At 37.3% G+C, this 118,326-nt stretch overlaps 5 protein-coding genes across 8 annotated transcripts; 1 reads left to right on the top strand and 4 right to left on the bottom strand.

Annotated features, from left to right (window-relative positions):
* The first annotated feature begins 20,633 nt into the window (after nucleotides 1-20,633).
* Nucleotides 20,634-30,992, top strand: fbxw12 (F-box and WD repeat domain containing 12). Its single transcript, XM_073822628.1, has 10 exons — nucleotides 20,634-20,974; nucleotides 22,836-22,873; nucleotides 23,191-23,364; nucleotides 25,034-25,151; nucleotides 26,573-26,779; nucleotides 27,360-27,524; nucleotides 30,048-30,258; nucleotides 30,376-30,554; nucleotides 30,638-30,768; nucleotides 30,856-30,992. The coding sequence occupies exons 1-10, from the start codon at nucleotides 20,879-20,881 to the stop codon at nucleotides 30,953-30,955; spliced, it is 1,419 nt and encodes a 472-aa protein (XP_073678729.1). The 5' UTR covers nucleotides 20,634-20,878; the 3' UTR covers nucleotides 30,956-30,992.
* Nucleotides 30,993-32,142: 1,150 nt separating this feature from the next.
* ptpdc1b (protein tyrosine phosphatase domain containing 1b) lies at nucleotides 32,143-42,049 on the bottom strand. Of its 2 annotated transcripts, XM_073822626.1 has the most exons (10): nucleotides 41,028-42,044; nucleotides 39,492-39,526; nucleotides 38,998-39,172; nucleotides 38,650-38,730; nucleotides 38,446-38,564; nucleotides 38,144-38,281; nucleotides 34,999-36,062; nucleotides 32,567-32,749; nucleotides 32,349-32,459; nucleotides 32,143-32,279 (listed from the first exon to the last, which is right to left on the bottom strand). In XM_073822626.1, the coding sequence occupies exons 2-10, from the start codon at nucleotides 39,499-39,501 to the stop codon at nucleotides 32,172-32,174; spliced, it is 1,989 nt and encodes a 662-aa protein (XP_073678727.1). In that variant the 5' UTR covers nucleotides 39,502-39,526; nucleotides 41,028-42,044; the 3' UTR covers nucleotides 32,143-32,171. The 2 variants fall into 2 exon arrangements, with proteins under 2 accessions (XP_073678727.1, XP_073678728.1); XM_073822627.1 differs by lacking the exon at nucleotides 32,143-32,279 and having other exon boundaries at nucleotides 32,567-32,745; nucleotides 41,028-42,049.
* A 391-nt stretch (nucleotides 42,050-42,440) lies between these two features.
* Nucleotides 42,441-52,860, bottom strand: adtrp1 (androgen dependent TFPI regulating protein 1). The gene is made up of 6 exons (XM_073823356.1): nucleotides 52,681-52,860; nucleotides 52,445-52,594; nucleotides 49,527-49,628; nucleotides 49,301-49,416; nucleotides 49,046-49,206; nucleotides 42,441-44,107 (listed from the first exon to the last, which is right to left on the bottom strand). The coding sequence occupies exons 1-6, from the start codon at nucleotides 52,849-52,851 to the stop codon at nucleotides 44,082-44,084; spliced, it is 726 nt and encodes a 241-aa protein (XP_073679457.1). The 5' UTR covers nucleotides 52,852-52,860; the 3' UTR covers nucleotides 42,441-44,081.
* A 12,604-nt stretch (nucleotides 52,861-65,464) lies between these two features.
* mybl2a (v-myb avian myeloblastosis viral oncogene homolog-like 2a) lies at nucleotides 65,465-84,697 on the bottom strand. Its single transcript, XM_073823479.1, has 8 exons — nucleotides 84,545-84,697; nucleotides 79,180-79,246; nucleotides 78,802-78,907; nucleotides 77,898-77,969; nucleotides 77,713-77,805; nucleotides 77,242-77,462; nucleotides 76,944-77,091; nucleotides 65,465-68,747 (listed from the first exon to the last, which is right to left on the bottom strand). Exons 3-8 carry the CDS (start codon nucleotides 78,892-78,894, stop codon nucleotides 66,966-66,968), a joined length of 2,409 nt encoding a protein of 802 aa, XP_073679580.1. The 5' UTR covers nucleotides 78,895-78,907; nucleotides 79,180-79,246; nucleotides 84,545-84,697; the 3' UTR covers nucleotides 65,465-66,965.
* Nucleotides 84,698-90,316: 5,619 nt separating this feature from the next.
* On the bottom strand, nucleotides 90,317-116,311 carry sgk2a (serum/glucocorticoid regulated kinase 2a). Of its 3 annotated transcripts, none has more exons than XM_073823411.1 (13): nucleotides 116,165-116,311; nucleotides 113,198-113,331; nucleotides 113,050-113,102; nucleotides 112,831-112,888; nucleotides 111,828-111,911; nucleotides 111,273-111,404; nucleotides 109,156-109,268; nucleotides 107,304-107,340; nucleotides 107,129-107,215; nucleotides 104,580-104,675; nucleotides 96,071-96,226; nucleotides 95,893-95,982; nucleotides 90,317-91,155 (listed from the first exon to the last, which is right to left on the bottom strand). In XM_073823411.1, the coding sequence occupies exons 2-13, from the start codon at nucleotides 113,213-113,215 to the stop codon at nucleotides 90,994-90,996; spliced, it is 1,086 nt and encodes a 361-aa protein (XP_073679512.1). In that variant the 5' UTR covers nucleotides 113,216-113,331; nucleotides 116,165-116,311; the 3' UTR covers nucleotides 90,317-90,993. The 3 variants fall into 3 exon arrangements, with proteins under 3 accessions (XP_073679512.1, XP_073679513.1, XP_073679511.1); XM_073823412.1 differs by having other exon boundaries at nucleotides 113,198-113,328; nucleotides 116,165-116,303; XM_073823410.1 differs by lacking the exons at nucleotides 113,198-113,331; nucleotides 116,165-116,311 and having other exon boundaries at nucleotides 113,050-113,123.
* Between the last annotated feature and the right edge of the window lie 2,015 nt (nucleotides 116,312-118,326).

The following is a 118,326-nucleotide window of genomic DNA, read 5'->3' as shown; positions in this document are numbered from 1 at the left end:
TTTACATAAAAAATAAGTGCAATGTACTTATTGGGTTTATATTGTGTTGCAAAACAATTCTGCTGCTATTAAGGAGAGATACTACAGGCAAAAATGCTGTTTTTTCATGCACCTGTCAAGTTTGAGTTTTTGGGCTTTTTGGGATTTTTTTTTATAAAGTGTTTTTTTCAGACTAGTGGAAAGAAAACCCCCAGAAGACACTGTTAAGTGTTTCTTTTATAGCACTTTATCTACTTGTGTCAATAGATTTCAATTACAATGCATATTTTTAAAGGCCGTTTTCTCAAAATGAGTTAAATCTCCACTTCAGTAGCACTTACACACACCAAACTTTACATTTTTATCCCTGTCTATATCCTGTAGGGTTTTACAGAGGGATTTGTTTATATATAATTTGCTTGATTTTATACAACATTTTATTTCCCCCAAAAATGGTAAAAAAAAAAAAATATATATATAGTGTTTCCTGTCTGTTCCAATATTTTTCTGAATTATGGAGTAACAAAATGACCCAAAATCCCATCTGTAAAAACATCTGACTCTAATATGTCAAAAAATTAAACAAAATTTTTAAACTGACTTCATCCAGTGTTTAGATTTTTGTACTAGAAATGTATGCAAATTAGCGCATATTTTATTAAATGGTGGCTCATTTGCATATTTAAACCAAACATTTTAGAAAACTTGTAATATAATTTTTTTTTTACAATTATCAATGTAATCAGTCAACTGAGTAAGTAGGGTGATAACTATTAGATATTTTTTTTACCCTATTCACCTGCAGTGTCTCCCCTTAAGGTGGAATATGGGTAAGGTTAAGGACAGGTTTGTTGGGTTATGGGTAGGTTTAAGGGTGGGTTTAGGTGTAAGGGATGGGTCAACAGTGTAATTATAGATGTAATTACAGAAATGAATTACACAATAAGTGCATATCAAATGACTGTAATGATTGCATACATGTAAGTACATAGTAGTTGAGGCCATAAAGTGGGACCAATACTGTTAAGTGTCCAGATAGATGTGGCATTCTTTGTGGCATGGCCATACTGATGATAAACCTAAACCCTAAACATAAATAAGCAGCTGTCAGACGTATTTTGATGTGGTTGAGGAGTGTTAGAAGTCAGACTGGAGGATATATACTGCAGGCGCTTCAGTAATGGCTGCAGATTTTAGAAAAGACACAAGCGTCAGATGTCTGTCTGTTTATTATCTATACTTTTAAGAAAGGCACATAATCCCAATTTTAAAACTCTTACTTAAATCTATAGTAGTTTACTTATCAGAATTGTTTATAAGTTTTAGAAAACCTGTTGCAATCACTCCCTCTACTGGCGCAATCAGAGAATGGAAGGCAGTATCTCAAGTTCCTGAAGATTTGTGAAAACACAAATTGTCTGTATGTTTTAAAAAGGTTTGCTGTCTTAAACAGAAATTGTAAGATGTTACTTTAGTTCTAGAATAAATGTGAACATGCATTAATTCATCTCACTCACTAAAAAAACAGATAAACTATTCCTCAAAATGAATAAAAACTGTGAAATTCAACACAAACCTGCAATAATTAAATGTTAAATCATACAAATATCCTTTATGTATTTAATCCCATTTTATTAACCGATGTCTTTGCTGCCGACCTTCGATGATCCAATTCATCCATACTAATAAGCAAAAATTACTCAAGATAAGCCTGAGGCTTTTGGTGTGAAAAAATAGAGGTTTTTATATTAAAAACAAACAAGCAAGCCCTGCCCAGATTTAAAAAGTAAAGCAAAAGTAACGTAATGCATTACTTTTCATAAAAAGTAACTAAGAAACGTAATTAGTTACTTTTTTAGGGAGTAACTCAATATTGTAACGCATTACTTTTAAAAGTAACTTTCCCCAACACTAGTCTTAAATATGATAAAGTCTATCCGTTTTTGTCCAGAGACCCATTACTATCACAGTGGCATTTTACCATAACAATCAAGCTATACTTTCATACACTGTGGCTAAATATGAGATCATGAAGTTTTATAATCTTTTGTAGCTTAGAGAAATAGTAATGAAAATTATTATGTAAAATGTTATAATAAGCTTTTTATCAAACTTTGCAAAAAGACAGCCTAAAAAATGATAAATATCAGACAATATTGACAATAACAGAGCACATATTGTCACCTACAGTATAATGGTAGTTCAGTTGAGTGTCTTTCCTGTTGGGCACCGTTTCAAGACAGGATGCCTTTTCATTCCTGTACTCTGAACTCCATTCAACCGCACCACTAACTTGAAGGTCATTGCAGTAATGTCTGCCTGGAATGGAAAGCTGCATGGCTGACGATTTCTATGATTCTGACACTCTTTTGTGAAATGTTATATTTTATATAAAGTTATCACTGACAAAATAAGGATATGCACTGTTCTTTCAAAAAGTACTCAGATCCCTTTATTCAGGTTTTCTTTACATAAATAAATTAGCAAAGTTATCACACATCTGTTTTTGAATGAGGGTTTTGGTAATTAAAACTAAAAGCATAAAACATTACTTGACCTGAAATAAAATAATAAAAAGCTTAAACATTTTTTGTTTCAGCTAGTTGCCAGAGCAACATTTTTGTTCAGTTTATGTTGAAGCACTAAAATAAGTAAAATAAAGGTGCTTCATGATGCCATTGAACAACCTGTTCCTGGAGATCTACCTTCCTGCAGAGTTCAGCTCCAACCCTGATCAAACACAACTGAACCAGCTAATCAGGATCACTTGATAATTACAGACAGGTGTGTTTGATCAGGGTTGAAACTGAACCTGCAGGAAGGTAGATCTCCAGGAACAGGGTTGTTTAAATGGTTCCATAAAGAATCTTTAACATCTGAAGAACCTTTCTGTTTCACTAAAGCTTCTTTGTGTGAAAGAAGGTTCTTCAGATTATAAAAGGTAAGAGATGTTTTTTTAAAGAACCTTTGACTGAATAGTTCTTCATGGAACCAAAAATGATCCTTCTGTGGCAATCGCTCTGAAGAACCCTTTAAAGCACCTTTATTTTTGTGTTATTTGAGTGTAAATCACATTTATAAACTTAAACTTGATTAAAAAAACTATATAGGCCTATAACTACTTAAAATTATAACAGGAAATATAAAATGAAAATCTAATTAAAAATATTAACAGAAACTATAATATGTGACCCTGGACCACAAAATCAGTCTTAAGTAGCACAGGTATACTTGTAGCAATAGCCAAAAATACTTTGTATTGTTCAAAATGATCAATTTTTCTTTTATACCAAAAATCATTAGGATATTAATTAAACATCATGTTCTGTGAAGATATTTTGTAAATTTCCTACTGTAAATATATAAAAAAAATAATTCTTGATTAATAATATGCATTGCTAAGAACTTCATTTGGACAGCTTTAAAGGCGAAATATTGTCCAATCCTAACAAACTATACATCAGTGGAAAGCTTATTTATTCAGATTTCACATGATGTATAAATCTCAATTTCAAAAAATTGACCCTTATGACTGGTTTTGTGGTCCAGGGTCAAATATATCAATATGATACTAAAACAGCACTGATTTGAATACTTTCTCAAGGCACTGTATTCACCAACACACTAATATGGTATTAGCTGTTTGCATTACGTGCCAAATATATGTTGAGATCACTGATCTATATAATGACTGGATTGCTCATTGCGTTCTAAAATGCCGTTAGGCAGTGAAGCCACCGGAAGTGTTCGATCCGCCATCTTACTATTCCCTACCGGCAGAGTGCGCCATTGAATTCGCATGTAAACCACTGACCTAAAATCACCCGATTTGAAGCGTTTCATTCACACATAATTAGTTTTGAGGATATGTGTATGTAAATAAATTATACTTAAGATGTTATCTGGAATGTTTATGGTCTTTTCGGGCTGGATAAGCGATATATATTGAAATCGTTTAGGTGGGTGTGTCAGCCGCGCACTTGCAGACACAGGTGAGTTAACTGAACCAAAACGAAAATATATTTATGTACCCAATTATGCAGGAAATTATAAACAAAACCGTGTATATGGTATTAGTAGCCTACCTGAAATTGTTTCGATTGTACAATATTGCTCTTGTACTATAAATTAAAATCTTTGAAATAAAGCTTAATGTCTTTAAGTAGTCAGCGCGGTATGGTGCGTTTTTTTTTAATGAGCAGCATCTATTTCAGTCTCTTCAAATCACCAAATTCTGTAATGATTTACTAACATTACTGTTTCCATGTGAGTAAAATGCTGCGTATATATGTTGAATTAATTATTAATTTAACGAACAAATCATTACCTGCTTCAAAATTAATAATGTTATTAATGAATATATAATAATATAACATACAATAAACGAATTAATAACAAAAGTATTGTTGAAACATGCAGTTAGCCTACTGTACGAATAAATTCAACAAAATGACATAAACAGTGATTATTCAGATTTATGAGCACATTTTCTTTTGTAAACATATGTTGAACGCCCGATGTTTATGCTTATCTGATGTACATGACTGTAATGTAGGCTTTATGAACGTACATTTTTATTAAGCAGAGGGAATTCCCGACAATAAACAAATAACCGTTTACATGCTTAGGACGTTTGCGTTGTAAAAATGCACAGTGAGACTTCAGATATAAAAACGCTGACTTGTTATGTGATGTTTTCTCAATGAAATCGTATGATCTCCTATTCATTCAATGGAATGTATGCGAATAGTAGGGAATACTAATATGGCGGCGCGGTGGCTTCACTTTTATGACGTCATGAGCAATCCAGTTCTCTATTATAGATCAGTGGTTGAGATACATTTCATGCTGTTATAGTGTCCATACTTTCCATAGTGTCTGATTTTCTTCTGATAAAGGTAATTTGCAGACAATTTAACTGAAGAAATGCATTAAGCATTATAATGCTTCAATCTTTTGTAGTATCAACTCAGCAGCTGAATTACTAGTCCAATACTTGGCACTGTATGTTTCATGCGCTTTGAGCAAACACTGACAGCTGTTCACATAGAAAAATTTCTAGCAGAGGATGGTTTCGATCCATCGACCTCTGGGTTATGGGCCCAGCACGCTTCCGCTGCGCCACTCTGCTGACGCGTTACAGAGCGCTTTCCTCGCATGTCCTACTCTTTAATAGCTACTGTATTCATATATCTTGCTCGTCCATTTTATTTCCTTGAGTGTGGTGTATATTAGTGGCGTTTCACCTTACAAATAAAATAGGCTGCTAGGCTTCATGTGGTCAGCTGTTGAACAAGTTATTTGTCAGTCGGCAGGATTTGTCGACTGTATACAAACTACATTGGTTTATGCATTTGTTTATTCTTTAAATTAGCTTAATTTACAGAGTTATTTGATGTTATGATATTCGCTCTTTGAGAGACTTCGCGATGCAACCGTCAGGACCACGAGATTGTCATATTTTAACTTCGAGACGTGTGTTCTTTACTATATGTCATATAGTAAAGAACACACGTCTCGAAGGTTAAAAATAGCACTTAGCAGAGGATGGTTTCGATCCATCGACCTCTGGGTTATGGGCCCAGCACGCTTCCGCTGCGCCACTCTGCTGATGACGTATGAATGAGTGGAACTCGACCTATTACTCCTGCTATATCCCGCTATTTCTGCATTACAGTAATGAACTGTTACATAAAAGTTATTTTAAAGTATAGTTCTTTAATTACAGCACTGTACACAGTGCTTTACTTTAAACACATCGTTTAATCATTTTAAAGCTGATAAAACAATAACAATAATATGATAAATGTTCAACGCCGATACTGTTCACATCCAGTAAACTGGGTATACTTTAAAATATAAATATTTTTTCGTTCTTGATTAATTTTAGAGACTTTAATGACAACATTTCAGTAGGTGGAACATTTTGAGAGTTTGCAAAATAAAATTAATTTCGTAATTAGTATGTTTATGTTGTACATGCTCTCAATAATATCTACGTCAACGTAATGTGTTTTTTTTATTATGCAGTAAACAACAATTACTTACAACTACAAAAACAAAATAATAACAAAAAGACAATGAGGGCCACATACATAAATTCAAAGCATAATATATTAGCTTATAGGATTTACACCATGAAAGAGTCATGCAATAGAATTATTAGAGTTTCTTAAAGAGGTCACATATATATCAAAATCTTTCCTGAAAATAAAAAAAATAAGTTGTTTTGTTTGAAAATTTATATTTATGAATGTAAAATTTAGCAAGGAATAACAATAAATTTACAGTAAGATTAGTCGAAATTCAAAGAGAAACCCAAAAATACATTTTTGGGGTTATACAGAAGTATTTTTGTAAAAAAAATTAGAAACACTTTACAGTATGCACAATCCCAAAATAAATGATTGATTGTTTCTTCAGAGCAATTGGAGGAAATACTATTATTAAATTTAGCAAATTTGTAATTTAACGGATAGCAATTATGGATAATTTTAACTTTTTTAGATAAAAAATATTTTTTGTCGAAGAAGCCAAAACTCTTCCCATTCTATATCACCAAAAATGTTATTCCAAAAACTCACACAAGCAGGTAAAGAAATCTGAGATCTATTAATAAATAAACGAATGTCTTTGACATTGTATTGAAAAGTCTTTGATCAACAAATAAGTTAGTGTTGTCAAAAATTGGAGAGGCTAAGGAACCTTTAGGGCCAGACTTGATTAAGGAATAAAACAATCAGGAATTGCACCAAAAACAATGACATATTTTCCTGGGGGGACTGGAAAAGAGAATTCTTGCATGAATTGTTCATAAGAAAAGGACAACACGATCATCTGAAAGTATATTTTTATCAAACCAATTATGAAAAAAAGATATGATTTGATATCTAATATTTTTATTGTTTCAAATAAAATAATTATGAGGAGAAAAAATATAATTATATATAAGCAACCTATTTTTTTACAATGCCACAAGAGCAAGATGTATTACATATTCATATCAAATTAACATTAGCTGCCAAAGAAAAAGAAGAAACAAAATAGAAAAAATAATTTAAATTACATAAATTTCAATGTTTTTAGAGCATTACAAGTTTTCAGTGCTTTTTTGTTTTTTTGTTTGTTCCAAGAGATTTACATACAATTTAAAGTTGTTAATAAAATGAGAAAAATTTGGTTTACACTGAGCCCACTTTTTCTTATGTATATGGAATTTGCCTAATAAAATAAACAAATGTATAATATGTTGTTCTTCACAATTCAATCTTTCATTTTCTGTATAAAAAAGCACATCAAATATATACATTTCTATCGTACATTCCATTTTTCTGTTAATATAGAATTCCATATCTTTCCAAAATAAGCTTGAGTAAATACAATGAAAAAAAAGATGCAAAATGGTTTCTTTTTCTTGACCACAAAATTCACAGGTATATGAAATATTAAGCTTAAATCTTTCCAAAACATGCTTGGCAGGATAAATTCTATGAAGTATTTTATAAGACACTTCCTTAACTTTGTTATTGATACAAAACTTATTTGACAGATTCCATGCTTTAACCCAAGAGACATTACCAAATAAAGAAGACCAGAAAAATCTTGCTGCAGGTAAAGACACAGAACCAAGAGCATTCCTTATAATCTTATTGCTACACTGTTGTTTTAACACATCAACATTTCCAATGAAAATGTTTCCACAAGGATTAACCATGCTGATTCCTTCTGAAATATATATATTTTTAAAGTGCTGTCACACTCTTTGGAATTGCGTCAATAACAATAGCAAATTCTCTTGGTTTAATTGGTAATTGAAATTTTTGAAGAAATTCAGTATATGACAACAAGTATCCATGAGAATTAAATAACTGTCTTACTAGAAGAATACCTTCATTGAACCAAGTATGATAGAATAAAGATTTGTTTTTAAATAATATATCTTTGTTATTCCATATGAAATAGTTGTGGGGTGAAAAATTGTGCTTTACAACAATTTCTGTCTGTGAAAACCAGCCAATTTAACAGGAATTTTGTCAACAGAAAAATGACATTTTAACAAAAAATCTATGCCTCCCAGAGTGTTAAAAATATAATTAGGAAATACATTCCAAGGACTTTCTCTATTCTTCATGTGGTGTTGTTGAACTCAATAATCATCAGACTTTGATCAGGCTCTAACTAGTGTATTAACAACTCTCAACAACCTTCTTCCATGTTCGCTCTCTCACTCTGATTCCCCTAATCTCGTGCTGCCTCGCGATATCACTACACTACATCCCTCCCATCATTAGTATTAAAGAACTTTAAATGCCACCAAATACCAAATTATCTTCAAACTTAAACATCTTTGTTACTGTTACTCAACCTCTTTTAAGGCTAAACTGAGTAAATAATCAGAAAACTGCAAATATACTTAAACATCTACATAGTCATGTCCTTGAAACGAGCAGGTTTCTTAACCACTCTACCACTACGAGTAGTCACAGGCTTGTTTATTGTCTCTGGTACTGTAACTGATGAACTTTGGGGCTCCTCCGAAACATCTGACTTCAACAGTGTCTCTTGAGCACCTTCATTATTCCATTTCTCTGTAGAATCTGGCATGCTGATCTCCAATGGAATAGGTACATGGCGCATGTGCTTCACATTTCTCACAATCCTGGAGCCATCTTCTACATTGACAATTTCAAATGAACTGTCTGACGTATGCTTCAGCAATACATAGCGAGTATCTCTATACTTAGAGTCTAGCTTACCATCTTCCATACTCGCCACATATACTATGTCTCCCAACTTAAAGTTGTGTTCTTTAGCTCGATTTGTCATGTCTGCATACAGTTTAATTTTTTCTTTGTAGATTTTATGATGACTTTCAATGTCTTTTGTATCTCTTTTGTCAGTGATGATGCTAGGTAACTTTGTGCGAACATCTCGTCCGAACATCAGATTGGCTGGTGTTTCACCTGATGCTCTGTGTGGTGTTGATCGATAAGCCAGAAGAATCTTTGACAGTTACTCTTTCCATTTCTTTATTTCACTTTTAGCTGCTTTGAAGGCTTTCTTCAGATAGCGATGAAATCTTTCGATTTTACCGTTACTTTTTGGATAGTACGGTGAAGCTTTGATGTGCTTAACTCCACTAGTTTTCAGGAATGCTTCAAAGACTTTTCCTACAAATTGCTTGCCGTTATCCGTCACAACCTCCAAGGGACACCCAAATCGAGCAAAGATTTTCATCATTTCCTTGATAACAGTCTCCGAAGTTCTGTCATGTATGACTACTGCTTCAGGATATGATGTGTAGTAGTCTATAACAGTGAGTAAATAAACATTCTCGATAGGACCCACCAAATCAACACCTGGTTTTGTCCAGGGCCTAGGTGGAAGTTCTAATGGATGCAGTGGTTTGGATGCACATCCATGTCCATGTTAGGCCAATAGAATTTGCTTCTCAAAAATTGCTTTGTGCGAACGACACCCTGATGTGTCTCGTGTACTATTTTCAAAGCTTGTTGAATCTGTGCAGAGGGCAGGACTATCCTATTTCCCCTCAGCAAAAGACCATCATAGGTTGATAATTTTATCTGCGCATCGTTTGTATGGCTGTAAGGTTTCAGGTAGTCTAGCAGGCCACTGTCCTGTCTCCACTATGGAAAGCAGTTGTGTCAACGTAGTATCTGTCACTGTAGCACTTTTGAGTTCTTCCAGAGTCAAGGCTTGAACATCCATCATATTTACAGCAAGCACTCTGTCCATATACACGTCCACATAACTGTTGTCTTCTGTCTCTGGTAACGGAAGTCTGGAAAGTGAGTCTGCAACATTGGCTTTACCTGCAATGTGTTCAATCTTGTAGTCGTATGGACACAGTCTCAGTCCGAGTCTTTGTATTCGTGGAGGCAAAAGCTTTGACTTTTCTGGATTAAGCATATAAATGAGAGGTCTGTGATCTGTCTGAAGAGTAAATCTGCCTCCCCACAAATATGCTCTGAAGTGTTCTACTGCCCATACACATCCTAGGGCTTCGCGTTCTATTTGAGAGTAACGCCGTTCTGTGGGTGTCAGAGAGCGGCTTGCATATGCCACAGGTTTCTTAGCTCCATCTTCTTGGGTCTGAAGCAAAACTGCTCCAAGTCCATCTGGACTTGCATCACTTATCACAAATGTTTGTGCATTTATGTTGAAGTATGCTAGGCATGGCTCACTAACCAATTCCTTTTTCAGGCTTTTAAATGCATGTTCTCTTTCAGATGACCATTGCCACTCTTGTCCTTGTCTGTTGAGTTTTCTGAGCGGCTCAGACAAGGGTTTGTCTTTACGGTCCAACTTGTCTTTGGCCCTATATTTGTAACTTTTTCTAAGGTGAAGACACGTTCGAGCTGCACTCGGTGCAGGTCGAGCTGGAGGCCGTGGAGAAGCAGATCCAGGGGTTGTTGACACGGCAGATCGAGTTGCAGGAGAGGAAGGCTGCACTCGAATCTGCCCGGGTAAGTATACAGCGCAATACTAACACTCTCATCACCTCTACTCCGTGTGATTCTCTGCACAGGTCCGGCGCACCCAGGACGCGATCCTCCCAGATGTCGTTCACTCCGGCGACGGGACTCCACACACCCTGGGTGCAGCAGCAGCGGAAGACGCGAGCCAGGCCCCGGGCGAGGACCTCTCCCCCTTCGCCGCCTCCGGTCTTTGAGATCTCCACCCGAAACCGCTTCGCACCCCTCCGCGAGACGGAGCACGACGCTGTGATCGTCGGAGACTCCATCGTCCGCTACGTTCGTGCTAACTTAGCTAACGGTAAAGTGCCCACTCGCTGTTTTCCTGGTGCTCGTGTTCTCGATGTTTCTTCACAGATACCTCCCATCCTGAAGGGCGATGTGAGCGTTGGCGCGATCGTCCTGCACGCGGGGGTGAACGATGTCAGGCTATGGCAGATGGAGGTCTTGAAGAGGGATTTCGGGAGCCTGATCGAGACGGTACGCAGCACATCGCCCGCGACGAAGATCATCGTGTCAGGACCGCTTCCCATGTATCGACGTGGACACGAAAGGTTCAGTAGACTTTTTGCTCTAAATGAATGGTTGTTGTCATGGTGTAAAGAACAGAAACTGCTCTTTGTTAATAATTGGAATCTTTTCTGGGAGCGCCCTAGGCTTTTCCGCGCTGATGGCCTGCACCCCAGCAGAATCGGAGCAGAACTCCTGCGCTCCATTTGACTAGTAAGCAATTCTTCATTGCTGCACATTTAAACAATAGTACTGGTGCTGTCCAATCTATAAAGACTGTGTCTGTTCCTCGAATAGTGAGGTCAAAGCAAAAATTAATGCAGGATCTAGAAAAAATCTAATCGTGATTAAACCAGAAAAATGCACAATAAATGAACAAAAACAATTTTTAAAGCTTGGGCTCCTAAACATTAGATCACTCGCACCCAAAGCACTTATTGTAAATGAAATGATCACAGATAATAGCTTTGATGTACTCTGCTTGACTGAAACTTGGCTAAAACCAAACGACTATATTGGTCTGAATGAGTCTACTCCACCAAACTACTGTTATAAGCATGAACCCCGTCAGATTGACCGTGGCGGTGGTGTTGCAACAATATATAGTGATATTTTCAATGTTACCTCAGAAAACAGGGTACAGGTTTAATTCATTTAAAGTACTTCTACTTAATGTTACTTTGTCAGATATGCAAAAGAAATCTCTCCTATCTCTTGCTCTGGCTACTGTGTATAGACCTCCAGGGCCATATACAGATTTCCTAAAAGAATTTGCAGATTTCCTCTCAGACCTATTGGTTAATTTTGATAAAGCGTTAATTGCTGGGGATTTTAACATTCATGTTGATAATACAAATGATGCGTTAGGACTTGCATTTACTGACCTAATAAACTCCTTTGGAGTCAAGCAAAACGTCACCGGACCCACTCATCATTTTAATCATACACTAGATCTAATTATATCGCACGGACTTGATCTTACTGATATAGATATCGTACCTCAAAGCGATGATGTTACCGATCATTTCCTTGTATCGTGCATGCGGCGTATTACTGATATTAACTATATAGCTCCGCGCTATCATCTGGGCAGAACTATTGTTCCTGCTACCAAAGATAGATTCACAAATAACCTGCCTGACTTATCTCAGCTGCTCTGTGTACCCATAAATACAAATGAACTAGACAAAATGACTAGTAACATGGGCACTATCTTCTCTAATACACTAGAAGCTGTTGCCCCCATCAAGCTAAGAAAGGTTAGAGAAAAACGTACTGTGCCATGGTACAACAGTAATACCCGTTCTCAAAAAAAAAAAGAAACTCATAATCATGAGCGTAAATGGAGAAAAACTAACTTAGAAGTTTTTAGAATTGCATGGAAAAACAGTATGTCCAGCTATAGACAGGCTTTAAAAGCTGCTAGAGCCGAGTACATCCACCAACTCATAGAAAAAAACCAAAACAATCCAAGGTTTTTATTTAGCACAGTGGCTAGATTAACAAATAACCAAACGCCACCCGACCTAAATATTCCCGCACAGTTTAATAGTAAGGACTTTATGAATTTCTTTACTGATAAAATAGACAACATCAGAAATACAATAACAAATATAGATAATACAGCAACTGATACTTCAGCAGTGCTTTACAACTATAGAACAGGAAGAATTAAATAAACTTATCACCACATCTAAACCAACAACATGCCTATTAGATCCTGTACCCACTAAATTACTAAAAGAGTTGTTACCTGTAGCAGAAGTACCGCTTCTTAATATTGTTAACTCATCGCTATCTTTAGGTCATGTCCCAAAACCATTCAAACTAGCGGTTATTAAGCCTCTTATTAAGAAACCACAGCTAGACCCTAGTGAATTGGCAAATTACAGACCCATTTCTAATCTTCCATTTATGTATAAAATTTTGAAAAAAGTTGTGTCTGCTCAATTGTGCTCCTTCTTGCAAAATAATAATCTCTTTGAAGAATTTCAGTCTGGTTTCAGGCCCCATCATAGCACAGAAACTGCACTTAAAAATCACAAATGACTTGCTACTTGCGTCAGATCAAGGCTGCGTCTCATTGCTAGTTTTACTTGATCTTAGTGTTCGACACTATAGATCATGACATACTCATAGATCGATTACAAAGCTATACAGGTATTCAAGGGCAGGCTTTAAGATGGTTCAGATCATACCTGTCCGATCGCTACCACTTTGTTTATTTAAATGGGGAGTCATCGCAGCTATCACCAGTAAAGTATGGAGTGCCACAAGGATCTGTCCTAGGTCCACTACTATTTTCAATTTACATGTTACCCCTTGGTAATATTATTAGGAAATATGGGATTAGTTTCCATTGTTATGCTGATGATACTCAACTATATATTTCAACAAGACCAGATGAAACTTCTAACTTAGCAAAGTTAACAGAGCGTGTTAAAAATGTGAAAGATTGGATGACCAATAATTTTCTACTATTAAATTCAGATAAGACCGAGATATTACTTATTGGACCAAAAAACAGTACACAGAATCTCTTAAACTGCAATTTGCAACTAGACGGATGTACTGTTATTTCCTCTACAGTCAAAAATCTGGGTGTTATATTAGACAGCAACCTGTCTTTTGAAAATCATATTTCTCATGTTACAAAAACAGCATTCTTCCATCTTAGAAACATTGCTAAGCTACGGAACATGTTACCTGTCTCTGATGCAGAAAAGTTAGTTCATGCATTCATGACGTCTAGACTGGACTATTGTAATGCACTACTAGGTGGTTGTCCTGCTTCTTCAATAAATGAGCTACAGGCTGTCCAAAATGCAGCTGCTAGAGTCCTTACCAGATCAAGAAAATATGACCATATTACCCCAATTTTACGGTCTCTACACTGGATACCTATTAGGTTCCGTATCACTTACAAAATATTACTTCTTACCTATAAGGACCTTAATGGTTTAGCTCCTGCATACATAAATAGTCTGCTACCACGGTACAATCCCACACGCTCCCTAAGGTCGCAAAACTCTCAACTTTTAGTAGTAACTAGGATAGCAAAGTCCACTAAAGGAGGGAGAGCCTTCTCACATTTGGCTCCCAAACTCTGGAATAGCCTTCCTGATAACGTTCGGGGTTCAGACACACTCTGTATGTTTAAATCTAGATTAAAGACTCATCTCTTTAGCCAAGCATTCACATAATTTATCTCATAACGTTGTACTTCAGTTACATCTGATCAAATGCACATCAACATTCTTCAGCTTGGGCAAAACACATAATTTTTGCTTGGTTGGAACAGCAGCTACGCAAATTATTTCTCTATTCGTTTCTCTGTTTCTGCCACGGGATTTCCATCCCGTGGTAACTAAGAATTACACAAGATTAAGCCTGAATTCAGAAGAAGAGATGATGCCAACCCCTCAGAGGACCGCCGATGATGCCAGCCTTGAAACAACATACAGCACTACACCATTTTTCTACAAGTTTGATTACAGCACATAATCATTACTATTAGTGTTCATCATCTGTTTTTGATTACACCATTACTGTTTTTAATATTTATACCATATGTACATCGACTTAACATACAGTAGTCACCACTAATAAGATACTAAATATATTGCAGTAGCCTACATTTTTTTTGTACAGCTGCTTTGCAACGATTTGTATTGTGAAAAGCGCCATACAAATAAACTTGAATTGAATTGAACTGAATGTAAGCCCTTCTTCTTGCAACAGCTTATCTCTCAATCGTCTGAGCGAACATTTCTCTACGAGTTGGTTTCGTATCATGTCACTTTCTAAAGCGCCGAACTCGCATGATTTTGCTAGTTCCCTTAACGCATTCACAAATGGGTCAATCATTTCATCATGTTGTTGAGATCTTTGTCTCAATTTGTGTCTTTAAGGCACCACATTTTTTCGTGGAGTAAAGTAAGCATCGAGGGCAGCTACAGTCTCCGTAAATGACTCTTTAGGTACCGCATTAGCAGCGTTGATAGTTCCGCTGGCCAACTCAAAAAAGCTATAAGAGTCTTTCCATGTTTTGTATTCTGCATACAAATCCGAAGCTCCGAGGTTCAGTGGAATAGGCGGCGATAGCTGTGCCTGAGCGACATGTCTTAGCGGTGTTTGAATTACCTGGGTGGTGTACTAATTCTCGCGAGATTAAGACATGTGACTACTTAAAGTGCGTCCGAATGTGCCTACTTACCTACTATAAAGTAAGAGGAAAGCAGTAGGCGAGTGAATAAGTATGTCCGAAACCTAAGTATTCATAAAAGAGTAGTCGAGAAGTTCCCGGATGGCCTACTGCGTCTGCCCAGATTCTTGAGTTCTCATCCGATGGATACTTTTCTATCCCAGGAGGCCACGCGCGAGCAAACATCATAAAAATGTAGAAGAAGAGGAGCATACGTCATAATCGAACATGGCGGCAAATTTGGATGAGGGTGATTTCAAATGTGAGTATTACAAACCAAAACATGCTTCCTTATTTTAAATTTGCATTTGTAGAACTACTGTATAGCAAATTGTTGAAAGTTTAAAGACGCTAAATGGTGTAGTATAGTTGTGATTTTGCTGTAAAATTGCGTTTTAATATGAAAGGTTATAGCTAATAGTAAAGTTCCAGGAATCACACGTACGTCTCCAAAGTGGATTTACATACATATTAAACCATATACGTCTTAAATATGATTACTAAATGTCTATTTAATATCCGGTAATATAATCTTCTATATGAATTTCATACGAGTATGTCTAATAGGTCCTAACGTTAGATGTGAAGTATAGACATCTGAGTGATGTAACGTTATATGTGTGCTATTGTGTAGTACAATTCACTGTTGTCAGCATTATGTGCAAAAGATGAATGTAAGTAATGTAAATACATTTCCATAAAGTAATTAAATGTAAGTAATCTATTTTATTTGTTTATTAGTACTGTTAAACAATTGAGGAATATTTGTGTTGGATAAGAAGCTACTTAACATATCATCAACCACCTCAACATGTAAATGTAGGGTTGAGCACAAGTCTCAGAGGTAACTTGAATCTTGTCAAACAAAAATATAAAGTAAGATAATTTTGTTAATTCTAATACAGAAATCAAATTACATTGTGCTATTAAAATGATTGCTTTTGTATTATGTTTATGCATTTTTGTAGGAACTGAAATGTCCACAGACCGGTGTTGGCACTGAGGATGGAGAGAACACAGCAGCAACCTGGAAATGGTATAGTGCCATGGATGAGGCAATTGGGGGCAGACCCTCCATCACTCCACCTGCCCTTATTGCCTCATCTAGCCCTGATGTTGCTGTGTGTTCTTCATCCTCAGCGAGCCTAGAGCCAGCGAGGGCCACACGAAAAAGGCCAAAACAACTGGAGGATGTAATAAAAGAGATTGAGGAGAGGGAATCGGAGCGAGAGCGGGAAGCTGCGGAGAGAGATGAGAGAAGATGGAGAGAAATGGAGGAGAAGGAGGACAGAAGAGAACGAGACAGACAAGTGAGAAAGGAAATACAACACCAAGAAGCAAGAGAACGAGAAGAGAGATGGCAACGAGAAGTAAGGGAGAGAGAGGAAAGGAGAGACAGGGACAAAAAAGAAAGGGATGAAAGATTCCTTTCCCTCCTCGAAATTCTTTCAAAAAAATAAATATAAAAAAGACAAAAGCATCTTCTGATCATTTACACATTTATGTTCGTGTAATAAGAACAAACATATTTTCAAATATTTAATTAAATTGAATATAATCTCAATACTCAACATTTAAAGTGGACCAAAACCTTTATCAAAGCTGTCCTAAAACCAAAACAATACCTGTTCTTGTCTTATACTTTGAACTTTTCTGATCCACATTAAATGTTCACTTGTGTGTGTGTGTATATATCGTGACCTCCTTTACACTTGAGCAGCCGAAGCAACCTGGCTTTTTAAAAATGAAATTAAGAATATATATATATATTGTTTTGCGGTGCTCAATTTCCTACACCTTCTACCTTATTTTGTTTATTCTCAGGTTAGGTCTCAGGTAAGATAGTCAAATCTGCCCTATCATATAAGTAATTTTCATACTCACTCCATAGGCTTCAGAAGACTTCTCCGTGGTCTGTTCAGTTCAAGTCTATCAATCAGAGTCTTTTGGCAGGCAGGCTTCTTGGTTTTAATAAAGTATAGTTTTATTGTCTATAGGTTAATTTTTTTACATATAAATACTAATATATAAAAAGAAAGAAATACAAAACAAATAAATTGCTATCTTAGTCGTTCGGCAGCTTCAAAGGCAGCTCGTCTGGCACCGGAGAAGCTGTTGTAGAACCAGCATCTGATGTCCTCTTCGCACTTCAGTCTTTCATACACAGCAGGTGCATTCCAATGTCCTGAGATACCATGAGTTTTGGAAATCCCCTAAGAAGGTGCCTATATAACCTCTGCATCTTCGCATTCTTTCTTCTCTGGATTCTTCTCCTCTGCTTCACTCTACGCCTTGTCTACTACAGAACACTCGACGGTAACATTTGAATTCCTCTTGGTCATTCCTTTAGCAAAGCTCTTTCTAATAAATGTTTGTTCTCTAGCTATGCTCTTGCTAATACATGTTATAAACATTTTCTTAATAAATGCTTTAAAACAACAAGTGTGGTGTTTTACTTAATAAACTACTTTCAATAAATGTATACAATACAAACGTGTGGTGTCTTTCTTAATAAACCACTCTCAATAAAATGTATACAATACAAGTGTGTGGTGTCTTTCTTAATAAAGCTAACACAATACAAGTGTTATATAGAAGAAAAGGATATACTTGCAACAAGAAGATTGCATATTTCATTAACAATATATATATATATATATATATATATATATATATATATATATTATTATTATTTTTTTTTTTTTAATGGCTTCTTTAGGCAACATCAGTAAGAAAATGTAAAACAAGAAACTGTAAAGCTTATTACATTAATTCTAATCAGAAGCTTTCTTGGCCTTCCAGTCCTTTTCCATTTCATTTTAAGAAAGCCAGGTTCCTACGGTTGCTCAAGTGTAAAGGAGGTCACACTAAATTATTGCCACATATGGTCATTATACCATTGCTACAACAATATCAAATCATGGACTAAGACTTCTGCACAATACTATGTTTATAAAACAACCGCTAGACATTTACAGAATATAATAGACTTCTAGATAATTAGTTGTAACTTTGAGATAGTAATATTCATAAATTAAATATTTATGAAGTGACCAATATTTTGTGAATGTGTTATGTTGTAATGTACAAAACATGTTCAAACAATAGTTTTATTGTTGTGTATTATGTGACTTACAGAGCACACAAGGATATTCAAGGCAGGTCAGGGAAGGCTACTGCCCTGAAGGGTTCAATTCCAACACACCTGTCAGTATTTTTTAATTAGTTATTAATTGGTTTAAATAGATTGTTCAGGTGTGTATAATTAGGGTACAAAAAGCTCTGTGGGACAATGACCGAAGTTGAACTTTACACAAACTACCTTAAGTTTTGCATTACCACACACAGTAAAATAGCAACTGAAGGGTTAGTGCATCCACACATATAAATTCAGTCAGTATTTACTTGCCTTCATGTTGTTGGACCCCTCTGTTTTTCAAGCCTTTAACCCACCAAATAAAAATGTGTAAATGTATGCATTTTGTATTATAGTAGTACCTTGAAGAAATAAACTAAGAAAGAAGCAGCTTTAAACATTTATACCAGAGAAAATTAAAAAAGCTTTACAAAAATAAATTACATTTATTTACATTTATGCATTTGGCAGATGCTTTGATCCAAAATGATTTACAATGCATTTATTACAGGGACAATGACCCAGAAGCAACCTGGAGTAAAGTGGCTTGCATAAAGACACTGGTGGTGATGGCTGCAGAGATCGCATGTAACTGATCGCAATAAACATGTAACTGTAAACATAAAATGCTGACATGTTTTGTAATTCATGTTTAATCCTTTTAAATGTTTTACAGATAATCATGCTCATGGAGAGCAGGCACACAGATGTTTGGAGCAGACACCGCAGCAGCCAGGTTGTTCTGCACATCTTCTCCCACTCTTGCCTGAGGGTTGTGGGGTTCAGGGGGGCCGTCGTCATGGTCTTCCTCATCCTCTGCCTCAATGATGTCACCATTGAGAAGAGCGAGATTATGAAGCACAGCACAGCACGCGACCACTTCAGGCACGAAGGCAGGGCTCACCTCTAAGGCCTTGAAGAAAATCGAGTGCCAGCGTGTCTTCATCATCCCGAAAGCCCTCTCAACGATGTTACGGGCACGGGAGTGCTTGTTGTTGAAACAAGCCTGCACAGGGTTCTGTACAGGCTCTCCGTAAGGGGTGATGAGGCAGATCGGTGCCCTCAGACAAGGATAGCCACCATCCCCAAGGATGCACTTGCCTGGTGGTGGGTACAGGCTGCCCGAGTACACAGGGCTGTTCCTCAGCACCCTGGCATCATGCACAGACCCAGGATATCCCACAAAGACATCAAGGAATTTACCACGGTGATCAGTGATGGCCTGGAGTTGGATCGAATGAAACAGCTTCCTGTTGTAATTACAGTGGGAGTTATTAGCTGGAGGTTTTATCCGGATTTGACAGCCGTCTATTGCACCAACTGCCCTGCTGAATGCTGGTGACCCAGCCAGCTGTGCAAATCCTACTCCCACTGCCTCCAGGTCATCACCGGTTGGAAAGCAAATCACCCTCCTTAAAATTCCCATGATTGCCTGACAGGACTTACGGATATCGAAGGTCTGTGCTACCATCCTGTAGGATGCAGCATGGGCCAACCAATAGAGGAAGACAAGCACCTCGATGTCTGTCTCCCATCCATGGCCAGATTCCAGTCTGAGTGCACCAATGAGGGACATGATGGACGGCAAAGATAGGCGAAGATGGACACGGTGGTCAGCTGCTTCATCAAAAAACAGCTGCAGAATTGGCACAGCTCTGTTCAGATGGCAGTAAGACGTGGGGTTGACCACCTGTAAATATGTTAAAATTTGTTAGAATGATACATTTGAATAAAGATTTGTTTCATGTGTTTTTCACTTATTATTCGTAACGTTTATTCCTTTTAATTCATCCTATCATTGCCAATTAAATATAAATTATTTTATTCATGCATTAATTGATTGCTTGATTAAAAATTGATGTATTCAGACTGGCTGCATTTGTCTACCATTCATGCATAAAATGTCATGACAATACAATTAAAAACTACATTTTGCTTATTTTAAACAATTTTCAGTAAGAAAATGTAATAAAATTATTAATATTATAGTGCAATCAATATTATATTATAGTGGTAAATGTTAATTTTTAAGAATTTGTACTTACACTTAGAATATAAAACCAGTCTTCTCCAAAGACGAGATCTTCTAGTGGCTGCCTGACGTCTCCTTTGTGCAGACTGTTGTGCAGATATTGCAAACATTTTTGTTGAAGTTGCAGATACCAAACAAGTCGCAATGCAAGCTGCTGATGGAATCAGGTGTTAGGGCACCTGTCGGTCATATCTTTTAAATTGTTGCGCTTGTGATAACGTCGTAGGTCACATGATAACGTCAACATGGCGGATGAGATCCGGATCGCATTCATACTTAAGGAGATCTGGCTGTATAGTACCTACTCTTTTAGTGCTCGTTAAGTAGGTACTTATTGAAATTAAGTACCTACTCATTGAGTAGGCGATTTCGGACGCAGCCAGCCTGTTTATGAAAACTCCGTAAAGTTTGTCCCTGAGGCTGTTCCGTAGGCTGTCCGCGTCATCATTCATGACGTCACCACGAAACTGAAAGGACAGATAGGCGACAGCGCAGCGGCTCTTACTGTGATAACGCTAGAAATGGAGATGTGCCAAAGTTTACCTCTGGACTGTCTGATCAGCGTTTTCTCACTTCTTCAGGATGAAGATTTAATCAGAGCATCCACAGTTTGTAAGGTAAGCGACGCAGATAACGACAGTGAATGAGGATTCATATATCAGTGGGCGTCGGCTCCATTTATAAACCTGCCGCTTCTTGTTTACTAATAATCTAGTAAAAGTATAATAATACATCACTATAATTGTTCCGTCTTTTGACACCTCTCTCTCTCTCTCTCTCTCTCTCTCTCTCTCTCTCTCTCTCTCTCTCTCTCTCTCTCTCTCTGAAATAAAAAAATAAAAACCTGAGTTGTGATTGAAACCTATTAGTGATGCAAAGGTTCCCTTAGCAAAAAGAATAACAGTAGTAAACTTTAAATAAACTAGTTTACATCTACACTGCAAAAAATGCATTTCTTACTTGAATTTTTTGTCTGGTTTCCAGCCAAAGATCAGAAAATTCTTAAATCAAGACAGATTTTCTAGACAAGTAAAAATTTTCTTGTTTTCTGAAAAAAACAAGCCAAAATTAAGTGATTTTTTTTGGTTAGAACAAGCTAAATAATCTGCCAGTGGGGTAAGAAAAAATTTTTTTATTTCAAACAGAAAACAAGATTATTTTTCTTACCCCGTTGGCAGATTATTTTACTTGTTTCAAGCAAAAACACTTAATTTTGGCTTGTTTTTTCTGAAAACCAGACAATATTTTTTACACGTCTAGAAAATGCTTCTTGATTTAAGAATGTTTAGATATTTTGGCTGAAAACAAGACAAAAAAATCTAAGTAAGAAAAGCATTTTTTGCAGTGTATGTTTTCAGTTTGTACTGCAAGTATACTAAAAGTGAATTTAGAGGTATACTGATAGTTTATTAAATACTTTTTATTCATTTTTAGTACACTTTGAAGTATAGTCTCAGTAAACTACTTGTTTAGTAGTTTTATACTACAAGTACTCGTAAGTTTTCTTTAAGTGAACTTTACATCATACTATAAGTATACTACTATATCTCTTTTTAGGTATTAATTTGTATATATTTTGGTATATTAATATCAAAAGAAAGAAAAGGGACAGAGTATCTGCTTGTAAACAAAAACATTTTTTTTCTAGCTTCATGCATTGTTTGTTTATAAACACTTGAATGTGGGTAAGTTTCATAAACAAATAATAAATAAATAACTTTTTGAACAAAAAGCTAAAAAAGACTATGATAATCCAAACGTAGATGGAGTTGATCAACACCCCAAAGCTTGACAGTGATTATTTCCTCTTCATGGGTCGACATTTTATTTCATAACATTACACAGTTGTCCATATCTATGGTTTTGATGCTGTGTTATGTCTGATCATTGTGTTAGATTACATGTGGAAGCATCTGTTGTTTCGATTTCTACTTCACTTGTGTTTTAGAAATTCTGTACAGAAGATGTGTAATAGCGCCCCTAGCGTATAACAATGAAAACACGGATTCGAAGTATAGCTCAAGTATACTTAGACTTTTTATATAAGCCAAGTATTCTTAAATGTCATTTTAAGTATATTTCTGAGAAGTATATAAAGCACATTTCTGACAAGTACATAAAAAGTAGACTGAAAGTATAGTTTCCTATTTTTAGTTTTAAAAAAAGTACACTAATAGCACACTTGAATAAACTTCTTTTTCGTAAGGTTGTCAAATAGTCCTTTATTCTGCTAGATTAACATAAAATAATGCCTGAATATTGACACTGACAAACTTGGACAAACAAAATGGACATTGAATTGAAAACACACAATTAAATGTTAGAATAAAATGTTAAAATGTTAAATATATAAAATATTACAATATGAAAATAAATTTGAAGTTTGTTTTGTTTTTAAGAAAAATATAAGCATTTTTTACTAGTGGTCAGACATTAGGACCTTGTTATAAAGTGCATGAAAATACACTTTTTGTTTAGGAATGGTATCATGCTGCAGAAACACCATGGTTGTGGAGGTAAGTCATTAAACAGTAAAATTACATTTAAATCTATACAGGCGAAATGCATTTATCTTATGATGTTGAAGATGAACTGCCTTTAACTGAAAATTGATTGTTTACAATACTGCATTATTGACACACTATTGTCCTGTTTAATACTGTGAAGTTGCTTTGACACAACCTGTATTGTTAAAAGCGCTGTATAAATAAAGGTCACTTGACTTAACTTGACTCAAAGAGCTGATTATTACTTTTTATCTTGTGCTTTACACCACGATCTAATGATTTCCCTGATTTTCTGATGAGATACTCAAGAACAAATCCTTGTGTAGGAGAATGTGTCTGCAGAGATGGAGTTTCTGCAATGTTTCCCAGCTTCTCTCGAACACGGGATCACACTCTTGGAAGACTTATTACCTGCGCCGTTCTCACTTAGAGATAAAGATGAAAACAGGCAGGTCTTCTGCAGACTACACCTGCAAAAGCCTAAGAGGCCATAAAGGCAAGTGATCTCATCCCAATCCTCAAGAGCTCAGCAAACATACAGGTGCTGGTCACAAAATTAGAATATCTTGTGAAACTTGTATAGTGTATACATTCATTCCACACAGACTGCTATATTTCAAGTGTTTATTTCTTTTTTAATTTTGATGATTATAACTGACAACTAATGAAAACCCCAATTCAGTATCTCAGAAAATTAGAATATTGTGAAAAGGTTCAGTGTTGAAGACACCTGGTGCCACACTCTAATCAGCTAATTAACTCAAAACACCTGCAAAGGCCTTTAAGGGTCTCTCGGTCTAGTTCTGTAGGCTACACAATCATGGGGAAGACTGCTGATTTGACAGTTGTCCAAAAGACGACCATTGACACCTTGCACAAGGAGGGCAAGACACAAAAGGTCATTGCAAAAGAGGCTGGCTGTTCACAGAGCTCTGTGTCCAAGCACATTAATAGAGATGTGGTAGTGTACAAGCAATAGGGATATCCGCACCCTGGAGAGAATTGTGAAACAAAACCCATTCAAAAATGTGGGGGAGTCAGTGCTTCAAGAACCACTACACACAGACGTATGCAAGACATGGGTTTCAGCTGTCGCATTCCTTGTGTCAAGCCACTCTTGAACAACAGACAGCGTCAGATGACAAAAAGGACTGGACTGCTGCTGAGTGGTCCAAAGTTATGTTCTCTGATGAAAGTAAATTTTGCATTTCCTTTGGAAATCAGGGTCCCAGAGTCTGGAGGAAGAGAGGAGAGGCACAGAATCCACGTTGCTTGAGGTCCAGTGTAAAGTGTCCACAGTCAGTGATGGTTTGGGGTGCCATGTCATCTGCTGGTGTTGGTCCACTGTGTTTTCTGAGGTCCATGGTCAACACAGCTGTATAAGAAATGGTGTTTTTTGAGGAAAGCATTTTCAGGATTTCTCTCCATATAGTGGACTTCTATGGTGCCCCTGAGTTTGAAATTCCAAAAATGCAGTTTAAATGTAGGTTCGAAGGGCTCTAAACGATCCCAGCCAAGGAAAAAAAGGTCTTATCTAGCAACACGCTGGGTTATTTTCTAAAAACATTTACAACTTATATACTTTTTAATCTTTAATTTTAAGAAAATCTATGGGGTATTGTGAAGAGGAAGATGCGATATGCCAGACCCAATAATTCAGAAGAGCTGAAGGCCACTATCAGAGCAACCTGGGCTCTCATAACACCTGAGCAGTGCCACAGACTGATCGACTCCATGCCACGCCGCATTGCTGCAGTAATTCAGGCAAAAGGAGCCCCAACTAAGTATTGAGTGCTGTACATGCTCATACTTTTTGTTCATACTTTTCAGTTGGCCAAGATTTCTAAAAATCCTTTCTTTGTGTTGGTCTTAAGTAATATTCTAATTTTCTGAGATACTGAATTGGGGTTTTCCTTAATTATCAGTAATAATCATCAAAGTTAAAAGAAATAAACACTTGAAATATATCAGTCTGTGTGGAATGAATGTATACATTATACAAGTTTCACTTCTTGAATGGAATTAGTGAAATCAACTTTTTGAAGATATTCTAATTATATGACCAGCACCTGTATAGCTAAAATGCTGATAGAAATAATATCAGGAGCTGTTTTAAATTCTGCTCAGTTAATTTTGTCTTGATTAATTTTTCTTTGATTCCATAGGCAGGGTTGTTGGTTTGGCATATCTGGTTGGAAATGACAGCTGCTCAGATGTTTGGAAGCAGACACCAGTTGTCTGCAGTGCGTCTACAGACGGCACAGTTAAAGCATGGGACATTCACAAGGTATCATTAGCAGAGTTGTGGACTCGAGTCCCAAATTTGATGACTTGTGACTTGACATAATCAAAGAAGACTTGCAACTGGACTTAGACTTTGATGGCAATGACTCGATACTTGACTTTGACTTGAACCCTGTGACTCGGCAAGTCTTTAAGGCCTACCTTCTAAAAAAAAAAACTGAGTTCTGATCAATATAGCCTGGTTACTAAAGCATATGATCACACTGGTATGATTAGCTAAGTGAGTGCTTGTATTGTTTTTATCCACATAATGTTTAGGTTATTTAATGTTTTAGACATTTAAATTACACATAATCGCTATAAACCACTTATAATAATAATAAGAAGAAGAAACACTAGTGTATATTAAAACAGCAGTAGCCTAATAATTGGCTAAACCTTTCAAACATAATTAGATTTTTTTCACATCAAACACGTGAAATATGTAGCCTGCATATAAAGTTCACTCTGTTCTTCTTGTTTACCAGCCCTCACTTTTATGTCTTTCAGAAAACGGATGAATTCACAATAAATGAATGTCTGTATTACGTATTTGCAAGTTATTAAATGTGACCCTGGACAACAAAACCAGTCATAAGTGTAAATTTGTCGAAATTGAGATTCTTGCGTCATCTGAAAGCTGAGTAAATAGGACAATGTTTGTCTGAGATACAACTATTTGAAAACCTGGAATCTGAGGGTGCAAAAAAATCTAAATATTAAGAAAATCGCCTTTAAAAGTTGTCCAAATGAAGTTTTTAGCAATGCATATTACTAATCAAAAATCAAGTTTTTATATATTTATGGTAGAACATTTACAAAATATCTTCATGGAACATGATCTTTACTTAATATCCTAATGATTTTTGGCATAAAAGAAATAATAATTTTGACCCATACAATGTATTTTTGGCTATTGCTACAAATAGACCCCTGCTACTTAAGACTGGTTTTGTGGTCCAGGGTCACAAATATTTGTCTCAACTGATTCATTAAAATCACTGAATTGTTAACAAATGAAACGGTGGACTTAAAATTAATTATTCGTTCAATTAGTCCTATATTTGTTCACAAACAATGATTAATTCCTCAATGAAACACCGCTAATTACTATAACCTATCTTTTATAATTATAGCTATAGCTACTATAGATTATTGTTGACTTTAAATGTACTGTATTAATTAATACAGTACATTTACACTAATTTGGGCAAACAGCACTAGTGACTTGTTTAGGATTTAAAGCTTAAAGTTGAGGACTTGGTCTTCCCCGTCTTGACTTGGGACTTGAATGCAAAGACTCGAGACTTACTTCTGACTTGATCCCACCCCTGATCATTCGATTTCTTCTTCATGTGTGCCAGGGACATATTTCACCGCAAAATCAGACAGAATCATCCAATGTCATTTTAATTTTTCATGCAGGGCGTTAATTTATGGTCAAGTCCTGCTCAGAGCCCCATGCAGGACATCATAGTTGATCCACTGCAGTCCGTTGTTGTCACTTCTGACAGCACAGGAACAATCAAAACCTGGAAGGGTGCGACTGGAGAGGAGTTGGCCTGCTTTAATTCTGGATTCTCTAAGACCACACTATTGTCATTCAGCAACAAAGACAGCTCTTTTCTCATGGTAGGCTATAATGTATAAACAGACTTCTTTCTTAAAGGAGTAGTTCACTTTTAGAACAAGAATGTGCAGATAATGTACTCACCCCCTTGTCATCCAAGATGTTCATGTCTTTCTTTCTTCAGTCGTAAAGAAATGGTGTTTTTTGAGGAAAACATTTCAGGATTTCTCTCCATATAGTGGACTTCTATGGTGCCCCTGAGTTTGAACTTGAGCATTTGAGGTTAAAAAGTATATAAATTGAATTAAAAAAAAAAACAACAACATTGTTTTGCTAGATAAGACTCTTTTTTTTCCTCGGCTGTGATTGTTTAGAGCCCTTTGAAGCTGCATTTTGGAAGTTCAAACTCAGGGGCACCATAGAAGTCCATTATATGGAGAGAAATCCTGAAATGTTTTACTCAAAAAACATAATTTCCTGACGACTGAAGAAAGAAAGACATGAACATCTTGGATGACAAGGGGGTGAGTACATTATCTGTAAATTCTTGTTCTGAAAGTGAACTACTCCTTTAAATGTGTATTTACACAGTGAATGTGTAATATGTTCTGCCGGCTTAATTGAAAATCTTTTATTTTTTAGGTGGGAACTGTTCTAGGGTCTCTGGTTGTCTTGACTTGCCCTGAGCTGTCTGAAGTCTCGAGACACATGGTGTGCGACTCCTTCAGTTTAAACCTCCTCCGCTCATCACCGGATAAAAAATGGATACTCGCTGCCTCCAAAGAAAAGTTTGACTTGAGCCCAAAGGTAAGCCAAACGGCCCCAAAACTGATTTTAGTCCACAGCAGTAGGCCGTTCCAGAAATAAAACAATATAAACCTTTCAAGATAAAACTATCATGTGATTTATGGGTCAGTGACAAAAAGGGGTTGGCAAGATGAGAAATTAAAAACACTTGTTTTAAAAGCATGCATCAGGTATTTTAAAATGTACACTGCATGTTTATCTTGATTTTATGAAATTAAAAATGACATATGCACCATTTTTTACAAAAAGACTGTATATACATGAAAACGTCCAATGGTGTAACCACCAAAGAATGAGAAAATATAAATATTTTATCCTCCTAGATGGCATGTAACCCTTATTAACCCTTATGCGGTCCTCGGTGGATTTCTGGACACCGAATGACGTTTGCTTAAATGAAAAAGAAAATGTTCCCTTTGTCCAAATGGTATGAGACTTTGTACATCAGTCAACACTATCTTTATCTACAAATAAAAAATTAAATTGGAATGATAGCATGATTTTATGTTAGTGTGAAAAAAAAAATACTCGCGTTCATTCGTGCAATTTTGTAATAAAATAATAGGGAAAAAATAAATGTTATTTTCCTGTTTAATAATGTTTTACTCCTCATGTGTGCAGTTTTTGGAGGATTTAGGATATATATATATATATATATATATATATATATATATATATATATATATAATATATATAAATAAATTTAATAAATAATATTTCTTATAGGTTTGTATACAAAAACTGACTTTTTTTGTCAAATTCACTTTAAAAAAAACCCACATGTCTAACTTTCATTCATGGGGATAAAATGGATAATTTCACATGGTTTAGTGTGAGATTTTTGCCCATCTTTTGGAAAATCCAGTTTTAAACGTAAAAAAAAAAAAATACTTTTACCAGTAGGTGGCTGCAGAGCTCCACTATATGCTTTTTGTCATTTGACCACCTGAAAGATATCTTTTCTCCATTTTTTTTTTTTCAGTTGAGTTCATATCTATATATTTTTAAATACACAGGACTACATTTGGAGACCATAAAAACTGCTCTCTTATAATTTGTCAAATTAAAAAAAAAAAAAAAAACAGATGTTGTTGCATTCTTATGTTCATTTTGTGTACTGCTACTCAATATGCAATAGAACTTTTTGTTTCTTTTGTTTCAGTACAAAAAATGCTAAACTTTGACAAAAAGTATTTTTTATTGTTATAATTGTGATTTCATAATATGTAGACATGAACTCAACTGAAAAAAACTTGTGAAAAGATATCTTATTGTTGGTCAAATAGCGATTAGTAAATGGTAGTGCTCTGCAGCCATCTAGTTTTTACTTTTAAAACAGCATTTTCCAAAAAATGTGGGTATTTTATAAAGTGAATTTTACATAAAAAGCTGTTTTTGCATATAAACCTATTAAAAATATTTATTTAAATTTATTTAATAATTTATATATATATATATATATATATTTAAAAAATAGCGTAAATCCTACGAAAACTGCACAAATATGGAGTAAACATTAATAAACAGGATTTTTTTTTTTTACTATTATTTTGTTACAAAATTTAAGTTTTGTTAAATTTTTTAAAACATCACATCACATTTTATGCCACGTTAATTTTCCTGTATATAATTATATTTCTTATGATAAATACTGACCATGTTGCTTCTACAGCCAAAGGCCATTTATTGCACATTTATTTTGAAAATGCATCCCTTTTATATTTAATTAAACCATATGGACACAAAAAATAAAAAATAAAACACATCCATATGGTCCAAATGTGCAATAAATGGCCTTTGGCAGTATTTTTCATAAAAATATAATTACATAAAGGAAAAGTAATGTGGAATAAAATGTAATCATCTAGTTTAGTATAATAAAATGGTTTAAAAATTTTTTTTTTACCTAATTTGTCAAAGATTATTTAGAAAACAGGTGTCTTCAGCATATGTTCTGACGAATATTGCAGAAACAAATACAATTTTACATTGAGATAACTCTAATATAACCTATTATGGGGCAGCCGTGGCCTAATGGTTAGAGAGTCGGACTTGTAACCCAAAGGTTGCGGGTTCGAGTCTCAGGTCCGGCAGGGATTGTCGGCGGGGAAGGTGAATAAACAGCACTCTCTTCATCCTCAATACCACGACTGAGGTGAGTCCCTTGAGCAAGGCACTGTACTCCCAACCAGCAATGGCTGCGCACTGCTCCGGGTGTGTGTTCACTACTGTGTGTGTGCACTTGGATGGTTAAATGCAGAGCACAAATTCCTAGTATGGGTCACCATACTTGGCCTCACTTTTCCTCCTTTCCTTCCTTTTTTCATGTGATATTTTAAAATTTATTTTAATAAGTAAGCTAACATGCCATAGGTTACACCTTTTTACATTTTCATATACATTCAGTCTCAAATTTTGTAAAACATAATGGTGCATATGTAATTTTTAATTATATAAAATCAACACAAGGTCTTAGTTTTATGTTATTTTAACATGAATGACATCTGGTGTGTGTTTGGGGAGGTTTTCTACAGTGAGAGTGTTTGTTTTCCTGCTGAAGATGAGGACAGTCTGTGTCATAGTCTTCCAGTCACGGGCTGTTGTGCCGCTGTGTTTCTCCCGTCTCAACCTTCACGGCTCGCAGTCATCCATTCTGACGGCCTCTTCAGCAACAAAACAATCTCAGTCTTTGACCTGACCATGAAAGAATCCAAATACAAAAAGGAAACACAAGGTTGGCCCTAAAAATCTATTGCTTTCTTATTTCTTCGTTCACACCTACAAATACATGATAGTATTTTACGATACAGTAATATTTACTGATTGAGAATGCCATGCTTTTCCTTTTTAGCTCAGCAAGTAGCCTCTTTTCAGGTGGCGCTTAGCCATCGTTCAGACTCCATTCTTGAGGCGAGAGGCAGCAGCACTCTTCTAGTTACAGATGGAAACCATCTAAAGGTCTACACATTTAAAGGAGAACTTGTCGCTAGTTTTGAAGACCATTTACAGCCAATCACTGCTCTTTGTGTGGTAAGCTGTTGGACCGTTCAATATCAAAAGTCTGCCTGCGAATGGTTCCACTCATAAAAATTAATTGTGCTATAATCTTGCAGGACAGTTTTCGGGTGGTGACAGCATCTCGTGACCTGTCTCTCAGGATACTCACCTGGAGAAATGATCCAGAACATGGGCTCACACTTGAGAGCCAGTTTCATTTGCTCGGAGGCTCCCACACAAGATCCAGGTACAGCATTAGCGCCTAAAATGTCGGTTGATTTTTACATGCAACATGTTTTAACAGATAAACTGACCTTTTTATATGTATTTCCAGAGCATTCACCAACGTTGCCTGTGATTACTCGAGTATTGTGGGCTCTGTGGAGTCAGTGGATGGGAACGATGTTCTGAAGGCTTACACCTTTGATTTCTGACCTCAAAACCAACAAATGTGTTGAGAAACTCACTGACCAGGTCCATGTATACTCTTAAAAATAAAGGTGCTTTAAAGGGTTATTCACAGCAATGCCATAGAAGAACCATTTTTGGTTCCACAATGAACCATTCAGTCAAAGGATCTTTATAGAACCATCTCTTTCTTACCTTTTTAAAATCTAAAGAACCTTTTTGTTCCACAAAGAACCTTTTGTGAAACATAAAGGTTGTTCAGATGTTAAAGGTTCTTTATGGAACAAAAAAGGTTCTTCTATGGCATCGTGAAGCACCTTTATTTTTAAGAGTGTATGGCATGGTACACTGTAAAAAGTTTTCACCAGTTTCAACTTAAATACTTAAGTTGATTTAACTTAAAAATTTAAGGCAGCTGCAGAACTTAGGTTTTTAAATCAGGCAGTGGAATCTGGTAAAAGCTTTTTACAGTGTAGTGCCAAAGATGCTCTTACATTGATGTAACAATGAAAACAAAAAAAATGATATTTTTTAAAATAGATGTTGAAACTGTAAGGAATTGTAGGGCTGTTTACATAAAATATAACTAACGTATAATGTTTGCAATAAAGCTAATCTCAGTTAGCCTTCGCACCTTTATGCTGATACAATGAAGGTGAAGTTTTCATTTCTAGTTGTGTGCAATCTAATTATTTTATTACAAACAACTGTACAAACATGGTACAAAAATCAGAGGTTTCAGTTGCAATGTTTTTCAAGTATTAGCACTATGGCACATAATGTACACTGTATGGTATTTCTTTTACATCAAACAATTTACCATGTAAAACAGGTTTTTTAACTTCTACAAATGGAAAAAATCTGTGGGCTAGATTATATGCTGGATTCTTCATCCGAACCTAGACCAAAGAAACTGCAGCAGCAGATGTGTAGAGCTTGTCTTTGGTGAACAAAGAAGTAAATAAACAAATTCTCTTTGTAGTTATGGTGTTCAGTTATTGTTACCATGTCAGAATTACTGGAATCACAAGATTCCAAAGTGTTCACGTTCTTGTAGACCTCGTAATTACAGCTTGTAGGCTTCTGTGACCGCAGTACCATCTGACCTCAGCAGATTCAAACGCTATGTTTAGCGTGAGTTGATAGTTTTGCCATAGAGATGCACAAATCCTCATTTTGAGTACAACGTCACGTGTTGTCATCTCAAGCCTACGGTAATTTCATCAGGGCATGAATGCAGCTTTAGACCTCAAGCTCATTCAAAGCAGTTGACCTCAAGTCATGCAGAACAAGCCTCAAGACTCTGTTCATGATTTCATGGATACTCTTCCCACCATCTGTGTTTTTCATCTAAAGAGAGCAGCAAAGTAAATAAAAGTAGTCGTGTAATCATTTCAGAACATCTTATAATGACAGTACCTTTGTGAAAGCGTTTGTCGCTTGCTCCAGAAAAGCGTTCTCGATTTCCTCAGGTGTTGTTAATAAATGAGCGAAGCAGTCCAGAATGCACATCACTGTTTCTCTTGAAGCCTGAAAATAAGAATTGATTCACATCATGGAGCAAAATTAAAATTTACGCATGGAAAGTCTCTTTTTAGTAATATTGAACCATACAGATCTGATATTTGAAGTCTTACCCTCTCTAGGCAATTGAGGACAGTTTGGGGGTCCTGTTGAGTCTCTTTTAGTGTGCGAACATCATGAGCTGAGATGATTGGCTCTTTGAGCTGCTCCAGCCAGGACCACATGATTCCTGACAGTATAAATGGGTCTTTTTCCAAACACAGTCGCTCCCATGCACCTTGACGATTAAGATCTGCCTGCAGAGAAGATTAAACAAATGTACTAATCTTACGTTAGGAAGGCTTAGGTAATTTTTTATGTGATGAGATTGTTCCCTAGCCAAACCAAACAACAATTTCCATCATGCAGAGCAGCCTGTCTTCAGTAGGCTGACTACATGCTAAAGTCATTGAAAAGACTAGGGTGCAGAGTTGTCAACAGAAGACCACAAAAACCCCTGACCTGATGGTTTAACAACTAAAATAGGCATTATAATGAAACAAAGAAAATGCTGAATTTCACGTCCTTGTCATGGAGAGCAGGTTTGGCTTGTTGTCGGACTCGACCCGAGCATGAAGTAACCCCCTCTTTGGCTTACTGGACTGGTTTTAATGGTGATTAGAGGAGGAGGTGAAAGGACAGAGATGAGGTGCTGATTGGTCAGATGAAATAAACATGTTGCTCCCAAACTTGCACCCTTAGGTTTGAACCTAACTAAGACCTAAGAAGCCTTTCAGCCTCTATAAAATGGAAAAGGAAAGGATGTGATGTTTGGTCAAGTATGGTAACCCATACTTAGAATTTGTGCTCTGCATTTCACCCTTCCAAGTGCGCACACACCCGGAGAACTGGACGGCCATTTTTTTGCTGCTGTGCATGGGGAGCAGTTAGGGGTTCGGTACCTTGCTCAGGGGTCTCACCTCAGTCTTGGTATTTAAGTTGGAAAAAGAGCGCTGGTCATTCAATCTCTACCAAGACTCAAACCCACGTCCTTTGTGTTACAAATCCAACTCTCTAACCAAATATTGGGACTCCCGGAGCGCTATATGTGCTATATGCTGACGTCTACAAGGCTATCAACACTGACAATAAGGACACCCTAAACCAGAAATGGGCAACTTTTGGGCTGAAAATGGGAATGTCCTGAAGGACAACTGTCTTGCAGTGTTTAGTTCTGTCCCTAAACACATCTGCCTGTTATATTCAAGCACTCCATAGCTGCCTGGTTGGATTTTTTGGGTGTGTTTGATTAGGGGCAGTTGTGGACTAATTGTTAGAGAGTTGGACTTGTAACCAAAAGGTTGCAGGTTCAAGTCTCAGTACTGACAGAAGTTGTAGGTGGGAGGAGTGAATGATCAGTGCCTACCCTAAATACCCATGACTTAGGCCAGGAATGGTGAACTTTGGTCCTGGAGAGTCACAGCCCTGCACAGTTCAGCTCCAACCCTAATAAAAACTCACCTGCCTGTAGCTTTCTAGTAACCTTTCAGACCTTGATTCGCTTGTGTTTGATTAGGGTTGAAGCAAAACTCTGCAGGGCCGAAGCTCTCCAGGATCGACGTTCGCCACCCCTGACTTAGGCTGATAATACATGGGGCAACTTTTTGAGCAATGTTGCCATCAACGGGGCAACCAGATGAGAGACAGGGCCCATGACTGATCTAAGGTATTCAGATTGTATCATCAGCCTAAGGTACCCTTGGTTCCCTTATTAATCCCCAAGGCTGCCCACTGCTCCAGGTGTGTATGCACTTGGATGGATGAAATGCAAAGCACAAATTCAGAGTATGGTGGCCACCTTTCCTTCCTTACCTAAAATAGACTGCAGTCTTATTTGAGATTGTGCACCAAAACCTAGATTCAGGTCACAAAGACCACAAAAAGACAACTGTCCTGCATTGTTTAGTTATATCTCAAATCAAACACACCTGCCTGTCTGGGTGGATTTTTCGCAGTGTGTTTGATTAGGGGCAGTTGTGGCCTAATAGTTGGAGAGTTGGTCTTGTAACCCAAACGTTGCAGGTTTGAGTCTCAGTACTGGCAGGAGTTGTTGGTGGGAAGGGTGAATGAACAGTGCTTTCCCTCAATACCCATGACTTAGGCTGATGATACAAGGGGCAACTTTTTGAGCAATGTGCCGTCAACAGGGCTACCAGATGAGACAGAAGGCCCACAACCGATCTAGTATCGCGATTACTTGTCAATGGGAAGTGTGTCCAAGCAACACTGCACAAAAAGTCGCCCTGTGTATCATCAGCCTTAGGTTCCCCCTGGTGCACTTAACCCCCAATTGCTCTCCATGGCTGTCCACTGCTCCAGGTGTTCAGAAGTTATTCTGGATGTGATAAATGCAGAGCACAAATTCCAAGTATGGGTTACCATACTTGACTCCATGTCCTGTCACTCTTCAGGACTAAAGTAATCCCTGCAGGACTGCGGCCCTCTATGACATGAGTTGCTAATCCCTGCCTTTAATGCTTCTTAGTAAATCAGTATGTGCATCTACCTGCCAAGAAGACACCTTCTGAATTTGCTCCTTCTCTCCATCCTTCTTGAGGTCTACTGCAAGGGACTGAGCCACCAGGAGGTGACGCGACTCTAGAGACAACTCGGACTGGACAGTGATGAAGGGCACCTCTGAATGCTCTTTTTCATCATGTTGAGTCTCGTCAGGCTTAGAACTTTGCTTGCAGTCATTCCTCCAGTAGGACAGTATTTTGGCGATGCTTGTGGTGTTTTTCTCATCTGAAACGACTAGAGATTGGCTTCGCTGCAGGAAAGACTGCCTCCTGCTTTTGAGCAGTGGAGATCCTTCAGTCTGGTCCATAAGTGTTTTCAGCTCCCATATATTACTGGTTGAGCTGTAGATGGGACTGCCCTTACAAGCCCCCAGAGAAGGAGTGACATGGTTCTGGGAAACACAGCGGGAAACACAGTTGAAAGCTCCCAGCTGATTGTCGATGGTAGCTGAGTGGATGCTCGCTAATACGCCGAGAGGGTTATCCGCAAGGTTTAAAGATGCTGCTAACCTTTGGAGGTCAGATTCGCTGTAGCTAAGGCTCTTACGGACATAGTAAAGAGGTTGTGTGTTGTCCCTATTGGCTCTGGGTAGACCTGGAAGACGCGGCCTGATCATAGTCATTCCATTTGCCATAATCTCTCTGTTTAACTGAAATATAGAACTTTCATGAAAAGATTTCTCTGATACAGGTGGGGCGTCAGGAACATCGACAATGTCCTCCTCGATAACCTGTCGGTTCTCTGCGATGTCCAGTAGGAGTCTGCAGATGATAGGGACAAGTTTTGGCACGTATCTGAGCTTCCGAGCCTCGTATCCGTGCAGTATATTTTTTTGGCGGATCAAATATTGTGAAAGAGTAACAGACGGCATTCTAGGCTCAGCGTTAGAAAACACGTTCCTTAGCGGAACCAAGAACTGTGCAAATTGCCTGACGCACTGGAGCTGTCCTCTTGTCTGGATAGAGTTTGGTCTTTTGCTTCGAACTAACAGGATTGCTTGATCTGCTGTCATTTGTGTGGTGAATAATAAGAAACAGGCCAGCAATACACCTATGACAACAACACACAGAAAGAGTTAGTATGCAGTTAACATACATTTATGTACCAATATTTAAGTGTAGGTTACTACAGAATTGAGTCAGGGAGAGACAGGCATCAGGAAAGTTTTCCTGTAACTTGAACAGTAGAGTATGTGTTTGTTGTTTGATTCCCACAGAATGTATAAATTGTTCAAATGCACAGTGTTTTAATGCAATAAAAGCATCTGCTAAATTCATACAGTATGTCACAAAAGTGAGTACTCCCCTCACATTACAGCAACCATTTTAGTATATCTTATCAAGGAAAGATACCATAGAAATTAAACTTGGATATATTTTAGAATAGTCAATGTGCAGCTTGTATAGCAGTAGAGATTTTTGTCCCCTGAAAATGATTCAACATACACTGACAACAAAAGTGTGTACACCCTAAATTAACTTGTAAATATATTGTGTTAGTACCATTGTTATCTGGCACTGTCTAAGGGTGTTTTCACACCTGCCTCATTTAGTTTGGTTGAATCGTACAGTGTGTTGAATCGCTTCTCCACCTTATGCTTGAGGATGCCCCACCAGTGCTTAATAGGGTTCAGGTCTGGAGACATACTTGGCCACCACATCATTTTCAGCTTTCTCAGCAAAGCAGATGTCATCTTGGTGGTGTGTTTGGGGTCGTTATCATGTTGGAAAACTGCCGTTCAGCCTAGTTTCTGGAGGGAAGGCATCATGTTCTGCTTCAGAATGTACAGTACATAATGGAATCCATGCTTCCTTCAATAAATTACAGTTCCCCATTACCAGAAGCACTCATGCAGCCCCAGACCATGATGCTACCACCAGCATGCTGGACTGTGGGCAAGACACAATTTTCTTGGTACTCCTCACCAGGGCATCGCCACACATGCTGGACACCATCTGAGCCAAACAAGTGTATCTTATAGTCTCATCAGACCACAGGACATGGTTCCAGTAATTCATGCTCTTGGTTGTCTTCAGCAAACTGTTTTCAGGCTTTCTTGTGAACCAGCTTCAGAAGAGGCTTCCTTCTGGGACAATGCCTTTGCAAACCAACTTGTTGCAGTGTGCACCGTATGGTCTGAGCACTGACAAGCTGACCTTCTACTTCTGCAACATATAAAGCAATGCTGGCAGCACTCATGCATCTGTTTTTTGAAGCCAGGTTCTGCACCTGATGCACAGAACGAGTGCTCAACTTACGAATGGAACCCATCTTGGAAAATCTCTGTATGACTCTGACCACTGTAGTGTAACTCTGACCACTGTAGTGTAACTCGGTTTCAGGGTGTTACTGAACCTCTAATAGTCTTGGCCATCTTTGTGGAGAGCAACAATACTAATTCTCAAATCCTCAGAGAGTTGTTTGCCATGAGATGCCATGTTGAACATCCAGTGGTCAGTATGAGAGAATTGTACTTAAAGCACCTAATTTTAACTGCTCTAATACAAGATACACAAGTTTGTATGGTCCTGTCAAGCAGACAAAAACATAAACATGATGAATAGGACATGTGGCTTTGCATGGTTAAGCAACATACTGCTGCTATCACTTAGGGTGTACTCACTTTTGTTGCCGGCTATTTTGACAATAATGGCTGTATGTTGAGTTATTTTCAGAGGACAGTAAATCTATACTGCTATACAAGCTGCACATTGACTACTCTAAAATATATGCAAGTTTCATTTCTATAGCATTGCCCCTTGAGAATATATACTCGAATGGTTGCTGAAATGTGAGGGGTGTACTCACTTCGGTGAGATACTGTATATAAAGGAAAGGACTTGATGCTGGGACTTGAACTTAATTCACCTGGAGTGCTGTCCATAAGGCTACGGCTTCAGGGCTTAAACACTGGCATCTAGTTTTTAGAAGTTCACTGCATGATACTGCTTATGCAGACACTTTTATCTATAGCTACTTAGGGCAGCATTATTACCCAGACAATCCGTCTAGAGTAACATGAGGTTAAGTGTCTTGCTCGAGGCCACAATAATAGCTTATGGCTGCAACCTATCAATCAGGGATGTTTATTAAATGCTATACACATTGTAACATATAAAACAGATCTGTACCTGTTCTGCCGAGTCCCGCATGACAGTGAACAGCCATCTTGCCTTCTTGGATGGCAAAAGACATGACTTTCACCATATCCAAAATGGATGTGAGAGAAGCCACACCATAGTCATTCCATCTAAAGTTGTAGAAATATACTAAAATAGAGCAACAAGAGTACCTTTACAACCTGAAAACATAAGAACAACCACAGCTACTGTTTTTACATAATGTGTCAAGAAGATTCTTTACAATTTAAACCTCTTTATGTCACTTAACACAAGAAAAACATTGAACGTTTGGCAAGACAAGTGTCACTCACTGCCAGCCTCCATGAATGTCTCCGGTCGGTAAGTAAAGCCACTCTCGGGATCCAGCGGGTTTCCACAGCTGGCATGTTCACCAGGGCATTGGAGGTTAATAACTGTCTTCAAACTACATCTTAACACGATGAAACATCAAATTATAAGAGTGTACCAAACGCATACTCCAGAACCAGTTTTCTCTTTACAATTATCAGTTTTACCTCAAAAACTGGTCTATTACGTCAAATTTGTCAATGATTTCGGTGGAAGGGCGGGCCATGGCCAGCAGATTGTCAGTGATCCTAAAAAGAAAGAGAAGATAAATAAGCCATTCATACATGCGGTTAATGCATACAATCTTAAAGATGACATTTTAAGGATGTAAAATCTAATTAAAGCATGCCTTTGATGACTTTCTGAAGAGAAAATGCACAAACATGATATTTTGATGTACTGGGAGAACACAACGTACAAAGAAGCTCTGGTTCACAAGACTGCCAAAGGCTTAACCTTAATTGGTAAAGGCCATGTTTAAATAAACAAAACAGGTGTAAGGTCACACAGTGTACCAAGATGAGTAGATTCCTCTGATGGCCTGATCGTCCTCACTCCAGTGTGAAGGATCCTCATATTTGCAGGCCTGCCCACCACATCCCATGGAGCACTGCATGTGCTCGGGGATCATATAACACAGCACCTCTCGAACCATTGTGTATTTCGGTCTGGGAACCCTGGAACCCGTCACTTTGAAAATCAAACAGACATGATCTATTTAGAAACCCGGGAGAGTCAGATCAGTTTCAAACTCGTGTTTAAAACAGTCTGAAATGATTTCCTTTAAAAATCTTCTCAAGTGAGCAAAAACTTAAGTTGTGCAATATAGATGTCATGTAGACAGGAAATCCTTCTTGCTCTTAATTATGTTAGGAACTCAAAATGTCTTTAAAATGTAAAAGGCAAGAGGATAAAGTCAAACATAGGGTAACCTCGTTCTGATGATTATTACTTGACTATGTACAACAATATTTTCACTAGGTGACTGTAATTTGTTGCCATTCCTTACCAAAGTCCATGATACTCCTTCCTCCATGGCAATACCTGTTTGGGCACAGGATGAATGAAGTTCAACCTACAGATAAGATTCACTTGTCGCTTATGTTCACCAATTAGAACTGCATTTATTTGATAAGGAATACAGTAAAAACTAGGCTGAATCACACAATGCTTCAAAAATCATAATTTGCTGATTTAATTTCTTCTTATCCATGTTTTCAAAAACAGTGTGCTGCTTAATTTCTTTGAGCACAAGTTTACTTTCTCTGCCGTTCTCATTAATGTAAAAACAATACAGTCAAAAGTTTTTGGACAGTATGATTTTAAATGTTTTTTTAAGAAGTCTCTTCTGCTCACCAAGCCTGCATTTGTTTGATTTGAAGTACAGCAAAAGCAATAAAAATCTGATATATATTTACTATTTAAAATAACTGTTTTCTATTTGAATATATTTTAATATGTAATTTATTCCTGACTTCAAAGCTGAATTTTTAGCAGAATTACTCCAGTCACATGATCCTTCAGAAATCATTATAATATTCCGATTTGCTGCTCAGAAAACATTTATTATTATTAAGTTGAAAACAGCAGAGTAGAATTTTTCCAGGTTTCTTTGATTGAAGCATTCATCTAAAATAGAAATCTTTTATAACATTATAAATGTCTCTGTCATCACTTTTGTTCAATTTAAAGCATCTTTGCCAAATAAAAGTATCAAGTTAAGTTATTAAGCGTGTAAATGGTATAGTGTATAATGTTACAAAAGCGTTTTATTTCAGATAAATACTGATCATTGGATCTTTCTATTCATCAAAGAATCCTGAAATAAATGTACTCAACCTTTTTAAATATTGATAATAATTAGAAATGTTTTTTGAAGAGCAAATCAGCATGTTATAATGATTTCTGGGGGATCATGTGACACTAAAGACTGGAGTAATGATGCTGAAAAATGTAGCTTTGATCACAGGAATAAATTACATTTTAAAATATTTTCAAATAAAAAGCAGTTATTTAAAATAGTACAAATATTTCACAAAATTACAGCTTTTGATGTAATTTGGATCAAATAAATGCAGGCCTGGTGAGTACAAGAGATTAAAAAACATTAAACATCTTAACGTCCAAAAACCTTTGACTGTTAGTGTATATAAATTGTTAATTAATATAAATATTACCCTTAATTTGTCTTAAATTTTAATTGATTTTAAGAAACATACAATCATTTTTGCTATTAAAAATAACCCCTCAAAAGTTAAACATCTGGATGCAATACAGTAACTACAGTATTGGATAGTAATGTGCTTAACTGTCACAAATCAGGATTCATTCTAAATGCAAAATATGGAGTTTGGTTTTGTTTTTGGTGTGAAATGTGACTCCCATGGAGTTCTAGCAATCCAAAGCTTTTCAAATCAAGGACATAACTTGTCTTTACACAAAATATATTTACATTTGTAATAAATTCACACATTGAATGTACTGACACCCATTAAATAAAGACATCCTCTCTGATTCAGAAGAACGAGTTGTGATTATTACTCACCCAAACCCAGCTAGAGAAAATCAACTTTCCCTTCGATCCATTGAATCCACAGCCGATTTGATAACTTGTCCCTCAACCATACTCTCTTGCTGTAAGAATCAAAAGAAAATGTGACTATATCATTTATTTAGTCTTCCTTTATAAGATGCACAATCTTCTTCAGTGTGCAAAGCTTATGGATCCACCCAGATTGGCTGTACATCCTGCTCATTTTCACACAGCAAGCGTCTGAGTGAAGTGAAGCTAGAGCTAATACTGCTGTTCGGTGCTCACATCAAGCCAAAGAGTGAATAAAGCAGCTATTTCAGACTCCAAAGATTTACCAACTAATCCACTTACTCCTGAAATAGACCACTTCCCTGACCACTGACCTCAAGAGATACACAGCATTATCGTTTCTAGCTGCGTTCTAGTTGTTTGAGAAATTCTTATTGTATTATTATTTCCCCAGTTTATTCCAGAAACCAAAACCGGTTCGTTTTTTAATTTTCTTTAAATTTCGATTGACTTTCAGCCAAAGCATAACAGAAATGTTCCCATTCACAAAATTGGACTACATATGCAGCAATCCCAACAAATTGTAACTTTTTTTTTGTTATGGCTTTTAGTTCAACCCATCAAAAAGGACATCTTCAGCTCGTTCTGAAGCCAGTAACTGAAAATGACAATGAGGTGAGGTTCTCGAAGCTTTGCAAACTGATGGACTTACAGCAAATCTGATTAAAGGAGAGTCTCCTAAGTAGGAAGTTAACAGCTGACGCACTGCTCCTCCTTTACTCCATCAGCATCAGATGCATCGAGTCAATCTGATGCTCATTTAGATGATAGCATGCTTTAAAAATAAAGGTGCTTTAAAAGGTTTTTCACAGCGATGCCATAGAAGAACCATTTTTGGTTCCACAAAGAGCTCTTTCTTACCTTTTTTATAATCTAAAGAACCTTCTTTCACCACAAAACAAAGGTTCTTCAGATGTTAAAGATTCTTTATGGAACCATTTAGACTAGGGATGCACCGATACCAATCGGTCGATAAAGCTTGCGCGTTTTGTCAGTAAAGCCGGTTCTGTGATCAGCGGTAAATGCCATCAGGTGCGTGATTTCACGTTGAGCCGTATATACTACACACAGCCGTTGTTTACCGACGAGCTGCGCATAGCAATGTTCATTATCAGTGTGAATGTGCGCAGCTCGTCTGTAAACAACGGCTGTGTGTAGTATATACGGCTCAACGTGAAATCACGCACCTGATGGCATTTACCGCTGATTACAGAACCGGCTTTACTGACAAAACGCGCAAGTTATCGACCGATACATATCGTGCATCCCTAATTTAGACACAAAAAGTTCTTCTATGGCATCGTGAAGCACCTTTGTTTTTAAAAGTGCATCCAAAGACAAAAGACAACAAGCCACTTTAAATGACTAAAAGAACATCTGAGGTTTTATTGACATTAATAATCATTACATTGTGCAAACCAATAACGGTAACGCTCATTGGCCCTCTTATTAAGTGTCACTGATGACATTTTAAGTGCATCACATAATTTCCACAAGTGCTATAATGTAACATATCAGTGCATGAATCACATTGGACTCATAGCAAACGGATTTGTCCACCTAAACAGCTGTCTGTTTTACACACATTAACATAAAGAGGAAACACACCATTATGTCAAAGTAGTTGTTGACAATATAATTAGTAAACATTTCAGTTTTGATGAAATAAAAATGATGCAATTGAAAAAACGAATACAGAGCCTGTTCTCTGGATGTGAATTATATGTGTTACAGTGAGGTCGCAGATTACTAGGGTTTACTTGTTACCAATAAAGTCCATCATGAAACTCTCGGCAAAGCCGGAGAATCACATTAAGGGCTTCACTGGTGAGATTACCTGAGTTCACACAGGTTGAAGTGTGTCATTGAGAAAGCCCTCAACACCGTCGTGTGACACATTTACACAGACTGACACTAACCTTCATAAACTACATAGGAATTCTCTTATTTATATACATACACTGTAAAAAGTTTTCACCCGTTTCAACTTAAAAACTTAAGTTTAGCAGCTGCCTTAAAAAGTTAAGTTAAATCAACAAGTCATTTAAACTCACAAGTTAAATCAACTCATTTTTATTGTAGTAACTTACAAACTTAAGGCAGCTGCTGAGCTTAGGTTTTTAAGTTAAATCTAGTGAAAACGTTTTACAGTGTATATATATCTTAAGGGAAGACACTGCAGGCAAAAACAGTTTGTTCATGCACCTGTCAAGTTTGAGATTTTGAGCTTTTGGGTTTTTTCATAAAGTGTTTTTTTCAGACTAGTGGAAAGAAAACAAAAAACACTGTTTCTCTTGTATAGCACTTTATCTATTTGTATCAATAGATTTCAATTTCAATGCTTATCTTTAAAGGACATTTTCTCAAAATTAGCTTTTTCTTTCTACATCTCCACTTCAGTAGCACTTACACTACACTTTACATTTTTATATTTCTGTCTATATTCTGAAGGTTTTTACAGAGGGATTTTTTTATATGTATAATTTGCTTGATTTGATACATTTTATTGCCCAATATTTTTTTTACCCTGTTCACCTGCAGTGTCTTGCCTTAACAGGAAATTGGTCACCAGCTCAGACTTGTAAAGTTTTAAAATAATGATTATGAATCTGAGAAGGGGAAAGTGCTCCGTACTAATTGTCCCTTAATCAATAAACAGCATTCTGGGATATTAGAGTATATGTCTGTAATTTCACAATTAAAAAAATACAGCATTTTACTCTGTAGGTGCAAATGATTTTCATTAGCAACAAAATTAGGTCAAAAGAACAAAAACAAAAAACAAAAACAGAATAAAATATCAGCATGATCAGTGTGTACACATACCGTGTGTACAGTATTAATGCTAGTTTCTTTTTGTAAATATGGCAGGGCGAGTTAAGCCCCTCTTGTATAAAATACAAGCACTGCTACTAAAGCTGTTGCTTTGTGCGCTGTAAAAACTTGTTATTTGGCTGTTTTGAGCTCCACACGGTTAATGTGGATTCCAGTAGACGTCTACTTCTTTTTCTTCTTCTGATTCCCTTAAAAAGAAAAATCATAGTCAGTATGGATCATAATAAGAGATTGTGATTCAAATCTGTGGTTCTGATTTTTTATATTAAGTTATTAAGTTGATAATGGGGCAGCTGTGGCCTAATGGTGTGAGAGTTGGGCTTGTAACCCAAAGGTTGCTGGTTCGATTCCCACACCGGCAGGAATTGAAGGTGGGAATTGTGAATGAACAGCGCTCTTTCCACCTTCAATACCATAACTGAAGTGCCCTTGAGCAAGGCACTGAACCCCCAGTTGCTCCCCGGGCGCTGGAGCAATGGCTGCCCACTGCTCTGGTGTGTGTTCACAGTGTGTGTGTTTGGTCACTCCTGCATTTAACCCATCCTCTCTGCTGTGTGTCTGCACTTGGATGGGTTAAATGCAGAGGGCCAATTTCGAGTATGGGTCACCATACTTGACAATACGTCACTTTCACTAAGTTAGGATATTAAGGATATTAAGTTAATTGAACATTTAGACAAAATATGAAAGGATTTTTTCTCGTCAAGAAAACCTTTTTGATTTAAACATTTTTAAATATTTTGGATGGAAACAAGACAAAAAAAATCTAGGTAAGAATTTTTTTTTTTTTTTGCAGTGTGATTCCATAATTTTTGCCAGGGGTTGTATTTGCTCATATAGTATGATCCAGGTGAATATGAAGCTCATACTCGAGGATTATGGTTAACATCGCAAAATTATTCAATTTGCTGCAGATGCTGGTATTTATTATGGCCAAAAGATCTAAGACGAAATTCTTCAGTCCAGTAAGTGTTTATCTTGAAGTACTTACAATATGTGACCATGGAGCACAAAATCAGTCTTAAGTAGCACTGGTATATTTGTAGCAATAGTTAAAAATACATTTTATGGGGCAAAATAATTTTTCTTTTATGCCAAACATCATTAGGATATTAAATCAAGATAATTTTCGATTCAGATATTTTGTAAATTTCCTACCGCAAATACTTCAAAACGTAATTTCTAATTAGTAATATTATTGCTAAGAACTTCATGAGGACAACTTTAAAGGCAATTTTCTCAATATTTGCACCCTCAGATTGCAGATTTTCAAATAGGTGCTTCTCAGCCAAATATTGTCCCATCCTAACAAACCATACATCAGTGGAAAGCTTTATATGATGTATTTATTTATACATCAGCTTTCAGATGTTTAAATCTCAATTTCAAAATGTACCCTTATGAATGGTTTTGTGGTCCAGGGTTGCATAAAATAAGTTATACTTGTTCTTACTTTATAAAAATCGAGGCCCGTATTCACAAAACATCTTAAGGCTTAAAGTAGCTCATAACTTGCCGATTTAAGAGGAAATCTTGAAAATAATGGGCGTCAGTCTTAAATTTAGGACTCCTAAAATTTTGCTCTAGGAGTATTTCATAAAGAGTTTTAGCACTAAAACTAGCTCCTAAATCTGTGAAACATTCATTTATTTGCAAACATATGTTTTCCCACACAACTTTTTGTGTTTCGGAGGTTATCCCAAGTCCAAATTTTCCTTTGATTATATCCTTGTTTTCATTAACAAGTTGGGCAAGAAGTAACAGCTGTTCTTGCGTCCAGTTTGGTTTTCTTTTACATTTGCATATCTTACTATGAGACATGATTTTCATGAGCCATGGATAAGTGATTTTCAGTCCTCTGGCGCAGACAGGATGACAGCGCGTAAGTGACTACTTAAATTCTGTATTTTAAATAGGCGGTTGTTTTGTTGCTGCTAGATAAACACGTCCTTGTTTTCTATTTATTGGCTTATTCGTTTCTATTTGCATTTTGTTGCTGCTAGAGAGTATTTGTTCGTTTCTGTTTATTTGTTTTCCTGGTGATTTCGTTCTAAATTGTAGTTTTGATTGCACTTTTTCAAATTGAAATACTGAGCCGACGGCATTAGCGGAAGCGTTCAGTTTCCTCGCATGAAGACCAATGAGAGTAAAGACCTGCGACTTTTCCTGCGCGACTTTAACCGAGCAACGAAACCGGCAACGCACTTAACTACTCCTTTCCTTTATTTCACTCTTCTTTCTGTCCTCCTCTATCATGTGTTTCCAATTCATTCCGGTGCTCTCTACACACCGCACTAAAATCACACGCACACGTCAACGCAATATTTCTAACCTGCGTCCTATAGACACCTCTTCCACTGAACCTTTCTCTTTCACGGTTGGACTCTGGAACTGTCAGTCAGCTGTCAACAAAGCTGACTTCATTTCGGCATTTTCTTTGCAATCTGGCCTGAGCATCCTAGGTTTGACTGAGACCTGGATACGTCCAGAAGACTCTGCAACCCCAGCCGCTCTATCTAATAAATTCTCCTTCTCTCACACCCCTCGTCAGACTGGAAGGGGTGGGAGTATGGGACTTAATTCACTGCTTTGTCCCCCTCCACCACCTCCCACCACTTCTATAACAGCTGATGATTTCGCCACTTTCTTTACAGACAAAACTACATCTATCAGTAATAACTTCTCAGCTCCACACATACAAGAACTAAAATTGACCACACTCATGGCTGGAACTCCCCTCTTCTCCTTCTGTCCTTACTCTGAGGCGGAAGTAACCAAACTTCTCCTCTCCAGCCATCCAACGACATGCCCTTTAGATCCTATCCCCTCACACCTTCTCCAAGCAATTTCTCCAACAATTCTACCAGCGATCACACACACATCATCAACACCTCTCTTCTCACAGGCACTTTCCCCAGTACATTTAAGCAGGCCCGGGTAACCCCACTGCTCAAAAAACCTACACTGAACACTTCACTCATTGACAACTACAGACCTCTCTCTCTCCTTCCATTCATAGCAAAAACACTGGAACGAGCTGTTTTTAACCAGCTATCTTTATTTCTCACTCAGAACAATCTACTGGATTCTAACCAGTCAGGGTTCAGGAGTGGCCATTCAACTGAGACTGCGCTACCGTCTGTCACTGAAGCATTGCGGACTGCTAAAGCTGATTCCAAATCATCAGTACTAATTTTGCTAGACCTATCTGCAGCCTTTGACACGGTGAATCACCAGATCCTCCTGTCCACCCTCTCAACGCTGGGCATCACAGGGACTTCACTTCGCTGGTTCAAATCCTACCTCTCTGGAAGGTCTTTCAGAGTGGCCTGGGGAGGGGAGGTATCCAAAACTCATCAACTTGTCACTGGGGTTCCTCAGGGATCAGTTCTTGGACCCCTCCTCTTCTCCATATACACTACATCTCTGGGCCCCATCATACAGGCACATGGCTTCTCCTACCATTGCTATGCTGATGACACACAGCTCTATCTTTCATTCAAACCAGATGATCCATCAGTAGCTGCACGGATCCCAGGCTGCCTGGTGGATATCTCTGCATGGATGAAGGAACACCATCTCCAGCTCAATCTTGCAAAGACTGAGCTCCTTGTCTTTCCTGCCACTCCAACTCTACAGCATGACTTCTCCATCCAGTTAGGTTCATCAACAATTACCCCATCGACTTCAGCCAGAAATCTGGGTGTAATCTTTGACAACCAATTGACTTTTAAAGACCGCATAGCTAATACTGCTCGATCTTGCAGGTTTGCACTGCACAACATCAGAAAGATCAGGCCCTTCCTAACAGAGCATGCTGCACAACTCCTCGTCCAGGCCCTGGTCATTTCCAGGCTGGACTACTGCAATGCTCTTTTAACCGGTCTTCCAGCATGTACAATCAAACCTCTACAAATGATTCAGAATGCAGCAGCACGACTGGTCTTCAATGAGCCCAAAAAGGCCCATGTCACACCTCTCTTTATATCCCTGCACTGGCTACCGGTTACAGCCCGCATCAAATTTAAGACACTGATGCTGACATATAGGACAGCCACCGGCTCTTTACCTGCCTACCTCCATTCACTACTACAGATCTACACTCCCTCCAGAATTCTGAGATCCTCTAGTGAAAGACGCCTCATTGTACCACCACAGAGAGGCATGAAATCACTTTCCAGAACATTTTTGTTCAACGTTCCTGCCTGGTGGAATGATCTTCCCACCCCTCTCCGGAATGCAGACTCCTTTTTTTTCGACACTATTTGACTCAATAATATATATATATATATCTGGAGGAACATCTGCAGCAGCAGCAAAGGCATGATGATTGTGTGCTGGAGGAAAAACACCAATGAATCATGCTTAAACCAGTCCTGAACCAACTTTGTTCTACTCTCTTTCTTGATCTTCCCTTTCTAGCCTCTACTCATCTAACAACGCCTAATATATGGTATTTTTGAGCACTTCCTATGTTGATCTGCCTCCTTAGGATGAATCACTTGTTGTATTCCCAATTTGTAAGTCGCTTTGGATAAAAGTGTCTGCTAAATTAATACATGTAAAATGTAAATGTAATGATTATTCTACTCTGTTAATAAAAAGGCTGTTCATATGCATATCAGCTAATATGTGTATGTAAAGCACACATGTAAAAGGCTGACAATCAGCTGAACATATATTTTTAATTAGTGACACTTAGCCTGGATTTTAAAAGCTTCATTTAAATATGGCAACATAATATCTGATTCTACAATATTTCTATGAACAAATCTCTGACAGAGACCCCTCCCCTATCAGCCAATCACAGTGTGCATAGTTAATAAGTATGCTGACATCATCCATAGCAATGAGGTCAACCCCGCCCCTTACTCTCAGCTTAAGACTTCTCTCTAACCTCTAGAGTTAGAACCTCTGAGAATAGGTTTCAAGAAAAAACTCTTAGCTAAACTTTTTCTGCCATTTAGGAGTACTCCTTGTGCCAAGATAAAATGTTTTGTGAATACGGACCCAGTACTAAAAGGCCTTTTACTCAAATGACAGAAGATAATGTAGAGGCCTTAGAACTATAAGTAGAGTTAAATCTCATAGCTTTTTGTAAGTGCATTTGGTCAGTTTGCCCTCACCTGTGCTGCTCCACATCATGAGGCTGAGCTTCTCTCCTAACAGGTAAAGAGGAGCCATGGTGAGCGACGCGCCACCAAGGAAAATACACAATCCCACGGGACTCAAGTGAGCCATGATGGGATACACCCAAATCCCTGACGCATGGTGCACCCACAACACCCTAATGAGAGACAGACGCATTAAAAAAGACATAGAACATTGAAAAACAAGAACTTTAAATAGATGTGTGATGGATGCAAGTAGAACACGATTACCACGACAGATACAATGCAGCAAATAAGGCCAGACTGAAAATCCCTTTTGTCCGACTGGGATATTTGTGATTCTGGAGGAACATCTGCAGCAGCAGCAAAGGCATGATGATTGTGTGCTGGAGGAAAAACACCAATGAATCATGCTTAAACCAGTCCTGAACCAATGCATATCCTGCATCAGAGCTGTTATTATTATTATTAGTAATGAATAAAACTGTGGTCTCACCATCGCATGATTCAGCCAGATGGGAATGATCTCGTCTAACATTTTGGGATACACCAGCTCTCTGTTGTAAGTGTAGAGAGTCCAGAAAGAAACAAACACAAACTGCAAGCAAGAAGATCGAGATCAGAAAGATCAATACATTTAAAGGTCACACTAGCAGTCCACCAATAAAAAAAATGTTTATTTATTTCTAAACAACCATTGGCTGTAAATTGTCCAATATAAATAATACACAGAATTATTGAAACGGAAACTATTAAATTATTCACTTTTTTTTTTTAAATGCACTGTTAAACAGGCAAAATTAATAGGTAACTATACATTGTTAGATAACTAAATGTTTCAAGTTTCTTGTTGCTTAATGTGCTATACTTCATACTATACTAAAATATTTTCTAAATCTTCTATTGTTTTTAAGGTAAAACAATTATAAGAACTCATGTTCATTGATACAAAGCTTATACTATGCATAAAACACTGGTTTAAAAATGTATGCATTCAGGACTGTTGAAACTTGAAATGGTAACCAATTACAGCATAAAAAACACAACAAATTTGTACCTAAAAACTCAAAAAAATTATGGCCATGTTTTTTGTCAGTCAATCAAATATTACAGACACACTTTCACAAACTATAAAAATTCTATAAAAATTACTGTAAAAACTAATACTTTTTAGTAGGGCTGTAACGATAGGCGATATGAAACCGAAATCGTGACACTCAGATCCACGATCCTGTGTCACGGTGTGATAAGGGAGAATCGCGACACACCCCGTGACTACCTTTCCAATCATGTGACGCCTGCCTGCAAAAGTTGAGCTAGTTGAAAAAGAACGTGAGGAAACATGGCAACCAACCCAGAGATCGCGGACCCTCCCTCCTCATTTAAGTCAGCAGTATGGCAACATTTCGGAGCTGTATGATACATAAAATACGGAGAAAGGCTATTAATAAAGAAAAAAAAAATCCAGAAAATGCGTGTAGTATAGCCTGCGCAGTAAAAATACAATTATGTGTAAAATGTCATACTACTATGACCTTGTTGACCTTGTTGTTTGCAATACGTATACCCCGAGACCGCGTCGCGAACACCAGCTCGACCGCCAAACGCTTTCACTATGAAAGAAAGCGGCAGCTGCGCAGTGATTCCACCGCTTGACGCGTCCCATGTGAAAGGGCTTTTAAACGGTCTTCAGACAGAGCGTGAACACAAACACGGGACCTTTTGAGAGCAGTATCAGCGTGTACCGGATTGAGTCCAAAGTGCAAATACCCGTGCCTATCACCCGCACTGCACCTGACAGATAAATATTATTCCACCGTTACGTCAGTTATAGCGGTTCACCCGTCGGGTAGGACTCTGTTTCGCACACACATAGAATCTTGCATCGCTAGCAGGTTTAAAGAATTTGACATCTTGACAATTTTATCACTATCATGTTAAATATAAAAAAAAAAATCAGTGACAGACAGAGCTATTCAGTTGTTAATTTTAATACAGAAGGTTTTTATTAAACCTTAAAATGTGACCTTGTATGTAAAACTAAGAAAGCTATTGATTTTTTTTTTTTTTTTAATAAATCTGTTGTTTGATTTTCAGTTTCATGTTTTAATTTTTGTTCATATATCGTGATACGTATCGTATCGTGAACCCAATATCGGGATACGTACTGTATCGTGACCTAGGCATATCGTTACACCCCTACTTTTTAGCAATTTACTTTAATATTAACAATATGTATTTGGTCTATCCAAAAATACAGCAACATCATTTGGACCATTATTTAACATTATTGAATAAATCAGTCAAAAATAATAATAATTTGCTTAAAGAAATAGAAAACATAAATGTGAAATGTTAATCAATGACCCTGCACCAAAAAACCAGTCATAAGGGTACATTTTGGAACCATTGACGCATGGTTTGTTAGGATTGAACAAAGTTTGTTTGAACTATTTGAAAATCTGGAATCTAAGTGTGCAAAAAAAATCAAAATACCCTCTTAAAAATAAAGGTGCGTAAAAGGTTGTTCACAGCGATGCCATAGAAAAACCATTTTTGGTTCCACAAAGAACCATTTAGAACAAATCTCTTTCTTACCTTTTTATAATCTAAAGAACCTTCTTTTGCCACAAAGAATCTTTTTGTGAAACAGAAAGGTTCTTCAGATGTTAAAGATTCTTTATGGAACCATTTAGACAGAAAATGTTTTTTTATGGCATTGTGAAGCACCTTTATTTTTAAGAGTGTATTGAGAAAATCGCCTTTAAAGTTGTCCAAATGAAGTTCTTAGCCATGCATATTACTAAACAAAATTTTAATTTTGACATATTTACAGTGGACAACTTACAAAATATCTTCATGGAACATGATCTTAATATCCTAATTATTTCTGGCATTAAAGAAAAATCATTTTGACCCAAACAATGTATATTGTAATTTATACCCGTGCTACTTAAGTTTTGTGGTCCAGGGTCACAAATGACAAACAGTTACAGTATGATTTTATACAACATTAAATATAGCACTGAAGTCATGATACTTTAACTTTTTTTTGTTTGTTTGCCAGATTGAAGCCTGACAGGCCTAGATCTTATTCACTTTAACTACTTAAAAAATGGCCAGGTATTCTTTAAAAAAAAAAAAAAAAAAAAAAAGTCATGTTTTCTATGAAAGAACCATCATTTGAAACAACATGAGAGTGCAAGTATGGCAGACTTTTAATTGTAGGTGAAGGGGTGAACTACAAGACTGTAAGTGTCAGTCAAGGTTATACTAAGTAAATATTTGTGTTACTACTAAGTTTTTTGCGCTCATACAGTACGGTTTATTAAATAAATGACACCGACATTTTTAAATTAATCTCTTAAACTATTTCCTACATTAGTTTGCACAGCTCAGTAAAGAGTTACTCACAGTCCCGACAGGAAACGCCAGAGCACTGAAGTAAAAGTCTCTGGCTTTAGTGAGGAGCAGAGGAGTCCCGCTGCGGCTCTGTTTGACAGAAACAACACTGTGGACCACATCCACCAGCACACACAGTCCGAAAAACACCACATGCAGTACCTGGAGAAGCAAAGGTGACACAAACACTGGGTTAGTCGCGGGTTATCGTGACTGACATTGATAACATTAGTCAGAACCGCTCTTACCAGATTAATGAACGTCAGGTATTTCCAGCGTCCTCCGTATGACCGCACACCCGGATGTCTGTCCGAGGTTTGCAGGGTACAGTTGCTCCAGATAGTGAAAAAATACCAGCTAAAAATAAGCAGGTGAACCAGCAGGTTCATCTTTGGTCCTAGTCTCGTGGCGGCAGCCATGGTTTACCGGCTCTGATGTCACCGGAAAGACCATTTCAACATAATAAGAGTTTTCACAAAAGGAACATTTCTTCAAGAGGAAAGTCCTACTGGAGGTCCTTTGTTGATGATATAGACTGGAAAAGATCCTCGCTTTTACCTAGGAAATGTTGTATTTCTAATAAGGCAAAGGAAACAATCTTACATGAAATATATCCTGTTAATTCTAATGTTTCTACATATTTGGACATTGGCAACTCGTGTTCTTTTTGCAAACAAGCAGAGGAGACTTTAGTACTGACCTAGGTTCTCTGCCAATGTTGTACACTCCTTTAGTTTAAAAGATATTATTTTTTATTATAATAATTATAAAAATAATCCCCTGGAACATATAAACTTTCTTTTTTGTATTTTATATGGTACATTTTTCATTCACAAACAAAAATTTGCAAACAGTTCCCCAACGTATCCCCTTTTTAAAATTGAACTAAAATCACTTAAAAAATCTCTTAGTCTTATAAAGAATAAAAAAAAAAAAACTAAGATTCCTGAAATATTATCCAGAGGTATTTAACCCTTGTGCGTTCAAAAATAAAGTTACACATAGGTGCAAAATGGACAAAAATGTCCATGTCCAAAAACTGCCATAAAATATGATTTATTAATTTTTCCACTTTCACTGGTGTCATTTTTTAACCAGCATCTGTTCTATCCATAGATACCAAACATTCATTAATTTTCTGAATTTTAACCCTTTAAATGCTGGTTTGAAAAAACTAAAAATAGTCGTTAATTTCCATTTACTAAATGCTAAGCAGAATTTTTTTTCTTTGCTTATTAGCTTCTTGGGTGTGTCAATGAAGAACAACAACATTAATTTTGAGGCATTTATATTTTTTATGTAGTGTCAGATTTAAAAAAATAAATAAATAACACTTCCATAATGGACAAAAATGTCCATGTCAAAAAACTGTCATAGAAATGTTATATATTAATATTTTTTTCTAATTTCACTGACTGTTGTTTTTTTATCAGCATCTCTTCTATACATAATTACCAAACATTCATTTATTTTCAGAATTGTAATGCTTTAAAAGCTGGTTTCTTTACATAAAGCTGACTGTCCTTGGGCAACACTACGTCTCTTCATCTTGCAAGCACTGAAATGATCAAGCCCTCAAGCACCAAATATGCATAGGTTTTGCTTTGCAAACACCTGTTTGGCTGTGCGAACACTCGAACTTTGTACAAAATCTAGCAGACTAAACAATCAGCATTTTCTTGTGGTGAAAACAAAAACAATGTGTTTAGGGGCTTCTGAACTTTTACATCAAATTTATGCTCACCTTTTATCTCTGTACAAAAACAATAACAAATAAAAAAAGTGCAATCAAGGAATAAGATGTGTGTTTGGGTGAAAAAGAAAAATCCTCAAAGCTCATTAACCTTCTTTGACCTCATTCATAGTTTTCTCATGGCCCTATGACCCTGCCAAGGGTGTGACTCAAATACATGCAGTAGGATTTTTGATTGCCAGTACAATATCATTTCTTTCAATTACACCCATAAAATTTTCAGTAAACACATGCAAACCACACTCTGACATCCTCACCAACATACCCACACAATTATAGCTGCATTATTTTTCCATTTGACTCTATAATAGACTATAATATGCATAAGCAAAAAACACAAAAAAGTGAGTATTTCTTTTATATGCTAAATTAGAAAAAATGGCACAATCTAGTTAAAAATTGGTAAAAATTTGAAGCCTTTCCGATAGAATGAATGCCTATTAGCAAATATTGCATTGTTTTATAGTCAAATGGCCCTGGGTTAAAAAACTGCAGTTTTAATGGGTTTCAATGTGGACATTTTTGTCCTTAAGGTCCTGAGTGTGAGTATTTTTTTGTACGGAGGGTAAAATTTATTTTTTTTAAAGGAAATGAGGGTGAAATATTAAAATTTCAATAAAAATACACACCTGAGCCAAGATTTATGCAGTTGGCATTAACACAGACACACTTATAACAAAAAACTAAACTGAAATGGACAAAAATGTCCATAAGGTCGCACAAGGGTTTTTTAAAGAAAACTCATGTATTTAGATGCTTTCATTAATCTCTGTAATCTTGTAATGTCATTCACATTTTGGTGTTTTTTTTTTTTTTTTTTTGTATCAATGTTTATTTACTATTAATGTGTATATGTTTGTGTTTGTCATTAATGTTTAATATTTATTGGTCATTATTTTATAGATTTGTATGTGATCCCTTGGCTACACTGCAAAAAATGCTATTCTTACTTAGATTTTTAGCCAAAATATCAATAAATTCTTAAATCAAGAAGCATTTTCTAGACGAGTAAAAATTATTTTCTTGTTTTCAGAAAAAAAAAAAAAAAAAAATCAAAATGAAGTGTTTTTGCTTGAAACAAGCTAAATAATCTGCCAGTAGGGTAAGAAAAATAATCTTGTTTTCTGTTAGAAATAATATTATTTTTCTTACCCCATTATCAGATTATTTTGCTTGTTTCAAGCAAAAACACTTCATTTTTATTTATTTTTTTTTTTTTTCTGAAAACAAGACAATAATTTTTACTCATCTAGAAAATCCATCTTGATTTAAGAATTTTCAGATATTTTGGCTGGAAACCAGACAAAAAACCTAAGTAAGAACAGCATTTTTTGCAGTGTATGTTCTTCTTGTACTATCTGTTCAAGCATTAATAATAAAAAAAACTTCATACTTATACTTCGCTCTTAAAGTATGTACTCTTTGGGTGAAGAAAAAGTACAGTAGTAAAAGAGTAAGCAAGCTTTCAAGTTTCACAGTAAACTGGCCTGTCAATCATCTTAGCACAGTTAACATCCTCCACATTTAATTTAATTTAACATCCAACCATATTGGTGAGAAAAGTCGCACATTTGGTCTTTCATGCCAAATGCTCATATTTTCTGTATAATGATGCATTTAAAAGTTAATGAGCAAACAGTGTTTATAAAAGTTCACATTGCTGTTGCAGATGAAATATAACACAGACAACATTAAAATAAATACTTTTTACTAGGTTAAATGTTGATTATATTAGTAACTTAAACCCCTTTTTCTAAACACCTCTGCCTAAGCGCACATCCACCATGCTTGTAGTTTTAAACGTGTTTTATTCGTGTTTGTAGTTCTGGACCGAATCCTGAAATAATAGACCATCCAGGACTTTTGGCATACTCTTTCAGCATACTATGCTTTGGGACACACTTATTGTAATCTCACATACTATTTAGGGTGGATAGTGTGAACACTGGGACACAGGGCCTGTGTTTCTCTTAGTATTCAATTAAAGCATCATTATCTTGTATTTTGAACAAAAGCATCAATTGTTTGTTGGACATATATAATACTAATACACTACAAGTCAAAAGTTTTTGAACAGTAGGATTATGTTTTTAAAAGAAAAAAGAAGTCTGCTCACCAAGTCTGCATTTATTTGATCCAAAATACAGCAGAAACAGTAACATATTTAAAAATATATTTTTACTATTTAAAAGAACAGTTTTCTATTTGAATATTTTTTTTAAATGTAATTTATTCCTGTTATTTCAAAACTGAAATTTAAGCATTATTACTCCAGTCACATTATCCCTCAGAAATCATAATATTCTGATTTGCAGCTCAAAAAAATATTTGTTGAAAATGTTGAGTAGCATTTTTTCAGGTTTCTTTGATCAATAGAAAGTTCAGAAGAACAGCATTTTTCTGAAATAGAAATCTTTTGTAACATTATAAATGTAAATGTCTTTATCACCTTTAACAAACAATTTAAAGCGTCCTTTTACAGACATTAAAGTATTAATGTCTATAATTTCTTTCCCAAAAAGAAAAAAAAATAATTAATGATAGTGTATAATGTTACAAAAGCTTTTTATTTTAGATCAATTCTGATGTCAAATGATCAAATGTGAATTAATGATTGCGTAATCAGTCAGCAAGTCTCACTAGCTTGAATCTCTGACTCTAGCAGACTGTACTGTGGCCACTGGTTCATTTGCTATTGCTGTAATGTCCTAATCACTGTCATTTTGATTACATGGAAGTATATAATCTCCAAAAGCCCAGTTCGGACTGACTTGACCAGTGGTTTTAACCCCATAACTGCCACTGTGTCCAGTTAAATGACGACAACAAACATTTCAATGCTTAAAGCTGGCATGAAAAGAAAATCACAACCAAATGTTCAGAAACAGCTTATCAAACAAGTAAAAAAAGACTTGTTTAGCTAGGGATTGACTGGATTGTAGAAAGTAGGCATTGCAAACTAAATAGAGGCAGATCTGAATGCAGACGGGCAGACACACTGCAAAAAATCCTTGTCTCATTTTGATTTTTCATTTAAAAATTCTTAAATCAAGAAGGATTTTCTAGACGAGTGAAAAATGTTCTTGTTTTCAGATAAAACATGTCAAAATTGAGTGAGTTTTAATCTGCCAATGGGATAAGATTTTTTTTTTTTTAATTTCAAACAGAAAACAAGATTATTTTTCTTACCCCATTGGCAGATTATTTGGCTTGTTTCAAGCAAAAACACATTTAATTTTGACTGTTTTTTCTGAACAAAACAAATTTTTTACTCGTCTAGAAAATCCTTCTTGATTTAAGAATTTTTAGATATTTTAGGGTGGAAATGGTGGAAACCCCGTTTTTATCACAGAAAACGGTTATTTCTAAAAACTCCGGCCAAAGTGGATAAATTTGAAAACGCTGTTTTCAAGTTGTAGTGTGGACTGTGAAAACGGAGGCTTTTGAAAACGATGATGCATATTTATAGTCATGTGATGCATATTGTACCAATAGATGTCTATGTTTACACCAGTAATTGTGTCTATGCTATTCACTGTCACACTGCTGCTAAAGAGATTAACCTTGTACACTCTTCAAATTACAGTCCTAAAATGATGACAGAAAATTTACTCACATTTGCTGTCCTGCAAAACATGACGACAACTGCTTTTCAGATAAAATATGAATGAGCACGATATAGACGCGTCAGTGGATGAGATATTTCCGTAAATTATCCCGCCAGAAGAATTGCGTGAAAACTTATTACGTCTGTCTAATTTTGGAGGCTTTACGCATGCGCATTAAGGCGAATTTGATGTTTTCCTACGTTTCAGTGTGGATGAGAAACTTTTGGAAAACGCTTGGAAACGCTAATGTGGACGGAGAGCGTTTTAAAATGAAAATTCTGTTTTCAAATGTATCCGGATTAATGTAAACGTAGCCTAAGTAAAAAAAAAAAAAGCATTTTTTTGGCAGTGTGGAGCAGGGTTCCTCAAATCCTGCTCTGGAGGGCCAAAGCGCTGCAAAGTTTAGCTCTAACTGTGATTTTCTAATGATCCTGAAGACATTGATTAGCATGTTCAGGAGGGGTTTTTATTAGGGTTAGAGCTAAACTCTGCAGGAAAGTGCATCTCGTGGGCCAGATTTGAGGATCCAGATGTAGAGGGAACACTCTGTTACAAACAGTTCAAACATCTAGTGACAATATTTGTATGTAAGGGTTGATCCCCTTAAAGGAACACTCCACTTTTTTTGGAAATAGGCTCATTCTCCAACTCCCCAGAGTTAATAAGTTGAGTTTTACCATTTTGAAATCCATTCTCCTGTTCTGGCGATATCACTTTTAGCATAGCTTAGCATAGATCATTGAATTCTATGAGACCAATAGCATCTCATTCAAAAATGACCAACGAGTTTCACTATTTGTTTTTATTATTTAAAATTATTTTTATTTATTATTTATTTTTGTTATTTAAAACTTGACTCTTCTGTAATTATATTGTGTACAAAGACCGGCGGAAAATGTAAAGCTGCTATTTTCTAGGTCGATAAGATTAGGAACTACACTGGCAGTAATATCACGCCGGTCACATTGGAAGTTACCTAGCTGGGAATTAATTTCAGGCGCTGCATGATATTACTGTGCCTGAGAGAGTCAAGCTTTAAATAGGACAAATATCGAAACTCGTTGGTCATTTTTGAACGCGATGCTATTGGTCTAATAGGATTCAATGATCTATGCTAAGCTATGCTAAAAGTGATATCGCCAGAACAGGAGAACGGCTGAATGGATTTCAAAACGGTAAAACTCAAATTATTAACTCGGGGGAGCCTTTTCCAAAAAAAGAGGAGTGTTCCTTTAAAGCTGGGTATACACCACAAGACAATCGGGCTGATTTTGAGCCGATTTCTCCCCTTCTGACAATCCTAGATAATGTCCGATTATCTTGGTGGTTCAAGAATTTTTTTTTTTTTTTTTAGATGTTCCTGTGGTGTGAGGAGTGTTAAGAGTGATTGAATCTGCTTGGAATAACGTTGGAGGCACCCCGATCATGAATCCAACATGTTGAATATTTACAATTGGCAATCCTGATGTGTGAGGGGAACCCCCGAGAAAAAAAAAACACAGATTATCACATGAAACGAAACAATATCCAATATTTTTTTCCGTGAATTTTCTTTCATAAACTTTCCAGACACTATTATCGCAATTTCTTCCTGCCTATCATCTAAGGCTGGGTACACACTAAAAGATTTGTCAAATCTTATCAAGATCTTCAAAATGTGAGTGACCACAAACATGAGAAGAAAAAATCCTAGATTTAACCGTGTTGCTCCTACAGTGTGAGGTGTGCCACGATGTGACAAAGACAGCACACCAACCAACAGATTTGCAACCAGAGTGCCGATTGGGAACATGGGAAATCTCACAGAATGTCTTGAAACTTGAGAATAAAGTTTCCCCCTCTAGTGTAGAATTGTTTATATGGTATAATGTTATCATATACAGTGGGTACCGAAAGTATTCAGACCCCCTTAAATGTTTCACTCTTTGCTATATTGCAGCCATTTGCTGAAATCATTTAATTTAATTTTTTTTCCTCATTAATGTACACACAGCACCCCATATTGACAGAAAAACACAGAATTGTTGACATTTTTGCAGATTTATTAAAAAAGAAAAACTGAAATATCACATGGTCCTAAGTATTCAGACCCTTTGCTGTGACACTCATATATTTAACTCAGGTGCTGTCCATTTCTTCTGATCATCCTTGAGATGGTTCTACACTTTCATTTGAGTCCAGCTGTGTTTGATTATACTGATTGGACTTGATTAGGAAAGCCACACACCTGTCTATATAAGACCTTACAGCTCACAGCGCTTGTCAGAGCAAATGAGAATCATGAGGTCAAAGGAACTGCCTGAAGAGCTCAGAGACAGAATTGTGGCAAGGCACAGATCTGGCCAAGGTTACAAAAACATTTCTACTGCACTTAAGGTTCCTAAGAGCACAGTGGCCTCCATAATCCTTAAATGGAAGACGTTTGGGACGACCAGAAACCTTCCTAGAGCTGGCCGTCCGGCCAAACTGAGCTATCGGGGGAGAAGAGCCTTGGTGAGAGAGGTAAAGAAGAACCCAAAGATCACTGTGGCTGAGCTCCAGAGATGCAGTCGGGAGATGTGAGAAAGTTGTAGAAAGTCAGCCATCACTGCAGCCCTTCACCAGTCGGGGCTTTATGGCAGAGCGGCCCAACGGAAGCCTCTCCTCAGTGCAAGACACATGAAAGCCTGCATGGAGATTGCTAAAAACACCTGAAGGGCTCCAAGATGGTGAGAAATAAGATTCTCTGGTCTGATGAGACTAAGATAGAACTTTTTGACCTTAATTCTACACCGCGTTCCAAATTATTACGCAAATTGGATGTAAGTGTCATAAACACACAGTTTTTTGTTTTTCAATTAAACTCATGGATGGTATTGTGTCTCATGGCTCTTTGGATCACTGAAATGAATCTCAGACACCTGTGATAAATAGTTTGCCAAATGAGCCCAATTAAAGGAAAAGTACTTAAGAAGGATGTTCCACATTATTAAGCAGGCCACAGGTTTCAAGCAATATGGGAAAGAAAAAGGTCTCTCTGCTGCCGAAAAGCGTCAAATAGTGCAATGCTTTGGACAAGGTATGAAAACATTAGGTATTTCACGAAAACGTAAGCATGATCATTGTACTGTGAAGAGATTTGAGACTGATTCAGAGCACAAACAGGTTCGTGCAGGTAAAGGCAGAATGAGGGAGGTTTCTGCCAGACAAATTCATCAGATTAAGAGAGCAGCTACTAAAATGCCATTACAAAGTAGCAAAAAGGTTTTTGAAGCTGCTGGTGCCTCTGGAGTCCCGCGAACATCAAGGTGTAGGATCCTCCAGAGGCTTGCAGTTGTGCATAAACCTACTATTCGGCCACTCCTAACTAATGCTCACAAGCAGAAATGGTTGCAGTGGGCCCAGACATACATGAAGACTCATTTTCAAACAGTCTTGTTTACTGATGAGTGTTGTGCATCTTTGGATGGTCCAGATGGATGGAGTAGTGGATGGAACATGTCCCAACAAGGCTGCGACCACAACAAGGAGGTGGCGTTTTTGGCCGGAATCATAGGGAGAGAGCTGGTTGGCCCCTTTAGGATCCCTAAAGTTATGAAAATGACCTCGGCAAAGTATGTAGAGTTTTTGACTGACCACTTTCTTTCATGGTACAAAAAGAAGAACTGTGCCTTCCGTAGCAAAATCATCTTCATGCATGACAAGGCACCATCTCATGCTGCAAATAATACCTCTGTGTCATTGGCTGCTATCTGCATAAAAGATGAGAAACTCATGGTGTGGCCACCATCCTCCCCTGACCTCAACCAGATTGAGAACCTTTGGAGCATCCTCAAGCAAATGATCTATGAGGGTGGGAGGCAGTTCACTTCAAAACAGCAGCTCTGGGAGGCTATTCTGGCATCCTGCAAACAAATTCAATCAGAAACTCTCCAAAAAATCACAAGTTCAATGGATGCAAGAATTGTGATAGCGATTTCAAAGAAGGGGTCCTATGGTAAGATGTAACTTGCCCAGTTAGGATGTTTTTGATTGAAATAGCGTTTGATTTCAGTAAATATGACCACCTAATGCTGCAAATTCAGCAAATGCCCATTTTCAGTTCTTTACAACCTATACAATGTTTTAACTCTGTTTTGCATAATAATGTGGAACAGTGCATTTTCAGTTTTTTATTTTTGAAACAAATACTGTTGTCATTAGGAGGTTTGTTTAATAAAATTCGAATTATACCCTAATGGTTGATGACTTAAAAATTATACTGACTGTCATTTGCATTGACTAATTATGAAAACCAGAGAAAGATATCATTTGCATAATAATTTGGAACGCGGTGTAAACGGTATGTGTGGAGAAAACTAGGCACTGCTCATCACCTGTCCAATACAGTCCCAACAGTGAAGCATGGTGGTGGCAGCATCATGCTGTGGGGTGTTTTTCAGCTGCAGGGACAGGACGACTGGTTGCAATCGAGGAAAAGGTGAATGCGGCCAAGTACAGGGATATCCTGGACGAAAACCTTCTCCAGAGTGCTCAGGACCTCAGACTGGGCTGAAGGTTTATCTTCCAACAAGACAATGACCCTAAGCACACAGCTAAAAGAATGAAGGAGTGGCTTCACAACTCTGTGATTGTTCTTGAATGGCCCAGCCAGAGCCCTGACTTAAACCCAATTGAGCATCTCTGGAGAGACCTGAAAAAGGCTGTCCACCAACGTTTACCATCCAACCTGACAGAACTGGAGAGGATCTGCAAGGAGGAATGGCAGAGGATCCCCAAATCTAGGTGTGAAAAACTTGTTGCATCTTTCCCAAAAAGACTCATGGCTGTATTAGATCAAAAGGGTGCTTCTACTAAATACTGAGCAAAGGGTCTGAATACTTAGGACCATGTGATATCTCAGTTTTTCTTTTTTAATAAATCTGCAAAAATGTCAACAATTCTGTTTTTCTGTCAAAATGGGGTGCTGTGTGTACATTAATGAGGAAAAAATGAACTTAAATGGTTTTAGCAAATGGCTGCAAAATAACAAAGAGTGAAACATTTAAGGGGGTCTGAATACTTTCCGTACCCACTGTACATGTAATTTCATTTTGTTAATAAAACACTTGAAAATAAGCATGGTAGGCTTAGATGATAGGCAGGAAGAAATTGCAATAATAGTGTCTGGAATGTTTATGACAGAAAATTCACAAAAAAAGAAAGAAAAAGAAAATCCTTTAACGCTGAGCCATGATTGCCTTTGTTATTCTTCTGTCTTCTGTCAGCTCGCTTTCTGATTGGACATTGCTTAGTTTCACGTGATAATCTATGCCTTTTTTCTCTGGGTTCCCCTCACACATCAGGGGCCTGTTTCAATAAGGAGGTTCAACCAACTCTGAGTTTAAACTTGAACTCTGAATTGAGTTACCCTTAGATGGGAAACACTGAGTTTTTGGTTTCAGAAAAGCTGAACTGAGTTAGTTCAATCCACTCTGAGTTGGTTTACTCTGAGTTTAGTGCTTGCACCATGACTATGAAAAGCCCTGATCAATGGAGCTCTGAAATTATGATTCACCATGGCAACAGCTCCCACCAAAAAGACCTCTGCATAATTTGAGCCAATGCTTAACTTTAATTCTTAATAATTATTAAGAATATAATTATTTAATTATTAATAATTAGAATATCAAGGTAAAAACTGGCAGAAAGGTAAGTTACTGAACTATTCATTTCCATGGTATCCCACTGGCAAAAAAATAAAATAAAATAAAAAAAAAGAAGAAGAAGAATGAAACAGCTAAACATGAAGTATAAAAACATAATTCAACCAGGTAAAGCTTTAATCATAAAGGGTTCATGGGTGTAGGCTACATGACTTTACTAATATTTGACATTAAAATGTTATTATGTGTCTATTTCAATTTGCAGCAGCTTTTTCCACATAGTCTAATGCTCTTTTCACATTATTAAATGTTTTCTAATCCAAACGGTTGCATTTCTTAATTAGCGTAATGAAATGAACATTTTTTAAAAAAATACCTTTTCATCTGCCATTCTTCCATTCCATACAGTAATCAGCTTCATATTTGATGGGTTTGTGCTCAGTAGGCACAACACTAAAATTCTCCGAAAGAGCATTAAAGTTTCTTTACCGCTCTGCATACAGTGTCTGTAGTAATGTGCTCTGACTACCATTTAAAAATGGCACAGGTTAAACAAATACACATGTGGATATGGCTAATAAAAATAATAATATACTATATAAAAAAATAATAATCTTATGTATGAAAGGACATGCCATTTTTGTCACTTTGACAGTGTCTGCATGATGAAAATATGTGCAATAAATTAATGCAACTAATAAAATGCTTTTCTTACTTAGTATTATTGTCTTGTTGTTTCCAATTTAAAAAAATCTTGTAAAGCCCTTTGAAAGCTGTATTGAAACTGAAATTTGGACCTTTAACCCATTGGCTCTCATTGAAGTCCACTATATGGAGAAAAATCCTGGAATGTTTTCCTCAAAAACTTTAATTTATTTTTGATTTGAAGAAAGAAAGACATGAACATCTTGGATTACATGGGGGTAAGTAAATTAAGTAAATTATGGTTTTTGTGCAGACTTTGTATTTGTCTTTTAAATAAAACTGTTAATTTTCCACCTTGAGCATGCTTTGACACTTTATTGTATTGTTTTTTATTGTAATGATTTGCAAAATGACAGTGTTTCTCTGTAGAACATTTAGTGCAGTCACTGTAATAATCTAGGTAAAATAGGTTTTGCAAAAAAAGAGTCAAATGACTGGCAAGCCAAGCAAAAAACGTAAAATTAAAGTAAAATATCCTAATTGAAACAAGGAAAAATCTGTAAGATAACATTTTTCTGTAAAACTTTTTATGAAAATCTCTGTAAAATTACTGTTTTTGCACTTTATTTCAGTTAATTTTTTTTTACAGTGCACATAAGGTGTTTATTTAATATTTTAAGTGTATTTGTCTTATTTTGCATATTATCTGCCAATTGGGTAAGAAAAATAATCTTGTTTCCATTTGCTTAAGATTATTTTTCATGTTTTAAGTAAAATGCACTAAATTTACATTCCAAAACACTCACTAAGAAAAGTATTTTTGAAGCATAAATGAGTGAATGAGGTATTTAAACATCACTTACGCTTTAAAAACGGGGAGGAGACAGAAAGAAACTCTGGGTTTACCGAAGAAAACCTGCTCCTGACCAGGTTTGGTTCACAGAGTAAGTTACCAAGGTAACTGACTCTGAGTATAAGTTACCTCTCTTTCAGAAACAGGCTTGACTTACCCTGCTTTCTCAGGTTTGATAAACCTCCCATTCTGAAACGGAAAACCCAGAGTTTCCCTTATTTCAGGGTTGACTTGCTCAGAGTTTTCACTTAACCTCCTTTCTGAAACGGGCCCCAGGACATGTTAAATATATTTACGATTTGCGATCTTCCAAGCAGATTCAGTCATTCTTAACAGGAACATCTGATAAAATAATCTCTAGAACCACCAAGATAATCAGACATTATCTATGATTGTCAGAAGGGGAGAAATCGGCCCAAAATCAGCCCGACTGTCTTGTGGTGTGTACCCAGCTTAAGTCTACCACATTTATTTCCAAGTGTTTTATTAACAAGATGAAATTACATGTATATGATAACATTAAACATTTTATAAACAATTCTACAGAGGTTCAGTATACAAATAGGCCTACAAGTTTTTTTTTTTATCAAAATATTAAAGCATGTACAAACTTTAAACATTTTAATAGCTTTTTGTTTAATATAAATTCGTATTAATAAAATGCTCCTTTTTTGCCAATCAGAAAAAAAAAATGTTATTATTATATTTCTTTGCAAATCTTACATTTGTGAAAATGAATTTTTGCATGTAAAAAATATTTTTTATGTAGACGTGACAATGCTTTTCTTTGCTGTTCTGCAGGGAATAAATAAAAATACATATGTCCATACAAAACAAAACAAAATGTTTACATATTCTCAAATAATACATATATCCATTCCAAAACAAAATGATTATCAATACTTTCTATAATAAAATCAGAGATTTTGCCAAATATCGTTTTACAAATATGCCAAAATAAATGTTTCAGAGCAACTGAAAATCAACATCAGATTGAAATTTTACCAAATAATATTTTGCTGGGTAAATCCTGCATATAATTTTGAATGATACTGATCATTTGTAATTACAGTAAATATTGATTAGGTATTAACCAAACCATTAACCAAACCTTTTTCTAAACAATATTGTCTGTAAATTGATTTCAACATGAATACACTGCTTTTCATACTTAGATTTGTTGTCTTGTTTCCAGCCAAAATATCTAGAAATTCTTAAATCAAGGACGATTTTCTAGATACATAAAAATTGTCTTGTTTTCAGAAAAAAAAAAAAAGTCAAAACTAAGTGCATTTTAGCTTGAAACAAGCTAAATAATCTGCCAATGGGGTAAGAAAAATAATCTTGTTTTCTGTCTGAATTAAGATTTTTTTTTTGCTTACCCCACTGGCAGATTATTTTTGCTCGTTTTAAGCAAAAACTCATTTCTTTTTTACTTGTTTTTTTCTGAAAACAAAACAATAATTGTTATATTCTAGAAATCCTTCTTAATTTAAGAATTTGTAGATATTTTGGCTGGAAACAAGACAAAAAATCTAAGTAAGAAAAGCATTTTTTGCAGTGTAAACATTAGGCTTGAAAATAAAATAAAAATTAAAAAACTCTTGTAAAACTGTTGTGTGACGTTTATTCTCAAGTCTCGATACATTCTGTGAGATTTCCCATGTTCCCAATCGGCACTCTGGTTGCAAATCTGTTGGTTGGTGTGCTGTCTTTGTCACATTGCGGCACACCACAAACTATAGGAGCAACACGGTTAAATCTAGGATCTTTTTCTTCTCATGTATGTGGTCTCTCACATTTTTAAGATCTTATAAGATTTGAAAAATCTTTTAGTGTGTACCCAGCCTAAAACAAAATCAGCAATTTGAGAAACCACAGACAACAATTTGAAAATCAGTTGAAGATATCAACACTGATGTTTTAAAGTTTATTCTCAGTGACATTTTAGATCACATAATTATAAAAAAAAACACTGATTTAAAAAAAAAAAAAAAAAAACACTTTATATCAGCATATATTTTCCACTTGATCAACGAAATCAAAAAGCTCAGTATTCCATTGCATTTTTGCCATCCTTTTTCCGAAACTCTCGGTACAACAGCAGCCGTTCAGTCGTGTGCTCCGGCAGTCTGTTTCTCCGGGCCCGTACGATACAGGACGCTAAAGGAAACAGTCTCTTAAATCCTCCTGAAGATGCAGGGGCGGCCAAAATTTTGCGGCAAGCGCTCTGTAGCCGAGGAAAGCGTGTAGCTTCTTTCCAAAAGCTTTGGACAGAAATATCTCCCTCGGACAAGGGCTCTGATAAATACTGATGCAGCTCAGGCACCTTCTCAGTGAACTGTGTATCAACATTGGGTTTATCACAGCTCGTTTCTGCTGTGGTACAAGTTTCAATGAATGCAGACTCTACAATTGAGGTGACGCGCAGTTTGGACGGAGTAAACAGTGTGGTATTCTTGAACTTTTCTTTTCCATCGTCAAAGGGTTCCAGCTTGATTCGGGGGTCCAGAACTGTGGCTATTATCAAATCTCTTTTTAAAATAAGAGGTTGGAAGTGAGAGCGAAGACCAGAACGGAGAGCCGAGCAGAAAAGGCTAAAACTCGTGGTCTTGGTCTCAAGAGTTTTATCAAGTCCAATGATAGATGGAATGATGAGGGATAAGGTGAATCCGTCTTCCTGAAGAACCTGGACCACCTCTTCGAAAGGCTCCACTAGGCCAACAAAGTCCACCACCTGTTCCCGTGCAACGTGAACCGCTGGCGGACAAACGGGGCAGCTGTTTGCCTCCGTGCGAGCTTGATTGAGAATGGTCATCACCAAGTCCCATATGGACTCTTGCATAATTTCACGGATGATGGTGATCGTAGAGTTCCACGTGTAGCTGCTCGTGTTGGAAGAACCAGACAGCGAGAGCTTGCATTTTCTCGCAAGAACCTCAAACCAGTAGGCACTGCGACGGAAAAAAGACACCACACTTTGTATCTCAAGAAGTATACGGTCAACAACTCTGGATTTCTTCAATGCCTCCTTCATTACAGAGTGCAGTTGTGTAGTAATACAATCCAGATGTTTGCTGGACGAAATTTCAGCGATAGAGAAATCCTCTATGGTGACCTGATCATCAAGAAAACGCAATAAATCATCTTCATCTGGATCGTTCTTTTGTGCAGAACACATGATTTTGTAGTCACAGAAAACATCATGAGTAGCAATAGTGTTCTTGGCCTCATGGATAATGGTGTAACCAATGTTATGAGGGAAAAGCCCAAAGCTTAGAAGAATCGATTCAAGCTCTCCTCCGATATTTGGCATGAACTGATTACGCTGCAAATGGCGAAAAGCCACAGTGGGCCTGTGAATGTTCCAGTCGTCATCGAGGAAGTGAATCTGAACAGCGAGAAGCGGTTCCATATGTTCGCTAGCCCAAACATCAGCCGTGACGTGAATAACGTTTTGGCCTCCGCTTAAAGATACACAGTTTCTAAACTGCTGGATCAGCTGTGGCTTGATGGTTTTCTCCACAACATTATATAGCTCTAAAGCTATGGTGCGCTGGGAGACTTGTGGGTGTTGAGGACCAACTGAGTTCATGAATTTACGAAAGCCAGAGCATTCAGTGAAGTTTAGGGGTAGCATGTCCTCAGCGATCATTTGCAAAACATCATCAATAAATCCTTTATGTTGCGGTGGCACAACGCAAGCACTTCTGGAGCTGGAGGGTGAGGCTGAACGTGGGTAGACGGGCGGACTGTCAGCTTTTAGGGTTTTTACTAAAGTTGTCCTCTTTACCTCTTTCACCTTGGGCAATGGCTCTGCTGTGCTCTTTGACTGTGGATTAAAATCAAACATTAAAATGACAAGTGTGGGCAATAACATTTATCTTAATTACAAAAGTAGCAATTAAGCAGAATGATCACATCTATCCTAAATGTTTACATGTCTATCTAGTAGAGCTGCACAATTAATCGTTAAAAGATCGCGATCTCGATTTGACCCCCTTCACGATCTTAATCCAGCATTTATACAATTCAGCCAATTATATTTTATTCATATTTTGCAAAACTTTTGCTAGCCTAATTACTGCACAGACTGCTGTGAGCTGATGCAGTGACAGGTTAGCTGTTCTCTCCAACATTACATAACCATTTAAACTTCATCTTCAGCGCACATTCTGTCAGATGCAATTCATGGCGCCTCTGTCTCAATGTACTGTACGACGCAGCATTCATTCACATCAGATGATAACTCAGCGGCAGAGTTACGCTCACGCATCTATTTAGGAGCCTTAGACCTTTCCAACAATATATGGTGAAGTAAACTTGGGCTTCCCACAGAGTGGACGGTGACAGCCATATAATGTTGATAGGCTAGTGTTTCTAGCTAAGAATCTTTAAATCGCTTTACTCTGACATAATACCTTTGTATGTTTATTTTTGAATGTTTAAATGGCGATTTTTTTGTTTTGTTTACATTACATTATTTTTCATTACATTTCTTTAAATTTAAAGCAACGTTTATTTTGTCTTATTTCACTGCTGTTTTACTGTTGTTTGATAACCTAATGTTCAGGGATGAATCTTTCAAATAAAAAAGTTTTCCAGAATCGTGAGAGAATCGTGATCTTTATTCTGAGCAAAAAAATTGTGATTCTCATTTTATTCAGAATCGTGCACCTCTACTATCTAGGGCTTTTCCAGGGTGGCTTTCTGATTCTGATCTGGTGTAATGTCTTCTCAGACCCTCCACTATCTCAAGTCAAACAGACAAACAAAAATATGTGTTAATATTTCATGTAAATATTATTGATCTATTGATGAATTCAATAGCCAAGTTTCCATCCAAATTTGTTAATTAAATTTTTTATGTATAAAATTGGAATAATGCATAAAACATTTGCAAAAAAGCACCATTTCCATCAAACAAGTCAAAGAGAACGTCTCGGTTATGTATGTAACCCTCGTTCCCTGAAGGAGGGAACGGAGACGTGACGTCAGAGGCCGACGAATTGGGATATCGCTTAGAGATACCAATCCTCTTCGTGTGTAAACTAAATGACCCAATGCACATTGGCATGCATGATTGCATCCAGCTATCGCTGATCACAGCGTGAGTATAAATAGGCAGCCGGTGCAATGCATAGACAGGTTTTCGCTGAGGAGCCGAGCCGGGCCGGCGGGACAGCGGTGGTACAGCAGCTGAGGCGACGGGACGTGACGTCTCCGTTCCCTCCTTCAGGGAACGAGGGTTACATACGTAATCGAGACGTTCCCTCTCAGTCGGTTTCTCGACGTCACGTGGGGAGCCCCCACCCATCCTGCAGGAGGTTCGGAGCAATACGCATATGGCTCAAACTAGGACATATGGAAGATTGGAGGTGATTGAGGCCTTGTGATGATGGTATACGGTCTACCGGGGAAACGTGGCCTCTGTGGGTTACCGTGGAATAACATATGGGATTCACTTAAGTCTCTCATGTTATCCCGAGCCTTCTATCGGTTCTGGAGGATTCATCGAGAGAGGGCCTGGCGCCTAGACGCTCCGCCACGTCAGGGGCCGGGGAAGGAGGAACTCGACAGGGTCGACTGTATGGACACTCTGGAGAAGATAGCAAGCCGACCCGAGCCAGTGCCACTCTGTGTTTCCACCCGTTTGAGGTGAGAACACAGGAGGAGACTGGCTCTACACAAAGGCTATAAAACCTAACAAACTATCCAGTGAGCCATCCACTGCTTGGAGACGGCATTCCCCTTCTGCCATCCTCCGTGACAAATGAAGAGTTGGTCTGAGGTCCTGAAGCTTTGGTCCGGTCAACATAGCACCTTAATGCTCGGACGGGACAAAGCAAAGCTAGGGCTGGGTCTGCCTCCTCCGGGGGCAGCGCTTGCAGGATCACCACCTGATCCCTGAAGGGAGTAGTGGGAACCTTGGGCACGTAGCCAGGCCGGGGCTTCAGGGTTACCTGGGAATCTGCCGGCCCGAACTGAAGGCACGAGTCGTCGACCGAAAACGCCTGCCGGTTCCCTAACCTCTTGATGGAGGCCAGTGCAAGCAGGAGCAGAGTCTTCATAGAAAGATACTTTAGCTCGACTGACTGCAAAGGCTCAAAGGGGACCCGCTGTAGTGCTGTGAGCACCAGAGACAGGTCCCAAGAGAGTACGGAGGGGGCCTAGGAGGATTTAACCTCCTCGCTCTCCTGAGAAACCTGATGACCAGGTCGTGCTTACCCACCAACCTTCCTTCAACGGGGTCATGGTTTGCAGAGATAGCGGCTACATAGACCTTAAGGGTGGAGGGAGACAGCCTACGCTCCAACCCTTGCTGCAAAAAGGTGACCACAACTCCGATCGGGCATCTTCGGGGGTCCTCATTTCTAGAGAGAGCCCATTCGACGAACAGGTTCCACTTCAAGGTGTAAGCATGTCTCGTGGATACAGCTCTCGCCGAAGTGATGGTGTCTACCAATCCTTGGTTAGATCACCTAGAACCTCCGCGTCCCGTCCAGGGACCAGACATGTAGTTTCAAGAGGTCTGGACGCGGGTGCCACAGGGTGCGCCGTCATTGAGTCAGTAGATCCTTCCTCAGAGGAATCCGCCAGGGAGGGGCTGTCACAAGGAGCATTAGTTCTGGAAACCAGGTCCGAGTGGGCCAGTAAGGAGCCACTAGCAGGACATGCTCCTCGTCCTCCCTGACTTTGCACAGTGTCTGTGCGAGAAGGCTCACTGGGGGAAACACATATTTGCGCAGACCCCACGGCCAGCTGCATGCCAGGGCGTCCGTGCCAAGAGTACCCTCGGTCAGGGAGTAAAACAACTGGCAGTGGGACGTCTCCGGAGAAGCAAACAGGTCTACCTGAGCTTCCCCGAAACGTCTCCAAAATCAGCTGGACCGTCTGGGGATGGAGTCTCCACTCTCCGGGAAGCGCAGCTCGTGAGAGCTCGTCAGCTGCACGGTTGAGCAAACCCGGAATATGAATGGCACGAAGCGACCTCAGATGCTTCTGACTCCAGAGGAGGAGAGAACGGGCGAGCTGCGACATGCGACAGAAGCATAGACCACCTTGTTGGTTGATGTACGCAACGGTCGCAGTGTTGTCCGTACGGACCAGCACGTGTTTGCCTCGAAGGCGCCCTTTGAGATGGTTCAAGGCAAGGCGTACTGCTCTAGGCAGTTGATGTGCCAGTGTAGCTGAGGGCCCGTCCAAACCCCCGACACTGCCTGCCCGTTGTACGTGGCCCCCCAGCCGGTGGTGGAGGCATCCGTGTGTACCACAGCATGCCTGGAGACCTGTTCTAAGGGTACTCCTGCCCGAAGAAAAGCTAGGTCTGACCACGGGGTGAAGGTTTGGCGGCAGGCCGAGGTTACTCTGACCCGGAGAGTGCCGCGCTGCCACGCTCTCCTCGGGACTCGGCCATGAAGCCAGTGCTGAAGTGGTCTCATATGGAGTAGACCAAGCGGTGTAACTGCCGTAGCTGCTGCCATATGCCCCAGGAGCCTCTGAATTTGTTTCAGTGGGACCACTTTCCTGTTCCTGAAAGTATTCAAGCAGTTCAGCGCCGACTGAGCACGCTCGTGTGAGGTGAGCTGTTTGGTTGACCGAGTCCATTTCTACAACGAGAAAAGAGATCCTCTGCGTAGGAGAGAGTTTGCTTTTTTCCCAGTTGACCCGAAGGCCCAAGTGGGCGAGGTGTGCCAACACCAGGTCCCTGTGTTTGCACAACTGCTCTCGAGTCTGTGCTAGTTAGTATCAGCCAGTCATCAAGGTAGTTGAGGATACGAACGCCCTGTTCTCTGAGGGGAACAAGGGCCGCCTCCGCGACTTTTGTGAAGACACGGGGCGAGAGGGACAGCCCGAAGGGCAGGACCTTGTACTGATATGCTCTGCCTTCGAACGCAAACCACAGAAATGGTCTGTGGCGCAGAAGGATCGAAACATGAAAGTATGCGTCCTTCAGGTCGACCGCTGCAAACCAATCCTGGGGATGGACACATCTGAGGATGTGTTTCTGCATGAGCATCTTGAAAGTTTGCTTGTGAAGAGCTCGATTCAAGACACGCAGGTCCAGGATCGGTCGTAACCCACCACTTTTCTTGGGTACTATGAAGTAAGGGCTGTAGAACCCTGTCTTCATATCGGCTGGAGGGACCGGCTCTATTGCTTCCTTCGCCAGCAAGGTAGCAACCTCTGCACGCAGGACAGGGGCATCTGCTGCTTTCACTGTAGTGAAGTGGATGCCCCTGAACCTCGGAGGACACCGGGCAAACTGAATCGCATAGCCGAGTCTGATGGTTTGGAGGAGCCAGCAAGACGGGCTGGGAAGCTCTATCCAGGCTCCCAGACAACGTACAAGCGGAACCAGCGGAACCACCGACGTACCTGCGGGGGGGCAGCGAAGTGGAACGCAGGGACCCCGCTCGGGCGTCTCTGTGCCGGTCCGAAGCGGGGTCTGTGTGTAGTGTGTGCAAGACATTTACCTGCGTTCTGGCAGCTGGTGCGTGAGTAGTCTGTTTTATAGCACTCTCCAACCGCCCAGTGCCGACTGCTGGCGAGAGAGGAGAGGGGATGAGGCCTGAGGTTGACACGTGTGACATCCGCTCTCCCCTCTGGGGACCCAGAGATAGAGGACATTGCTCTTTTATTGAAAATTTGGGTGTCACTGGCTGTGAGGCCAATGACGGGGAAAAAAAGAAACAAAAGATTCTCCACCCGGCCCTCCTCCGGGGGAGGGAGTGGTGCGTTCATCACCTCCCGAAGAGCAGCTTCCTCCATCTCAGGGTCGCCCGTCTCAGGGACGCTTGTTCTTGCGTTTCCCACTAGTCTGTGACCGGCTCCACGGCGCCGCTGTGAAGGCTGCTGCGCTGGCTGCTGTGGAGCGGGGGCAGAAGCAGGGGGCCGCCCTCGGCGACGAGCAGGCTGTGGAGGCAGTAGCAGGAGCACGCCGGGGCAGGATGTGACTGATGGCCTCTGTCTGCTTCTGTGCGGCAGAAAACTGCAAGGCAAAGTTTTCCACCGCGTCGCCGAAGAGGCCGGTCTGGGACACGGGGGCATTTAGAAACCTGATCTTATCGGCTTTCCTCATGTCGGCCAGACACAGCCAGAGATGGCGCTCCTGGACCACCATCGTGGACATCGCACGACCCAGAGACCGTGCGGTCATTTTCGTCGCTCGTAGTGCGAGGTCCGTCGCGATGCGAAGTTCACGTAGAACTTATGGGTCGTGCCCACCCTTGTACAGGTCCTTCAGTGCCTGGGCCTGATGGACCTGTAACAACGCCATAGCGTGTAGGGCGGAGCCAGCAGCCCCACAAGCCGCGTAGGCACTGCCGATCAGAGCCGACGAGTGCCTACAGGCCCGGGAGGGGAGCAACGGGTTGCCCCGCCAAGTGGAAGCGGTGCAGGGACACAATTGCATCGCCACCGCATGCTCCACCGGCTGGACAGCCGTGTAGCCCCGTGCCGGTCCGCCATCAAGGGTGGTGAGGGAGGATGTACCACTGGAGCGGTTTCTGTGCCGTCCATGTCCCAGTGAGCTCATCATGCACTTCCGGGAAGAAAGGCACTGGGGTGGGGCGCTGAGAACCAGCGCGGGCCACCCCAAGATACCAGTCGCCCAGCCGAGAAGGATCGGGACGTGATGGAGGGTTCCATTCAAGCCCTACCTTCTCGGCGGCCCGGGCAAGCATAGCCATCATTTCAGAGTCGGTGACCGCCCAGTGGACGGCAGCGATCCGGAAACGTCCTCCCCCGAAAAGTCTGGCTCACCCCCCGATGCCGCGATCGACATCTGGACGTCAGGGGGAGCTCCAAAAGTAATGAGAGGTACCCCACGAGGAGGTCCAGCACATCCTTCTGAAAGTGGAGTGTCGGTGGAAGGAGGAACCCCCGACGGATTATCCGCCAGGAAATTCCCCACCGTCACCGTCACCATCAGACCAGTCAGCCCTCTGCCAGAGGTAGAGCCCCCCCGGCCTTTGCCGGGGGGAACGGTAGATCTGGGCAGAGGAACTGGCACCCCGCCCCTTTGCAGGAAGCAGAGTCTGGTCCGCAGCTCCGTGATGGACATGCCACCGCAATGACGACATGAACGAACATCCACGAACGCCGCCTGAGTGTGCTTAATGCCCAGACACGTCAGACAGCAATCGTGACCATCGCCTGGCGCCAGGTAACGACCGCATCCAGAAACGCACGGGTGAAACGGCATTTTGCTTTTAAATGCCTCGTCTTTAAAAAGACGTTCACCCGTGTCACTCTTAGAAACTGCTCGCAGTGCTGAAGCGCACAGGGGAGATGGTCGCTGCGACACAGAAGGCGGGTAGTGCAGTCCTTTACTGTGCGCTTTTCCACCCACAGGAGACCACCACCGCTGACGCGCCATGCCGCCAACACACACAGTCTGCAGAGTTGAATTCTTGTATGCTCGTTCCGTTCTCTCAGTCAGAAGATCGGCTCCGAAGCGAAAGCTGTCTATGCATTGCACCGGCTGCCTATTTATACTCACGCTGTGATCAGCAACAGCTGGATGCAATCATGCATGCCAATGTGCATTGGCTCGTTTAGTTTACACACGATCTCTAAGCGATATCCCAATTCGTCGGCCTCCGACGTGACGTCGAGAGAACGACTGAGAGGGAACAAAATCATCACTTCCTGATAAACTGGCACTAAAATATCACTAAGAATAATTTACTAGTAATAATTTTCATACATAATAAATTACTTGCATCTCAGAAAGAGAAATTAAATGTGGTTACTGCTGGACTCAATCTGCTGTTTGGGAACACAGTTGGGTAAGACAGTTCTGGGAGGCAATTATACAGAAATACTCAGGCTCAGGCATTTCAGAATGACCCTAACATTTCAGATGCTGTGCAATGAGATCGGTCCGCTGGTTGGTCAAGTTATCCCAGCTCATAACGCAGTCGCATGACTTTTTTGGTGCACATGGAGGAATTTATTCACAAAATGGGTTTCCCATTAACCCTTTTCACACAATTCAAAAACCACCTCAAGCGAGCATAAAAACTTATTTGTGAATTGTGAATTTTTTTACGAATTTTGGCATTTCTATCACTCGTTTCTAATGCGATAGTTCAAAATGCACACAAAGACAGGGAGTTGGAAAGATAACTAGTATACTAATATAGCATATTAGGTGTTTGAAACAAAACTTATACCACTGCTAGTGAAAACACACATTTGTTAGCCTTAAAGTAATCAGATCAGTAGTCAGATTACGTTACTTTCATGTTGTGATATTTAACTTGGGTTAAAGCTTACATTTTACTATGTAGTTTTCACTGTAATACACTTTTGAATGTCACTTACAGACATACTGTTCACATATGTGACCCAGGATCACAAAACCAGTCTTAAGTAGCATGGGTATATTTGTAGCAATAGCCACAAATACATTGTATGGGTCAAAATGACAGATTTTTATTTTATCCCGAAAATCATTAGGATTTTAAGTAAAGATCATGTTCCATGAAGATATTTTGTAAACTTCCTACTGTAAATATACCAAAGCTTAAATTCTGATTAGTAATATGCATGGCTAAGAACTTCATTTGGACAACTTTAAAGGCAATTTTCACAGCATCCTGATTTTTTTGCACCCTCAGATTCCAGATTTTCAAACAGTTGTATTTATTCATCTTTCATATGATGTATAAATATCAATTTTAAAAAAACTGACCCTTATGACTGGTTTTGTGGTCCAGAGTCACATATTACACTCTTAGTTATATTCCAAGTTGTCTATATGTACAGAAAACAATCTGTGCTCCTCTTTTAGGTTTTCTGTTGATGGTGCTATACATCAGATAAATCTATGCATGTAGGAAACTATCATTTTTATTTTTGTGTTGTCCTGTCTGAGACTGATGATAGACCAGTGTGCGACCACAGTAAAATCATTAATGTAAATTCATGTTAAATAAATGAACTAAAATAAACAAGAATTTTACAAGATCTACTGCTAATCAAAAGCAAACATATACACAACACTAAAGAAATAAAATACCTTTTCATGGCCTGTGGCAGTAGAGGTTTCTTTTTGTGACTGATGGAGTCCAAGATCACTCAAATCAACATCCTCCATATTGTAAGCTCCCTTGTCCATTTTACGCTTTAAGGTTGAATACCAATGGTTCTTTATTGAATTATCAGTCCTAACAAACATTAACAAATGCTCGTCAGTTTTAGTGCATTATGTAACAACTTACACCAGTTACTTACCAATTACATTAAATAAATGACAACACTATAACACTGCTTAACAATAACAATAAAGATATTACAACAACACAAAACTAAATTACCTTCCAGGGAGAAACTTTGCAATTTGTGCCCAACGTGATCCCAGCACACAATGGCATTTAATAATCATGAGGTCCTCTTCTGTTGTCCAGGGGGTTTTAATCACAGAAGGGTCGAGGTGGTTATGCCACCGCTCACGACACTGTTTGCCTCTTCTGCCTTTTAGGTGTTTTGCAATTGTGCTCCACTTCTTGTCACCATACAATGACACCAGCTGAATGAGCTACAGAAAGAGAAGACAACCTAGTTAGATCCCGTCTCAATATATGAGGACAGACCACATGAACTTCATCTCCAGAGCTGCTCTGAGAGTTCACTTCAAGAACTTTACACCATTTCATTTCTATGTATGCTATTACTACTGTAGACTAAAATAAACTTGTTTGACAAAAAATAAAAATACATTCTGAAAAATACAATGTCCAGCCCTGATCCTTTACTCAAGTCTAATTAATAAACCAAACAATGCTCACCCTTTCATCTTCTTCTTTGGTCCAGGTTCCCTTAACAAGCTCTGGGTCTAAGACAACCGTGAATCTGTATTTACAGTCCTGTGCAGAGCGTCCCTGCAAATAGAGATCTCAAATATGTACAGTCACAAATGCCACCTTAAACATGTCAATATTAATGAGCTAACACTTTAAATTAGATCACTCACAGGTAGAGAGCCTGCAATCAGCTCCCACTCATCCTTTCCAAACCTCCTGACAAGGGAAGCAAGACTTTCATCCTAAAAATTTGACAAACACAAACCACCAAAAAATGTTTATTTCCTTTAAAACTACGGATATTTGTATAAAAGGTTGAATCTCAAGACACCTATTAAGAACACCTATCATGTTTAAGTCAAATTATAGCTCAAAATAAAAATAAAATGTTTATATTATTAATGTTTATTTTGCTTATAAGACCACTACCATTTTTTTCCAACAAACATCTAACATATATGTGACCCTGGACCACAAAACCAATCATAAGTCAATTTCTTTAAATTGAGATCTATAGCTTTTCACTGATGGTTTGTTAGGATAGGACAATATTTGTCCCGAGATACAACTATTTGAAAACCTGCAATCTTCAATCTAAATATTAAGAAAATCACCTTTAAAGTTGTCCAAATGAAGTTCTTAGCAATGCATATTACTTATCAAAACTTAAATTTTTATATATTTATGGTAGGAAATTTATAAAATATCTTTATGGAACATGATCTTTAAATAATATCGTAATGATTTTGGTCATAAAAGAAAAATCAGTCATTTTGAGCCATACAATGTATTGTTGGCTATTGCTACAAATATACCTGTGCTACTTAAGACTGGTTATGTGGCCCAGGGTCACATATGTACTATAAATACCTAGCTTTTGCTCATTAATCACACCTTGCGCTAAAATTTGTAGTACACAACTACTGTACAGCATCAGGAAGTGGGGGGAAAAACATAAATGCAGTCATATTAAGTGGAAAAAACTAGTTCAATAATTATGTAAACTATTTCATGTAGAATTGCTTAAGAAAGTGATGTTGTCTTATAAATAGTGATGTTTTAAATGGAGCTCACCTCTTTAGAAGTCCATTTGCTCTTCAGTCGCTCAACATCTTCATCAATATCAGACTCAGGATCAGTCACACCCTTAGGTTTAAGACTTACCATAGTTTCTATTGCACTAGAAATACAGAGAAGACCATCAAATAGGATGCAAAATTTTGATTATGTGTGATAGTTGAGCTGAACTCCAATCCTAATCAGAGCAACTCTACGTACTAAACCTGCTATGAACGTCTACACACAAAAAACAGTTCTATAATATAGAGCAATGGTCAAAGAGAGTTTTAGCAAAATTAAATGAAGTATAGTTTCAATGAGATGTGATTTTTCAAGAACAGGCAAGAGAGACAGAATTGAAACAAAGAGAATATGCAACAAAACATACCTTACCTTCCCCTTCAAGCAGCTGTGCTTTCAAAGGACGACTCAAATGAATCGCTGGATAAGCACACTGAACCTACAATTTTGAAAAACATTAGTTCGAAGAATAACACTAAATTTGTTTTTCATGGACAGCTACACATAGATGTGATTTTTAAAGAAAAGACAGATGTGGTGGTTGTTAGGATTTCTGTATTAGGGACGTTTAGCTAAAAAGGCTGGAATACACAACACACATTTTGTAACCTGATTTACAAAATGTGTTTTTTAAAACACTATGCATCATATATTTGGCAATTTAGTTTGATAGAGAAAACCTGGCCAACATACACTAAATGACTGAACAACACATACTACTAGATTTTCTACCAGAGCTGTTCAGTCAAGATGTTGAAGGATTAGTTCACTTCCAGAATAAAAATTTCCCTATAATTCATTCACCCCCATGCCATCCAAGATGTTCATGTCTTTCTTTCATCATTCGAAAAGAAATGAAGGTTTTTGAGGAAATATAGTGGGCTTCAATGGTGCCCAATGGATTAAAGTTTACAATTCAATCAATCGATCAATCAATTATTTTTTATAGACAACACCAGTTGACCAAAGTGCTTTACAGACCCAAAATTAACACACACACACACACACACACACACACACACTGGTTTACATGTTTTATGGGGACATTCCATAGGCGTAATGGTTTTCATACTGTACAAACCGTATTTTCTATTGCCCTACACCTACCCTACACCTAAACCTAGCCCTCACAGGAGATTGTGCACACAACTGGTATTACTATCCTTGTGGGGACATTTGGTCCCCACAACGTGATGAATACCAGGTACACACACACACACACACACACACACACACACACACACACACACACACACACACACACCCTAACGCATTACAGAACACTGAACAAGCCCCATATAAACTAACATCAATTAAAAGCAGCAGAGAACAGAAGTCTTCAACATAGATTTAAAACACTCAATGCAGTCATAGGATTTAATATGTGGAGGAAGGCTATTCCAAAGATGCTGTGCTGCCACCACAAATGCACAATCTCCCTTGGTTTTTAATCAAGAATTTGGCACATTTAAAAGGAAACTATGAGATGAGCTTAGGGGTCTTGCAGAACAATGACGCTTTAACAAATTTGAAATGTATACAGGGCCCATGTAAGCCTTTAAAGACCATTAAAAGGACCTTGTATTGCACCCTATATTCAACAGGGAGCCAGTGCAGAGAGGCCAGCACCGGAGAGATACTGGAACATTTCCTGGTGCCAGTCAACTGGCCACTGCAACCGTGAAAGCAAATTCTTAGACAACCCCAAATATAGAGAATTACAATAGTCCAATCTGGACAAAATAAATGCATGGATCATGGTTTCAATATCTTTAAAAGACAGGAAGCCTTTCAATTTGGCAATACCCCTCAACTGAAAAAAGCTACCCTTTACCACAACATTTAGTTGTTTATCAAATTACAGTTCGGAATCGAAATTCACCCCAAGGTTCCTTACCCGAGTATTAACATTGGCGGCTAAAGGGCCTAGATCATGTGAGAGCTGTTTGGCTAACTTTGATGGGCCAAAAAATCACCACTTCAGATTTAGCCTCGTTCAGCTGAAGGAAACTTGATGCCATCCATAACTTTATTTCATCCAAGCAGTCCAGCATTTTGAGTTGCCGATACCCAGTTGTCAAATACAACTGGGTATCGTCTGCATAACAATTGCAGTTTCAGTGCAGCTTCAAAGGGCTCTACACAATCCCAGCTGAGAAATAAGGGTATTATCTAGCACAACAATCATTCATTTTCTTAAAAAAAAAAAAAAAAACTAAAACTAAAACAAACATTCATATACTTTTTAACCACAAATACTCATCTTGCAATAACTTGACCTCATATATTATGTAATCATGCACACGTGACGTATAGGCGGAAGTACTGACCCAGTGTTTACAAAACAAACATGCAAAGAAAGTCAAACGCCCTTTACAAAAAAGGTAAAACAACAATGTTGGATGATTTTAAAGTTGGAGCAAATAAGATGGCATTTCTTGCCCTACCCTACCTTTATAAACCCTTCTGTGCAAGCAGAGCTAGAGCAAGATGAGCTTTTGTTGTTAAAAAGTGTAAATGTAATTTTTTTTTATTACAAAATCACCAATTGTTTTGCTAGATTAGATCTTTATTTTTTGGCTGGGATAGTGAATTTTTTCACTATTATTATTATTAAAATAATATTGTATTTTCTACTTGCTCTCCTTTGCATTATTAACATGACGGTGTAAATGTATGTTGTATAATGTGCCCAGGGATATACATAATACAATAATATAATACTAAACAAGAGATTACTCCGATTAATGGCTTTATTCCTATTGGATCGGGATTACGTTTTGTATTGAGTTCCTGCATCAACAGGACTCAAGTAGCAGTCAGTCTTAAGTAGCACAGGTTTAATTTATTCTTGCGAAATTGTCCACTTGGATATGAATGCTGTCATAATTTACCATGATTCAAGGTAAATAACTGAGTAAATTATGCTCAGATATACCAGAGATGGGGAACAGAAACCAGCAGGTGCTATGTTAAGCATATTATTTTGACGAGTCAGCAGTCAAGTGCAGTGTTTCCCACACATAGACGAATTAAATTCCGACCACCACAGATTCAACACCGACCAAAAAAAAAATAAAAAATCAATACCGACCGTCACATATTGCGTTTCGTTATTCTTTTGTACGCTATTTAAAACACGCAGCGAATTCGTTCAACTGCATGTCCTTTCCATACTCTCTCTTCATCTCTCTGTCACTCACGCGTCTCTCCCTCAAACACACATGCACACAGCCCCTCCCCTCCATGCACACCACATCTGTCTGGATCATCTGTGGAGAGAAGACGGCTGGCGAAAGGTTGGTATCTCGTGAACACTTTTAACACACAATCACAGATTAAAAAGTGCTATAAAATATTTTATATTCTGAATACAATAGTTTCAGTGTGTTGATGTTACTGTAAGTCCCGATCCTTAGCAAACGCGATTGCGCCTTCTTTAGAAAGTTAACTAGTCGCAAGTTTGCAGTAAAATGTAGGCTAGTTGGGTTGTCGAGGTCAAAACTCTTTATGTAGCAGCTGTGAATCAAATAAACGTATTATAAATTATGTCGTTTCTTTACTCTTACACTGAATGTTTGCTGCTTCAATCCAGAGGAGTATTGAAAAGTATTTTCCGCGACTGAAAAAGGCACGTGATGAGGATGAGGACCATCCTGAACCGGAGGTATCAGTCTGAAACAGAGCTTAGTCCGACCAGTGTAATTAGTTATGTTATTGTTTACAATATTTTCAGGCTTCAACTAGTGCTGCTCAAGCAGAAAGACAAGGTCAGGGAGAGAAAGAAATAGATTTGTTAAATATCAATAATATGTCGCAAAATAAGGTGCCCTAACAAAAGTTGCAGACTGTGCAGCAAGTAGGCTGTTGTATATGGTGTTAAATTAATGTAATAAAGTTCTGTTTAACTAATTATTAACAGTTTTTTTAATTATTAACCTTTAGGAATTAGGAAATCCCTTTAGGGGATCGGATCCAATCGTATCCCTATCCAATCGTTCTTTTCATCTGCAACCCCCCCCCCCCAACCTGTGGGAAACACTGAAGTGGCCATATAAATTACAAAGTTGTTTCTTTGTTGATTATATAACAACAACTTGGAAAACAGACAAAACAGAAAAGGTAAGAAGCATTATTTGAGACAAGGGCATATTAATATAATAGGCACAGACCTGTAGCAGAACTAACTTTACCCTGCGCTGACGTAATTTCCGATTTTTGTGAAAAAGGCTACTTTGGACCTCCAACCCATTAGCCTTTTTCACTTGTTTGTAATTTATATGACTCCTCAAAATAATATGCTCAACATAACGCGAGGCTGGTTTCTGTTCTACATCTCCTTTATATTTGAGCGTATTTACTCAGTCAATTTTCTCGAATCACTACATCATGATAAATTATGACAGGATTTATATCCAAATGCACATTTTTTTCAAGACTAAATTAAACAATTCTGAGTCCAGTTGATGCATAAACTCAATACAACAATGTAATTCCGATCCAATAAGAATAAAGCCATTAATCAGAGTCATCTCTTGTTTGTACAACGTACATTTACACCGTCATGTTAATAATGCAATGGAGAGCAAGTAGAAAATATACATATGTCTATGGAAAATACAATATTATTTTAATAATAATAGCGAAAAAATTTAGCGTGAAGAGTCATATTGCACAGCCAGCACCAAATAGACAGAACGGCAAAACTCAAAAATGTACTGAATAATAAGTGCCAAGATTCAGAATTAAATAAACATATTATTTGTGATGACCTGAAGCTGACACAAAGTTTTTGAAGACATGTTTGCTATTTGTAGAGTAAAACACCGGTATATATCATAGTATCATAGTATTTATTTTGTAAAAATAGACTTTGATTCGCGAACTTACTCTTGTTAAGTACGGCCGCTGCTGTCACCGGAAAAACTTTTACCCTGCAAGCGCCAATCTGGAAGCCAGAAACACGGAAGTGTGAAAAAGGCTAATTGGCTCCCACTGAAGTCCACTATATGGAGAAAAATCCGGAAAAGTTTTCCTCAAAAACCTTCATTTCTTTTCGACTAAAGAAAGACATGAACATATTGGATGACATGGGGGTGAGTAAACTACAAAGATTTTGTATTTTAATCTGGTATGAGCTAAAGTGCACTAATCCCAATAATTTGTACATTCACAACGGTAATTTCATAGGGGTTGATCTAACCGCATTGCATTATGGGCACAACTACGACCGTTATTGAACATTTCACATTATTTTGTAAATGTATAGATACTAAAATGTAAACTATAGAGTGAACTAAATAGTTCTAAAACAAAACATCTTGAAAAAACTAGTACACTAAATAGACTGAGCGATTTCAGACAGTAACTTTACACTTCGTGATTAGCATGGCTGGCTAGTTTTCAGAGGCAAACTAAACAAACGTTATACTGTTGAACTCGCTGTAGTATGTTTATTTTTAAGTTTATAATAGCGAATACTTTTAAGTCTAATAACAAGAACTGTAACGTTACTCTATAAAACTGAAGACGTCAAAATATCGCGACGCAACTTCGACAGTTGGCCAACGGCTAACGCTACTAACATTTCTACATTTGCCGATCGATTAGTAGTTTTAAGCATCAGTTTGTTGACTGAAATAGTATTACATGACTGTCATGTGTTCAGACTCAGTGGAGAACATCTGCAGCATTTTAAGTGAACACAAAACTTTGTAACTGTTGTTTTCTTTCTTACCCACACACTTGCTCGGACATATCTTCGCTGTCCTGCAGAAGTTTGTGAAATGTCACCGATAATTCAATCGGTATCCACGCTATTACAGTTAAAGGTGTGAGTTATTGTTGTGAATACTCATCTGCTGCTGTGGGTGTCGTTTTGTTTGCCTCGCGGTGCGCCTAACCTCCAACTGCTGCCTACTGAGCCCGCGCACACACTTCTGTGTTCTACTGCGTCACACCTGCGCTCAGCTTTGCGCAGACCAGACGCTTCTTTGCTGCCACTGCAGCTCCATGTGTTTGCGTAGAAATATGCAGCATACACTGTTTACTAAGTTTTTTTATTATTATAATTGCAAAACTTGGAAATTAGACATTGATAAATTCCTACAAGGAACAATCATAAGATAAAGACAGAAAATAATATTGTGGATGGTGTTGTTCACAGAAAAGAAAAGTATAAAAATAAATTGCATCCCTTTAGAAAAATTGTCATAAAGCAAACAAACATTTGGCACTCTTTTTGTTATTTGTAAGTCTAAGAGAAACAACAGGATCAAGTTCAGCAAGAAAAAAAAAAATTGCGAATATGTCTGTTATTGCATTTCCGATCTAAAATATTGATAAGGCTGGATAAACACTGTTGCCTTTACTGAATTTAAGGTGATTTCTTATTAACTGGGTTAAGCCTACTGCGATAGCTCTCATCAAACTAATAGACATTGATAGATTCCTACTAGAAACAATCATAAGATAAAAACAGAAAAATAATATTCTGGATTTGGGTACATCAAATGGTGTTATCCACACAGGAAAGAAAAGTATAAAAATAAATTACATCCTTTTAGAAAAATTGTCATAATGCAACAAACATTTGCCACTATTTTAGGTCTAACAGAAACAACAAATCAATTTCAGCAAGTGAAAAAGGAAAAAAGACAGGAGATTTTGCTTATGAATGAAACATTTTGCATTCAGTATAAGAAAGTTAACAACATATTCAACAGATATTTTGCGAATATGTCTGTTAATGCTTATCTAAAATATTGATACCACCCAAACATAAAGCTAGATAAACACTGTTGCCTTTACTAAATTTAAGGTGATTTCTTATTATCTAGGTTAAGCCTACTGGAATAGCTCTCATCAAAGTATTATATTCCTTTGGTGGAACTGGAAAGTTATGGAGATTCAGAAATTGTTCATAAGTTAAAATATTCAATTTGTTACTGAACCATCAAGGAAAGAAAAGAGACATATTTGCGGGGGGAGAAACCATGGACAAAACCCAATTTCCTTTATAGAAGACATTGTTGATGGAAGTTAGATAAAGATAGGCCACCAAGTTGGTCAAATATCGTATTTGAAGTGAAAAACCACAATCATTGGATTCATAAGGCCTGTTTACTAAGGTTAAAGTTGGTGCAGGTGAATTCGATGACACACAGAATTTACTTTAAATTTAAGAGTTTTGTATTGGGCAATGCAAGTACATAAAAATGTGTTTGTACATATATTTAAATCATTCGCTCATTGTTATTTCTGTTATCACATAGAAAGAAAAAATACAGAAAAAAACAGCAATATTGCAAAATGTTATTTGAATATAAAATAATGTTTTTTATTTTAACATACGTTAAAATATAATTTATTCCTGTGAATTTTCATCAGCTGTTACTCCAGTCTTCGGTGTCACATTATCCTTCGGAAATCATTCTAATACACTGATTTATTATTGAAATGATCAATGTTGGAAACAGTTGTGCTGACAGATATTTCTTTTTAGGATTCTTTGATCAATAACAAGTTAAAAAAACAGCATTTTTTCAAAATATAAATCTTTTTTTAACTTTTTATTAATTTAACACCCTTAGTGAATGAAAATATGAATTTCTTTCAATAAAAAGGAATCATTAAAAATGTACAAACCCCAAACTTTTGAACAGTTGTTAGAAAACCTTTGTTTTTAGTGTTTTTAACCTTTTATTGATCAAAGAATCCTGAAAAAAGTATCACAGGTTCCAAAATTTTTTTTTTTTTTTAACATTGATAATAAATCAGCATATTATAATGATTTCTGAAGGATCATGTGACAAGACTGAAAATTCAACTTTAATTACAGATATAAATACAATTGTAATGGATATTAATATAGAAAATCATTGTTTCAAACTTTTGAGCGGTAGTGTATATATATATATATATATATATATATATATATATATGTGTGTGTGTGTGTGTGTGTGTGTGTGTGTGTGTGTGTGTGTGTGTGTGTGTGTGTGTGTGTCAAGTCACCTTTATTTATATAGCGCTTGTAACAATACAGATTGTGTCAAAGCAACTGCACAGTATTTAAATAGAACAATAGTGTGTAAGTAACGCATTATTGAAGATAATCAATTTTCAGTGTGTGTGTGTGTGTGTGTGTGTGTGTGTGTGTGTGTGTGTGTGACCCTGGACCACAAAACCAGTCACAAGGGTTAATTTTGAGAAATGTAATAAATATTTTAAATAATTAAGCTTTCCATTCATGTAGGCTAGGTTTGTAAGGATAGGACAATATTTTGCTGATATACAACTATTTGAAAATCTGGAGTATGAGGGTGCAAAAAATACAAATTAAATAAATAAATATAGATACAATCACCTTTACATGTGTCTAAATTAAGTTAAGTTAAGCATCTAAAGTAATTTCAGGATGTTTCCTATTATTTTAAATGATCTGAATGTATCTATGACAAAGGGTTGTAAAAATATGGCTTCTTATAAAGAAAAGTGCTCCTGTGGCTCAATTTGCCCCAGGTTAGGGGTAAGTTGACCCGAGTCAGTGGGTAAGATGCAGATCTGACTAAATCTGATTCAAACCCATGTGAAATTTTAAAGACAATTTACCTCTTTAAAAAAGTTGTAAAAACTTAATCAAATTTCATTTTACAAGCAGTCTGATTTCTCAAACTCAAACTAAATAAAACCAATCAAATGGAGTTTAATTTTTGATCTTTAATTGTTTGAATTTCTGAAACAATATGTTGAACACCAAAGTTTTAACCTTCCCAAAAAAAGATTATACAACTGTAAAAGTGTACAGTTGCCACGATACAGGGGGTGGCTCAAAAGTTTAGATATATTTACAGCAGGAAATTTACAAAATATTTTTATGGAACATGATCTTTACTTAATATCATAATGATATTTGGAATAAAAGAAAAATCAATAATTTTGACCCACACAGTGTATTTTTGGCTATTGATTTTATTTAATGTGGTAATTTGCATACATTTCTAGTACAAAAATCTAAACACTGGATGAAGTCAGTTTCAAAACTCTTGTTTATTTTATTTTTTTTACATATTAGAGTCTAAAGTTTTTACAGAGGAAATTTTTGGTATCTCATTTTGTCACTCCATAATTCAGAAAAAACCTAGAACAGACAGGAAACACTTTTTTTTTTTTTTTTTTGGGGGAAAAATGTTAAAATGAAATGTTGTATGAAAATCTAGCAAATTATATGTGAACAAATCCCTCTGTAAAATCATTCAGGATAGACAGGAATAAAAATATAAAGTTTGGTGTGTGTAAGTGCTGCTGAAGTGGAGATTTATGGCTCAGTTTAGGAGAAAAAACTCATTTTGAGAAAACTGCCTTTAAAAATATAGATTGCAATTGAAATCTATTGACAAAAATAGATAAAGTGCTATAAAAGAAACACTTAACAATGTCTTTTGATGTTTTCTTTCCACTAGTCTGAAAAAAAAATCCCAAAATCTCAAACTTGACAGATGCATGAAAAAAAATATGTTTTAGCCTGCAGTGTTTCACCTTAAGACCTCAAGGCTCACACACACACACACACACACACACACACACACACACACACACACACACATATAGGCCTATATAATAGATTTTTTTCTAATTTACATCAAATGTCTTCTTAGGCATTTTCTGTGTTATAATGTATTACAGTAACATGTGTAAAACAGAAAAAAGTCAATATGGTCCATTTTAATTGACATGCTCAATATTATAGACAATATAAACATCTTTTGAGCCCCTAAACTGTAGGCCATAAATGACCAGAGTGAATCTAAATCCTAAAACACCCATAATGTCCTCATTATAGTCAGGTGACACATATTAGCCTCAGTGCTGCCTGTAAGAAAGTAATTTATGGGATATACAAAGAAGCTCTAAAAGCTCTGTATAAATGTAGCTAATTTATCAAGTTAATATGAGCTTCAATTTACTGCTTGAACACAAGGTTTATATTTAAAACTGTAGTGTGTATTTAATTCTGCTCTAGATGGCGCTCAACTGTTTTCTTCTTTTCCTCCTTGCAGTTTTCACCAAATGAGCTCATCTACAGTCACCTGTTTGGGCTGACTTTAGCAAGTTTAACCTTTTGATTAAGGTACAAGACTAAATATAATTAATCTAATAATAGTTTCTAGTAATCGTAAAGTCAGCATTAAATCTATAATACCAGTTTCTGGTCGTCTACAGGTACAACTTGTGAATAGCTCATTGTAAAATCATAAATTGGCTCGTTTTATGATAATTTAATAACAGTTGTTATTAAAATGTTAATGTTACCACTAAAACAGATGGAGATGCTCATATTCTTACAGGTGAACTCTAAATGAATGAACAGTGTATGAATGTAATGCATGCCCTTTATTTTATTTGGTATACTTAAGTAAAGTTCAAGTATATTTTTAAGTATACTTTATGTAGTAAGTATACAAATATCAGTGTACGAGTAGTATACTTTTAAGTGTACTATTTCAATACTCCTTGGGACTAAATTGGCCCACTTTCTAGTATATACTTTAAGTATAACAGTAGTAAACTTTGAGTACACAACTAGTTTACATCTGTTTTCAGTTTGTACTGCAAGTATACTAAAAGTGAACTTATAGGTACTGATATTTTACTAATTAAATACTTTTTATGGATTTTTAGTACACTTTGAAGTATAGTCTCAGTAAACTACTAGTTTAGTAGGTTTATAATGCAAATATACTCGTAAGTTTTCTTTAAGTGCACTTTACACCATACTATAAGTATACTACTATGTCCCTATTAATTATTATTAAATATTCATTTTGTTATATTAATATCTTTTTTCTAAAAATAATACATTTTTGTCTAGCTTCATGCATTCTTTTATAAACACTTGAATGTGGGTTAGTTTCATGAATAAAAAATAAACAACATTTTGAACAAAAAGCTAAAAAAAATAGACTATTGATGATAATCAAAATGTAGATGGAGTTGATGAACACCCCAAAGCTTGACAGTCATTATTACCTCTCTTTATTCCATAACGTTACACAGTTGTCCATATCTATGGTTTTGATGCTGTTTTATGTCTGATGGTTGTGTTAGATTACATGTGGAAGTGTCTGTTGTTTCGGTTTCTTCTTCACTTGTGTTTTGGAAATTCTGTACTGAAGATGTGTAATAGCGCCCCTAGAGTATAACAATGAAAACACGGATTCTTAGAGCACAAGTAGAGCTCAAATATATTTAGACTTTTTCTAAGTATAATTCAAGTATACTTAAATTTCATTTTAAAAAGTACATACAAAGTAGACTGAAAAGTATACTATTTTTTAGTTTAAAAGAAGTATACTAACAGCACACTTGAATAAACTTCTTTTTCGTAAGGGTGAATTCATAGCTGCTTTGTCAAATGGAAACAAAAAAATGCCACATCAGAGGAAAATGAAGTAAAATCTCTCAGCGCATCTTTTCACAGTGAATTCTTCACATACCACACAGATCAAGGGAAACTTTAGCAAAGATTTTACTACACCTTAAACAAAAGCATGTAACATTATTATGAGCAGTATATCTGTATAGCCACAATGAGAAGAAAAAACATATACTCTATATATATATCTCAGTGGTATTAGACATTTCTGAAGACTTTTTTAACATTAATACATGATTTCATAAAGCACAGTCAAATGATCTTCACATTTATGGATCATACATAATATAGATTTGATTGTGACATTTTTTTAATAACAGAAAAGCATTGCATTAAGAAAGTTACAAAATGTTAGAAAGCAAAGGTGTCATTGTTCATGCTTTTCAGCAATCAGATACAGAACATTAGATGAGGATGTTGCCAAGAGTAAGGCACGCAGATCCCCAAGAGACCAGCAAGATCAGAAATCTAGACTTTTACAGATTTTGCAACTATAGCTGCTTTTCCAGTGGTGCAATCGACAAATCTGTCTCCAGCGATGTCCTTTAGTCTTACACAACGAACATATGTGCATGCTGATGAAATATCCTACGCTTTCACCAATGCAAAACAAGCACAACAGCTTAAAACTCGTCATCTGACAATTGCGTTTCCGGTTTCACAGCTTTTAGCTTCATTACAGTCCAGTGTTTTTCCAGCGGCCTGCGCTCAGTGACCTGAAGGTGAGAGAAGCCTTGGTTGGTCAGCAGGTCTCAGAGGAAACCATCTTCTCCAGAGATGTAGGAGAAGCCGTTGAAGGCGTTGGAGCTGCTGGTGGCGAGGCTGGGGGTGAGATCTGGAGTGCGGCCCACTGAGTTGGGCACCATCTCTCTGGTGAACTCTGGGTCAATGTGCTGGAGGTCTGAAGGGCCTCTCTGGAGAAACATGCCAGAGGTCTGATTACACAAACTCAGTCTGACACCGACAGACGGACCACAAACGAAGGTGAACATTAAATAAAACAAATAACTAGATAAAAAAGTTTAAGTTGACTTGAAAAGGCCTGATCAGAAAGTATGAAAGTTTAAAAAAAGAGTTGAAAAGTTTAAAGAGATTTAGACATTTTATGGTTTTCAGTCAGAAAAGGATTGGTCAGTTTAAAGTAGTTTTAAAGCTTAAAGCTTGAATGTTTTGAAGACAATACAGTCTGTCAGATGATGGATGGATAAATGGATAGATAGCATGTTTTAGCATGTTGCTAGCATGTTTCTAGCATGATTAGCATGTTGTTAAAGTCCCCCTGAAATCAAAATTAAAGTTTTTTGGCTTTTAGTATGAATATATTACCCTTAAGATTATCTATAAACTACTGTGCTTTAAAACGACAAAATTCGCGTTCACAAGATATGGACATTCAAAACACTTCCGCCAATATGAATCAACGATTTTGATGATATCACCGTGCACTTCAGTTTCTCATCAAACGTTCTGTCCAATCAAATGCTCTCTAGAGTCCGTATTGTCCTGCCCCCTACACAGAGACTCAATACACGGAGCAGATCATATGCGCTCATATGTGCGATCGGCATGTATTAAACTACACAGCCTCAGCATGATTATGATCACTATTTTGTTTTAGCAAGAGTTTCATATTGAATCTGTGGGGTCATTTATTAGTCTGTGGCTGTCATAAACTCACAAATGCGGCTTTACCGAGCTCAACGGCTCTGGCCCGAGCAGATATTAGTGGAATGCTATTGGCTATTCAAAATAAGTGGGCAGGGCTGGGCGATATGTTTTTGTTTCAGTTAAAAGTACGTCACCACATAGAATAACGCTGCGTGTTTCAAGGCACTTCAGTGGACCTTTAACATGTTTCTAGCATGTTTGTAACATGATGAACATGTCAACACGCTTGCTAGCATTTTGTTAGCATCATTAACATAGAACATTTTCTGTTTCTAACATGATTAGCATGTTACTAGCGTGTAGCTAGCATGATTAGAATGTCGTTAGCATGATGTTAGCATTACTAGCATGATTAACATGTTGTTACATGTTTCTAGCCTGATTAGCTTGTTAGCATGTTTCTAGCATGATTAACATGTTGTTAGCGTGTTAACATGTTTCTAACCTAATTAACATGTTGTTAACATGTTTCTAGCATGATTAGTGTGTTGTTAACATGTTTCTAGCATGATTAGCAAGTTATTAGCATGATTAGCATGTCGTTAACATGTTTCTAACCTGTTTCTAACATGATTAGCCTGTTGCTAACATGTTGTTAGCATCATTAGCAAGTTTCTAGCATATGTCTAGCATGATTAACAAGGCACTAACATATTTCTAACATGATTAGCATGTTGTTAACATGTTTCTAACATGATTAGTGCATGTTACTAGCATGTCACTAGCGTGGTGTTAGCATTAGTAGCATGTTTTAGCATGATTAGTGAGTTATTAGCATGTTAATAACAAGATTAGCATGTTATGTTTCTAGCCTGTTTCTAACATGATTAGTGCATGTTACTAGCATGTTGCTAGAATGACATTAGCATTAGTAGCATGTTTTAGCATTATTAGTGAGTTATTAGCATGTTACTAGCATGATTAACATGTTGTTATCATGTTTCTAGCCTGTTTCTAACACATTTAACCTGTTACTAGCATGTTGCTAGAATGAAATTAGCATTAGTAGCATGTTTTAGCATGATTATTGAGTTATTAGCATGTTACTAGCATGATTAACATGTTGTTATCATGTTTCTAGCCTGTTTCTAACACATTTAGCCTGTTACTAGCAGGTTGCTTGAATGATATTAGCATTAGTAGCATGTTTTTAGCATGATTAGTGAGTTATTAGCATGTTACTAGCATGATTAGCATGTTGTTATCACGTTTCTAGCCTGTTTCTAACACAATTAGCCTGTTACTAGCATGTTGCTAGAATGACATTAGCATTAGTAGCATGTTTTAGCATGATTAGTGAGTTATTAGCATGTTACTAGCATGATTAACATGTTGTTATCATGTTTCTAGCCTGTTTCTAACACATTTAGCCTGTTACTAGCATGTTGCTAGAATGATATTAGCATTAGTAGCATGTTTTAGCATGATTAGTGAGTTATTAGCATTTTACTAGCATGATTAACATGTTGTTATCATGTTTCTAGCCTGTTTCTAACACAATTAGCCTGTTACTAGCATGTTGCTAGAATGAAATTAGCATTAGTAGCATGTTTTAGCATGATTAGTGAGTTATTAGCATGTTACTAACATGATTAGCAGGTTGTTATCATGTTTCTAGCCTGTTTCTAACACATTTAACCTGTTACTAGCATGTTGCTAGAATGATATTAGCATTAGTAGCATGTTTTAGCATGATTGGTGAGTTATTAGCATGTTACTAGCATGATTAACATTTTGTTTACTTGTTTCTAGCCTGTTTCTAACACATTTAGCCTGTTACTAGCATGTTGCTAGAATGATATTAGCATTAGTAGCATGTTTTTAGCATGATTAGTGAGTTATTAGCATGTTACTAGCATGATTAGCATGTTGTTATCATGTTTCTAGCCTGTTTCTAACACAATTAGCCTGTTACTAGCATGTTGCTAGAATGACATTAGCATTAGTAGCATGTTTTAGCATGATTAGTGAGTTATTAGCATGTTACTAGCATGATTAGCATGTTGTTATTATGTTTCTAACACAATTAGCCTGTTACTAGCATGTTGCTAGAATGAAATTAGCATTAGTAGCATGTTTTAGCATGATTAGTGAGTTATTAGCATGTTACTAGCATGATTAACATGGTGTTATCATGTTTCTAGCCTGTTTCTAACACAATTAGCCTGTTACTAGCATGTTGCTAGAATGACATTAGCATTAGTAGCATGTTTTAGCATGATTAGTGAGTTATTAGCATGTTACTAGCATGATTAACATGTTGTTATCATGTTTCTAGCCTGTTTCTAACACAATTAGCCTGTTACTAGCATGTTGCTAGAATGAAATTAGCATTAGTAGCATGTTTTAGCATGATTAGTGAGTTATTAGCATGTTACTAACATGATTAGCATGTTGTTATCATGTTTCTAGCCTGTTTCTAACACATTTAACCTGTTACTAGCATGTTGCTAGAATGATATTAGCATTAGTAGCATGTTTTAGCATGATTGGTGAGTTATTAGCATGTTACTAGCATGATTAACATTTTGTTTACTTGTTTCTAGCCTGTTTCTAACACATTTAGCCTGTTACTAGCATGTTGCTAGAATGATATTAGCATTAGTAGCATGTTTTTAGCATGATTAGTGAGTTATTAGCATGTTACTAGCATGATTAGCATGTTGTTATCATGTTTCTAGCCTGTTTCTAACACAATTAGCCTGTTACTAGCATGTTGCTAGAATGAAATTAGCATTAGTAGCATGTTTTAGCATGATTAGTGAGTTATTAGCATGTTACTAGCATGATTAGCATGTTGTTATCATGTTTCTAGCCTGTTTCTAACACAATTAGCCTGTTACTAGCATGTTGCTAGAATGAAATTAACATTAGTAGCATGTTTTTAGCATGATTAGTGAGTTATTAGCATGTTACTAGCATGATTAGCATGTTGTTATCATGTTTCTAGCCTGTTTCTAACACAATTAGCCTGTTACTAGCATGTTGCTAGAATGAAATTAGCATTAGTAGCATGTTTTAGCATGATTAGTGAGTTATTAGCATGTTACTAGCATGATTAGCATGTTGTTATCATGTTTCTAGCCTGTTTCTAACACATTTAGCCTGTTACTAGCATGTTGCCAGAATGATATTAGCATTAGTAACATGTTTTAGCATGATTAGTGAGTTATTAGCATGTTACTAGCATGATTAGCATGTTGTTATCATGTTTCTAGCCTGTTTCTAACACATTTAGCCTGTTACTAGCATGTCACTAGCATGGTGTTAGCATTAGTAGCCTGTTGTTAGCATGATTAGCATGTCACTAATATGATTCTAGTTGCTAGGCTTGGATAGATGGATAGATGGATGGATGGATGGATGGATGGATGGATAGATAGATAGATAGATAGATAGATAGATAGATAGATAGATAGATAGATAGATAGATAGATAGATAGACAGACAGACAGACAGACAGACAGACAGACAGATAGATGATAGATAGATAGATAGATAGATAGATAGATAGATAGATAGATAGATAGATAGATAGATGATAGATAGATAGATAGATAGATAGATAGATAGATAGATAGATAGATAGATAGGAAATATTAGATGAGTTTAAATGAGTTTAATTGTATTCTAAATCTAGTTGATAGAAGGTCAGTTTGTTTGAGTCTCAAGGGATTGTGGGAGTTTTGTCAGTTGGAGTTTGAATAGTGTTGATCATTTGAACATTAGTCAATGTAAGTCTATGGGATTTTTCCCAGTTTTGATCGTCATTTTTAGGAAAACCGTAAGTCCGATCAGTCAGAAAAGATACAGCAACAGAAGTCAGATCAGTCTGAAGATCTGGCCTGAGTTTGTAGAGTTAAAGCTCGAGGAGGAGCAGCAGTCAGATATCTTAGTCTCAGAAGAACAATAATAACTGTTAGTTTAAATAGATTTCAGTGAGTAAGGATTCTCAAGCCAAAGTAATAACTGTAAGAGCCTACCACATTAGGGTTGTACGGAGGAGTGATTCTCTTGTGGTAGAGGTCGTCCCAGTTTATAGGGGCAAAGAACAAATGGTTTTTAATCTCCAACTGCAGAATGACAAGAGTTGACACATTAACATGACGCTTGGCCTGGTAAAGGCTTTCACAACCACAAAGACATCCAGAGGATACTCACGAAATCAGCAATGGCTCCTATCCGGCGATGCTGGTCTTTCTGCAAGAGGCCGTAGAGAAGGTGACATGAGGCCTCAGACTTTCCAGGCGGCAGCTGCAGCGGTTTATTCAAGATGGCGTCGTACATCTCAGACACGTCCCGGCTGTAGAACGGAGGCTGTAAACAAAACATGAAATCTGATTATGTTGCTTTAAGTTTGGGCTAAGTTAAAGGGGTCCTATTATGCTTTTCCACTTTTTGAATTTTAGCCAGTGTGTGGTGTGTATGTTTGGGCATAAAAAACATCTACAAAGTTACAAATCTCAAAGTCCACTCCAAAGGGAGATATTTAGTATTTTAAAAAATCCCTTTTCAAGAACTACAACGAACGGCTTTTGGACTACAGCGTTTGTTTTCTGGATGCTATGATTGTCACAATGCGGTCCTGTCCATTAGAATATCATTCGGTAACACTTTATAATAACTACACACTATGAGTGATTAGTTAAGCATTGGTAAATAGTTAATTAATCATTTATAAAGCATTATTCCTACATTAATAGACATTTGTAAGCAGTTTATAAATACAACTATAAATGCTTTATTTTTGTTTTATAAGCATCTGTATAATATGCTTAATAATTGTATTTTCAAACTTTATTAAGGATCAGTTAATCATGTCTAAATCACGCATTACAGTATTTACAAACCGCTTAGTAGTTGTACATGGTTCAGGAGATCATGTAGAAAGTGTTAATAAACTATTTGAATGCACATTTATACATCTTATTATTCACACATATATTTCTGCTTCAAATCATCATGAAAATGCAGTAATCAAGATGAAACAATTATTGCACCCTTATTCCGCCCCCTTTCCAGTGGTGCGCTTTCGTTCCTCCATAAAAGCCTAATTTCACATGCAAATCAGCAAAATCATGTAACGTGACTTTCTTAAAACGGGACGTCCTTGATTTATTAATGTTTCTTTGATGTTGTGTTTTTAATAGCGTGTAAGAAAACGTGCGCTGTTCTGTGTATGCGCTCAGAGACGGAGCAGAACACGGACATGTAAAGTTATCTTTTAGCTCAAGGTGCGCCTAAGCGGTCAAATACATGCAAAAATATTTAAAAATGTGCCGTTTAGTGATTATTGAAAATATTGTGTAACAGTATACTGGATCCGTGTGGCTGTTAAAGTGGCAACAAATAATATTCCTTCTGCCGTCTCTGTGCTTAATATTAATAAAACGTAAAAATACAAAGAGAAAACTCACTCACTGCTCTTGAATGAAGGACTTTTGTAGTTTTAATAAGAACAAAGCATGTTTAACTATTAAAGTGAAGACGTTGATTTATTTTACATTCAAATAATTACATTCAATTTCTGTAGTATTGTTAGAATACTTTAGGCTTGCATAAAAGTATTCAGTATTTTTATTTTTTTTTTAAAGCACAGTTTTTTTTTCATTTGTATCGTTTTTTTTCTGTTGTATTGCTATCTTTAAATAAATCACTAATATAAAGGTGCGTTCACACCGGACGCGACTTGCGCGAATAAAACGCGCTGTTCGCGCGTAGTTGAACACTTGAACATTTGAGTTTACTCGCGCCATTCGCGCGGTAAAATTCGCCTCATTTGCGCGTGCAAATCACTTCACAACAGACGCGAATTTGTGTCATGGGAGGGGCTTCTGAAACTCGTCAGTGGGAAAGTGGTTATAAATAGGCTCAATTTGCCAGCTTTAGCTTGCTTGTACAGTCGTGGCCAAAAGTTTTGAGAATGACACAAATATTAGTTTTCACAAAGTTTGCTGCTAAACTGCTTTTAGATCTTTGTTTCAGTTGTTTCTGTGATGTACTGAAATATAATTACAAGCACTTCATACGTTTCAAAGGCTTTTATCGACAATTACATGACATTTATGCAAAGAGTCAGAATTTGCAGTGTTGGCCCTTCTTTTTCAGGACCTCTGCAATTCGACTGGGCATGCTCTCAATCAACTTCTGGGCCAAATCCTGACTGATAGCAACCCATTCTTTCATAATGACTTCTTGGAGTTTGTCAGAATTAGTGGGTTTTTGTTTGTCCACCCGCCTCTTGAGGATTGACCACATGTTCTCAATGGGATTAAGATCTGGGGAGTTTTCAGGCCATGGACCCAAAATAGCAACGTTTTGGTCCCCGGGACACTTAGTTATCACTTTTGCCTTATGGCACGGTGCTCCATCATGCTGGAAAATGCATTGTTCTTCACCAAACTGTTGTTGGATTGTTGGAAGAAGTTGCTGTTGGAGGGTGTTTTGGTACCATTCTTTACTAATGGCTGTGTTTTTGGGCAAAATTGTGAGTGAGCCCACTCCCTTGGATGAGAAGCAACCCCACACATGAATGGTCTCAGGATGCTTTACTGTTGGCATGGCACAGGACTGATGGTAGCGCTCACCTTTTCTCCTCCGGACAAGCCTTTTTCCAGATGCCCCAAACAATCGGAAAGAGGCTTCATCGGAGAATATGACTTTGCCCCAGTCCTCAGCAGTCCATTCGCCATACTTTTTGCAGAAGATCAATCTGTCCCTGATGGTTTTTTTTTGGAGAGAAGTGGCTTCTTTGCTGCCCTTCTTGACACCAGGCCATCTTCCAAAAGTCTTGGCCTCACTGTGCGTTCAGATGCGCTCACACCTGCCTGCTGCCATTCCTGAGCAAGCTCTGCACTGGTGGCACTCCGATCCCGCAGCTGAATCCTCTTTAGGAGACGATCCTGGCGCTTGTCCTGAAGCCTTCTTAACAAGAATTTAACCTCTTTCCTTGAAGTTCTTGATGATCCTATAAATTGGTGATTTAGGTGCAATCTTAGTAGCCACAATATCCTTGCCTGTGAAGCCATTTTTATGCAACGCAATGATGGCTGCATGCGTTTCTTTGCAGGTCACCATGGTTAACAATGGAAGAACAATGATTTCAAGCATGACCCTCCTTTTAACATGTCAGATCTGCCATTCTAACCCAATCAGCCTGGCATAATGATCTCCAGCCTTGTGCTTGTCAACATTCTCACCTGAGTTAACAAGACGATTACTGACATGATCTCAGCAGGTCCTTTAATGACAAGCAGTGGAAAGGTTTTTTCGGGATTAAGTTAATTTTCATGGCAAAGAAGGACTATGCTAGCCTAGAATCTAGACGCGCCCCTAGCGGCAGCAAATTACATTTGCTTCTAAGGTCAGTCTAGTTACTCTCAATTCACTTAAATTTCCGAAAAATCCAAGATGTACCGGGCCAATCACGAGTCGGTGGGCGGGCTTAACATGATGACGTCTGACCTGCGACCATAGTTCAGTCAGACATGAATTCCTGGTTCCGTGAATTAAGCGTGGAAAACTGAACAGTATTTATATATTTTTTTACTTTTGATACACAGCCACGTCCATGTGTCCTGAGCAGGAGCTCGTTACATCTGAACGCGCTGTGGTGTAGAATACGCAAACACCGGAAGCGATCTGTGGCGTGTATACGACACTCATTGTTTACACAGCACAAGAGATTGTGGATATAGCTGCTATTCAAAATGGTAATTACTTGCGCTTGTCCTGGTTGTTCAAACCCATTTAAAGCTGAAAAAGATTACGTTTGCTTGCGCAAACTCATCCTGGACTTTTTTTTTTTTTTTTTACATATTTCCCCTTTCGGTGTTTGCGTATACTACATCAAAGCGCGTTCACATGTGACGAGTCGAATCATAGATATGCTAAACTCGTGCTCATGACAGATGGACGTGGGTGTGTATCAAAGTTAAAAAGAAAATTATATAAATACTGTTCATTTTCTTGCAAAAACCGATCGTTTCATGTCTTAGGACATCAATGTATCGTCACGAGCCGCAGGGTGTAATTTGGATTTGTCTGTGCATGTTTTTGTTTACTTTTAAAGGTTTAGTGCCCATCTATGTCTATTATTTAGCTGACAGACTGCACAGTGCACTGATTTTTGTTAAAAATCTTCGTCGCTCTGACTACGTCACCTGACCGACTACGTCTCTGATTGGTTGTAGCGCTATCCTATTGCGTGGCGAGGAGTTTGAAAGACAACGGTTTATCCCACCCCTCCGGTTGAGCCCTGTCTATGGAGAGTGCCCAGACCCTACATTTATGTGGGTCTGGCTTGCCAGGCTAGGACTATGCAATTCATCTGATCACTCTTCATAACATTCTGGAGTATATGCAAATTGCTATTATAAAAACTTAAGCAGCAACTTTTCCAATTTCCAATATTTATGTAATTCTCAAAATTTTTGGCCACGACTGTAGTCTCAATATGTATATATATGTAGCTCAAATTGAGTAAAGATTGTTTTTTTACAATTTACCAGATTGTCTGACCTCCTCACTCACTTTCTTCCAAGCAAGATCCTTTTTATTCCTGATGTATCGTACAACTCTGGGTGTCCGCACACAGCAACGATAATTTTCTCCTCCATCTTTGTTAAAAAATTCAGCCTCCGCTCACTGATCACGTCACTGCTAGAGCGATTGGTTAGAAGTTCAGATTTTTCAACTTGCACGTTTCGCGCGTGAAACGCTCTATGAGTGCCACTTCATTTGTGCGTTTCGCGCCGCAGGATGACTATTCGCGTCTTTGCATTGACTTAACATGTAAATCACTCGCGCTTGCCGCTTCATTCGCGTCCGATGTGAACGTACCATAAAGTTTTGGACCCAGTCATAATCGTGTTAAAGGGATAGTTCACCCAAAAATGAAAATTTGATGTTTATCTGCTTACCCCCAATGCATCCAAGATGTAGGTGACTTTGTTTCCTCAGAAAAACACAAACGAAGATTTTTAATGAAAACCGGTGCAGTCTGCCAGCCTTATCATGTACGTGGATGGGCACCAAACCTTTAAAAGTAAACAAAAACATGCACAGACAAATCAAAATTACACCCTGCGGCTCGTGATGATACATTGATGTCTTAAGACACGAAACGATCGTTTTTTGCGAGAAACTGAACAGTATTTATATCATTTTTTACCTTTGATACACAGCCACGTCCATCTGTCATGAGCACGAGTTTGGCATCAGTCACGTCACATGTGCACGCGCTTCTGGCGTTGAATATGCAAACGCCGGAAGCGATCTGTCGCATGAATACGACACTCATTGTTTACACAGTGCACAGAGATTGTGGGTATAACGGCTATTCAAAATGGTAATTACTTGCGCGTATCCTGATTGTTTAAACCGATTTAAAGCTAAAAGATTACGTTTGCTTGCGCAAACTCATCCGGGACTTTTCACTGATTTCCCCTTACGGCGTTTGCGTATTCTACGCCAGAAGCGCGTGCACATGTGACGTGACTGATGCCAAACTCGTGCTCATGACAGATGGACGTGGCTGTGTATCAAAGGTAAAAAATGATATAAATACTGTTCAGTTTCTCGCAAAAACCGATCGTTTCATGTCTTGAGACATCAATGTATCATCACGAGCCGCAGGGTGTAATTTAGATTTGTCTGTGCATGTTTTTGTTTAATTTTAAAGGTTTGGTGCCCATCCACGTACATGATAAGGATGACAGACTGCACCGGTTTTCATTAAAAATCTTCGTTTGTGTTTTTCTGACGAAACAAAGTCACCTACATCTTGGATGCATTGGGGGTAAGCAGATAAACATCAAATTTTCATTTTTGGGTGAACTATCCATTTAAATAATCGTGAATTCAATATTGACCAATATAATCGTGATTATGATTTTTGCCAAAATCGAGCAGCTCTAAACCAGTCTATGCCGTTCAGTCTATGCCAAGCTTGGGAGTGCCAGGATTATTTTTAATATAACTCTGATTGCATTGGTCTGAAAGAAGGAAGTCATATACATCTAGGATGCATGGAGGGTGAGTAAATAATACACTACAGTGATGTTGGTCCTATCAGCCTGCGACATATACTGATATATACATTGATATTATCATTACTGTGCTAATTTATTTAATTGTTTACATGCCTGAAACCAGCTCCAGCATAAGGCTAGTGAAGCTATCTACACTGTATGATAGAGCTGCACGATTCTGAATAAAATGAGAATCACAATTTTTTTGCTCAGAAAAAGATCACGATTCTCTCACGATTCTGGAAAACTTTTTTATTTTAAAGATTTACCCCTAAACATTAGGTTATCAAACAACAGTAAAATAGCAGTGAAATAAGACAAAATAAACTTTGCTTTAAATTTAAAGAAATGTAATGAAAAATAATGTAATAATGTAAACAAAAAAAATTAAACATCTGTTCAAAAATGGGAGTAACAGTTAAGGGGTTAAAGGATCGTCATGCTCATATATGGTTCCATTGCTCTGCTGGTCCATAAATCTGGCATGATCAAAGTAGCCTACTACTCTTTCAATATTCAAAGTGCTAATAGAGACCAAATTTTCCAAGCATGATACAGAGCTATCTACACAACTACACAACTTATAGCCCACATACTTATAACAGCCTAGATATTTTATGTAGCTTAATTTGAGCGCATTGGGGAGTCGCTCTTTAAACGCGCGGTATTAAAATTGCTTCTGAAAGCGCGTCCGGGTTTTACTTTCGTTTTAACAATCCCGCAAAACTCTCGGCAGCGCTGAGCGTGCATTCTACAATACAAGAAATTACTTAAACAAAACCATTTGAAAGTGGGTAGACACCAACGGGATTTTGAAAAGCGTGTCCCCAGTGGACATTACGCCGCTGCGTGAGAGGAACTCTGCCGCTGAGTTATCATTTTATGTGAATTGTACAGTACATTGAGACAGAGGCGCCATGAATTGCATCTGACAGAATGTGCGCAGAAGATGAAGTTTAAATGGTTATGTAATGTTGGAGAGAACAGCTAACCTGTCACTGCATCAGCTCACAGCAGTCTGTGCAGTAATTAGGCTAGCAAAAGTTTTGTAAAATATAAATAAAATATAATTGGCTGAATCATATAAATGCTGGATTAAGATTGTGAGGGGGGTCGAATCGAGATCGCGATCTTTTAACGATTAATTGTGCAACTTTACTGTATGATGAATAAATCTCTTACCACACACTGCACACGTCTATGGCGCAATGATCATCACTCTAGTCAGTGCTTGTGTTTACAGCAGCTGCGGCTCTGCATGTGTTTCGACCCTCTATACCGCACACGTCAATGACACAGCTCACGCACGGCTAACGGAGCAGTTCGCGGACACTTTAGTCAATGTTTGCATTTATAACAGCCGCCCTGCGACTCGCTGAAACATCCCAGAAGCAGCCAACCCCCACCTCGTCCCTCCCTACCTGCCAACGATTGGAGTTTCCATGGTGGGATTTATCTGAATGATATTCTAATGGACGACGTTGTGACAATCATAGCATCTGGAAAACAAAGGCTGTAGTCCAAAGGAGCCGCTCGTTGTAGTTCTTGAAAAGAGATTTTTTTTAAAACTAAATTTCTCCCTTTGGAGTGGACTTTGAGATTTGTAACTTTGATTTGTAGATGCCTATTTTAGCCCAAACATACACACCACACACTGGCTAAAATGTGAAAAAGCATAATAGTGATGATCATCCGTGGATGCTTCCTAGCCGGGCCGTAGACGTGTGCAGTGTGTAGTAAGAGATTTATTCATCATACAGTGTAGATAGCTTCACTAGCCTTATGCTGGAGCTGGTTTCAGCATGTAAACAATTAAATAAATTAGCACAATAATGATAATATCATGTATTTACTCGTCCTCCATGCATCCTAGGTGTATATGTCTTCCTTCTTTCAGACGAATGCAATCAAAGTTATATTAAAAATAATTCTGGCACTCCCAAGCTTTAGAACGGCATAGACTGGTATTTCTCTACAGTCCAAAACAAGTCGATTCATCATAAAAAGTGTCTTGCATGGCTCCGGAGGGTCAGTAAAAGCCTCCCTTAGCAATCCGATATGTTTTTGTAAGAAAAATATCCATATTTAAAACGTAAGAATCACTTTAATCTAGCTTGCTGCTTTGTGAAGGGGCGTGGCAGGACTGAACGCTGTCTAAGCTGTTCACCAATTGCAACGCAGTTGGACTGCTAACCAATCACAACACATTTGGTTTTTTTGGAAGGCGGACCTTCATCAAACCCGGAACTAATCGAGACATTTGTCTCAGCCTCGGGAGAAAGCCATTGTAATAATGTCAATTATATGAACAATAATGCGTTTTTCGAACCACCAAGCATAAGAGCATGTTCTAGTGCACCCCCAAAACAAAATAAAGACTTTGTAAAAGAGCATAATAGGACCCCTTTAACAATAATCCTGGCACTCCCAATCTTTACAATGGCATAGACAAGTGTTTCTCTCCATCAGTCCAAAACAAGTCGAACTATAATAAAAAAGTTCCTCACATGGCTCCGGAGGGGTCAGTAAAAGCCTCCGATGTGTTTAGTGTGTCTAGTGCACCCCCAAAACAAAATAAAGACTTTGTAAAAAAGCATAATATGACCCCTTTAACTACAGAGAGCGAATGGTGAACTTACTAAGCTGTAAAGCATCTCATAGATCACGGCTCCAAGACACCACCAGTCCACAGTGCGGTCATACGGCTCCTTTCGTAGGATCTCAGGCGCCAGATACTGAGTGAGAGAGAATTGCATGACTTTATCAAGCTGGATACATACAATACACTCAGGTTAAGCAACATGTACTATATTGCAAATCTCAAGCGCTGTAATCTCTTTTATCATTGGAAAATGTAAGATATATTATCTCTCAGTAATATATTAACAGTATATCCTACTTCACCTGCGTACTCATGTAAAGCAATATATGGGCCGTTTTACAGACTTGAGTTGAAAACATCTTGAAATAAAAGTCTTTTTCCACAAATCTGTATATATGCAAACTGTATAATATCCAAGATACACGTTTCTAGTAATTGTGCAGTTAATTCTCATATTGTATTTTCAGAGCGATTTAGAATATTTGTCCTTTCTCCAAATTTGTCACTACTGAAACACATTAATGTATTACATTGACCTATTTTTTTGCTTAAATCTTCCTAGTAAATATATTTTTTGCTATTTTATTAAAAAGTTTTGAAAAGTAAATCCAAAACAAGTACAATTTTAACAATATTTCAAGTGTGATTTATGAGAGTTGTTGTATTTTGAATCCAATTTTTCTTTGTTAAAGGCAAACAGTTGATCATACTGATTACAAAGGTAAAGATTCATAAGTTTGAATATGTATTAAACCAAATACTATCATAACATCTTAGTTGATAATTCAATATACTTTATTTTTGACAAAACATCCAATGTTTTGGTTGTGACTGCACATTTTCGGTAGTGACGGTTATGCTTTGGTCGTGACCACATCGCATTGCAAAATTTAGTTTATTTCCCCCAAATGAAAGATTATATGTTCCCTTTTGTCACTACTGAAACAATGATGACATGTTTTGGTCATGACTGTTTTAGTAGTGAACATTTAATGGGAAAACACTCCAAAAAACAAAGATGGCACTTCCGTTTCAGTTGTGAACAACAACAAAGAACAGTTGTATACACATGAAAACTAAATGTTATGGAATAACTCCCAAAATAAGTGTGCTTAATTGCAGAAAAAAGCCCCTTTTCAGCACTGCACTCATTGTGTTCTGCCTTCTGGACTGCATTTTCACAGCATGAACGTAATATCTTAAGATTTTATGAATGACCCGCTTGTTTTCTGACATTTGTTATGACATCTGCTTCAAACATTAAGAAGCACATGATAACTTTAGTAAACTCTACAAGAAGCAAATCCAATCCCTCTTCAACAGCAATGCTATCCTCCTTATTTTTCAATGTGGAAGTAAGCCATTTTCTGTGAATGTGCAAGATTGTAGGACTTCCGGTTGTAGGGAAATAATGAAAAGAATAACAAAGTGCAGTAAACAGTAAAACTGTTTGCTCTACACACCAGTGTGTTAATGATTAAGATAACACATTACAAATAATATGTTAAGACACCAGTTTGCAGTATCAAGTAGCAAAATGAGCTGTTTGGTACAGCTAAATATAGCAGGAAGCGAACACACTGCACTGAAAATCCTTCTTGATTTAAGAATGTTTTTAAGATATTTTGGCTGGAAACAAGACAAAAATTCTAAGTAAGAAAAGCATTTTTTGCAGTGCCCATTGTTAATCAGACAGGTTTTTGCACTCTTCTCCTTGATTTGTTATAAAGTTTGGCAGTCTATAATACTCCAAATGTTTTCCCTGGTCCAACTGATTAATATAGCCAAACATATGACAATATTTGATCATTTTCAGCAGCAAAAATCAGCAAAATATGCGAGTTTCGTTCAGTTTAGTGGCATTGTTTACGTTTAGTGCTGGCTGATTCACTGCAAAAAAATATTTTTCTTGGATTTTTTGTTGTTTCCATCCAAAATATCTGAAAATTGTTAAATCAAGAAGGATTTTCTAGAGGAGTTAAAATTATTTTCTTGTTTACAGAAAAACAAGTCAAAATTAAGTGTGTTTTTGCTTGAAACAAGCTAAATAATCTGCCAATGGGGTAAGAAAAATAATCTTATTTCAAGCAGACAACTAGATTATTTTTCTTACCCCATCGGCAGATTATTTAGCTTGTTTCAAGCAAAAACTCACTTAATTTTGACTTATTATTTCTGAAAACAAGACAAAAAGTTTTACTTGTCTAGAAAATCCTTTTTGTTTTTAGAATTGTTAGATATTTTAGCTGGAAGCAAGACAAAAAATCTAAGTAAGAAAAGCATTTTTTGCTGTGTAGATGGCAAGATCATGTGTTCAATTCTCAGAGAAAGCAAAAACTGATAAAATGTGTACCTTGAATGCACTGTAAGTCATTTTGGATCAAAGAGTGTGTTAATGTTTTTAATGTTCTTGTATTGTAGCAAAATGTAAACTATATTATTGCCCAGCTCTTAACAGCTACATGCAACTAAAAGAGAAACGAGAGTAACATCATGATTTCCTGTAAAGCTGCTTTGACACAGTGTGTAATGTAAAAAGCATGAATAACCTGACTTATAATGAACAGGTCAAATCAAGATCCGTACCTCTGGAGTGCCGCAGAAAGTTGTGGTGGTTCCTTCTGGTTCTATGCCTTCCTTACACAAGCCAAAATCTGTTAACACCACATGCCCCTGAAGGAGGTCAGAAACAAAATTATATACACCATCAAAATGCATTTGTTATTGCATGCACTATATGCGTCCTCAATAGCTGTTTTACCTGGTAGTCTAATAGGATGTTTTCTGGCTTGAGATCTCTAGATGGGAACATGAAGATACAGAAGTGAGATCAGGCCAGCTGTGATATGACAGGAAAGCGGTTGAGGTTGACCGACATACCGATAGCTAGGTTGGACCACACTAGCCGATAGTGTTGGGCGATATGCACAATTTTCATATCGTCCTATCGTCAGCCTGTGAGATCGCCGATACACGATACTATCGTGCTAATTTATTTAATAATATGTAAAAGTGTCAATATGTAATAAATTCCTTATTAGTTTTGTAAGGGTAGTGCATGTGACACAGTTGTGCGTGTACAGAGTGCTGACTGTAGTTCTGTTGGAGACGTTCAAGTTTACTTTCGGTTTCATTCTCTGCTGTCTTCAGGGAGCGGTAAATGTGCGAGCATGAATGCAAATGAATGTATCTTTCTATACCCGTCATATTGCGATAATGTTACCGCTATATGTCTGATCTTTGTCACCTGTTCATGTTGTAGTTCAGTTCATATAGAATGTGGAGAAGCGATGTGCGTGTAATTCACGTGCATATGTTTAGCGCCATTTTATTGCATCGTAATTCTAGTTAACGCATACAGATGTTACTGAGGTGAATGTTTATGTTTACTACATACAGGCGGATTCTCATATATCGTATTTAATTCAGCCTAAACCACATTTTACTACCTCTGTTATCCTAATGACCATCTACACTTAATCTATGTACACTGTATGATGAATAAATCTCTTACCCATTTTCACTGCACACATCTGCGGCGCTATCTACTCTACGCTTGTGTTTACGCCGCGGCAAGTTTCTGAAGCATCCTAGAACCGACTCTCCGCGATGCATCGCTAAAGTTAGGCGCCTTTTTGACGGATAATAATAATCGTCTTACCATCGTCAAAGGCATCAGCAACAGGCGATATCTCTGACTATCGTCGATACACGATACTATCGTCTATCGGCACAACCCTACTAGCCGATACCGATTAATCAACCGATAGTTTTTGAAAATGGATACTGAACGGAAACTAAAATAGTGCTTTACTATTTAAAAAAGTACTAAACCATACTTTGTAAATGAATAAAAAAATAATATTAATTATATATTGATCTTATAGCTCTATATGAAGCATGCAGACTTTATTAGAACTACAGAAATACAAATGTTTCACTTAAAATGCACAATACACAATCTTCCAGCCCAGGGTTAAGTCTTTATGAACAATAACCAATGATTTGGGACTGATATGATGAAATTAGGGCTGGGCGATATGGCCTAAAAATAAAATCCCTGATTTTTTCACAAAAAATCCGATTTACGATTTAAATGTATTTTTTCCCCCTACTTCTTTCAGCATGTAAAGAAACCCCAGCTTTTCCACAATATGGGCACCATATATTTTGCAATATACATTGCAACTGCATCAGTGATCGCTTTCCACCAGGCCCCATTCGTATCATACCAGACACAGTAAATGTTTGCAAGACAAATAAATATGAGATGGGAGGAAAATATATATTTCCATGCTTTTCTCTTGCACTTATATCGTATACAAAAATATACAATTTTGAACACAGAAATATTAAATGATTTAAAAAACTGAAACGATCTGCCAGCAGGTGGTGGTAAGACACTGATTTAATTACTGAATCATATCATTCATTTGATTCGTTCGAACGGATGGTTCATCCGTTGACAGCACAGCGTGAATCGTTCCAGCAAAGAACGCAACTTGGATTTTTGCCAATAACCGATAGTTTCGCCAATCAACTATCGGTGCCGATTAATTGGCAAAGCCGATATATATATCGGTCGACCTCTAGAAAGCAGTGCAGTTACTGACCTGTAAACTATATTGAGAGAGTGAAGGTAGCCGATGGCACTGGCCACCTCAGCCGTGTAGAAGCGAGCTCGTGCCTCTGAGAAACACCGCTCTCTCTGCAGGTGATAAAATAACTGGAGGGGGGAGAAAAAAACACTTTGAGCTGTTTTAACAGACTCAGTGGATTGTGCTGCTTGTTCCAGCAGGTAAAATGGAAGAAGTCTGTTTAAAGCTATGGTTTAACTTGTGTGAGCTGATACAGTACCTAAACTTTTCTTAAAGTTTTTGTCTGTAAACATAAGGATGTATACTTGACAAACATACAATGGTTTAAAAGATTTTTCAATGTTTTTAAAAAAGTCTTATCTGCTTAACAAGGCTTCATTTATTTGATCAAAAATACAGTAAAACAGTAATTTTGTTAAAAATGATTTAAAATAATTGTATTTTTTATTTTAAAAATGTAATTTATTTCTGTGATCAAAGCTAAATTTACAGCATCATCACTCCAGTCTTCAGTGTCACATGACCCTTTAGAAATCATTCTAATATGCTGATTTGCTGCTCAATAAGCATTTCTCCTTATTTTTAATGTTGAAATCACTTATTTATTTGGATTCTTTAATACATTGAATGGCAAAAGGAAAGCATTCATTTAAAATACAAAATCTGATAACACTACAAATGTATTTACTGTAACTTTTCATCAATGCAGTTGAGGTCAAAAGTTTACATCCTCCTTTCAGAATCTACAAAATGTTAATTATTGTACCCAAATAACAGCAATCATACAAAATGCATGTTATTGTTTATTCAGTACTGACCTGAATATGACATTTCACATAAAAGATGTTTACATACAGTCCACAAGAGAAAATAATAGTTAAATTTATAAAAAATAACCATTCGAAAGTTTACATACGCTTGATTCTTAATACTGTGTTGTTACCTGAATGATCCAACTATGTTTTTGTTTAGTGACAGTTGTTCATGAGTCCCTTGTTTGTCCTGAACAGTTAAACTGCCTGCTGTTCTTTAGGAAAAACCTTCAGTTCCCACAAATTCATTTATTTTTTCAGCGTTTTTCTGTATATGGACCCTTTCACACTGAGGACAACTGAGGGACTCACATGCAACTATTACAGAAGGTTCAAACACTCACCGATGCTCCAGAAGGAAAAACCATGCATTAAGACCCGGGGGTGAAAACTTTTGAATTTGAAGATCAGAGTAAATTTGACTTATTTTGTCTTCTAGGAAACATGTAACTATCTTCTGTAGCCTCTGAATAGAAGTACTAAATGAAAACATGATATTTAGGCAAAAAAAGTGTACACATGTTACACATCTCTATTTGGTTCAAAAGTTTTCACCTCCGGCTCTTAATGCATTTTCTCTTTGAAGAAAATTATTTGAAATTTCTGTAATAGTTGCATATGAGTCCCTCAGTTGTCCTCAGTGTGAAAAGGTGGATCTTAAAATCATACAGTCATTGTTGGAAAGAGTTCAAATACACAAAAATGCTGAAAAACCAAAGAATTTGGGGGAACCTAAAGGATTTTCCTGAAGAACAGCAGACAGTTTAACTGTTCAGGACCAACATAGGATCCATTTTCTCTTGTGGACTATATGTAAACATCTTTTATGTGAAATATCTTATTCATTCCAGTACTAAATAAACAATAGCATGCATTTATTTTTTGTATGATCCCTCTTATTTTGCTAAAATAATTAAATTTTTGCAGATTCTGAAAGGGGGATGTAAACTTTTGACTCCAACTGTATAATGCATTTTTGCTGAACAGAAGTATTTAAAAAATAAGAACATCTGTCACCTCCAAGTGAGTATTTTTTTAATTTTTATCATAAGAAATTTTTTTAAGTCAACATTAAAACATTAAATCTTAGTGTGACTTCCGGTTTCTCTAATCATTTAGTTTAAACCCATTCCAACAAGCTTACACTCATCTGCCTGCATTTTGATTTGTCATGCCCACATCTCAACATCCACTCAACAGCTGACAGACAAAACCAAGTCTCCATTCTGCATTTTTTTTCCTGATAATCTGATAACATTTGTATGCAACTCAAATTGTCAGTTCAGAAAGTTTATGAAAATGCCTGTAGTATTCCCATACCTCTCCACCGTTGACGTAATCCAGGACAAAATACAGCTTCTCAGAGGTCTGAAAGGAGTAGTGCAAGCCGACCAGAAAGGGGTGTTTCAGACTCTTGAGGAGCACGTTCCTCTCTGCCATTATATTCTTTTGCTGTCCCACACAAACGCAGCATTGACGGAGGTGAACAAGAGAATACAGATATGAGCTGACACCATCCAGGACAGGGCATAAGACAAATGACAATGCTACAGTTTCAAGAGGAGCTTTTCAGCGATAATACAATGCAATTCTGCAAGCAACTTCTGCACAAGGCTTGTGTGCATGATTATATTCCAACATCAAAACAAGCGGTTAATATTAGTTACTGTAGTAAATCAAAAGCTTGTCTTTTGGCCAGCAAGCAGTGAAACAGATTGCCATGGTACAAAGGACAGAGTGAAAGTCAGATTAGATTAGATTCCATCATTATCAGAGCTTAGAGGTGTTTTGATCTGTCAAATGTAACACTATAGTCTCTCAAGAGCTGGTTGCATGAAAAAACAAACTGGTTGCATATTAAAAAAAACCACTAACCTCTTTTTTCTTCAATATAACCTTCTTTTGCAAAACTTTCACTGCATAGAATTTTCCGTCTGCTTTCAGTTTGGCTAAAAGCACCTGCAATCGACATGATATTGTTTGGGATAAAACAGCATTTCCGCATTTTTTTCTGTATAAATTATTGTCTTGTTTTCAGAAAAAAAACCAGTCAAAATTAAGTGCATTTTTGCTTGAAACAAGCAAACTAATCTTCCAATGGGGTAAGAAAAATAATCTCGTTTTCTGTTTGAAATAAGATTTTTTTTTCTTACCCCATTGGCAGATTATTTTGCTTGTTTCAAGCAAAACCTGCTTGATTTTGACTTGTTTTTTCTGAAAACAAGACAATATTTTTTTTTACTTGTCTAGAAAATCCTTCTTGATTTAAATTTTTTTGATATTTTGGCTGGAAACAAGACAATAAATCTTGTATTTTTTGTAGTGTAAATGCTTTTCTTAGATTTTTTGTCTTGTTTCCAGCCAAAATATCTAAAAATTCTTAAATCAAGAAGGATTTTTTTCAAAATTAGGTGCATTTGTGCTGGAAACAAGCAAAATAATCTGCCAATGGGGTAAAAAAAAATATCTTGTTTTTTGTTTGAAATTTTAAAAAAAAAATGCTTACCCCATTTATTATTATTTTGCTTGTTTTAAGCAAAAGCCCATTTAACTTTGACTTGTTTTTCTGTAAATAAGACAATAATTTTTACTTGTCTAGAAAATACTTGTTGATTTAAGAATGTTTTGGTTATTTTGGCTGGAAACAACACAATAAGTCAGAGTAAGAAAAGCTTTTTTTTTTACAGTGAAGATCAAACTCTGTCATAATCAGAGTTTTTCATGTAGGTGACTTATGCCTTCAAAACAATCCCCAAGGAAAAAAAACAAGCATTTCTTTCATGAAGGTAACCTTAGCAGACTTCCTTCTGTAGCGTTAATGATTTGTGAAGTCATAAGGCACACAGTTAATCAGATAGTGGCATCAGACGCGTCTCACCTTCCCAAAGGTTCCTTTACCGATCACAGCCAGAAAGTCAAAGTCAGTGGGTTTGGCACTGAAACACACAAAACAAGAAAAGTCTAGCACAAAATATATGTATGATAACCACTGCAGCACAATCACTTCTTGTGTATATCTATCATAAATCTGGTGGTTATTTGCACACATGAAAGGTTTACAAGATTTGACAAAGGGCTAAGAAAAGCGTGATCTTACTGAGGATTGACAGACACACCCAGATTGACCTCGTCTGATGGAGACGATAAAGACTGAAGAAGACAGTGAAACATATTAAACATAAATCCAAACAAACCTGGCTAATCCAGAACCTCAAGATGAAACAAAGAAGAATTAAAGTTCTTACAGGATTAAAATGAGCCATTGAGTATTGCAGTTCGTGTCCTGAATGTAAGTCAGATGTGAAGATCTGAAGTGTCCGCCAGCACTGAGCTCTTATGCTGGTCTGACTGTAGATGTGCAACCCACAAACTGGATCTTCTGGTTTTTGTGACACAGCAGACCCATGAAGGACGTTTGGTAACTCAGCATGAACAAGTTTACACGGTAAATACAGCTTTAACAAATTATGCTCATAAAGGTTATCTGTACTATTAAGTTCAGGATTGACTACACTGCAAAAATACTTTTCTTACTTAGATTTTTTTTTTGGCTAGTTTCCAGCTACAATATCTAAAAATTCTTTTTCTAGACACGTAAAAAATATTTTCTTGTTTTCAGAAAAAACAAGTAAAAATTAGGTGCAACAAGCTACATAATCTGCACTTAAAAGTTTTCAACAGTTTCAACTTAAAAACCTAAGTTCAGCAGCTGCCTTAAGTTTTTAAGTTAAATCAGCTTAAAACTTAACTTAAACTTAAAAAAAGTCATTTTAACTTATTACAATCAAAATTAGTTGATTTAACTTGTGAGTTTCAATGACTTAAGTTGATTTAAAGGGATAGTTCACCCAAAAATGAAAATTTGATGTTTATCTGTTTACCCCCAGGGCATCCAAGATGTAGTTGACTTTGTTTCCTCAGCAGAACACAAACAAAGATTTTTAACGAAAACCGGTGCAGTCTGCCAGCCAAATCATGGACGTGGATGGGCACCAGACTTTTAAAAGTAAACAAAAACATGCACAGACAAATCCAAATTACATCCTGCGACTCGTGATGATACATTGATGTCCTAAGACACGAAACAATCGGTTTTTGTGAGAAACTAAACAGTATTTATATTATTTTTTACCTTTGATAGACAGCCACGTCCATCTGTCCTGAGCACAAGCTCATCATCCGGATCGTGACATGTGAACGCGCTCTGGCGTAGAATACACAAAGGCTGTAAGGGGAAATCGGTTAAAAGTCCCGGATGAGTTTGCGCAAGCAAATGCAATCTTTTAGCTTTGAATCGGTTTGAACAATCAGGATAAGCACAAGTAATTACCATTTTGAATAGCCGCTATACCCACAATCTCTGTGCTCTGTGTAAACAATGAGTGTTGTATACATGCAACAGATCGCTTCCGGCGTTTGCGTATTCTACACCAGAGCACTACACATGTCACGAGCCGGATGCTAAACTCGTGCTCAGGACAGATGGACGTGGCTGTGTATCAAAGTTAAAAAATTATATAAATACTGTTTAGTTTCTCACAAAAACCGATCGTTTCGTGTCTTAGGACATCAGTGTATCGTCACAAGCCGCAGGGTGTAATTTGGATTGGTCTGTGCATGTTTTTCTTTCCTCTAAAGATTTGGTAACCATTGACTGCCATTATTTGACTGACAGACTGCACCGGTTTTTGTTAAAAATCTTGGTTTGTGTTCTGCTGAAGAATGTCACCTACATCTTGGATGCCCTGGGGGTAAGCAAATAAACATCAAATTATCATTTTTGGGTGAATTATCCCTTTAACTTAACATTTTAAGGCAGCTGCTAAACTTAAGTTAAGTTGAAACTGGTGAAAACTTTTTTCAGTGTGCCAATAGGGTAAGAAAAATAATCTTGTTTTCTGTTTGAAACAAAACATTTTTGCTTACCTCATTGGCAGATTATTTTTCTTGTTTCAAGCAAAAACTCACTTGATATTTACTTATTTTTCTGAAAACAAGACAATAATTTTTCCTTCTTGATGTAAATTTTTTTAGATATTTTGGCTGGAAACAAGACAAAAAATCTACATAAAGTATTTTTTTGCAGTGTAGAGTGTTGTTTGTTTGATAGACACAGTGGAGGAAAACTAAAACACTGCAAAAAATGCTTTTATCAGATTTTTTTTTTTCAAGAAGGATTTTCTAGACGAGTAAAAAATTATTGTGTTGTTTTCACAAAAAAAAAAACGGTCAAAATTAAGTGCATTTTTGCTTGAAACAAGCAAAATAATCTTCCAATGGGGTAAGAAAATACTTAGAATTTTTAGATATTTTGGCTGGAAACAAGACAAAAAATCTAAGTACAAAAGCATTTTTGCAGTGAAGATCAAACTCTGTGATAATCATTGGGTTTTTCATGTATTTATCCATCTTATTCAACACTGGATGAGTTAATTATGACCCTTCCCACACGGAAAGAACCTATATAAACATATGTTTTAATATAGGTTTTGATATAGGTTTTTAATATATGTGACATATATAAAATTGGCCGTTTTCCTATATGTACATATATGCACATATATCCTCATATAGGTTCTTTCCATGTGGGCTTGTATGTACATATAGGGCTTATATGTGGATATAAAGAAGCAATACAGGAGACCTATATGGCCTGTATATGCACATATATGCACCTCAATTTTGCCTATATGTGGCATATATACGCATATATATTATCATATATGTGCATATATCCTCATATAGGTTCTTTCCATGTGGGTTACATACATACATGAATACAAACATATAATAGCTTATATATGAATAATTTTGTTAGAAGTAGATACATGTGTACACTGCCAAGCAGTTTGCATTCTATAGTTGCACTACATACACTGCAAAAAATGCTTTTCTTACTTTGTCTTGTTTCCATCCAAAACATCTAAACAATTTTAAATCAAGAAGAATTTTCTAGACAAGTACACATTATTTTCTTGTTTTCAGAAAAACATTAAAAGTTAAGTGACTTGTCTTTTTCTGATAACAAGACAAAATCCTTCTTGTTTTAAGAATTTTTAGATATTTTGGCTGAAAACAAGACAAAAAAAATCTAAGTAAGAAAAGCATTTTCTTGCAGTGTTGAGTGTAAACACAATGTCATAACAGATGCAAACACAGCATGCATTTGAAATAAGTTGTCAAAAACGAAATGGTTGTGAAAAACAACTTACCTGTCTGTTTGGAGTCGGGGTTTAAATATAACTTTGATGAAGTTTTGCTGGAAAAGTGTAAAAGTGCATCATTTTCTCCGCGTCTCAGAAACGTCTTGCTACGCAGCTGCTTTGGCTGAAGGCCCGGGTGAATGATCAACCCATGTGCATGAGAGATATGACTGAGAGCTAGTGTTTGTGTGAGTCAGAGAGAGACGCACTGTACGCAGAACAGTGTGTGTGTGTGTGTGTGTGTGTGTGTGTGTTTGTGTGTGTGTGTGTGTACCTGGTATTCATCACGTTATGGGGACCAAATGTCCCCACAAGGATAGGAATACCAGTAGATTTTGACCTTGTGGGGACATTTCTCAGGTCCCCATGAGGAAACAGGCTTATAAATCATGCACAATGAGTTTTTTTGAGGAAGTAAAAGTTTGCACAATCTCCTGTGAGGGCTAGGTTTAGGTGTAGGGTAGGGTTAGGGCGATAGAAAATACGGTTTGTACAGTATAAAAATCATTACGCCTATGGAATGTCCCCATAAAACATGTAAACCAGTGTGTGTGTGTGTGTGTGTGTGTGTGTGTGTGTGTGTGTGTGTGTGTGTGTAAATACACATACGCTATGTTTTGAGGACTAATGTACCCTGAGAAATGAGTTAAATCTGACAAGACTTCCACGCTGGGAGACTTCCTTTTGTAAAAATGAGAGATTAATAAAGAAAGCCTAAATAATCTTGTTTTTGTTTTGGCATTGTAGAGCTGGGTGTGGATTTGCGTCGGTATTTATTAGTTGCTTATAAAAACGACGGAAGTCTAATATAAGCCCTCATTTAGATAAAGCGTTTGTACATGATAACCGACTTCTGAGGACATTTTATGTGACCTTGTGAGTTAAAAATGTTCATAAATCGTCCAAATGCTATTTATATGTAAACCTTTGCTATTTTGAACTTCACTATTTATTTTCAGATGTCTGATTATGAGCTGCGTTGGCGGTAACGCATTACAAGTAACGCAAGTTACGTAATCAGATTACTTTCCATAAATAACTAGTAATGCATTACTTTTTCATTTACAAGAATCTTTTTCAAATAAGTAACGCCAGTTGCTTTGGTTTCAAAGTTATTGACTGACAGCTCTCCTGTCCCCATTAGTTCAGATCTGGTGAACTCTAAATATGACACAATTAAACCTGCAATAAATAAATATGTTAAATAACACAAATATACTTTATGTATTTAATCCCATTTTACAAATCCAACATTTTTGCTTGCATTTCCAATTCAACCATACTAAGAAGCAAAAATTACTTTAGACTAGTGCTGTCAAATCGATTAATCATGATTAATCGCATTCAAAATAAAAGTTTGTGTGGAAACACGTTAGAATAGGAAACACTTTTTCCTTTAATAAATTCCTAATTTGCTTGCATTTACTTTTCCTTCAGCCTGAGGCTTGTTTATTTCACTTTCAGTGTGAAAGGGCTTTTACGTTCGCCACAGATAGAACTTTTTATATTAAAAACAAACAAGCAAGCCCTGCCCAGATTTAAAAAGTAACGCAAAAGTAATGTATACACATTACTTTCTATAAAAATTAACTAAGTAATGTAATTAGTTTCTTTTAACGCAATATTGTAATTTATACTTTTAAAAGTAACTAACACTAATTATTATTATTATTATTATTATTATTATTATTTCGGATTACTTTTAGATTACTTTTGACCTAACGTGTTCATAGATTTGAATAGGTTATTGTTGTAAAAAAATGCAAAGAGAAATTAAATATATTTCATTCTATGTTATCAACATCATGAAATGCATTAAACTTTACATTACTTCAATTTTTCTGAACTTCTTGAAAACTACAGGGGGTTTAAGTTGATGAAAATCAAAAAATGTCATAAACATGTCAAATTAAAAAAAAAAAAAAATTATTTTACTTTTTTTACCTGCATGCCAGTGTGACCATTAACTAACAACAGAGAACTGTGAACATGTGAATGTGTTGTTAAATGGTTGAATTAAAAATGGCTGTTAATATTTTTGGTTAAATGGGCTTGACTGACAGAATAGTTTGGGAATCCCTGTGTCTTATGAACAAACATTAATAAACATGACACAGGTTTGAAAATATAAATGCACAACTATACATTGGCAGTGTTTAGCAGTGTTGACA

Source organism: Garra rufa, chromosome 18, assembly GCF_049309525.1.
Source record: "Garra rufa chromosome 18, GarRuf1.0, whole genome shotgun sequence".
Classification (NCBI taxonomy): Eukaryota; Metazoa; Chordata; class Actinopteri; order Cypriniformes; family Cyprinidae; genus Garra; species Garra rufa.
Note: the sequence above shows the minus strand (reverse complement) of the source record. Positions and strands in the feature narration are given on the sequence as shown.

Excerpts from the sequence above, each read along its gene's own strand:
- fbxw12 (XM_073822628.1), top strand. The coding sequence starts at position 20,879 with ATGGAGATGTGCCAAAGTTTACCTCTGGACTGTCTGATCAGCGTTTTC. Across the intron at positions 25,152-26,572 it reads AAGCATGGGACATTCACAAG|GGCGTTAATTTATGGTCAAG; the intron begins GTATCATTAGCA and ends TTTTTCATGCAG. Across the intron at positions 30,555-30,637 it reads CAATCACTGCTCTTTGTGTG|GACAGTTTTCGGGTGGTGAC; the intron begins GTAAGCTGTTGG and ends ATAATCTTGCAG.
- ptpdc1b (XM_073822626.1), bottom strand. Across the intron at positions 32,750-34,998 it reads AGAAGGTGTCTTCTTGGCAG|GCAGATCTTAATCGTCAAGG; the intron begins GTAGATGCACAT and ends TCTTCTCTGCAG. Across the intron at positions 32,460-32,566 it reads TCCTCAATTGCCTAGAGAGG|GCTTCAAGAGAAACAGTGAT; the intron begins GTAAGACTTCAA and ends TCTTATTTTCAG.
- adtrp1 (XM_073823356.1), bottom strand. The coding sequence starts at position 52,851 with ATGGCTGCCGCCACGAGACTAGGACCAAAGATGAACCTGCTGGTTCAC. Across the intron at positions 52,595-52,680 it reads ACCTGACGTTCATTAATCTG|GTACTGCATGTGGTGTTTTT; the intron begins GTAAGAGCGGTT and ends TTGCTTCTCCAG. Across the intron at positions 49,417-49,526 it reads TCTGGCTGAATCATGCGATG|CACACAATCATCATGCCTTT; the intron begins GTGAGACCACAG and ends TTTTTCCTCCAG.
- mybl2a (XM_073823479.1), bottom strand. The coding sequence starts at position 78,894 with ATGGTAAGTCTTAAACCTAAGGGTGTGACTGATCCTGAGTCTGATATT. Across the intron at positions 77,092-77,241 it reads GCAAAGTTTCTCCCTGGAAG|GACTGATAATTCAATAAAGA; the intron begins GTAATTTAGTTT and ends AATGTTTGTTAG. Across the intron at positions 68,748-76,943 it reads CTGCCACAGGCCATGAAAAG|TCAAAGAGCACAGCAGAGCC; the intron begins GTATTTTATTTC and ends TTTAATCCACAG.
- sgk2a (XM_073823410.1), bottom strand. The coding sequence starts at position 113,123 with ATGTTTCACTGTCTTCTTCAGTCTTTATCGTCTCCATCAGACGAGGTC. Across the intron at positions 112,889-113,049 it reads GGTGTGTCTGTCAATCCTCA|TGCCAAACCCACTGACTTTG; the intron begins GTAAGATCACGC and ends TGTGTGTTTCAG. Across the intron at positions 107,216-107,303 it reads ACATCCTATTAGACTACCAG|GGGCATGTGGTGTTAACAGA; the intron begins GTAAAACAGCTA and ends GACCTCCTTCAG.